At 38.8% G+C, this 131,907-nt stretch overlaps 1 protein-coding gene, 1 non-coding gene and 2 pseudogenes across 2 annotated transcripts; 2 read left to right on the forward strand and 2 right to left on the reverse strand.

Annotated features, from left to right (window-relative positions):
• Window positions 1–49,900: 49,900 nt before the first annotated feature.
• LOC118615236 lies at window positions 49,901–50,807 on the forward strand (annotated as a pseudogene).
• Window positions 50,808–51,127: 320 nt separating this feature from the next.
• LOC118615273 lies at window positions 51,128–52,980 on the reverse strand (annotated as a pseudogene).
• Window positions 52,981–54,993: 2,013 nt separating this feature from the next.
• On the reverse strand, window positions 54,994–121,086 carry SEC23A (Sec23 homolog A, COPII coat complex component). Its single transcript, XM_036256993.1, has 20 exons — window positions 120,978–121,086; window positions 113,870–114,111; window positions 111,666–111,723; window positions 111,370–111,456; window positions 109,165–109,401; window positions 105,831–105,910; window positions 104,682–104,826; window positions 101,071–101,229; window positions 98,939–99,054; window positions 95,234–95,357; window positions 93,434–93,514; window positions 91,288–91,377; window positions 89,357–89,463; window positions 84,860–85,013; window positions 78,855–78,932; window positions 75,989–76,150; window positions 71,587–71,673; window positions 67,896–68,051; window positions 65,819–65,884; window positions 54,994–56,376 (listed from the first exon to the last, which is right to left on the reverse strand). The coding sequence occupies exons 2-20, from the start codon at window positions 114,088–114,090 to the stop codon at window positions 56,287–56,289; spliced, it is 2,298 nt and encodes a 765-aa protein (XP_036112886.1). The 5' UTR covers window positions 114,091–114,111; window positions 120,978–121,086; the 3' UTR covers window positions 54,994–56,286.
• On the forward strand, window positions 90,558–90,664 carry LOC118621585. Its single transcript, XR_004957734.1, has one exon. It is a non-coding gene; the product is annotated as a U6 spliceosomal RNA (small nuclear RNA).
• Window positions 121,087–131,907: the final 10,821 nt, after the last annotated feature.

Raw genomic sequence — 131,907 nt, forward strand, 5'->3', positions numbered from 1 at the left:
TTAACCTTAAAGCCAGGTAAGTTGGGAGATGAAGAAGAGTCAGAAATCACATCAGACCTAAGCCAGCCTGGTCACTCATTACCTATGACAAGTCTCATGCCTCTGTGACACTGTGCACGCAGAAGCTGTGACGTAATTGAGAAAGACTGGAGAACTGATCCCCAAAGCTCCCATGTGAACACACACATTCGCACAACACCACACTGAGAGAGCAGAGAGACACTACAACAGTGTGTACCTTCCACCAAGAAGGAAAGCTCTTAACTCCAAATTTCGTCGGCTCCCCCTGCTTTGGAATGTACAAAACACTCACGAACTGAACCAAAAATGGCAACTGGTTTCAGATCCACCATTCTGTCACTTCATTTGGCTTTCACATATGGGCTGTTTTTCTAGAATACAAGATTACTACATTATGAAATGCTAATTGTTTTTGCTATCCTGCCTGGAAGATGAGATGTAAATTAAGACATAATATAATTATGGCTACTCTCACCCTGTTCAAATGTATTTTTCTTTCCCAGCAGGCTCAGGTAAATGGCCTTTATTTTGTTTAATTTCCAGCCTCCTACTCTACCTCCTACTTCTTGCAGCTTAGGGAGTCTACCCTGGAGAACTGCCTAACTATTATCATATGATAATGAGGCTTCTCATTTCATACAAAAATATCAAAACTTTTTATCCAAATATGTCTTGTCTTTTTAAATAATCCCCTTGAACTCTAGAAATGGCGGCAGAGTGAACGGAGCTACACAGACCGTCTCCCAGAACCAAACTGGAATTACAACTATAACACAGACAAATCGACGGGAAAAACCAACAGAAAAGCAGCTTGCGAGGACCATACAACGAGGGACACCGACTCCATCCCGGTAGGCTTGCGAAGGCGCGAGACGGGGCTGGGAGCCCACGGTCGGCAGCTCGGCAGCGGCCTCAGCTGGGAGCGGCGCCCTCGGGTTACACTCCCAGGCGGCCCCGCAGCGCAGCCGGGACAGAGGCTGAAACAGCCACAGCCACTCACCTTGGGCTCCGGCGGAGGGAGGGCAGACTGGACTGGAACTGTGTCAGGACACTCGGGGTTTGGAGGGCGCTCAGAGCTTTGGCTGAGTGCAGCCACTCAGGACGGTGGCCGTATTGCTCCTTACCAGGGCTCTGGGGAGAGGCAGCAGCCCCTCCCTCGGAGATCCAACCCCACCCTGTGGGCTATTGAAGTGCTAATTGAGACTCACTAACAACCAGCATCTGCCCCACCCTCGTGAAAGCCCCTTGGCTGAGCACCAGAGGGAGTTTTTCAATCAACTGACAACCCAAAACTCATCAATTAACCTAGACTGCTAGCCTCCAGGCAAAAAGCTAGAGGATAACAGTACGTTTCCTGGGCTGGCAACTTTAACCAGGAAAGTAAGACTTGACAGTGGTGTTCAACGCGGGTCCTCCCTCGCTCATCTAAACACAGGAGAGGGACCCACAAACAGCAGAACACCAACACCCACAGGGAGAACTTGACAGGCTCCAAAGCCCACAGTGATAGCCAAAATGGTGAAACACAGAAACAGAAGCCAAATGAAAGAGCAAGACACCTCCACCGAAAATGAGATCAATGTGGAGCAATTAGGCATGTTAACAGAGCTAGAATTCAGAGCCATGATCTTGAGGAAGCTGAACAGCATGAGTAAGGACATAGAGACACTGAAAATAAGCCAAATGGAAATTAAAAACCAACAAGAAGAGATAAAAAATGACATATCCGAAATGAAAAACACATTGGAAGGTTTAAAAAGCAGAGTAGGGGAAGCTGAGGACCGGATCAGTGAATTAGAAGACAGGGTAGAAAAAATCAACCAATCAGAAAAACAAAAGGAAAAAACTATTAAAAAACAGGAAGACAGCTTAAGAGAACTATGGGACAACTGGAAACGTAATAATATTCGCATCATAGGAGTCCCCGAAGAAGAAGAAAAGGAGCAAGGGATAGAGAATATATTCAAAAAAATAGTGAGAGAAAACTTCCCTAATTTGGTGAAGGAAGAAGGCATTCAAGTTCAAGAAGCACAGAGAGTCCCAAGTAAGAAGAACCCAAACAGGCCCACACCAAGACACATAGTAATTAAAATGCCACAAATTAAAGACAAAGAGAGAATCCTAAAAGCAGCAAGAGATAAGCAACAGGTTACCTACAAAGGGAACCCCATAAGGCTCTCAGCTGACTTCTCACAAGAAACACTACAGGCCAGAAGAGAATGGCATGAAGTAATCAAAGTCATGAAAAACAAGAATCTGAATCCAAGACTACTCTATCCAGCAAGGCTATCGTTCAAAATAGAAGATCAAATAAAGAGCTTCCCAGACAAAAAAAAAGCTAAGGGAATACATTAGCACCAAACCAGCACTGCAAGAAATGTTAAAAGGACTGCTGTACTTAGCAATAGAAATGGGAAGAAAAATAGAACCACACTAAACAAAAATGGCAATAAATAAGTACATATCAATAATCACCTTAAACGTAAATGGATTGAATGCTCCCATAAAGAGACACAGAGTAGCTGATTGGATAAGAAAGCATGACTCATCTATATGTTGTTTACAAGAGACCCACCTCTCAACAGGAGACTCACATAGGTTGAAAGTGAAGGGATGGAAAAAAATTTTCCAAGCAAATGGAAAGCAAAAAAAAGCTGGGGTAGCAATTCTCATATCTGATAAAATAGATTTCAAAATGAAGACCATAACTAGAGACAAAGACGGCCACTACATAATATTGAAAGGATCTATCCAACAGGAAGATATAACCTTGATAAACATATATGCACCCAATATAGGAGCACCAAAATATATTAAAAATCTTCTGGAGGACTTCCAAGGAGAAATCGACAACAATACAATCATAGCAGGGGACTTCAACACCCCGTTGACAGCACTGGACAGATCCTCTAGGCAAAAAATTAGCAAGGAAACAGAGACTCTAAATGAAGCACTAGACCAAATGGATTTAATAGATATCTACAGAGAATTACACCCCAAAACTACAGAATACACATTCTTCTCAAGTGCACATGGGACATTCTCAAAGATAGACCACATGATAGGACACAAACTAAATCTCTACAAGTTCAAGAAGATTGAAATCGTATCAAGCATCTTCTCAGATCACAATGGCATGAAACTAGAAATCAATTGCACAAAGAACATGCAAAGACATTTCAACACATGGAGGCTAAATAGCATGTTATTAAACAATGAATGGGTCACCGAGGAGATCAAGGAAGAAATTAAAAACTTCCTGGAAACCAATGAAAATGAACACACAACAACACAAAATCTATGGGATGCAGCGAAAGCAGTTCTGAGAGGGAAGTTCATAGCACTACAGGCCTACCTCAAAAATCAAGAAAAATTTCTAATTGACTGTCTAACCTCACAACTTAAAGAATTAGAAAGCAAACAAAAAGAAAACCCCAGAGCAAGTAGAAGGAAGGAAATAGTAAAGATCAGAGCAGAAATAAATGACATAGAGACCAAAAAAACAATTCAAAGGATCAATGAAACAAAGAGCTGGTTTTTCGAAAAGATAAACAAGATAGATGGACCCTTAGCTAGACTCACCAAGAAACAAAGAGAGAGAACCCAAATACACAAAATCTGAAATGAAAGAGGAGAAGTAACAACCAACACCACGGAAATACAAAAGATCGTTAACAACTACTATGAACAACTATATGGCAACAAATTCGACAATCTCAGCGAAATGGACAAATTTCTAGAAACACACAGCCTCCCAAAACTATTCCCGGAAGAGATAGAAAACTTGAACAGACCAATAACAACTAAGGAAATTGAAGAGGTAATCAAGACTCTCCCAGCAAACAAAAGCCCAGGCCCAGATGGTTTCACGGGGGAGTTTTACCGAACATTCAAAAAAGAACTAACACCCATTCTCCTCAAACTATTTCAAAAAATTCAAGAAGAAGGAAGACTTCCAAACACGTTCTATGAGGCCAGCATAATTCTAATTCCAAAACTAGAAAAAGACACTACGAAGAAAGAAAACTACAGGCCAATATCCCTGATGAACATAGACGCCAAAATCCTGAACAAAATACTAGCAAATCGGATCCAGAAATACATCAAAAAAATTATTCACCATGACCAAGTGGGATTCATTCCAGGGATGCAAGGCTGGTACAATATTCGCAAATCAATAAATGTGATACACCACATCAACAAAATGAAGAATAAAAACCACATGATCATATCAATAGATGCTGAAAAAGCATTCGACAAAATCCAGCATCCATTTCTGATAAAAACGCTCAGCAATGTAGGAATAGAGGGATCATATCTCAACATAATAAAGGCCATATATGAAAGACCTACAGCCAACATCATACTCAATGGACAGAAACTAAAAACATTTCCATTAAGAACAGGAACAAGACAGGGATGTCCACTTTCGCCACTCTTATTTAACATTGTACTGGAAGTCTTAGCCACAGCAATCAGACATGAAGAAAAAATAAAAGGGATCCAAATTGGAAAGGAGGAAGTGAAACTGTCATTATTTGCAGATGACATGATATTGTACATAGAAAACCCTAAAGACTCCATCAAAAATCTATTAGACTTAATAAATGAATTTGGCAAAGTAGCAGGATACAAAATTAACGTCAAGAAATCGACGGCATTCTTGTACATCAATGATGAACTCACAGAAAGAGAAACTGAAAAAACAATCCCATTTACCATCGCTCCAAAAAAATTACGATACCTAGGAATAAACTTAACCAAAGAAGTAAAGGACCTATTTGCAGAAAACTACAGGTCATTGAAAAAAGAAATAGAGGAAGATATAAAGAAGTGGAAGCACATACCCTGTTCATGGATTGGAAGAATTAACATAATTAAAATGTCCATACTACCCAAAGCAATCTATAGATTCAATGCAATCCCCATCAAAATACCAACGACATATTTCATAGAACTAGAACAAATACTTCAAAAGTTCATATGGAACCAAAAAAGACCCAGAATAGCCACAGCAATCTTGAAAAAGAAGAACAAAGTTGGAGGGATCACAATACCAGATATCAGGTTATACTACAAAGCGACTGTAACCAAAACAGCCTGGTACTGGCACAAGAACAGGCATATAGACCAGTGGAACAGAACTGAAAACCCAGAAATGGACCCAAGGCAATACGCTCAATTAATATTTGACAAAGGTGGCAAGAGCATACAGTGGAGTAAAGACAGCCTCTTTAATAAATGGTGTTGGGAAAATTGGACAGCTACATGCAAAAAAATGAAACTAGACCATCAACTTACAGCGTACACAAAAATAAACTCGAAATGGATAAAAGACTTAAATGTGACCCGTGAATCCATAAAAATTCTAGAAGAAAATGTAGGCAACAAAATTTCGGACATCATACGGAGCAGAATTTTCACTGATACATCACCTAAGGCAATAGAAATAAAGGAGAAAATGAACACATGGGACTACATCAAACTAAAAAGCTTCTGCACAGCAAAAGACACAATCATCAAAATGGAAAGGCAACCCACTGTATGGGAGAACATCATTGCCAATGATGTATCAGATAAGGGGTTAATTTCCAATATATACAGAGTGCTCATACAACTCCACAAAAGGAAGACAAAGAACCCAATTAAAAAATGGGCAGAGGAGCTGAATAGACACCTCTCCAAACAGGACATACAAATGGCCAAGAGACATATGAAGAAATGCTCAACATCACTAATCATCAGAGAGATGCAAATTAAAACAACTATGAGGTATCACCTCACACCTGTCAGAATGGCCGCCATCAACAAATCATCAAACAACAAGTGTTGGCGAGGGTGTGGAGAAAAGGGGACTCTAATACACTGCTGGTGGGAATGCAGACTGGTGCAGCCGCTATGGAAAACAATATGGTGCTACCTCAAAAAATTAAAAATTGAACTTCCATTCGACCCAGTGATCCCACTGCTGGGAATATACCCTAAGAAGCCTGAAACACCAATCAGGAAGAATATATGTACCCCCATGTTCATAGCAGCACTATTTACAATAGCTAAGATCTGGAAACAGCCCAAGTGTCCACCAGTAGACGAATGGATAAGAAAGCTGTGGTACATATACACAATGGAATACTATGCAGCGGTAAGAAAGAAAGATCTCTTATCCTTTGAGACGACATGGAGGGACCTGGAAAGTATTATCCTAAGTGAAAGAAGCCAAGCAGAAAAAGACAAATACCACATGATCTCACTTATATACGGAATATAATGAACATAACAGTCTGAGGAATACAGTAGACCCAGACACATGGAAGTAGGGCACAGACTGACATCCCTCAGAAGAGGGGATGGGGGGTGGGGGGGTGGGAAGAGATAAACCACAGAACTTATATGCATGTATGCATGACCAATGGACATGGACAACTAAGCCGGGGACAGGGTGGAGGGGGGGTGGGGTGGGGGGTGCCAATGGGGTAAAAAGGTAAAATATCTGTAACAAAAAAATAAATACATAAATAAATAAATAAATAAATAAAACAGAAAAAAAATAATAATAATAATCCCCTTGAGGGGCTATTTAGTCCACATGGCTGCATTTTTATACCAGTGAGCTCCCATTAAAATATTATATCAAGCCTGGCCAGTGTTGCTCAGTGGTTGAGTGTTGACCCATGCACCAAGAGGTCACCCATTTGATTCTCAGTCAGGGCACATGCCCAGATTGTGGGCCTGATCCCCGGGGGGGGGGGGGGCGCATGCAGGAGGTGGCCAATTGATGTTCTCTCTTATCGATGTTTCTATCTCTCTCCTTCTCCCTTCCTCTCTCTCTAAAATCAATAAAGAAAAATTATCTTTAAAAATACTATATCAAGACAGACTCTAAAAGAAAAAAGAGGCATCATCAGAGAAGGGTGACATACATCAGTTTAGGAGGCGTGGACAAAGGTGAGGCTGTGTGCTGCCTTAATGACCATAGAGAGTTCGCAGAGGCAGAAACTTCTTCACCACCAGCTACTAAAGCTTCCTCCGAGCCCTTCTGCCTACTGCCCACCCTGATTCAGGCCCATTATCTTACAGGACAGAACAAAATACATTACTAATGGAAGTATTTCAAAAAAGAGAGAGAGAGAAGGGTACAGAGTAGGAAGGGAGGGAAAAGAAAGAGAGGGGAGGGGAAGGGAGTATATAAAAGAGAAATTTTCTCAAAATCTGAAAAATCTCCCGTCAACAAGACCTTGAACAGAGTATGACGTTGTGATAGTGAATACCTGAAGTTGCTGAAGTATTCAACCACAGGAGATTAGTTAAATAATTTATGGGCCATCCATATAATGGAATAATTTAAAGTTATTATATAGACTTATTTCCATTGAGAAAAGCAGGTTAAAGACCTAAATGTATACTTTTATCTCATTTTTTAAAATATGTATGTTTGTAGGTATCCATGAATATGTGTGTATGTGCACAGAGAGAAAGAGAAGAAAAAAAGAAAACATTCTCATTAAACACCAAGCTATAAATGAATATTTTTTGAGAGGCAAAAATTAGATCTTTTTGCTTATTTCTATTTTCTAAGTTTCCTGCAAAATAACATGACTTACTTGTGTAAAAAGCAAAGAATGTTGTCACAGAAGAAACTGAATAGCTGTTCCTGAAGATTATCATCTAAATAGTTACCCAGCATTTACTTTTTTTTTTTTATTATGTCTCTTTTTTAATTCTCACCTGACCATACTTTTTACATTAATCTTCAGATAGAACAGCAGGGAGAGAGGGAAAGAAACACTGATGTGAGAGAGACACATCAACTGGTTGCCACCTACATAACCCCAACCAGGGCCAGGGACAAACTGCAACCGAGATATATGCCCTTGGCACATTCAAACCCAGGACTCTTTGGTCTGCGGGTGACGCTCTTACTGCTGAGTCATACCACCCAGGACTATTATGTCTCTTTTTTAAAGCTGGCAATATTATGCCATAGATATACTAATAAGTGCACATAGGACACTCTCAAAGGTAGACCACATGTTAGGACACAAATTAAGTTTCTACAGGTTCAAGAAGATTGAAATCATATCAAGCATCTTCTCAGATCACAATGGCATGAAACTAGAAATCAATTGCAACAAACACACAAAGACATTTGAACACATAAAGGCTAAATAGCATGTAATTAAACAATGAATGGGTTACCAAGGACATCAAGGAAGAAATTAAAAACTTTCTGGAAACCAATGAAAATGAACACACAACAACACAAAATCTATGGGATGCAGTGAAAGCAGTTCTGAAAGGGAAGTTCATAGCATTACAGGCCTACCTCAAGAAACAAGAAAAATCTCTAACAGACTATCTAACCTCACAACTTAAAGAACTAGAAAGCAAACAAAAAGAAAACCCCAGAGCAAGTAGAAGAAAGGAAATAGTAACGATCAGAGCAGAAATAAACCACATAGAGACCCCCCCACAAAAAAAAAAAATTTCAAAGGATCAATAAAACAAAGAGCTGGTTTTTCAAAAAGATCAACAATATTGATGGACCCTTAGCTGACACGCCAAGAAACAAAGAGAGAGAACCGAAATTCACAAAATCAGAAATGAAAGAGGAGAAGCAACAACTGACACCACAGAGATACAAAAGATCATTAACAGCTACTATGAACAATTATATGGCAACAAATTCAACAATCTAAGTGAAATAGACAAATTTCTAGAAACACATTGTCTCCCAAAACTGAACCAGGAAGAGATAGAAAACTTGAACAGACCAATAACAACTAAGGAAATGAAGACGTAATCAATTCTCCCCGCAAACAAAACTCCAGGCCCGGACGGCTTCACGGAGGAGTTTTATCGAACATTCAAGGAAGAACTAAGACCTATTCTCATCAAACTATTCCAAAAAATTCAAGAAGAAAGACTCCCAAACTTGTTCTATAAGGCCAGCATAATTCTAATTTCAAAACCAGAAAAAGACACTACAAAGACAGAAAACTATAGGCCAATATCCCTGATGAACATAGACGCCAAAATCCTGAACAAAATACTAGCAAATCGGATCCAGCAACACATCAAAAAAATTATTCACCGTGACCAAATGGAATTCATCCCAGGGATGCAAGGCTGGTACAATATTCACAAATCAATAAATGTGATACACCACATAAACAAAATAAAGAATAAAAACCACATAGATGCAAAAAAAGCCTTCGACAAAATCCAGCATCTATTTCTGATAAAAACGCTCAGCAATGTGTGAATAGAGGGATCATATCTGGATATAATAAAAGCAATATATGAAAAACCTCCAGCCAACATCATACTCAATGGGCAAAAATTAAAAGCATTTCCCTTAAGAACAGGAACAAGACAGGGATGCCCACTTTTGCCACTCTTGTTTAACATAGTACTGGAAGTCTTAGCCACAGCAATCAGACAGGAACAAAAAATAAAAGAGATCCAAATTGGAAAGGAGGAAGTGAAACTATCATTATTCGCAGATGACATATTATACATAGAAAACCCTAAAGAGGCCATCAAAAATCTGCTAAAATTAATAAACAAATTTGGCAAAGTAGCAGGTTACAAAATTAACATCAAGAAATTGACAGCCTTCTTATACACCAGTAACGAACTCACAGAAAGAGAAACTAAAAAAGCAATCCCATTTACCACTGCAGCAAAAAAAAAAAAAAAAAAAAAAAAAACTAAGATACCTAGAAATAAACTTAACCAAAGAAGTAAAGAAACTATTTGCAGAAAACTACAGGACATTGAAAAAAGAAATAGAGAAAAAAATAAAAAAGTGGAAGCACATACCTTGTTCATGGATTGGAAGGATTAACATGATTAAAATGTCCATACTACCCAAAGCAATCTGTAGATTCAATGCAATCCCCCTCAAAATACCAACAACATATTTTACAGATCTAGAACAAATACTTCAAAAGTTCATATGGAATCAAAAAAGACCTCGAATAGCCACAGCAATCTTCAAAAAAAAGACAACATGGTGGGATCACAAAACAGGATATCAGGTGTACTACAAAGCTACTGTAATCAAAACAGCCTGGTACTGACACAAAAACAGGCATATAGATCAATGGAATAGAACAGAGAACCCAGAAATGGACCCAAAACATTATACTCAATTAATATTTGACAAAGATGGCAAGAATATACAATGGAGTAAAGACAGCCTCTTTAATAAATGGTGTTGGAAAATTGAACAGCTACATGCAAAAAAATGAAACTAGACCATCAATTTACACCATACACAAGAATAAACTCAAAATGGATAAAAGACTTAAATGTGACTCATGAATCTATAAAAATTCTAGAAGAAAATGTAGTCAACAAAATTTCAGACATCATATTCAGCAGAACTTTCACTGATACATCACCAAAGGCAACAGAAAAAAAGGAAAAAATAAACACAGGGACTACATCAAACTAAAAAGCTTCTGCACAGCAAAGGAAACAACCATCAAAATGGAAAGGGAGCCCTGGCCGGTTTAGCTCAGGGGTTAGAGCATCAGCCTGCGGTCCAGAGAGACCAGGGTTCAGTTCCTGCTAAGGGCACGTACCTCAGTTGCAGTTTGTCCCCGACCATGGTTGGGTTGTGCGAATGGCAACCACTCGATGTGTACCTTTCACATTGATGTTTTTCTCTCTCTCTCTCTCTTCCTCTCTCTCCCTCCCACTCTATCTGAACAAAAAATGGAAAAATGTCCTTGGGTGAGAATAAAAAATAAAAAAAAGGAAAGGGAACCCACTATATGGGAGAACATAATCGCAATGATACATGAGATAAGGGGTTAATTACCAAAATATATAGAGTGCTCATACAACTCAATAAAAGGAAGAAAAAGAACCCAATTTAAAAAATGGGCAGAGGTCCTAAAGAGATACCTCACCAAACAGAACATGCAAATGACCAAGAGACATATGAAGAGATGCTCAACATCACTAATCATCAGAGAGATGCAAATTAAAACAATGATGTGATATCACCTCACACCTGCCAGAATGGCTGCCATCAACAAATCATCAAACAACAAGTGCTGGCGAGAGTGTGGAGAAAAGGGGACTCTAGTACACTCCTGGTGGGAATGCAGACTGGTGCATTCACTATGGAAAACAGTATGGTGTTTCCTAAAATAATTAAAGATTGAATTGCCATTTGACCCAGTGATCCCACTTCTAGGAATATATCCTAAGAAGCCTGAAACACCAATCAGAAGGAATATATGTACCCCTATGTTCATTGCAGTTCTATTTACAATCGCTAAGATCTGGAAACAGCCCAAGTGTCCATCAGTAGATGAATGGATAGAAAAGCAGTGGTACATATACACAATGGAGTACTATGCAGCTGTAAGAAAGGAAGATCTCTTATTCTTTGAGTCAACATGGAGGGACTTCGAGAGTATTATGCTAAGCGAAATAAGCCAATCAGAGAAAGACAAATACCACATGATATCACGTATTTGTGGAATATAATGAACAAGGTGGACTGATGAACAAAATAGACCCAGAGACATAGAAAGGAGTATGTGTCAGACTCACAAACCTCAGAGTAGCGGGGCAAGGGGAATAGATGAGATGAACCAAAGAACTTGTATGCATTAATGCATAACCAATGGACATAGACAACAATGCTGGGGAAGGTGGGAAGGAGGGGTTCTAGGGGGAAAAGGAGAAACATCTGTAACAAAAATAAATTAATAAAAATTGAAGAAAAAAATAAAATAAAATCATTGACATAGACAAAAAAAAGAGGAACAGAGGCTTGGGTTGGAAACTTTCTCTGAATATCATTTTGTACTACTGGACTTTTGAAATAGGTGCTAGTAACTCCCATTTGAAACAAAAATCTGGTTGTTTTTTTTTATTTATGTGCAAAAATATACAAAGGTGATTAAAATGATGACAATTATAAAAAAAATTATCAGTCTTTGCATCTCCAACATGTATTAAGTGAAAAAACAAAATGAAGACACAGGAAATATATAGAATATGCAACAAAGTTCACAAAAGAAATGAAAATGAAGATATATCTGATTGTCTTATATATGCATAAAAATTATCTGAAAGGGTAAATTAAAAGCTTATAACAGTGGTTACCTATGGGGAATAGCAACTGAGCTGATGGGAAACAGAGATAAACTCTTTATATTTATTTATGTTTGATACTTGTGAATATATATATACATACATATATATATAGGGTTGTTGATATATATATATAGGATGTGTTCCATGCTGTTCAGTTGGCTCTGACTCTTGGCAACCCTATGAATGAGTGATTTTGCCACAATGTCCTGTCCTCTGCTCTGCTCAGCTCCTGTAGACTCATGCCTGTGGCTTCTTTTATGGAATCAATCCATCTCATACCGGTCTTCCTCTTTTTCTGCTGCCTTCTGTTTTTCTCAGATTTATTGTCTTTTCCAAAGGACCCTGTCTTTACACAATGTGCCTGAAGTAGGACAGCTTCAGTTTAGTCATTTTTTTCCTCCAGTGATGTGTCAGACTTAATTTGCTCTAGGGCCCACTGGTTTGTCTTTCTGATGGTTCAGGGTATCTGTTGAGCTCTTGTCCAACACCACGTTTCAAATAAATCTTTTTTTTTTCCTTATCAGCCTTTTGCGTTGTCCAACTTTCACATCCATGCATTATAATTGGGAATACGGGAGTCTTACATATGGATGATCTTAGCTTTGGTCTCTAATGACATATCTTTACTCTTACTGATCTTTTTCCATTATTTCATTGCTGCCCTTCTGAGTCTCTGCCTTTTCTTGATTTCTTGGCTACAATGTCCATTTGAATTGGTAACTGGGCCAGGGTAAAAAAATCTCTAACAACTCTGATATCTTCATAGTCCATGTTCTATAGTAATGATTTTTGTCTTCCTGATGTTCAAATACAGTCCTGCTTTTGCACTTTCTTCTTTCACTTTCACCAGAAGTCACTTTAAATTATTGCTACTTTCTGTCAGTAAGATAGTGTCATCTTAGGTTGTTGATATTTATTCCACCAATGTTCACTCCTTCCTCTGAGCCTAGCCCAGTTTTTTGTATGATATGTTCCATGCACAAATTAAACAAATGCAGGGATAAAATGCACCCTGTTGAACACCTTTGCCAATGGGTAGCCATTCTGTTTCTCCATATTCTGTCCTGACAGTGGCTTCCTGTCTACAATACAGATTATACATCAGGACAATCAAGTTCTGAGTCACACCCATATCTCTAAAAGCAACCCACAGTTTTTCATGATCCACCCAGTCAAAGGACTTACTGTAGTCTTTGAAACATAGACTCACCTTCTTCTGGCATTCTGGAGTCTCATATTGCAGCACTCCAGTATCCAACCAGTGTTTTGCAGTTAGCTCTCAAATGCCTCTTTCTTTTCTGAATCCAGCTTAAACATCTGGTGTTTCTTGCTCCATATAACGTAAAAGCCTGTGTTGCATAAACTTGAGCATCATTTTCCTGTAGCTACTACACTCCTTGACATCTCCTTTCTTGAAAATTGGAGTATATATTGAATGTTCCCAGTCTGTTAGCCATTGTTGTGTTTTCCATGTTTGTTGACATATTCTTGTTAAGATTTTGACAGATTACATCTCATGGCTTAAGGTAATTTTATCTGTATTCCATCCACCCCTGGTGATTTATTTCTTCCCAACACTCTCAGGGAGGTTTTCTAGAACTACAGGTTCTTTCCTAAAGGAATCTTCCTCAAAAGTCTGGTCATCCTTTGGTCTTTTCTGTATGGATTTTCATTACACTATTTCCATCTTCCCTTTATTTTCTCCTGATCACACAATGTGCCTCCTTGTGGGACATTCAGCATTCCTAGTTTGAGTTTGAATTTCCCTTTTATTTCTTGAATCTTATGGTAGAGATCACTTGCTTTCCTTTTTTCTATTTCCTTCTATCTCTTTACACTGACTATTGTAGTAGTTCACTTTATCTGTATGTGATAGTTGTTGAAAAACTCTATTCAGAATTCTAGCCCTGCTTTTATCATCTTTTACTTTTGCATCTCACTTATCTCTAATAATTTTTAGTGTTTTTTCTGTCATCCATCACAATTTTTCTTTCCTTTTTACTTCTGGCAAAGTCTTTCCACGTTCTTCCCTAATAATACTTGTAGTTTCAGTCCATAGTTCTCCTGGTTCTCAGTCAATTAAGTCTAACAGTGCAATTCTGTTTCTTATGTGGACTTAGACCAATCAAGAATTTTATTTACATTATATTTTGGCACTGTACTTCTTCTAGTTCTCTTTTTCAGCTTTACTCTAATGTTTGACGTTAACAGTTTGTAGTCAGTACCACAAATTGCTTGTGGTCTTGTTTTGGCAGACAGAATACAGCTTCTCCATCTCCTGCTTCCAATGACATAGTCTACTTGATTTCTGTACTAACCATCTGGTGCTGTTCGTGTGTACAATCAACTGCTTGGTTGTTTGAAGCATATGTTTGCAATGGAGAAGTGTTGGCTTTGTAAACATTCACTAGTCAATCTCCAGCTTCATTTCTAACCCTAGTCCAAATTTTCTGATGTTTGAGTCTGCTTTATTTCCTACCTTTGCATTCAAATCACCTATAATGTCTTTATTTGGTGTGTAATAAATGTCTTCATGGACATTTGAGTAAAAATTTCAATTTCAGGGAATGAAAAGAGCAGCAGAGTGAATGGAAGCTACACAGACCATCTCCCTGGGCCAGACTGGAATTAGAACTAAAATAAAGACAAGACATCTAGAAAAACCAACTGAAGAATCGCTGAAGAGAAACCTTATAATCAGGGATATAAAGAGGACCCCCAATCAAGACTGGTAAGAGCTGCGGAGGTGTGAGAGGGCTGGCTGAGTGCCCTTGGGCAGCAGCATAGGACTGTCTTAGCTGTGAGAAGTTTCCTCTGCGAAGCTGGGGGTTAAATCCCCAAGCCAGCTCCCTAGCACAGAGTAGCAGAACAGAGAAAGGCACCCACATAACACCTGGCTGAGAAAATCACCAGAGCAGAGATTTTGTCCAGCAGGAAGAGGTGCAGGGAACACTGGCACTTCCCTGATGGGCTAGTGAACTAAACTACAGATACAGTCACTTACCTTGGACTTTAGCAGAGGGAGAGCAGACTGGACTGCAACTGTGTGAGGAGATTTGGGGGTTTGTGGAACTGGGTAGAGAGAGCTAGGAAAGAGGCCATGCTGAGTCACTCTCCCACAAGACAGTAGCCATCTCCCTCAAAAAAAGTGCTTTCCCAAAGCGGCTTTAGTCCAGAAAAGAAGCACCTGCCCCTCTCTTGGGAATGCAATACCACCTGGCCCAGAGAAGTGCAACCTTAAGTTTATTAACAGCCAGAGACCACCTGCCAACCAGTAGGCAGAGAAGAGCCTCTGAAAGCTTTGAGCTTTGGACCTGGCTCTCAGTGTTGGGGGTCATGGATCTGGGGACCAAGCTGTGAAGGATGAGGCTTGCATCCCTCAGCTGAGCCAATAATTCACAGTGCAGAAACCATTTTCATCTCAAAGCAACTTTAGCCCAGGGAAAAGCAATTTCCCCACCTGCTGGAAATCCTCTTAACCTGCGCACCTGTGGGATTTTTTATTCAGCTGAGAGCTACAAACTGAGGCTCATTAAGTAACTAAGAGTAATAGCCTGCAGGCAAAAACTCTGAAATAATTGCATCTTTGCTTGGCCTGTGACTCTACCCTGGAAAGTAAGACTTGACATTGGTGTTCAGTGTGGTTCCTTCCATAGTCATCCAAATGCAGCTGAGGGAGCCACAATCAGCAGAACACAGACACTCACAGGGAAAATGTGACAGGCTCCAAACCCTGCTGAGACAGCCAGAATGGTGAAACAAATCCCAAACAAAACAAATTCAAAATTAATGAAGAGAATTCTACAGAATAAATGGTAAATGATATGGAGTTAAGCAAGTTATCAGATGTAGAGTTCAGAGTAATGATTATGAGGAAGTTCAACAGCAAGAATAAAGAGCTCAACAGCATGAGTAAAGATACAGACAAAATAAAAACAACCAATTGGAAATGAAAAACCACCAAGCATAAATGAAGAATGACATAGCAGAAATAAAGAACACAGTAGAAGGAATAACCAGCAGATTAGAGAACACAGAGGATCAGATCAGTGAATCAGAAAACAGGGTAGGAAATATCACCCAATCAGAAGAACAAAAGGGAAAAAAATTAAAAACACGAGGACAGTTTAAGAGGGTGTGGGACAATATGAAACATAACAACGTCCACATCATTGGAGTACCAGAAGTTGAAGAAAATAAGCAATGGTTACAGAATCAATTTGAAGAAATAGTGGCAGAATACATCCCTAACTTGGTGAAGGAAAAAAGCATACAAGTTCAGGAAGCACAGAGAGCCCCACATAAGAAGAATCCAAACAGACCCACACCAAGACACATCAATCATAATTAAAAGGCCAAAAACTAAACACAAAAAGAGAATCTTAAAGGCAGCAAGAGAGAAGCAACAAGTTACTTACAAAGGAGCCCTCCCCCCCAAATAAGGCTATCAGCTGATTTCTCAACAGAAACACTACAGGCCAGAAGGAAATGGCATGAGGTATTCAAAGTAATAAAAAAATAAATTAAAAAAAAAAAGGATCTGAATCCAAGGCTACTCTATCCAGAAAGGCTATCATTCAAAATAGAAGGTGAAATAAAGAGCTTCCCATAAAAAAATAAAAATGAAAAGGCTAAGGGAATATCTGAGCACCAAACCAGCACTGCAAGAAATGTTAAAAGGACTGCTGCAATAAGCAGAAGAAAGAGAGAGAAAAATATAGCCAAAATAAATTAAAATGTCAATAAATAAGTACCTATCAATACTAAACTTAAATGTAAGTGGATTTAACACTCAATCAAAAGACACAGAGTGGCTGAATGGATAAGAAAATATGACTCATATATATGTTGTTTACAAGAGACCCACCTTACAACAAAAGACTCACACAGGTTGAAAGTGAAGGGATGGAATAAAACAATTCCAAGCAAATGAAAATGAAAAAGAAAGCTTGGGTAACAATACTCATATCTGATCAAATAAACTTCAAAATGAAGGCCATAACGAGACAAAGATGGCCACTACATAATATTGAAAGGATCTATCCAACAGGAAAATATAACCTTGGTAAACATATATGCATCCAATATAGGAGTACCAAAACACATTTTAAGACTTCTGGAGGACTTCAAAGGAGAAATCAACAGCGATACAATCATAGCAGGGGACTTCAACACCTTAGTGACATCATTGAATAGATCCTCTAGACAAAAAAAAAAAAAAATTAACAGACTCTAAATAATGCACTAGATCAAATGGATTTACAGATATTTACAGAGAATTACACCCAAAAATGCAGAACTCACATTCTTCTCAGATGCACATGGGACATTCTCAAAAAAAGACCATATTTTAGGCCACAAACTAAGTCTCTACAAGTTCAAGAAGATTAAAATCATATCAAACATCTCAGACTACAATAGCATGACAAGAAATTAATTACAATAAAAACACTCAAAAACATTCAAACACATAGAGGCTAAATAGAACGTTATAAAACAATAAATGGGTTACCAAGTAGATCAAGGAAGAAATCAAAAACTTCCTGGAAATAAATGAGAAAGAACACACAAAAACACAAAATCGATGTGATGCAGTAAAAGCAGTCCAGTGAGAATTGTTCATAGCACTACAGGTCTTCCTCAAGAAACAAGAAAATTTTCTAATAGACTATCTAACTTTATGTCTTAAAAAATTATGAAGTAAACAAAAAGAAAAACCCAGAGCAAGTAGAAAAAAAGAAATAGTAAAGGTCAGAGTGTAAATAAATGACATAGAGACTAAACAAACAAACAAACAAACAAAAAAAAAAACAGTTCAAAAGATCAATGAAACAAAGAGCTGGTCCTCTGATAGATACATAAGATTGATGAACCTTTAGCCACACACCAGGAAACAAAGAGAGGGGACTCAAATAAACAAAATCAGAAATGAGAAAGGAGAAATAACAGCTGACACTACAGAAAAACAAGGATTGTTTAAAAATACTATGAAGGCTCTGGCCAGTGTGGCTCAGTGGTTAGAGTGTTGACCCATGGACCAAAGAGTCAACGGTTTGATTCTGGTCAAGGGCACGTACCTCAGTTGCAGTTCAGTCCCCATCCTTGGAAGGGGTCGTGAGGGAACCAACCAATCAATGTGTCTCTGTCACATCAGTGTTTCTTTCTCTCTCTACCCCTCCTTTCCACCCTATCTGAAAATAAATTTTAAAATATCCTCGGGTGAGGATTAGTTTTTTTTAAATACTATGAACAATTATACACCAACAAATTGAACACTTAGGCAAAATGGACACATTTCTAGAATCACAGTCTCCCAATACTGAACCAGGAGGAGACAGAAAACTTGAACAGGCCAATAACAACTGAGGAAATTGAAGCTGTAATAAACTCCCGGCAAACAAAAGCCTGGGTCTGGATGGCTTCACAGGGGAGTTTTACCAAATATTTAAAGAAGAACTAACATTCATTCTCCTCAAACTATTCCAAAAAAAAAAACTTAAAAAGAAGGAAGACTTCGAAATTTGTTTTATGAAGCCAGCACAATACTAATTCCAAAACCAGACGAAGACACTACAAAGAAAGATAACTACAGGTCAATATCCCTGATGAACATAATGCCAAAATCCTCAACAAAATATTAGCAAATAGGATTCAGCATTACATTAAAAAAATCATTCACCATGACCAAGTGGGATTCCTCCCAGAGATGCAAGGATGGTACAATATTCGCAAATCAATAAATGTGATATACCACATAAACAAAATGAAAGATAAAAACCATATGATTATATCAATAGATGCTGGAAAATCATTTGACAAAATCCAGCACCCATTTCTAATAAAAACTCTCAGCAAACTGGGAATAGAGGGATCATATCTCAACATAATAAAAGCGATATATAAAAAACCTACAGCCAAAATCATACTCAATGGGCAAAAACTAAAAGCATTTCCCTTAAGGACAGGAACAAGACAGGGATGGCCATTTTCTCCACTCTTATTTAACATAGAACTGGAAGTCTTAGCCACAGCAATCAGACAACAAGAAAAACTAAAAAGATCTAAATTGGAAAGGAGGAAGTGAAACTGTCATAATTTGCAGATGACATGATACTGTACATAGAAAACCCTAGAGACTCCACCAAAAATCTACTAGATTTAAGAAATGAATTTTGCAAAGTAGCAGGATACAAAATTAACATCCAGAAATCAGTGGCATTCTTATACTTCAATAATGAACGCTCACAAAAGAGAACCAAAAATAAATCTCATTTATCATTGCAACAAAAAAAAATAAAATGCCTAGGAATAAATTCAACCAAATATATAAAAACCTGTTGTCAGAAAACTAAGGAACACTAAAAATAGAAATAGAGTCCTGGCCAGTTTGGCCCAGTGGAAGAGCATCAGCCCGCAGACCAATGAGTTGCGAGTTCAATTTTGGTCAAGGGCATGTACCTCAGTTGTGGTTCGTCTTGGCCCTGGTCAGGGTCTTGTGGGAGGCAACCAGTCAACATGTCCCTCTCACATCAATGTTTCTCTCTCTCCCTTTCTCTCTCTCTTTCTCTCTCTCTCTCCCTCCTACTCTATCTGAAGATAAATGGAAAAATATCCTCAGGTGAAGATTTAAACAAAAAAAAAGAAAATAAAAAAGAATTGGAAGAAGATAAGAAAATATGGAAACGTATACCATGTTTATGGATTGGAAAAATCAACAACATTAAAATGCCCATACTACCCAAATCAATCTACAAATTTAATGAAATTCTTGTTAACATACCAACAACATATTTCAAAGATCTAGAACAAATACTCCAAGAGTGAATATGGAACCATAAAAGACCCCAAATAGCTACAGCAATCTTGAAAAAGAACAAGTGGGAGAGATCACAATACCAGATATCAAGTTATACTACAAAGCCATCGAAATCAAAATAGGCTGGTACTGGCACAAGAACAGGCCCACAGATTAATGGAACAGAACAGAGAACCCAGATACTATCAACACAAGATAGTATGCACAATTAATGTTGGACAAAGAAAGCAATAGCATACAATGGAGAAAAGACAGTTTCTTCAATAAATAATATTGGGGCCCTGGTCGGTTTGGCTCAGCAAGTAGAGCATCAACCTGTGGACCAAAGAGTCATGGGTTTAATTTCAGTAAAGGGCACATACCTTGGCTGCAGTTTGGTCCTCAGCCCTGGTTGGGGTCGTGCAGGAAGCAACCAAGCAATGTGTCTCTCTCACATGGATGTTTCTCTCTCTCTCTCCCTCCCTTCCTCTTTTCCTCCCACTCTATCTAAAGATAAATGGGAAAATATCCTTGGGTGGGAATTTAAAAATAAATAAATAAATAAAATAAGTAAATAGTGTTGGGAAAATTGGACAGCTATAGCAAAAATAAAATAAAATTAGACCACCTACTTACACCATACACAAGAATAAACTCAAAATGGATAAAAGACTTAAATGTAATTCATAAAACCATTAGAATCCTAGAAGAAAATGTAGGTAGAAAAATCTCAGACATCATACGAAACAAAATTTTTACTGATACATTGACTAGGGCAAGAGAGACAAAGAAAAAACTTAATAAATGGGACTACATCAAACTAAAAAGCTTCTGCATGGTAAAAGAAACCAGCATCAAAATGAAAAGGGAACCCACTCTCTGGGAGAACATATTTGCCAATGATACATCAGATAAGGGTTTAATATCCAGAATATATAGAGTACTCATATAACTCAACAAAAGGAAGACAAACCATCCAATTTAAAAATGGGCAGAGGGGAACCGAAAAATGGCGGCGGAGTGAACGGAGCTACACAGACCGTCTCCCAGAACCAAACTGGAATTACAACTATAACACAGACAAATCGACGGGAAAAACCAACAGAAAAGCAGCTTGCGAGGACCATACAACGCGGGACACTGACTCCATCCCGGTAGGATTGCGAAGGCGCGAGACGGGGCTGGGGCCCAAAGTCGGCAGCTCGGCAGCGGCCTTAGCTGTGAGCGGCGCCCTCGGGTCACACTCCCAGGCGGCCCCACAGCGCAGCCGGGACAGAGGCTGAAACAGCAACAGCCACTCATCTTGGGCTCCGGTGGAGGGAGGGCAGACTGGACTGGAACTGTGTCGGGACACTCGGGGTTTGGAGGGCGCTCAGAGCTTTTGCTGAGTGCAGCCACTCAGGACGGTGGCCACATTGCTTCTTCCCAGGGCTCTGGGGAGAGGCAGCAGCCCCTCCCTCGGAGATCCAACCCCACCCTGTGGGCCATTGAAGTGCTAATTGAGGCTCACTAACAACCAGCATCTGCCCCACCCTCCTGAAAGCCCCTTGGCTGAGCACCAGAGAGAGTTTTTCAATCAACTGACAACCCAAAACTCATCAAGTAACCTAGACTGCTAGCCTCCAGGCAAAAAGCTAGAGGATAACAGTACCTTTCCTGGGCTGGCAACTTTAACCAGGAAAGTAAGACTTGACAGTGGTATTCAACGTGGGTCCTCCCTCGCTCATCTAAACACAGGAGAGGGACCCACAAACAGCAGAACACCAACACCCACAGGGAGAACTTGACAGGCTCCAAAGCCCACAGTGATAGCCAAAATGGTGAAACACAGAAACAGAAGCCAAATGAAAGAGCAAGACACCTCCACCGAAAATGAGATCAATGTGGAGCAATTAGGCATGTTAACAGAGCTAGAATTCAGAGCCATGATCTTGAGGAAGCTGAACAGCATGAGTAAGGACATAGAGACACTGAAAATAAGCCAAATGGAAATTAAAAACCAACAAGAAGAGATAAAAAATGACATATCCGAAATGAAAAACACATTGGAAGGTTTAAAAAGCAGCGTAGGGGAAGCTGAGGACCGGATCAATGAATTAGAAGACAGGGTAGAAAAAATCAACCAATCAGAAAAACAAAAGGAAAAAACTATTAAAAAACAGGAAGACAGCTTAAGAGAACTATGGGACAACTGGAAACGTAATAATATTCGCATCATAGGAGTCCCCGAAGAAGAAGAAAAGGAGCAAGGGATAGAGAATATATTCAAAAAAATAGTGAGAGAAAACTTCCCTAATTTGGTGAAGGAGGAAGGCATTCAAGTTCAAGAAGCACAGAGAGTCCCAAGTAAGAAGAACCCAAACAGGCCCACACCAAGACACATAGTAATTAAAATGCCACAAATTAAAGACAAAGAGAGAATCCTAAAAGCAGCAAGAGATAAGCAACAGGTTACCTACAAAGGGAACCCCATAAGGCTCTCAGCTGACTTCTCACAAGAAACCCTACAGGCCAGAAGAGAATGGCATGAAGTAATCAAAGTCATGAAAAACAAGAATCTGAATCCAAGACTACTCTACCCAGCAAGGCTATCGTTCAAAATAGAAGATCAAATAAAGAGCTTCCCAGACAAAAAAAAGCTAAGGGGAATACATTAGCACCAAACCAGCACTGCAAGAAATGTTAAAAGGACTGCTGTACTTAGCAGTAGAAATGGGAAGAAAAATAGAACCACACTAAACAAAAATGGCAATAAATAAGTACATATCAATAATCACCTTAAATGTAAATGGATTGAATGCTCCCATAAAGAGACACAGAGTAGCTGATTGGATAAGAAAGCATGACTCATCCATATGTTGTTTACAAGAGACCCACCTCTCAACAAAAGACTCACATAGGTTGAAAGTGAAGGGATGGAAAAAAATTTTCCAAGCAAATGGAAAGCAAAAAAAAGCTGGGGTTGCAATTCTCATATCTGATAAAATAGATTTCAAAATGAAGACCATAACTAGAGACAAAGACGGCCACTACATAATATTGAAAGGATCTATCCAACAGGAAGATATAACCTTGATAAACATATATGCACCCAATATAGGAGCACCAAAATATATTAAAAATCTTCTGGAGGACTTCCAAGGAGAAATCGACAACAATACAATCATAGCAGGGGACTTCAACACCCCGTTGACAGCACTGGACAGATCCTCTAGGCAAAAAATTAGCAAGGAAACAGAGACTCTAAATGAAGCACTAGACCAAATGGATTTAATAGATATCTACAGAGAATTACACCCCAAAACTACAGAATACACATTCTTCTCAAGTGCACATGGGACATTCTCAAAGATAGACCACATGCTAGGACACAAACTAAATCTCTACAAGTTCAAGAAGATTGAAATCATATCAAGCATCTTCTCAGATCACAATGGCATGAAACTAGAAATCAATTGCACAAAGAACATGCAAAGACATTTCAACACATGGAGGCTAAATAGCATGTTATTAAACAATGAATGGGTCACCGAGGAGATCAAGGAAGAAATTAAAAACTTCCTGGAAACTAATGAAAATGAACACACAACACCACAAAATCTATGGGATGCAGCGAAAGCAGTTCTGAGAGGGAAGTTCATAGCACTACAGGCCTACCTCAAAAAACAAGAAAAATTTCTAATTGATTGTCTAACCTCACAACTTAAAGAATTAGAAAGCAAACAAAAAGAAAACCCCAGAGCAAGTAGAAGGAAGGAAATAGTAAAGATCAGAGCAGAAATAAATGACATAGAGACCAAAAAAACAATTCAAAGGATCAATGAAACAAAGAGCTGGTTTTTCGAAAAGATAAACAAGATAGATGGACCCTTAGCTAGACTCACCAAGAAACAAAGAGAGAGAACCCAAATACAGAAAATCAGAAATGAAAGAGGAGAAGTAACAACCAACACCACGGAAATACAAAAGATCGTTAACAACTACTATGAACAACTATATGGCAACAAATTCGACAATCTCAGCGAAATGGACAAATTTCTAGAAACACACAGCCTCCCAAAACTATTCCCGGAAGAGATAGAAAACTTGAACAGACCAATAACAACTAAGGAAATTGAAGAGGTAATCAAGACTCTCCCAGCAAACAAAAGCCCAGGCCCAGATGGTTTCACGGGGGAGTTTTACCGAACATTCAAAAAAGAACTAACACCCATTCTCCTCAAACTATTTCAAAAAATTCAAGAAGAAGGAAGACTTCCAAACACGTTCTATGAGGCCAGCATAATTCTAATTCCAAAACCAGAAAAAGACACTACGAAGAAAGAAAACTACAGGCCAATATCCCTGATGAACATAGACGCCAAAATCCTGAACAAAATACTAGCAAATCGGATCCAGAAATACATCAAAAAAATTATTCACCATGACCAAGTGGGATTCATTCCAGGGATGCAAGGCTGGTACAATATTCGCAAATCAATAAACGTGATACACCACATCAACAAAATGAAGAATAAAAACCACATGATCATATCAATAGATGCTGAAAAAGCATTCGACAAAATCCAGCATCCATTTCTGATAAAGACGCTCAGCAATGTAGGAATAGAGGGATCATATCTCAACATAATAAAGGCCATATATGAAAGACCTACAGCCAACATCATACTCAATGGACAGAAACTAAAAACATTTCCATTAAGAACAGGAACAAGACAGGGATGTCCACTTTCGCCACTCTTATTTAACATTGTACTGGAAGTCTTAGCCACAGCAATCAGACAGGAAGAAAAAATAAAAGGGATCCAAATTGGAAAGGAGGAAGTGAAACTGTCATTATTTGCAGATGACATGATATTGTACATAGAAAACCCTAAAGACTCCATCAAAAGTCTATTAGACTTAATAAATGAATTTGGCAAAGTAGCAGGATACAAAATTAATGTCAAGAAATCGACGGCATTCTTGTACATTAATGATGAACTCACAGAAAGAGAAACTGAAAAAACAATCCCATTTACCATCGCTTCAAAAAAACTACGATACCTAGGAATAAACTTAACCAAAGAAGTAAAAGACCTATTTGCAGAAAACTACAGGTCATTGAAAAAAGAAATAGAGGAAGATATAAAAAAGTGGAAGCACATACCCTGTTCATGGATTGGAAGAATTAACATAATTAAAATGTCCATACTACCCAAAGCAATCTATAGATTCAATGCAATCCCCATCAAAATACCAACGACATATTTCATAGAACTAGAACAAATACTTCAAAAGTTCATATGGAACCAAAAAAAACCCCGAATAGCCACAGCAATCTTGAAAAAGAAGAACAAAGTTGGAGGGATCACAATACCAGATATCAGGTTATACTACAAAGCGACTGTAACCAAAACAGCCTGGTACTGGCACAAGAACAGGCATATAGACCAGTGGAACAGAACTGAAAACCCAGAAATGGACCCAAGGCAATACGCTCAATTAATATTTGACAAAGGTGGCAAGAGCATACAGTGGAGTAAAGACAGCCTCTTTAATAAATGGTGTTGGGAAAATTGGACATCTACATGCAAAAAAATGAAACTAGACCATCAACTTACACCATACACAAAAATAAACTCGAAATGGTTAAAAGACTTAAATGTGACCCGTGAATCCATAAAAATTCTAGAAGAAAATGTAGGCAACAAAATTTCGGACATCATACGGAGCAGAATTTTCACTGATACATCACCGAAGGCAACAGAAATAAAGGAGAAAATGAACACATGGGACTACATCAAACTAAAAAGCTTCTGCACAGCAAAAGAAACAATCATCAAAATGGAAAGGCAACCCACTGTATGGGAGAACATCATTGCCAATGATGTATCAGATAAGGGGTTAATTTCCAATATATACAGAGTGCTCATACAACTCCACAAAAGGAAGACAAAGAACCCAATTAAAAAATGGGCAGAGGAGCTGAATAGACACCTCTCCAAACAGGACATACAAATGGCCAAGAGACATATGAAGAAATGCTCAACATCACTAATCATCAGAGAGATGCAAATTAAAACAACTATGAGGTATCACCTCACACCTGTCAGAATGGCCGCCATCAACAAATCATCAAACAACAAGTGTTGGCGAGGGTGTGGAGAAAAGGGGACTCTAATACACTGCTGGTGGGAATGCAGACTGGTGCAGCCGCTATGGAAAACAATATGGTGCTACCTCAAAAAATTAAAAATTGAACTTCCATTTGACCCAGTGATCCCACTGCTAGGAATATACCCTAAGAAGCCTGAAACACCAATCAGGAAGAATATATGTACCCCCATGTTCATAGCAGCACTATTTACAATAGCTAAGATCTGGAAACAGCCCAAGTGTCCACCAGTAGACGAATGGATCAAAAAGCTGTGGTACATATACACAATGGAATACTATGCAGCGGTAAGAAAGAAAGATCTCTTATCCTTTGAGACGACATGGAGGGACCTGGAAAGTATTATCCTAAGTGAAAGAAGCCAAGCAGAAAAAGACAAATACCACATGATCTCACTTATATACGGAATATAATGAACATAACAGTCTGAGGAATACAGTAGACCCAGACACATGGAAGTAGGGCACAGACTGACATCCCTCAGAAGAGGGGATGGGGGGTGGGGGGGTGGGAAGAGATAAACCACAGAACTTATAGGCATGTATGCATGACCAATGGAGATGGACAACTAAGCCGGGGACAGGGTGGAGGGGGGGTGCGGTGGGGGGTGCCAATGGGGTAAAAAGGTAAAATATCTGTAACAAAAAAATAAATAAATAAATAAAATTCAAAAAAAATAAAAAAAAAAATAAAAATGGGCAGAGGACCTGAATGGACAATTCTCCAAACAGGACATATAAATGGCCAGGAGACATATGAAAAAATCCTCAAACATCTGTAATCATCACAGAGATGCAAATTAAAATGACTATAAGGTGGCACTTCACACCTGTCAGAATGGCTGCCATGACAAATCCTCAAACAGTAAGTGCTGGCGAGGGTGTGGAGAAAAGGGGACTCTAGTACACTGCTGGTGGGAATGCAGACTGGTGCAGCCACTGTGGAAAACAATATGGTGTTTCCTAAAAAAAGTAAAAATGGAAATGCTATTTGCCCCAGTGATCCCACTTCTAGGAATACATCCTAAGAAGCCTGAAACACCAATCAGAAAGAATATATGCACCCCTATGTTCATAGCAGCGCTATTTACAATAGCTAAGAGCTGGAAACAGCCCAAGTGCCCATCAGTAGATGGGTGGATAAAGAAGCTGTGGTACATATACACAAAGGAATATTATGCAGCTGTAAGAGAGAAAGATCTCTTACCTTTTGAAATGACATAGAGGGACCTGGAGAGTATTATGCTGAGTGAAATAAGTCAGAGAAAGACAAGTATCACATGATCTCACTTATTTATGGAATGTCATGAACAAAATAAGCTGTCAACTAAAAGAGATCCAGAGTCATGGAAGCAGGGAACGGAGTAACAAACCTCGGAGGAATGTGGGGTGGGAGGGGTGGGAAGATATAAACCAAAGAACTTATATGCATATATGCACGACTAATGAACACAGACATTAGGTTGAGGTAAGTAGGAAGGGGGTGGGAGCAAGCAGGAGAGAGTCAATGGGAGAAAAAAGGGGACATCTAATATTTTCAACAATAAAAAATTTAAATAAATAAATATAAAAATACCATTACACACACAAAAAACATTTTCAATTTTATCATCTTCATCCTCTGTAGTTAGAGCATAGTTTTGAATAATTGTTATAATAAGAGGTTTACCTACAAGTCTGATTGATATTATTTGGTCCAACCTTGCATTGTAGCTCCTGTCTGTGCTACATCTTTCCTAGTATTAAAACCACTCCATGTTTTCGGAGCTTATCTTTTTCAGAGCAAAACACTGGAAATGTACCATTCCAGTCATTTCCGTTTGCGAACACCAAGCACTACAATGTTCACATGCTCCATTTCTTTTTTTATTAAATTTATTGGGGTGACATAGGCTAACAAAACCATGCACATTTCAAGTGTACAAGTCAACAAAACATCATCTACACATTGCATCGTGTGCCCAGCTCTGAAAGTAAAATCTCTTTCCATCCCATTTTACCTCTTTGCCCTCTTTCACCCTCTTTGCCCTCTGGCTATCACCATACTGTTGTCTGTATGTATATACTGTTGTTATTGTTTTTGCTTAATCCCTTCAACTTTTTTTCACCCAGTCCCCCAATGCCCCTGCCCTCTGACAGCTGTCTGTTCTGTGTATCTATGCTTCTGTTTTTATTTTGTTCGTTAGCTTATTTTGTTCATTAGATTCCACATATATGTGAGACCATATGGTATGTGTCTTTCTTTGACAAGCTTATTTCACTTATCATAATATTTTCCAGGTACATCCATGCTGTTGCAAATGGTAAGAGCTCCTTTTTTTTATGACTGGGTAGTATTCTATTGTGTAGATTTACCACTGCCTCTTTATCCACTCATCTACTGATGGGCACTTGGTCTGTTTCCAGATCTTGGCTATTATAAATAATGCTGCAATGAACATAGGAGTGCATATATTCTTTCAAATTAGCGTTTTAGGTTTGGGGGGGTATATTCCCAGAAATGGAATCACTGGGTAAAAAGGCAGTTCCATTTTTAATTTTTTGAGGAACCTCCATACTGCTTTCCACAGTGGCTGCTCCAGTTTGCATTCCCACCAACAGTGCACAAGGGCTCTCTTTTCTCCACACCCTCCCCAGCACCTGTTGTTTGTTCATTTACTGATAGCACCCATTCTGACAGGTGCGAGGTGATATCTCATTGTAGTTTTAATTTTCATCTCTCTGATGCTTAGTGACGCTGAGCATCTTTTCTTGTTTTAGAATTTCAATTATCTTGCTTCATGCTTCTTACGTTCCATGTTTCGATTGTATGTGCTGTGCAGCTGTACTTTCCGTTTGCCTTTGTGCACATCAGCTGCCAGCTGCCCTTTCCACTTCAGTCTAGTTGTGTCATTAGAAGCAGAGCTCTTCATGCCTGCACTCTGCTCTTCCCAGCGATGGTTTGAGTGCTTTCCAACCTGGGAGTCTCATCTTTCACCATTAGCTTATGTTTCTTTTTGGACTGTCTCACATAGGATTTTCAAAGTGAGAGAGAGAGAATGCATTCAGCAGTGGTTCACCATTGCCTTCTGCTGCTCGGTGTATGGGTCCAAACCATGTGCTTGGGTCTGTGATGTCACAATCACCAAATGCCTATGAAATGTGAATATATTACCCAGTCCAAAACAAAATGTTTAGTCTTTTGTACTTCTCAATGACTTATCTTTTTATCATGTTTCCCCAAAATTGTACCTAAGTGATCGGTTTAGTGCTTTATTCTTGATTTAATGTTAATTACATTCATACATCCATCTGCCTGATTTCCTTTTTTTTTTCTACTTGTTTTCTTTTCAAAGGTTAAAGGTAAGATGGCCTGAGTAGAAGGGGACAGTCTCAGCACCCTAGCAGCTGGATGGGACTAATATTTTCAACCCATGCTTTTTAATGGCAGGTTTACCAGGAGGGTCAATAGAAAATAAACCACAGTTGAGGGATTGCTTCGAACAGGGGTGTAGAAGACACGTGTTTTCTTTCATCACTCTATTTTAGGTCCAATATTAACTTCTCTTGGATTCTAATGCTGTCTCTATTGTCTCCCCATTAACATGGTGCACCCAGTGGGAACATCTGCCTAACACTAATGAGCTATTCACAGGAGAAACAAGTACAGGGTACCAGGAGCCAAGGTAAAGCAATTAGAGGGGAAAGGAGACTGTTGGCTTCTACCCTAAATTGAATTGCTTTTAAGAGGCAGAAACAGCCCTGGCCAGTTTGGCTCAGGGGTTAGAGTGTCGGCCTGCGGTCCGGAGAGACCCGGGTTTGGTTCCCGCTAAGGGCACGTACCTCGGTTGCGTTTGTCCCCGGCCCTGGTTGGTCGCACGGGTGGCAGCCACTCCATGTGTCCCTTCACGTCGATGTTTCTCTCTCTCTCTCTCCCTTCCTTTCTCTCCCTACCACTCTATCTGTACAAAAAATGGAAAAATATCCTCAGGTGAGGATAAAAAAAAGAGAGAGAGAGAGACAGAAACAGATTTTTAATTATGTAATCCCTTTATTTTTCATTTTCTTTAAAACTTAAAGGTCAAATTCCCCTTTTGAATGCTAAGGGCCAGATCAACATCCTTGTGTCTGGAAAACTGGCTGGACTGAAACCAGAAGCCGTGCCTTGTTTGCCCAGATGCATGCAAAGTATTTTCCCCCTTTTTGTTATCATCCACGGTACTGTTTGGAAGAATTGGTTAATAACTACTGTCTTTCTTCCTTTGCATTTTATTTTTCTTTCCAAATAGTATCTAAGAAATTTAGTTTGCCTTTACTAAGAAAAAGGCGTGAAGGCATGAAGATCTGAGATAAGAGGAAGTCTAGTTAACTTTCACTTTTGCAAGAGGACTTGACTTCAAGATTCCTTTAATCTTCTCTTCTCTTTCTTACATTTACTCTTTGCATTTCAGTAATAGAAGAGATTTTCCTTCTCTCATATTTTCCCTTTGCCCTTCTTTCTCTCCCTGGACTCAGTCTACGTACCCAAGCCAAGCGAAGTCCACATCTTCAATGTCCAACTGGCCAGCTGCACCAGCTCTCTGATCGTCGGCAACTTTCTGTTTACATAGCTCACCCTGGCACTTAAGCCCACATTGTCTTATCTTCCGTTGGCAAGAAATCTAATAAATGGACTTCACTGGTTCCCTTAAGAGGAAGGAAAAAGAATTAAGGCCCATCTGTGTCCAGAGGTTCAATCAGAATCACCAGAATCTCTGCCTCCTTCTCCATCTCCAGCTCTGCTTTCCTTCTGTGCAGTTTTTTTCTCAGGTAAACTCTCCCCACGAGGTGGTTTTTATAATCTTAGCAGTTGGAGACCCCAGGATAAAAATACCCTCTTTCCCAAAGTTCTAGCAGAAATCCTTCTTGCCCAGTCCTGAGCTACATACTCATCTCTGAAAGAGGGGTCAAGATCAGCTGCACCTGAAACCCATGCACTGAGAGGGGGGAAGGGAGGATTCCAAAAAGAAAAGAGAGATTCTGACACCAAAAGAAACAATGCTACACAGATCCCCCCCTCCTCGCCCCCCCCTCCCAAAAAATAGTGTCTTGCCCTGGCTGGTTTGGCTCAGTGGTTGGAGCGTCGGCCTGCGGTACAGAGAGACCCGGGTTCGGTTTCCGCTAAGGGCACGTACCTTGGTTGCAGTTTGTCCCCGGTCCTGGTTGGTCGTGCGGGTGGCAGCCACTCGATGTGTCCCTTCACATTGATGTTTCTCTCTCTCTCTCTTCCTCTCGCTCCCTCCCGCTCTATCTGAACAAAAACTGGAAAAATGTCCTCGGGTGAGGATAAAAAATAAATAAATAAATAGTGTCTTAACTTAGCACCATTACTGCTCTATACACTTATGTGTATATGTCTTGCTTTGCCTGACTAGGCAGTAAGTTTTGGAAGATCAGAGACTTCCACAATTCTTCAGCATCCAGCCTTGTATGAAATACACCATTAGTAAATACTCTATGCATACTCAGTTAATAAGAAAATTCCTCTTGCTAAAACATGAGAAGCCCATTGTAAACCTCATAGTTTCTTCAAGTTGGACCTCCACAAACAGTGGCGGAAATCCCCATCGCTGGGGCCAATGGACAGTGTCTGCAAGGGTGATATGCCTCACCTGCTCCTGATTCCCTCTCTGAACATCCCAAATGTTGATCACTCCTTATACTGTGGGGAAAATTCCAGATGCTCTGCTTCCTTTTGGAAGGGCCCAGAGCCAGGATGAGTAAACTGCTCCTGTGATGAGCCTGAGAGTACATAGTTCAGGCTGTGTGGGCCACATGATCTCTATTGCAGCCATTCAGTGCTGCTGTTGTAATGAGAAGCAGCTGCAGGCAGTGCACAATGAGTGTGCACGACTGAGTTCCGACACAACTATGTGTGGGCACCAACATTCGAATTCGACATAATTTTCATGCGTCATAAAATACTGCCTTCTTTTGATTTTCTTTCAACAATTTAAAACTAAGAAATACATTCTTCACTTGCAGGCCATAAACAAATGGGCAGGGGGACACAATCTGCTCACAGGCCATCGTTTGCCAACGTGTTCTACAGTTTTTCAGTTGTATTTTAAAAGGACTTCTTACAACTTCAGTGGAATAAGAAAAAAGCAAGAAGCAAATTTGGCCAGTTATACACTTTCACTTTATGTTTAACATTTTGCGGGGTAATAGCTAGTTGTGGTTTCTGTGTGATGGTACTTAAGTGTACTGAAGTCTTTCAGTCTGTGCTCAGTCTGAGAGCTTACAAAAATCATTTAAACATATTCAACGGGGTTTTCTAGAATTGTAGCCATAGAGGCTTGGCACCAACAAAACATCTGCAGATGTAAAAGCCACACTTCTGTCACACTGAACATCAGGCTACCAATGAATATAAGGTTAATTTACCCAACAGTTTCATTACCATTTATTCGGCCCAAAATTGATCAAATATCTAGTTAATCCAGGGGAGGCTTTTTTAAATTCATACATCATTTCAGTCAATGTTTGAGTGCTTACTATATTCCAGACATTGGATAACAGTAGCAATAAATATTTTACTTATTCCACAAAGGAACTGAAGTAGCTAAATACTATTTATATGGTGTTCTAAAATTTTGAAATTGTTTTAAGAATGGTTGTCATTTTTGTGTCATCGTGTCATTTATTTCTCCTCACAATTTGGTGAGTTACCTGGGGAAGTTATATTATTATGGAACCATTTTACCACAAGGAAACCAAAATCCAGAGAAGCTGAGGGACCTGAAGGATCAAAACTTGAACCTACGTTCTCTGGCTCTTTTTTCTTTCCATGATACTTGTGCAAAAATAGAGGTTTTGTGTGTCAAGTCAGGCCCTTTGTGAGCATCAAGTATCTATGGTATGCCTGAAAATTTGAAATCCACACATAAAGACAGATATAAAACAGTGAGACCGCCCTGGCCGGTTTGGCTCAGCGGTTAGAGCGTCGGCCTGCGGTCCGGAGAGACCCGGGTTCGGTTCCCGCTAAGGGCACGTACTTCGGTTGCAGTTTGTCCCCGGCCCTGGTTGGTCGTGCGGGTGGCAGCCACTCCATGTGTCCCTTTCACATCGATGTTTCCCTCTCTCTCTCTTCCTCTCTCTCCCTCCCACTCTGTCTGTACAAAAAATGCCAAAATGTCCTCGGATGAGGATAAAAATAAAAAATAAAATAAAATAAAATAAAAAAAAAACAGTGAGACCATCAGTCTCTTTGCAAAAACAGAATTTTAAATCCTAATCCTGTCTTGTGAGGCAAACAATTTTAAGAACAGACGATAACCTTATTTTCTGTGTCTTTGGAAAACTCCAACAATGGAAATGCAGGCATCATTCTTGCAGAAGATACAAATACATATCCCCCTAAAGGTAGACCAGTCCTGAAATAACAGAGGATCTTATCCCTAATCCTGCTTTGCTCTTGCCACACACATGCCCACATTTCTTTACCTCGTGAGCTAACTAACCTCTGCCCAAGAAACCAGAAGGCGTCTGATGAATGGTGGTGACCTATAAAGATTCCACAACAAAACAGCTATTCAGAAAGAACAGCAAACATCCCGGGTGTGGAGTGTGAACTATTATAGCACTCAATGACTGTTGAAGCACAAAATCTTCCTCCTAGGGAAACTCCTACTCATCTCCCAAGAGCCTACCTCATTCACTGCGCATCCCTGACCTTGCCTCAGCACTCCATCCCTACACAGAACTCCTCTTGGAATGGATTTGGCGCTTATATAAGGCCTAATAGCCTTAATTCTGTGTTATTTAACAGCGCCTGTTTATTCACCATATCTCCAGCTAGAACGCAACCTTTTGTCTCCAGTTTAATTTCCTTGTGTCCTTGCCCCTTTGTCAATATCTACCACAGCAACAGTCTATTACAGCAGTGATCCCCAATGAACCACAACTCCCACTGTTCACACACTGCACTTAATTAGGGTACATTGTGTAACTAGCTGTAATCATGAATGCAATGGAAGTGACGCTGTGCACGTTCTCAGCCAAGCTTTGGAAAGATGCAGAACTTCTGTGCTGAGCCTTTGGGAGTTCTGAGCTACTATATAAGAAACTGGGCTACTCTGCAACAGACAGAGAAGCCCTGTCATCCCAGTGTCCCAACTGAGTCCAGCCCCAGTTGATGCATAATTGAATGAGCCACATGAGTGACCATCAGTAAGATCAACAGAACTCTCCTGCTGAACCCATGTTGCAGAACTATAAGAAAATTAATTTCTATTGTTTTAAGCCACTAAATATGGGGGTTTATGGTGCACTAATAAATAGCTGAAACAGGTACTTGGAAAGTATTTGTTGATTGAATAAACGAATAAATGCAATTTTTGATTTTTTTATTGCTTTTGCTATAAAACTACCATAGCAACAAATGTGATATTAAAAATTTATAGAGTGGGTTTTTAAAAAGGAGAATGCATGAGAAAGGAGAAAATAGCATTTACTGGGAACTTTCTAAATCCTAGGCACTATCCCAAGGCATTTTTCACATTCACATTTCATTTTCTTAACAACCACCCAACCTGCATTTTTTATTGATGAGAAAACTGAAACTTTAATAAGTAAATTAACTTGGTCAAGGTCAAACAGTTATAAAATGTAAAAACATGGACCCAAATGCAAATCTCTGTGCTCACACTGCCCATGTTGTTTCCCCTCCAACATGCTGCCCTCAGAGATGCTTGTAGCCAGTGGGGTATAACCAGCAGCTCAGTTCTCCATTGGTTTTCCATGGATTTTGAGCTTCCTCCATGACCCCATATACTCATGTTTCAGCTCCTTATGCATAATACCTCTAGGCTGACACTGCCCCCTCTTCGCTAAAATCCATCCAACTTCTGGAATAGTTATAAAGTTCTAGCAGCTCCTTCTGGAAAGACTGTAGCTAATCCCTTCAGGACAGTCTGTGTGCTAGAGGCCCTTGGGATAGGAGACCAGACCTGAGACCAGACTCAGTGATCCCTTCGGGCCAGAATACCACCTGTAAGGATGGTATCTCAGAAGCTTAGAAAAGCAAGAGGAGAAGCAACCCAGTTCAAGGCATTAATGCATACCAATACCCTGGCACAGGCATGGTGTGCTGGCTCAGTAAGTCTGCGTGTGGTGCTGAATAACAAAGCATTATTTCCAAGCTTCCCAAATGATTCTGAGGCACAGTCAGGTTTGGTCCATTTGAAAATATAACTAATTCAGGAAAACTGTTCTGGTCCACTTAAAATATATAACTAATCCAGGAAAATCTGTTAGTTTTCACCCTCAGAGCATGTCATACTAATGGTATTTAAAAGACGACACGTTTGTAATTATGTGGGTTGTCTATCTGGACAGCTTTAATTCACTAGGTGTTACCAACCATCTTCTTTAACACTGACTTGCATAAAACTAGTTTAATAACTTAAAGAGTGAGTTTTTTAAATCTCAGTAGTCATCCTAAAACTGGCACCATTACCCCATAAAATGACAAGGTAGATTTAGGTTGTTTGAACAGACACAAAGCATCTTTACCAGAATACTTCCAACTGACAGTTTAGTATACCTTGCCTTCATGTGGAATCTGGTGAACATCCTCCATAAAGCGGCTCCTATTTTTGCACTAAAGTATCCATGAAAACGTAAGCCACATATAACTAACTGATAAATAACCTCATACAAGGATCTCAGTGGAATTAAAGAAAGCCCAGGGTACTGAAAATGTACTGAGGAAAACCTATTTGTTGTTCATTACAACACATACTCTGGTTTGCATCATAAAACAAAGCCACTTGGGGAAAAAACACACACATTGAAAACCAGTTGTTTTAACTTTTCAAAAATAACTTATTTGTTAAAGCATAAATAATATAGATACAGAAAACCTCATGTATTATAAGCGTAGAGCTCAATGAATTTTCACAAACCAAACTCATCTGTGTAACCAGCAGCCAAATCAACAGAGTGTGTCCTCAAGTTTTATCCCAACCTCTACCTGCCCTCCTCTGCCCCAGGGTTAAAAGCTTCATTGGAAATTTTAAAAAGATGTTGGCCTTTGTGGCTCAGTTGGTTGGGCATCAACCCATGCACCAGGAGGTTGCCAGTTTCACTCTGGGTCAAGGGCACATGCCGGGTTACATCGATATTTCTCTCTCTCTCTCTCTATAAAAATCAATAAATCATTCTTTTAAAAAAATTTTAAAAAGATTGTTTTATTCCCCCACCTTAGTCCCCTGACTCAGAGTCCAAAGGAATGTAGCCAGTGAAGACTAAGGCAGTTATACTCTGTGCTCCATGGGTATTTCTCTGTGTGTCAAACACAACACCACGCAAGGTGCCCCTGCCTCCCCGACTCCTCCAAATCTCTGCATCCTGGCAGAGACTGCAAATATCAGCAAGTAGTGCAGAGATAAGTATGTGTACAGAGGTGGGTAGGAGACGCAAAGAGATACTGTGGCAGCTGGTGGAGTCAGTCTTCGGAAACTGAATGTTGGGGATTATAGTTTCTTGCAAATTATGGTGGTCCGCATATCACAGAATCAAACATTAGAGATTGATGTCATGCCAGTTAAATAAATGCCTACTTAGAAATGGGAAATTGGATTGAAATCTCAGTGCATTAACCTGCCCTTCACATCTCTGAAAAAGAGACCACTTCAATATATCTTAGTACATCAATACATCTTTGTGGAAGACACAGTGAGGGGAGAATAAGAAAAAGCCTACTCACCCTGTCTGATGACAAATACAGAGTCTGGATTCATTTCTGTTCAAAGAAAAGAAAGAAGAAAAACTAACATGAGTCTATGAGGAAAAAAAATTACAGGATAAAGAAAGAGAACAATATTTGAGAGACCTCGGAAAAATAGTTCTTTTTCTATTGAAAATAAACTCTTTTTATATTTCAGAAGAAATGTTCCAAACTCTGATTAGCCTTCTAGGTACATTATGAAAAGACACAGGCTCTAACAAAGAGAAGCAGAACAAGGAGGGAGCAGGCTGAAAAGAGACAGTAAAATGATGAACAATTTTAAGGAAATTAAAAACACTGTTGCACACAGCAGTTGGGTGAATGGTTTGACAATATCTACCATGTTGATTATATGTATGCTCTATTACCCAACAAACTCTCCTGCAGGCATAATATTTACTCTAAGAAATGTCACAAGGTTACCAGGATACAAATTTCAAGTTAATAATAACACATTAAATTCTAGAAATTTGCTAAGAGAGTAGATTTCAAGGACTATAATAAAAAATAATTTTTAAAAACCTAACAACTGTGAGGAGATATATTCATTAGCTTGATTGCAGTAATCATTTCAATATATATATCAAATCAGCATGTAGTACACATGGTTTATTATCTTAGAATTTCTCAAGCTGTGCATTTAGGATTTGTGCACTTTTCTGTATGTGATTCTATTTCACAACTTTAAAATGTTTTAGAAACATATTAGAAGGATTAAAACTGAGGCTGAGGGAAGGCAGGTTTATAAAATAAAAAAATGAAGAGAAACTTGTATACACTTATAAAATATAGAGATTAAAGATAAAAACAATGAGAGGTAAAATGATGACCATGGAGGAAAAAGAAAGGAGATTGCAATTTAGACAGCTGACACCCCCAGAAAAACATTTAAAATGAAACAGTAGGAGACATCAAATAAATATAATTAAGTTACATAACAGGTACTAGGCTAAATATTTTGTATACATTAACTCACCGAATCCTTACAAAAACCCCAGGGGGTTAAATACCATCATCAGTTTCCTCCCTCACAGGACTGGGAAAACCAAGACCTAACTTTCCAAGGGTCTTATGATGGGTAAGTGGTAAACAGGACAGTGGCAGATAACAGTCTTGAACCTGTGAGGTACTAAAGTTAGCCCTCTAAACCACTGTAGCACACTACTCCTCTTTTCTCCTCTTCTGAATTTAAAAATAATGTACTGCAACATTCAAAGCCAAAGGAAAGTGCAAAAATCTTTAGAACAATCTTTAACATTTTTAAATGATTAAAAATAATTTTGATCCAAGAATTTTGTACGCAGCCAAGTTGTCTCACACTTGTGAAAGCGATAAACAAATTCAGATGTTTCAGAAAATATATCCAATTATGTATAAATCTTTAGACATATATATTTGAAGACAAATATTAATTGACCAAGATACACAGCCAGAAGGTGAAAAGGAGACAGTAATAACAAAGAGGGATTGATCCTTAGCTCCAAAACTGACTGAAACAAAGATAGATTTCAATATTGCAGGAATCATTTAAACAGAAAAATATCAACTAAAGCAATGTCCAGTCTTCATAAAAATAATATTTTTAAAATTTTTACAATAATCTAATATTTTATTATCCTCACCTAAGGACATTTTCCCATTTATCTTCAGATAGAGCGGGAGGGAGAGAGGGGGAAAGAGAGAGAGAGAAACATCAACGTGAGAGAGACACACCGACTGGTTGCCACCCACTCGACCCCAACCAGGGCCGGGGACAAACTGCAACCGAGGTAGATGCCCTTAGTGAGAACCGAACCTGGGACTCTCTGGTTCACAGACCATCACTCTAACTGCTGAGCCAAACCGACCAGGACCAATAATCTCATTTTTAAAACCCTGATTTCCTTAAAAATCCCAGGTGGATGAGGGACAACAAGCCATGAGGTAGGTTAAACTGCTCTGCCATGGAAATCAAAGATGTAGTTTTACCCAAGGTTAAAGAAATGTTAAGTTAAAGAACGCTTTTGAAAAACTTGGAAACCTCAGTACCACTAGCAGAATTTAAATATATTCAACTATCTCAAAAGGAAGATAAGAGCAAAGAAAATGAGATCCACAATTCAAAACAATGGAAATAGGGAAACAAAACATGAAACAAGATAACAAGTAAAAACAAATGGATTAAAGTCAAAAGGATGCAGATTGAGTCCAAAACTGCTGTTTAAAAGCCCCATCCAAAGTGAAGTGACATAAATGGGGTAAAAGTAAAAGAAACTAAAAATGGCCCTGGCTGGTTTGGCTCAGCGGTTAGAGCGTCGGCCTGCGGTCCGGAGAGACCCGGGTTCGGTTCCCGCTAAGGGCGCGTACCTCGGTTGCAGTTTGTCCCCGGCCCTGGTTGGTTGTGCGGGTGGCAGCCACTCGATGTGTCCCTTCACGTCGATGTTTCTCTCTCTCTCTCTCTTCCTCTCTCTCCCTCCCACTCTATCTGTACAAAAAAGTGGAAAGATGTCCTCGAGTGAGAATTAAAAAAAAAGAAAAGAAACTAAAAATGTACAAAGACAAAGGCAAACAGGAAGCACCGATGAAAACACTGATATCAAATTAAGAGGAATTTAAGGCCAAAAGCACTACATAGGACAAATAGAATCATATTATGAAGTGATATATGGTCCTTAGTACCAGCATAATGGTCAAACCTTTATATGTTGACCAGAATTGTATTAGAATACATACAGAAAATATAACCTTAGAAATACAAGGATATGTTTTCACAACTCAGTAGGGGACTTTGCCAGTCTCCATCTTGACAAATCACATAAAAATAAATAAATAAACAAGGACAGTATGTCAAGAAATAGATAATAGGGTCAATTAAATGGGTATGTTCATCAAATTATGCATCCCACAAGCCAAACGCTACCTCCTAAAAACCTCCTAAATAAAAGAAAAAAAATCAAAGCTATCAGTAGGATCAATTTAAAAATAACCAAAATGGGAACACTCCATATAAAGGATGTAGTATCACCAATGAGGCATTCAGAGGCAAATATCCATAAGCACTTTAAATGTTAAGCAAGAAAGCAGCAAAATAAAGAACTAAGCACTCATAAAAAAGCAATAGAGCAGGTCAAGGGTAAGTACAAAGAAGGAATTAATAAAAGAAGAGAGTAATAAATAAGAAAACAGAAAAATATTTGAATTAATAATTAACCCCAGCCCAGCCAGTATGGCTCAGTGGACTGAGCATCGTCCCACGGACTGAGAGGTCCCGGTTCAATTCCCAGTCAGGGCACATGCCTGGGTTATGGGGACAATCCCCAGAAGGGGGCATACAGGAGGCAGCCCATTGAGGTTTCTCTTTCACATTGATGTTTCTATCTCCCTCCCTTCCTCTCTTGCTAAAAAAAATAATCAATGAAAACATATTTTTAAAAAATAATAATAATCTCAAAGATGGTTCTTTGAAAGAACCAATAAAATGAACACATTTCTAAGCAGGAAGCAAAAACAGAAAGTACTCATAGAGAATCAGGAATTCAAATACAAGAACTTTTTTAAAATAAAAGGTTAGCCCAGTTGGTGTGGCTTACTGGTTGAGAGGTCCCAGTTTAATTCCCAGTCAGGGCACGTGCCTGGCTTTCGGGCTTGATCTCCAGTAGGGAGCGTGCAGGAGGCAGCTGATTATTGCTTCTTTCTCACATGATGTTTATCTCTTTCCCTTCCTCTCTCTAAAAAAATATATATATATATATATATATATATATATTTTCCTGGCCGGTTTGGCTCAGCGGTTAGAGCATCGGCCTGCGGTCCCAAGAGACCCGGGTTCGTTCCCGCTAAGGGCACGTACCTCAGTTGCAGTTTGTTCCCGGCCCTGGTTGGGTTGTGCGGGTGGCAGCTACTCGATGTGTCCCTTTCACATCAATGTTTCTCCTTCTCTCTCTCCCTCCCTCCCTCCCACTCTATCTGAACAAAATATCCAAAAATGTCCTCGGGTGAGGATAAAAAAAAAATATATATATATATATATATATATATATATATATATATATCAATAGAAACATATTTTTTAAAACATAAAATACAAATAAAAGGTTAAGAGTCTTCAAAATCTGGATCAAACAATTAAATACAGTTTCACACCAGTTAGTCTAGGAAAAATCATAAAAATCTAACAATAACAAATGCTGCACATGTGTGGTCAGTGCACTAGGCTAGACCACCAAGGACTGCTTTGGTTTTGAGTTTAGGCAAGACTGAAGAGAGACTTCAAGTAGCTCAAGTTGCTTTTGTTTTGGTCTGCTCCCAACACAGCAAACGTCAGTGTGAAGGGTATCTACCTAAAACGCAGGTGGATGGATGCAGTTCCCCAAACTTCCCTTGCTTTTCATAATAGTATGGAAATAAACTACATTTTCATTAAAAATCAGAAAATCAGGACCCTCAGAAGAAAAGGAGAGAAAAGTAGGAGGTTAGTGGTAGTAAAAGATGGAGATTTTTAGCGTCGGCCCACAGACCAGAAAAGATGAAGGTTTTGGACATGAATGTGAGGCCTTGTGCCTCAATCCAACTTCAAAATAATTTGGGGAGAGACAAGGGACACAGACTCCAGGTTAGTATACATCCCCAAATACAAGGAGCTTCAGTCTGTCTCCCTGCCTGCAGTTCTACAGTAAAGTAGATAGCGGTGTGGAGATGGCCTAAGCAAACAGCACCTCACCCCTACTTAAGTACCTGGGTGTGATCAGGGAGCTAAAAAGAGCCAGAAGAGGTTTCAAAGCTCTTAAAAAAGGGTCAATAAGGTATTTGAAAATGAGCAAGTTGAGCAAGGCGGTAATGGACAGCCCCACAGCCAGCGGCCAGAGTGTGGACCAGCTGAGTCTGGAAGATCAGCAGGACCCGTGTGAGTGGGTAGGGAGCCCGGTTAGCAGGGAGCGGCTGGGCTCCACTGGAGCACCACCAAGAGAAGCAGCCCACAAGTCTCAGCAGTGACAGTGAGGGAAAGGCTGATGGCCAAAGTCCAAACAAAAAAATCTTCTAGCCAGAAAACATGAATGACCAAATGACATTTTGTTGGTTCATAAACTGAACCCTGTACACAGAGGTCAAGCAGAAAGAGACAAACCTCTCCTGATTGGTAGATGGCAGGTTTAATAAGCAAGAGAACTTACTTACTAGGCTTGCCTTCAGTAGCCACAAAACAAGTAGATCTTCACACATGTTGGCCACAATCTCAAAAGTTTATATAGAAACCTTAATTTGGTTAGACCATGTATTCAGTCCAGATGGTGGAACAGTGGACAGAACAGTACATTACAAGGATAGGGGAGGGGGTGGGGAGCCTCCAATTACCTGGATCCAGCCAGATGTCACTCTTCTGGATGAACTCATCCAACGCCCTTCCCTGATCTCAGGACATCCTACAAGATCCATAGGAATTTTGATCACCCTCAGGAAAAAGAGCATGCATTCTGAGAAAGAAGATACCTACTAAAAAAAAGGCTCCCAGCCCTGGCCGGTTTGGCCCAGCGGTTAGAGCGTCGGCCTGCGATCCCGAGAGACCCGGGTTCGGTTCCCGCTAAGGGCACGTACTTTGGTTGCAGTTTGTCCCTGACCCTGGTCGGTCGTGCGGGTGGCAGCCACTCGATGTGTCCCTTTCACGTCGATGTTTCTCTCGCTCTCTCTCTCTCTTCCTTACTCTACCTGAACAAAAAATGGAAAAATGTCCTCAGGTGAGGATAAAAAAAAAAAAAGGCTCCCAGTGGCTAACTGGGCTCAAATTTTTAAAAAAAAATAGAACCTAGGAGCCATTTCTACAGGGGCCTCTCCTACAAACTTCACTTCAAGGAAAAGCCTGCACTGAAGAGCCTGCCTACACTGTGTTTCTGCCATCTGAGCCAACCCCTATAGAGGAGTTTCTGGAACCCTATTTCAACCAATAGGAGTGAGGCTTTCCCCATCCAATCAGAGCTATTCATCTATATGGCCCATCAGCCTTCACCAAACAATCTGAGTGGCTCCATTCTGACCAATCTAGACAATGCATTTTGGGCCAGTCCAATTGAGAGGATTTGGAGTCCTCATTTGCATTATAATGGACCAATCAGGGACCAAGGACAGGGGAGTTTTGTTCATGTAAGTCAGCTCCCCTCTGGCTTTGAGAGCACACTTTACCTTTCCACTGAAGACTGCATTTGGTTAGCTGCTGGAGCTAGAACACTGAAGATGTCTCACTGGAGCAGGGGGCAGCAGACCAGGACAGGGAGAGCTGTCCAGCCAGAGATGCACCTGGCCCCATGGCTGCCTCACAGCCATGTTGTTTTCACAGACATACTGCATCACAGTTGAACTGTTTTGCACGAAGTAGCTTCCTTCTAAATCCCACCCAAAATGACACCCATTCAATGCCACCCACCAATTGGTTGACACATCTCAAGTTCACCAGTAAGTAAGCAGGTGATCTTGAGTAAGTTATTTAATCACTCTGTGCCTTGATTTCCTCGTTGGCAAATGAGAATAATAATAGTGTCTATCTTAGCAATTACCCTTAGCACATAGAACAGTGCCTGGCACAGGGTGAGTGCTCAATTCATGTTATCAATTACTATCAAGCATATTTGTTTGTACATCATTGGGCATTTGTGTATGATCTGTACAGCATAATCTGTGGACTTTACTACTTACCAGTTGTGCAAGCTTTTATAAGGTCTTTAAGCCTTAGTTTCTTCATCCGTAAAAGGCAGATGATAATGTGGGGTGCTTAATGGACAATAAAGAGTCAGAGAGGATTAAGTCCTCCCATGACAATGATGACAGCCAACATTTAGAGGGCATTCAGTAAGTGCCAGGCAATGTTCTAACATATTATAGGCACTCAAGCACTTAATCTTCACCCAACCCTAAGAGGCAGGTACTATGATTGTCCCCCTCTTATAGCTCAGGAAGAAGGCCCAGAGAGGTTAGAAAATGTGTCCAAAGTGCATCAGCTAGGAGTGGCAAAGCTGGGAGTCCCTGAGTTCGTGCTCCTAAACACTTCCTTCTGCCATTATCTACTCTCTGCATTTGTGCTTAAAGCTAACGTAGGTGGATTTTTTTTCTTAAAGATATGGACTATGTTTTTCTTTCCCTCCTTACTAGATTAAAATATATTTGATTGTGCTGAGAAAAAAGAAAAAGAAAGAGGGAGGAGGAGGAGGAGGAGGAGGAGGAGGAGGAGGAGGAGGAGGAGATGATCTCTGAATCTAAACTCTGTTGGATTACCCTTACTGGAAATAGCAAGACTCAAACTTTGATGCTTAAAAATAGCTGAATCACTATTTCTGACATTACCAAAGCTGTTTATCCCCACAGATCTCCACTCCTATGACAGTCTAAAAAGTTAAAAATTCTCTCACATTTTTTCAGATTCCATACTTGAATTGCTTTCTGACAAAATATTTTCTAATTATGGTTATTGTGCTTTTGATAAATAAGGACTATTGTCATAATTTAAATCTATATTTAGATTGTGACCAAAATAGAAGTGTGACCAAAATATTAAATATTCTATAAGAAGTTATAGGTTTTAAAAAGTATGGTCACATCTGGAGCTGTTAGGGTGATGTATGACTTCAAAATCCCATCCAAGCCCCTCTTATTGTGCTAGAGAGTCCACAATTGCTGCTTTAAAAAAAAAACTGATTTACAGCATGCCCTGGCCGGTTTTGCTCAGCGGTTAGAGCGTCCACCTGCGGTACAGAGAGACCCGGGTTCAGTTCCCGCTAAGGGCATGTACCTCGGTTGCAGTTTGTCCCTGGCCCTGGTTGGTCGTGCGGGTGGCAGCCACTCGATGTGTCCCTTTCACATCGATGTTTCCCTCTCTCTCTCTCCCTCTCTCTCCCTCCCACTCTGTACAAAAAATGGAAAAATGTCCTGGGGTGAGGATTAAAAAAAAAAAAAAAAAAAACTGATTTACAGCAAATAAAAAATTATATGTACTTATAATTTTTTTCTGGGAACTCAGATTTTGAAAGCTTTTCATGCATGATGTGGAGCTAAAGTCATACTTTCCAATTTTGTACCCTATCAACAAATTATTTTTTACTTCTGGAGTCCAATTATTTAAGACAGGAGTAGGGATTCTCTTTCAAAAATCAAGCACAAATGCATGGGTATTAACAGAAAAAAAAAATAAAGAATTAGAAAAGTTCAGAAGTGGAGGAGATAGTAAAATGGCACTTAAGTTTCCAGTTATGTGGTGGCTACTGCCCCCCTGTGGTGAAAAGGTGTTGATGACTTCCAGCTATATTCACCCCTTGATTAAAATTTATACTCAGCATTTTCTTTTCTTTTTTTATAATACTTAGCATTTTCTAATATTTCTCTGAAATGTTTTTCCTGTTATTTTTATTATATCATTCTTTATTTTCTTCCTTTAGTCAGTCATTCTCTCCTTTGTTCACTGAAGACTTAAAAATATAAAAAATAGCCCTGGTTTGGCTCAGCGGTTAGAGAGTCGGCCGGCGGTCCAGAGAGACCTGGGTTCGATTCCCGTTAAAGGCACGTACCTTGGTTGCAGTTTGTCCCCAGTATATAAAATAAGTTAATTAAAATGTTTACTCAAGTCAAGAACTAGTTCAGCAATTCTAAAAATAAGTAGAAAGTGAAAATAATACAGAGAAATGTAATGGCACATATATCAACAGAAAGAAAGAGAACAGAACAAATGTTGTCATTTGATGAGTTTTGTTTCTCAATCCTAAAATTTAATGGTAAAAAAGACTAGGCTAGAAATAAAACTGTAATATTAATTTTGTTAAATCACAGAATTCAGATATAAAGAACAAATATACTCTAATGCATGAATCATCTAACAGAGAAAATCTTTTATTATGTGGATTGAAATTATAATTTTCTTTTAAAGGATAAATAATTAAGTATCCATGATTTCCTCCCTGCAAATATCTGACTGGTAGGTTCATTCTTTTCTAAGTTCCCAGAATCATCAGCAACTGCTATTTTTAGCACAGGCACTGCTCTGTAAAGCTTTTTTATCTGTAGTCTATTAGCACTTATGTAACCTACATACAATAGAAACAGAAAAAGAACTAACCTACCAGTCATATAAAGTATTGAAAGGTAATATCTCTGAGTTTTGTTGTTGTTTTTTTTAGCTGCAACTGCCAAGAAACACTTACTGATATTACACAAGGTGTCATAGAGTTATGCAAAGGAGTGTCCGTCCATTCCTATCCCAGGCTACAGGAAGGGACCCTCATTATCAAAACACCCTTCCATGGCTATAGCCCACAAAGAATCCCCACTCTGCAGAGCAGACCCAGCAGACAGAGAACAAACTACACAACACTCTGCAGAAAGCTGCTGAATTATGTCAACATTTTTAAGGCAATCAAGGAATCATCCCCCAACTGGAGTGGAAACCTTCCCCCTCATATTGTGCCATCAATGTGTCTCTACCAATTCTTGTTTCTTCTCTTATCACTCTTCTCATTACAGAATAGCTACTGCTTTCTGAATTTTCCTATACAACTTTTAGAGGAGGAGAGTATAATTAGTCTAGTTAATTACTTTATATTTACTGAAGAAACTTTTTTTTTTTTATCCTCACTCAAGGATATTTTTCCATTTTTTGTACAGATAGAGTGGGAGGGAGAGAGAGGAAGGGAGAGAGAAAGAGAAACATCGACGTGAAGGGACACATCGAGTGGCTGCCACCCGCACGACCAACCAGGGCCGGGGACAAACTGCAACCTACGTGCCCTTAGCGGGAACCGAACCCGGGTCTCTCCAGACCGCAGGCCGACGCTCTAACCGCTGAGCCAAACTGGCCAGGGCTGAAGAAACGTTTTTATACCAAGTCCTTTCATTGGTCAGCAGCCTGCCTATGGATAAGGGGCCTTCCGGAAACTTGATCCCATCCTTTTGCTTAAGGAAGAGCTAGGCAATCCGGCCAATGTGGTTCAGTGGTTGTGCGTTGACCCATGCATCAAGAGGTCACCAGTTTGATTCCCAGGCAGGGAACATGCCCAGGTTGTGGGCCCAATCCCCAGTGGGGGGATACGGGAGGCAGCCAATCGATGTCCTTTAAAAAAAGGAAGAGACAGTCCTGGCCAGTTTGGTTCAGCGGTTAGAGCATCGGCCTGTGGTCCAGAGAGACCTGGGTTCGGTTCCAGCTAGGGGTACGTACCTTGGTTGCAGCTTGTCCCCAGCCCTGGTTGGGTTGTGTGGGTGGCAGCCACTCGATGTGTCCCTTTCGTGTCGATGTTTCTCTCTCTCTCTCTCTCTCTCTCTCTCTCTCTCTCTCTCCCTCCCACTCTATCTGAACAAAAAATTTTAAAATGTCCTTGGGTGAGGATTAAAAAAAGCGACAGGGAAGCTGCTTAGTTTAGCAGAGGGCTGCAAGCAGGGAGACATGCCCAATGTAGCAGCCATGGTGATTGACATGTCTAGTATACTATGTTAAGGATTTATTTGTCTTACTCTGCAGAGGTAACTTTAGATTTTATTTATAAGTGAGTTTTATCTATGATAGGACAGGGACAGAAACATGTAACAGCTAGCATAGCTACATTATTATTAAACCCATTTTGTTATTACACTCTTCTTAATAAAAAAGGTAAGGTCTGGACATATTTAAATATATCTCTATTTGACAATCACAGCTTCATAATCTATTTAATCATAAGAAACTCCCACATCATTCCACAGAGCTATTCGTTTGTAGAAAGTCTTACAGAAAAGTGGTGATTTTTTTTCAATCCAGTTATTTTCCTTCATTAGATACAAATTCTTAAGTGTTACAGACAGCTAAAAATATCTATTTAAAAACAAAAAAGTATGGCTCGTTGAGCATCGACCCATGCACCAAGAGATCACCAGTTCGATTCCCGGTCAGGACACATGCCCAGGGTGTGGGCCCGATCCCCAGTGGGGGACATGCAGAAGGCGGCCAATCGATGTTCTCTCTCATCAATGTTTCTCTCTCTCTCTCCGTCTCCGTTCCTCTGTCTCTAAAATCAATAAAGAAAAAAAAATGTGAGAAACAAAAACAAAAGGTGCAGATGGAGAAGCAGATGTAGCTGTCACGTGCAGGCTGAGTAAGCACAGCAGGCACCATGAATGTTCTTGCCAGAGAACCTACAATAAAAACATTAGCTCCCCGAAACCACACTGGACTTTAGACTCCAAATGGAAACTAATCATTAGAGTCATTTACAACAAGCCATGTCAAAAGTGTGCATGGCACTCAGTAAGTAAATATAATTGAAAAGGCCACTGTAAATAGAGAATATGCGAGATGCTACACACACACAGAGTCTGTTGAAGCCTGCTCAGACTGTCAAATTTACTTTTCTAACCCCAGAAAGATCCCTATCTATCTAACTCATAATAATTAACCAATTAATAAATATACCTAATTAAGAACTTTTTTTTTTTATCCTCACCTGAGGACATTTTTCCATTTTTTGTTCTGGTGGAGTGGGAGGGAAAGAGAGGGAGAGAGAGAAAGAGAAACATCAACATGAAAGGGACACATCAAGTGTCTGCCTCCCACAAGACCCAGGGCCGGGGACAAACTGCAACCAAGGCCCAGTGGGAACCGAACCCACGTCTCTCTGGACCGCAGGCCAACGCTCTAAACCGCTGAGCCAAACTGGCCAGGGCCTTAACAATCTTTCTGAGGTCCAAAAGTAAGAGTGCATCTGCCTTCAAATAATTAAATACAATTGTTAATTAAGCCATTGCAGTTTATCACTCAGGATCTTATTTTCTCAAAACGCCTATTAAAATACAGATTTTGCGTATTATCAAAACTTCACTATTCCATAACTGGTTTTGCGTACTATTATTATATTCACCAGATAATAATACATTAAACTTAGACCAGCTTTTGTTTCTATCGATTAAACAAAGGAGGAAGAATAAACATAAGAAAGGAGAATGTTTTCATTTCATGAGGTAAACTATTAAAGAGCAAACAAGAGAAACAGAAACACCTGTAGAATTACTTGACAAAATGCTCAAGATGAACACAAATCAAGCACAAAGAGTACAAAAAGTATGTATGTATGTATATTGGAGACAGAAAGTGAAAATAAAAATAAAAATGTAAACATGTGCATTAGAACACAAATAATCCTAATAATCCTAATTTGTCAGTGTTGTTTGAAAAATAACTGAAAGAACATGATGCTTATTTAAAATAAAACCAAGAGCTCCCTGGCCAGTTTGGCTCGGCAGTTAGAGTGTTGGCCCTTGTGCCAAAGAGTCTGGAGTTCGATTCTGGTCAAGGGCACATACCTGGGTTGCAATTCGTCCCTGGTCCTGGTCGGGGTCGTGCATGAGGCAACCAGTCGATGTGTCTCTCTCGCATAAATGTCTCTCTCTCTTTCTCTCTCCCCCCTCCCTCCCACTCTACCCAAACATAAATAGAAAAATATTCTTGGTTGAAAATTAAAAATAATAATAATAATAATAATAATAATAAATAAATAAAATAAAACCAAGCTCAATAAAGCCACATTTAATTTGTAACAGCCAATAAAGAATGCATTTCTTTTTGTCATTTTAAGATCCCAAAGACCACACCTAAGATTCATGTGCTATTAAAACCAGAGATCCATCTCCAATGATACATTTTCCTTCGTTATTTTTAATATGTTTCTTATTGATTTTTTAGAAAGAGGGCAAGAGAGAGAGAGATAGAAACATCAATGTGAGAGAGAAACATCAATTGGCTGCCTCCTGCATACTCCCTACTAGGGATCAAGCCTGCAACCCTGCATGTGCCCTGACCAAGAATCGAACCGGGTCCTCTCTGTCTAGAGGATGATGTTCAATTCACTGAGCCACACCAGCTGGGCTCCAATGCACCTTTTCATCTGTGTCTTTTGTACTATTTTTGTAGGGGAGAGCTTGAATTCAACTGTATTTTCTCATTAAACTTTGTTTTAATGAGTCTCAAAATTCTGTGACAGATTTTTTATCAAGTTGTTTCCATTGAAAAGTACTGATTTTAAAAACTAATAACTCTGCTCTCTCCCACAGGAGGCTTACATACAGTCCCTGGGACTGCTGACATGTCTGTAGGGATCCCTGAGAAGTTCCTGCACATTTCGCAAGTACTCCACCCCAAGGTGGAGGAGCGGGGAGAAACAGCTTCTGCCATCACTGCAGTTAAGGGTATGGCGCTAAGGTATGCGCGTGTGGTGTTGAGGAAAGCAGACACTGACCTCACAACGAGGGCGGGAAAGCTCACTGAGGAGGAGACGAGGTGGGATGTGTGATCACCATCATGCAGAATCCACGCCAGTCCAAGATCCCACACTGGTTCTTGAGCAGACAGGACATGAAAGATGGGAAATACAGCCAGGCCTTGGACGGTGTGGCTCATTTAGTTGGAGCATTGTCCTGTAGGAGTCACGAGTTCGATTTACAGTCAGGGCACATACCCAGGTTGTGAGTTCAGTAGCCAGTTGGGGTGTAAACAAGAGGCAGCCGATTGATGTTTATCACTTACATGGATGTTTCGCCCTCTTTCGCACTCCCTTCTTCTCTCTAAAAATCAATAAATGTATCCTTGGGTGAAGATTGAAAAAAAAAGAAAGGAAAGAAGGGAAAGAAGGGGAAGGAAGGAAGGAAGGGAGGGAGGGAGGGAGGGAGGGAGGGAGGGAGGGAGGGAGGGAGGAAGGAAGGAAGGAAGGAAGGAAGGAAGGAAGGAAGGAAGGAAGGAAGGAAGGAAGGAAGGAAGGAAGGAAATGCAGCCAGTTCCTGGCTGATGGTCTGGACAACCAGCTCCATGAAGACCTGGAGCAACTGAAGAAAATTCAGACCCACTGAGGGCTGCAGCACTTCTGAGGACATTGTGTTCGAGGCCAGCACACCGAGACAACCAGCCACCAGGGTCACACTGTGGGTGTGTCCAAGAAGAAATCAATCTGTAGGCCTTGTCTGCTCATAGTTTTTATGCCTGCCCTGGCCAAGTAGCTCAACTGGTTAGACCATCACTCCAATAAACCAAGGACACGGGTTTGATCCCCATTCAGAGCACATATAAGAATCGACCAATAAAGGCTTACAGAAGTAGAACAACAAACTGATGTCTCTATCTATCTCTCTTTCTAAAATCGATCAATAAATTTTTTTTTGTTTTTCACCTAAAAATTAATAACTTAAAAACTGCCACACACACACACACACAACACACACACACACACACACAACACACACACACACACACACACACAAATGGTCCACAAAACAGTCTCCTTTCCTTCTGAAGGAATGATTACAATACACTGTAATCATTAACCAATCTTACTAGTAAATTTAAATGGCCAACTGAACCATTCTTCCACCAGTGAGTATTGGAGATAATATTCATTTAGCCTCTGAGCTTTCTGGCCAGACTTGGTGGCGTTGCCAGCTCCAACTGCCTTCTTGTCCGCTGCTCTAATGATGCCCACAGCAGGTGTCTGTTTCATATCACGAACAGCAAAACAGCCCAGCGGAGGATAGCCAGAGAGGCTCTCAGCACACATGGGCTCGCCAGGAACCTTACTGACGATGGCAGCATCACCAGATCTCAAAAACTTCAGGCCATCTCTCAGCTTTTCTCCAGAATGACAATCAATCTTCTGTTTCAGCTCAGCAATGTGAGCGGTGTGATAATCCAGCACAGGTGCATCTCTGGCACTGATCTGGCTTGGATGGTTCAGGATAACCACCTGAGCTGTGAAGCCAGCTGCTTCCACTGGTGGGTCATTGTTGCTGCCACCAGCCATATTGCCACAATAATAATCTTTGACAGACATTTTCTTGACATTGAAGCCCACACGGTCCCAGAAGAGCTTCTCTCAAAGCTTTGTGGTGCATTTCAAGACTTTACTTCAGCAAAAGTGACCACCAATGCCAGGTTTGAGAACACCTGTTCCACTGGGCTCATAAGGACAGTACCAATACCATCCATTTTGTAGACATCCTGGAGGAGCAGACACAGGGGCTTGTCAGTTGGATGAGTTGGAGGCAGCATGCAATCCAGAGCTTCAAGCAGCATGGTTCCACTGGCATTGCCATCTTTTTTTTTTTTTTTAGAGAAAGGGAGAGAAAACACTAATTTGTTGTTCTGCTTATTTATGCATTCATTGGTTGCTTCTTATATATGTCCTGATCAGGGATTGAACCCACAACCTTGGCATATGGGGGTGACGCTCTAACCCACTGAGCTACCCAGTCAGGTCAGCACAACCATCTTCCCGGGTGACTTTCCTTCCCTTGAACCAAGGCATGTTAGTACTTGGCTCCAGCATGTTGTTGCCATTCCAACCAGAAATCGGCACAAATGTTCCTGCGTCAGGTGATAGCCAATTTTCTTAATGTGGATACTGACTTCATGATTTCTCCATCTCTCTTCTGGCTATAATGCAGCTCAACTGAATCCATTTAGTTAACAACAGTTGTTTCACAACCAGTATGAAAGCCATAAGAGCGTGCTCATGGGTCTGCTCATTCTTGGAGATACCTGCTTTATTTATTTTATTATTTTTTAATCCTCACCCAAGGATATTTTTCTATTTATCTTCAGATAGAATGGGAGGGAGAGAGAAAGAGAAAGGGAGAGAGAAACATCGATGTGAGAAAGACACGTTGACCAGTTGCCTCACACACAACCCTGACCAGGGCCGGGAACAAACCACAACCAAGGTACATGCCCTTGGGTGGAATCGAACCCACAATTCATTGGTCCGCAGACTACGCTCTACCACTGAACCAAAAGGCCAGGGCAGAGATACCTGCTTTAAACTCCCCACCACCAGCAGCAACAATCAGGACAGCACAGTCAGCCTGAGATGTGCCTGTAAGGATGTTTTTGATAAAGTCTCTGTGTCCTGGGGCATCAGTAATGGTCACATACTTGCTGGTCTCAAATTTCCATGAGAAGATATCACTGGTGACACCGTGTTCATGTTTAGCTTCCAGTTTATCCAAGACCCAGGCATACTTGAGCCCTTTCTCGTCTCAGCAGCCTCCTTCATCAAATTTTTGATGGTTCTGTTGTGGATCCCATTACATTTGTAGATCAGATGGCCAGTAGTGTACACTTGCCTGATTCTACATGTCCTATGATGATGATGTTGAAATCAGTCTTTTTCTTTCCCATTTGGGCTTAGATCTAGTGGTGGTTTTCACACCCGTGTTCTCGTGGCAAACCCATTGCAAAGAAAGCAGGATTCAAGTTGATGTATAGTATATGTATGTCACCAGGCCAAAGTGTTTGGAGTTTATTGAGGACAACAGGAATAACATTATCAGATTTGTATTTCAGGGAACTGAAGAGCAGGATGGAGACAAGGGGAAAGCAGACTGGTTAGGAGGCTGGTTCACCAAGCCAGGTTAGAGATGATGAAGGTAGAACAGTAATTAAAAAACTACAGTAAATAGATTGGGAGATATTAGAGGTAGAATTGGTTGATGTTGAAAAGCATAAAAGTTGAAAATAATTCCTTTGTTTCCAGTCTAGACTGGCCAATTAGCACATTCATTAAATGCCGTCACTTAGATAGGGAATTAGGGGAAAGTGTATCAAGTAGGGAATTGGATAGAGAAAATGCCAATTCACTTTTGGAATCAGCTTCTAAAAGAATACGTTTATGCTGTTACACCAAAATAAAAGTGTGCATAAATGAGATGTAAGGTCATTTTTAGAGATAAGGCCACCAAGGATGGTAGGTTCAAGAATAAACTGCAAATTAGTTCTAGACATACCACAGATTCTCAGTGCTGCTAGTGATTTAGCAAATATCCCTTATCTACTTGGAGTTCATTAAGAGTTAAGGGTTAAGCCCTGGCCAGTTTGGCTCAGCGGTTAGAGCGTCGACCTGCGGTCCGGAGAGACCCGGGTTCGGTTCCCGCTAAGGGCACGTACTTCGGTTGCAGTTTGTCCCCGGCCCTGGTTGGTCGTGCGGGTGGCAGCCACTCGATGTGTCCCTTCACGTCGATGTTTCTCACTCTCTCTCCCTTCCTCTCTCTCCCTCCCATTCTATCTGTACAAAAAATGGAAAAATATCCTCGGGTGAGGATATAAAAAAAAAAAAAAAAAAAGAGTTAAGGGTTAAGCATTTCTTCCATCAACAGTCTATTTAAATAGCTAGCAATTTAATAATAGCTAACTTACACACAAAAATGATCCAGGATGATCTTTCAAATGGTAGGCTAAAACGGTATCATGATATTTGTTCATCTTCATCCATTAAATACAGAGGTACTTTAGCATCTTCAACTTTAATTATTGAGTAGTAGACATTTAGGTGTACCAACACCACTCAAAAAAAAAAGAAATAATGTATTCTTAAAGGACATGAGGTTAGGGGCCAGTAAAATTAAACATGTATTATTATCGCAGGGTCTCTCTCTCCTCAATTCAAAACCACATGTTAACTTCAAAACACAATTCCTTATAGCAAAAACAAATAACTATTTTGGGGGTGATGAAAATGCCCTAAAACTGATTGTAGTGATGTTAACACAAACCTGAATATTCTAAAACCCATTGAACTGTGCACTTTGCATAGATGATTGTACAGTATGTGAATTACATCTCAATAAAGCTGTTATTTTAAATACTTAATGACTTTTGCCTTGGCTTGTTTGACTCAGCAGTTGGAGTGTCTGCCTGTAAGCCAACAGGTTTCAGGTTCAATTCCAGTCAAGGGCACATACCTGGGTTGCAGGTTCAATCCCCAACCTTGGTTGGAGTTATGCAGGAGGCAACCAATCAATGTCTCTCTCTCACATCAATGTTTCTCTCTCTCTCACACACTCTCTTTCCCTTCAACTCTCTCTAAAGATCCTCAAGTGAAGATTAACAAAAAATAACTAAATAAAATTTTAAAATAAAAATAAATAATAAAGCCCTGGCCGGTTTGGCTCAGCAGTTGGAGTGTCGGCCCGCGGACCAGAGAGTCCTGGGTTCGGTTCCCACTAGGGGCATGTACCAAAAAAATAAAAATAAAATAAAAAATAAATAATAAATAAAAATAAATATTAAAAATAAAAATGATAATAATAAATAAAAATAAATAATGAATGACTTTTTAATCTACTAATAGCAGACTTTAAATGTTCTTTTACATTAGGCTACTCAGGCTTTCCTAGATTTCAAAATAAGCAAGAAAACAGAGAAAAGTATATTTTATTGGTATTTATACCTAGCACAATTCAATTCAAATAAAATGGAACACAGTAATTTAGTCTAATTAAGTATAACATATAAACAATTTTTTTTAATTTCTTTTACCATTATATAATTGTGTTCATGCGAATATAATCCTCAAAACTGTCCTAAGCATGTATCATAGCACCACCTTACATTTGCAGTATTTGACATAAATTTCATTGTTAAATATATCTGGCTTTAGCAATGTAAACATTTGCTACAAGTAAACGTTAAAAGGTAAAGGTGAATGATACTAATGAATAAATCAAAATAGAACTGAGCGTCACATACGATAATCCAACAAAATATTATATAATACTGTTTCAATAAGAACCACAACTTAAAATTCACAAAATGAAAGCAGAAATAAAAATTATTGTGTAAACTCCAAAAATAGTGTTAAAATACTAAAGGAATCCGTGTAAAATGTACCTGGGAAAAACAAAGCAATGCAATGAACACCAAATTTGGTTTAGTAATCACAAGCCATTTCTTACTTCAGAGGCTTTCTAAATGCACTCTCACAAAATGGTTTATTTTCTATCTCCCTTTTTTTTTTTAAATTATGTTCAATCACATAAGTTAGGTACCTGTGGGAATGTCACATTTATTGTCAGTTTGGAGATTGTTACCCAAAAAATTTTTCATCCCTAAACTATTTTTCCAAATGACCAAAAACATTAAATTATCTTCATGAAAATTATCATATATAAAGTCAAATAATTTCTAAACATATCATAAAAATAAATCTGCCTTAACAGATTAAGTACAGAAAAAGTGTATACACAAGTGATGAAAATCACAGAAAAATATTCAATGACCAAGCAAAAATGTTCACATTTATCATTACTGTTGATGATTTTTTTCCCTTTCTAGCTTAAATTAAGAAAAAAGTTTTCAAAAGTCAGTATGGACATTCAGTGCCACTTGGATTTATCTGCAATATACAAATGAGTTACATCTCTTTGGTCCGAGACAAACTCTATTTTTACTCTTTAACATAATTAAGTTATAAAGACCTCAAATTTCCAAAATCAGTTATAATACTGTGGCAAGCAAAGTTTGTTCATATTGCTCTTATATTCTAGCTTAAACTACAAACGTGAACATTTTAACATATGTTGTCTCAAACCATACTAATACAAAGAGTCTGGAGAGATATCTCTGTTGATTTCCACAGATTAATTGAAAAAGGAAAAAAAACTGAAATAGTATTTCATCTTCTTAAATGTCTTTAACATGTTTAGCACTTCAAGCAGCACTTGACACAGCAAGTTTCTTCAAGTGATCCATGAACACCTGCAAACTCACATCATCTGTGAGAATAGGTGCTCCAGACTCCTAGGAAAAAAGATATTTGGTATGATTAAAACAGTGTGATACCTTCTAATCTATAAGCAATGTATAAGCAAACGTTCCTGGGTTCCTGAGAGGGAGATAGATTCTGTATCCTTGGAATTTCCTAACACTAGGAAATGTCTTTGTTACCCATGAGCCCCTCAGAGCACACCTGAGTTTATGCTATGAGATGAGATGACTCGGGATGGAGGCCAGCCACCAGGAAAATCAACCACGTGATTCCTAACAGTAGAAAATGTCTTAGTTATTCATGGCTTTAGGACAGGTGGACCTCCAGGGAGGGGGGGAAGAAGAAAGCAGGAGGAGGGGGCTGGAGATGGACTTCAATCAGGCACCAGTGATTCAATCAACCATGACTATGTAAAAGAACTACCCAAAGAAAACCAAAGCTCAGTGGAGTTTCCTGTTTGACAAACACATCAATGTGCTGGGAGGATGCTGAAACCTGATTCCACAGAAAAAGGTCGGAGCTTTGTATCTGGGACCCTTCAAGACCTCACTCTGTCTGTCTCTTCATTTAGCTGGTCCTGATTTGTAACCTTTAAAATAAAACTATAATCATAAATAAGGTGCTTTCCTGAGTCCTATGAGTTGTTCTATCAAATTATTGAACCTGAAGGGAGTCATGGGAACCCTCTAAACACAGGCATGGATTTGCAGCTCGTTGGTTAAAAGTGTGGGTAGCCAGGGATGCTACTTGCAGCTAGTTTCTAAAAGGTAGGCAATCTGGCCCGGACGGTGTGGCTCAGTGGTTGAGCGTCAACCCATGCATCAAGAGGTCACCGGTTTGATTCCTGGTCAGGGCACATGCCCAGGTTGTGGGCCAAATCCCAAGTGGGGGGCATGCAGGAGGCAGCCAATCGATGTTTCTCTCATCGATGTTTCTATCTCTCCCTCTCCCTTCCTTTCTAAAATCAATAAGGAAAAAAACGTATTTTAAAAAAAAATAAAGTGCAGGCAGTCTGGTTACAGACCACGTCCTTGAACCTGTGGGGCCAGCATATCTGGTGTTATAACAGCTCCATATTCTACTCTACAGGTGTGAAAAATAGTTCCACTTTCAACTTAACCTCTAAAGTAGTGTTAATTTTCTTGAATGAACCGGTGCTTTTATCTCTTCTAAAGAATAAGGCTCCTTATTGCTGCCTGTTTACTAAAATAAAATTCCAATCATACATATTTTAACAGAAAGGCCAGCTGGAAGGAAGCAAACATATCACTTTTTAAATAAACTATGCTTACAAGTGGTCGATTCATTTTAATTTATTTCTGCAGGTTCTAAGTAATTCACAAGATTTAGGGAAAATTCCTAACTTCTATTTTAATGAAAATGATGTTGAAAGAATGACCTAGTAACCTAACCCATTAATAATAAAATTTTATTACAGCAAAAAAAAAAAAAACAAAAAACCTTTTATATCTGAATTTTTTGATTTTTCACCTAATATTCAAGTTATTATTTATCAGTAAATGTATAAAGTCTGAAACTGAAATTAAGTAATTCTGGAGACCAGCAAGTTAGTGGCAAATGTGAGATGAGAATTCATAGCTCCTGTAGTCTGGGCCCACATAGCAACAGACATGCCATACCTCTCCTGAATAAAGGAAATTTAATTTCATTATGTGTTTTCATATATTAATTCATAAGACCTTGAACACCTTGATAATGAAGGAGGCATCAGCACTAGGATTAAGAGCTCAGAGTCTGGAGCCAGACTTTCTGGGCTCAAATCCTGGCTCTGCCACTTACTACCTGTGTGACTTTGAGGAAGTCACACAGTAACTTCTCTGTCTTAGCTTCCTCATCTGTACAGTAAGGACAATAACAGGACCTATTTCACATGGCTGTTGTAATGATTAAATGAATTAAATTGTATAAAGACACAGAATAATGCCTGGCACACAGAGTGGGCATACAACATGTTTTAGCTATTATTATTACCCCTTTTGAAACATCTATTGTTTAATAAACTGAAATACGTTTCCACAGTCTACATTCATAGTTAACAGAGAAGCAAAGGTCTCAAAGATGTGACAAATTAATAATAGCCTGGTAACTCCTGCTTTTCTTTCTTATAATTACACCTGGTTTTGTTTTCACTTTATACATACATATTTTCTACCTCAGTTCACCCAAACCCAGATCTGTTTTTCCTAGTCAGGACAAAAATAATAATAATAATAATAATAATAATAATAATAATAATAATAATAGATAGATTTTCTAATTTATATTCTAGAACATCTTATTTGAAATTATAAATACTAATGATGAACTCAATCTTATCAAAAATTTGCAGTTGGCTGATCTCAATCTTTCAAATGTACCCTTTTTCTCTTTAAAATACATCCAAGACTAGGAGAAAGGCCCAAGCTTTATGTGATTTAGTATATGAAGCACTGCAGCCAGAGGCCTCAGCATCCTGTCACAGAAGCAGTGTTGCCGTGGTGCCCTCTTCAGGCCATCCATGGATAATACTTATCACTGGGTACTTGATTTATGACAAAAAGAAAACTAAGGTATTAGATTCCATAATTTTTAGTAAAATGCTTGGCTACCAAGTGAATTCCATAAATCGCAGTCATCACTTTAGCTTAATGATCAAAAATTCAGATTCTAAAGTCAGACTGGCCGAGGTTCATTTCTGGACCCTGCCACAATTTAGCTATGGGATCTTGGGTGTTACTTAACCTATAAAAGCTTTGATTTCCTTTTCTGAAAAATAGGGTTAATAGTACCCACTTCATAGGAGTGTTTTAATAATTAAATAGAAATAAATAAAACGCTTAGCACAACCTCACACCTGTCAGAATGGCCACCATCAACAAGTGTTGGCGAGGGTGTGGAGAAAAGGGGACTCTAGTACACTGCTGGTGGGAATGCGGACTGGTGCAGCCACTATGGAAAACAATATGGTGTTACCTCAAAAAATTAAAAATTGAACTTCCATTTGACCCAGTGATCCTGCTTCTAGGAATATACCCTAAGAAGCCTGGAACACCAATCAGAAAAAATATATGTACCCCCATGTTTGTAGCAGCACTATTTATAATCGCTAAGATCTGGAAACAGCCCAAGTGTCCATCAATAGACGAATGGACAAAAAAGCTGTGGTACATATACACAATGGAGTACTATGCAGCTGTAAGAAAGAAAGATCTCTTATCCTTTGAGACTACATGGAGGGCCCTGGAAAGTATTATCATAAGCGAAACAAGCTAAACAGAGAAAAACAAGTATCATATGATCTCATTTATTTGTAGAATATAATGAACATAACAGTCTGAGGAATGGGGTAGTCCCAGAGAAGTGGAAGTGGGGTACAGACTGACAATCCCCAGAAGAGTGGGTGGTGGGGGAGAGATAAACCACAGAACTTATATGCATGTATGCATGAACAATGGACATGGACAACAAAGCTGGGGAAAGGGCAGGGAGGGAGAGGGAGGGGGGAATCAGTGGGGGGAAAAGGAGAAACATCTGTAATAAAAATAAATCAATTAATTAAAATAAAATTTTAAAAAGCTTAGCACAGTGACCAAAACATAATAGAGATTTAACTTATTAGTAATTACGATGATTATCTACGAAAATATGAACATAATTTTACAAGTCATAGGTCAAGAAAGACCTTCGGGCTCTTGCCTATGCCTTGAAAGCCCCTTCTTTCAGGCAGCAATTAAACTTCAAAGTCTAAAATAGCGTTTATTTGTTTTTTACTATTTAAAATATCTTTAAGGAGAGACTTTTTTTCCAGATGACAAGGAAAATAATAGCTAACATTTACGGAGTATTACTGTGCATATTAAATTCTAGCAAACAACAAAATAAAGGCAAAAAGAAGTTAAGTAATATGCAAAGTCTGCATTTCCAACTACCAATCCAGAATGATGCCTCTCCAATTCAAGTTCTTTACTTGTCTACCAACTACATCTCCATGTTGTAATTTAAACCCAGAATAACGGGGAACAAATAATTATTTCCACGAGTAAACCAGTTTTTTAGTAGAGAAATCCAGCCACAAAGAGACATGTTTTATTTGGCCTGCACTTTATGGCCTCACAAACTTCTGTTACCTGAATTATGTAAAGGGCAACAATCAGCTGGAGGGGAAGGACAGCTATCCCCCTTAGAAAAGCATTCTAAAGATTCTCCCTACAAACCCTAGACCACCACAGCCCTCCTGCCCCCAGGTATTGCTTCTTGACATTGAGAATGTCAGGTTTTCTTATACTCAGCCAGCTTCACTCATTTTTTACCAAAATGTCCTCTGGGGGTATTGATATGTGACGCCTGACAAACACGATTTAAAGTATCCTTTAATCTCCACTTCTCCATAGAGATTAATCATCATTTCCACAAATTTTATTTATTGGTGTTAATTTTCTATTTTCTTATTTAAGTCTAAGTTTCCCTTAAGTTGTGAGATCCAGAACTAAAATCCATCCTGGGTTGACCAGAATTAAGTATAATGGAAAGGCTGATCCGTGGTACTCCAAACTTCCACATTATATTTGGCGTTTTGTCCTCCTGGGAGGTGACTGGGTCAGGGATGATATTAAGGATGTAAATGTAGCCCTGGCAGGTTTGGCTCAGCAGTTAGAGTGTCGGCCTACGGACCAGAGAGGCCTGGGTTCTGTTCCCGCTAAGGGCATGTACCTCAATTGCAGTTTGTCCGCAGCCCTGGTTGGGGTTGTGTGGGTGGAAGCCACTTGATATGTCTCTCTCACATCGATGTTTCTCTCTCTCTCTTCCTCCCTCTCTCCCTCCTGCCCTATCTGAAGATAAATGCAAAAATGTCCTCAGGTGAGGATAAAAAAATAAATTTTTAAAAAAGGATATAAATGTATATGCATTATATAAGCACACATTTCTTCTCTCATGTGCTATGCACCTTTTTCATATCTTCCAAGATTAAGCTCCTTTTCTTGCTATAAAATCCTCCCTAACTTTCAGGACTTTTAGACTTTGGATTCAAATTATTTATCTATATCACAACATCTGATTAACTCCTAACCACCTCCACAGACCTCCCATACTCTAATCTCTGTTCTCTTGTCCATATCACATTATATTCAATATATGGTATTTTAAGGTACTGTGATAAGTCCAAAATGAAAATGACACAGTTATTGCCCTCAAGTAATTTATAATCTAACAGAAGAAATAGGAAATAGTGCCATCAGAAATGGGTGGGGCGAAAAAGAGCAGGAATATTATACAAATCCAGTCATACAATCAGGAAAGGTTTTATGGAGTCAGTGAACTCTGAACTGAACTTTGAGGGATGGCTATAATGTGTCCAAGTGATGACAGAAAAAGTCACAGGGATGGGAATGTGCTCAGTGTCTTAAAGTGGAATGTGAAGTCTAGTTTGGCTAAAAATACTATATTTAGGTAAAAGTAGAAAAGGTTATTTGGATCATACCATCAGAGGCCCTCAACAGCAATATAAAAGGTTTATATATAATTCACTAGGGGGTTATTAAAGATTTCTGAATGGTGCTCTCGCTGCTTTAGGGAGACCACTATGGCCGGTGCCAAAATGGAGGGAAAGCCTGAAGCACTGAGACAAATTAGCAGGTAATTCCATCCACCTGGGTGAATAGTAACAAGAGCTCGACCTTCGTTGGTGACAGGAAAAGGAGGGAAAGGATAGGGGAAGAGATCAAACCATTTGTGAATAACGAGGGGCAGAAGAAATGTAATGTAAATGACTAAAGTTCCAAGACTTGGAAATTGAGAGAATGGTGGGGGCCTCTGTAAAAACAAAAAAGTCAGGAAGAACAAGAGTGTAAGAGAGATATGTTCAAGTTGGGGCATGCTGTTTATGAAATGTATGCTAGAAACTCAAGTGATATGCAGCACGCAGTTATAGAAATTTGGGTCTATTGTTCAATGACAGACCAAAAGAAAGATGGAGTCTTGCAAGTCAGCCTCAGATGAGAGCTGAAGCCACGGGAGTGGATGCACTCACCCACTCCCACGCAGAGAAGTCAAGGCAAAAGTTTCAGGTGTCCCTATATCCAACAGGAAGGGGCCCTAATCCCAATGACTGCTTCATTTATCTTCTACCCAGTCAGCACCCCAGAATCAGTTGTTTACCTTTGCTCTAAATTATTCTACTCCCACTGATGTGTACATCTTTCTTATCTCCAGTTCCAAATTACCCCAAACATCTTTCATCTTTGATACAATGCCTGAACTACAAAGCATGGTTAAAGAGCATTATGGAAGAATGCTCTAGAAATTATTAGTAAATAAAAGAAGCCTTCACCAATGCTATAAAAGCCTTTTATTCAGCCTCTGCTGATTTTATATATATATATATATTTAAAGAAAGGAAGGGAGAGAAACACTGACTGGTTGCCTCCCGCACATTCCCTGACTGGATCAAACCTGCAACCTGGGAAAGTGCCCTGAGTGGTAATCAAACCTGCAGCCTTTTGGTGTACAGGATGATGCTCCATCCAATTTAGCCACACTGACCAGGGCAATTTTCTTCTATTTCTTATAGCTGTTACTAAATTTTTTTTTCTTTATTTATTTTTAGAAAGAGAGGAAGGGAAAGGGAGAGAGAATAGAAACATTGATGAGAGAGAACATCGACTGGCCGCCTCCTGCATGCCCCCCATTGGGGACTGGACCCACAACCTGGGCATGTGCCCTGACCGGGAATCAAACCAGTGACCTCTTGGTGCATGGGTCAATGCTCAGCCACTGAGCAACACTGGCCAGACCTTATAGCTGTTTTTAATCTTTTCTATTTTCTATCTTTAACTCCAACATTTCTCACTCCTAGCAAGTAACCTCCTATTACTGAAAAGAAAGACTATTATCCAAGATGAGCTTTCTCTCCACCTCAAAAATCCATCTTCAGCCTTCTTCTCACCCTCTGCTTTTGCAGAAACAAATGCCCTGCCTCATTACCAATACTTAACTCCCATATATGTAGTGCTGGTGATCACACTGTCTCTTTTTGAGTATCTTAAACATTTATAAGCTGTTCTTTTGTGTGTTCCCCATATTAGCTCCTTACGTTTGGTCTACAAATAAGTTCTGTGCTCTAACCCTAATAATCATCTTTCTATCCCACTATTTAAACTCAGGGTATTTTTGAAAAAGAATCATTCATTATACTTACAGCCTCCATTTCTTCACCACCCACTAATTCCTTACAATCGATCTTTATATCAACCATTATATCAAAACTGCTTACCAAAGGCCACAAATGACCTCCTCGTCATCAAATCCATCTGCCTTCTTTCAGTCTTCACCACCCCTTTTAGTGTCTCCAGCCTCTCAGTGTTTGTTACCCATCTTCTTCCTTCTATAAAATTCTCCCTCACCTATGATGCATGGTATTCTTTTCATTTTCTGCCCACCTTTTTGATTTTTATAAAATAATTCCACTACTCATACTTCCTCAAGGTTTTATCTCACATCTCTTTTGCTTCTTTACTCTCTCCTGGAACAAGCATTCACTGTGATATCTTTAAGTATCACCTTTCTATAATCAACATTCACGTCCTTGTCCCGATCATCAAACCCAAATTTCCAACAGCTGGCTCAATCTGGACGTATAGATGGTATAGCAAACTCAATGTGTCTAAACTCAAATAGTTTATTTCCGCTCCCACTTCCTGGCACATATTCTCCTAGTTACCTAGGCCCAAAACCCCAAATTACCCTGTTTTTCCTCAGCTATTTATTTTCAAAAATTCAAACCTACAGAAAATTAAGAAAAAAGTACAATGAACAGCCACATACTCTATACATCAATACACTGATTAACAATTTTGCCACATTTGCTTTCTGTTTCTATATATTTTTCATTTTTTCTTCAATCATTTCTGCAAGTTGAAGACATCATGACATTTTATCCCCAAACCCTTTAGGATGTATCTCTTTAGATCAAGGACAATCTCCTACATAACCACGACACCATTATCACACTCAAGAAATCTAATAATATTGTACTAGTCTCTGACATATACCATACTCAAATTTCACAAATCACCCCAATTATGTTCTTTATAGTTATCTCTCCCTCTAATCCAGAATCCAATCAGAATTCAGATTTTGTGTATAGCTGTCTTGCCTTGGAATAACTTTTACTTTCCTACAACTTGTAATCAAGTTCCATTGTGTCTACTTTGGAAATACCTCCCAAATCTATTCCTTTTCACCATCTTGCCTTCATTCCCTCTCATTTGGATTCCTTCAGTAGATATAGTTTCTATCTACAGACTGCTCCCAATCAATCTAACCATCCAACTGTATCAACTAAGACTCAGTTTCACCCCTCTGTCCAAAAACCTCCAATAACATTCCCTTGCTTAACAAATAAAGACTCAGTTCCTCAGTCCTCAGCCCAGCATTCAAGATCCTCCACAATCTGGCTGTACTAAGCACTTCTAATTTTATGTTCTACTATTTGTCCCTGCACGTACTCTTTCCTTAGCCTATACTATCCTCCACCTAAAATTCCCTTCCTCGGTTAATTTCCACCTACTGAAATAATACCCAATCTAAAAGGAAATGTCCCTTTTTCTGATCATACGCCCTTCTCCTGCGACACTTCTAACCTTTGTAATACTTTTCATCTTTCTAAAAGCACGTGTCCCATTCTGCATTGTATTTTGATTCCTCAGGTATGTATCTCATCTCTAGTAACAGATTACCAGCTCTTCAAAGGCAGCAATGATCGCTGTGTGTCCTCAAGTACAAACACAGAGTCCTGCATATTGGACACTCGATAAATGTTGATATACTGTACCAAGAGGTGAGACTGCTACCAAACTAAAATATATTAATAGTGATTTCCAGGCCTCCAGCCTCTCCTGCTCAACTATAATCTCTGACCTCTTCTGGCTTACAGTGTGTAGAGTTTTGTGAGTTATGGCCTAGTCTTAAGTTTAAATCATCACTTCTATCTTAAATAATACATTTTACTGCTTTTTTCTCAAGGGTGTGGTGCTAAATTTGGAATATGAAAGGGTTCTATCTATTTGATATGATCACTTTTTTTTATAGTTTTGTTTATTTTTAGAGAGCTAGGGAGAGGGAGAAAGAGAAATACTGATGTGTGAGAGTGGAACATCCATCAGCTGCCTCTTGCATGCCCCCACCAGGGACTGAGCCCGAAACCCGAGCATGTGCCCTGACTGGGAATAGAACTGGCAGCAGCCTTTCGGTGCACAGGATGACACCCAACCAACTGAGCCACACGCGCCAGGGCGTATAATCCCTTTTTTATTTTCTATGGTGTCACCAAATATTAATTCTATTTTCTACTCTTATTTTTTCATTACTTTTCCCACAGATAATATTATCAGATACATAGGGAAAATGTAGCTCTCTAAAATAACAAACTATAAATACACAAAGAAATAAATTGTAAGATCTGCTATTTACACTTACCTGTCCCCAGGCATACATATTATTATGAGTCTGCGAAGGGTTGACTTTTGACAGCAGAAAACGAGCCTTAAAAGCAAAGAATAACATTATTTATCAAAAATAGACTTAGTCAATATTAAGTTGAACAAATACATTATGCCATCTAAAGTCAATTTTATTTCGCCCTGGCCGGTTTGGCTCAGCGGTTAGAGCATCGGCCTGCGGTACAGAGAGACCCGGGTTCGGTTCCCGCTAAGGGCACGTACCTCGGTTGCAGTTTGTCCCCGGCCCTGGTTGGTCGTGCGGGTGGCAGCCACTCGATGTGTCCCTTCACATTGATGTTTCTCTCTCTCTCCCTTCCTCTCTCTCCCTCCCACTCTATCTGTACAAAAAATGGAAAAATAGCCTCGGATGAGGATTAAAAAATAATAATAATAAAAAAAATAAATAAAATCAATTTTATTTCATATATTGTGGTAGAATGAATTAAAATATAACTTTTTTAAAAAAAACTAAATTTTGAAACATGAAGGCCACTGTATGTTACAAATAAATAATGTACCCTCTTCTCTCCAAATCTTACATTCATAACATTAATAATAACAAATTGTTGAGTCTGAAACTCAACATAAAAAATTATGCATGCAACAATTATGACAAAGTTAGTGTAAATTTACTAAACACTTGGTCTGAAACATCATCAGAGATCTGAAGTTCTAAAAAATCAATAAAAATAAAAACCGTGAAAACCTATATATTGTTACTTTAAACAATGACTCTCAAAGTTTTTTTTTAAACTGTACGCTATTCTATGAGACACACTATGCAATGTTTACCCATCTACCCACTATGCCATATCATCAAAAAAAAGGCAGAATAAAAGAGGAAAATAGCAGTGCATATGGTGAGACATCATCGAGAGAACCAGTCATAAATTATTATTTCACATTGGAAGAACATAGGCCATCAAATTTTTTGGAATTTAGTACCATACAAAATCTTTTTCTCCTCTATTAAGGAAACAGTTGAAAACAAAACAACTGGCTCTAGAGTCAGATCCCAACTCCTGCATTTAGCATGTTTCCTAGGCCACTAATAACCTAATGGAGATAACAAAAGGACTTTGTAATACTATTCTAGGCATAGGAATACAGGAAATAACAAAGCGTGAAAACAACCTTTAAAGGAGCAAGTAAAACTTATTAACAACTTACAATTAATTTACTATAACTCAAATTAGAATAACAAGGGAGAAGTACAATGTATTTTAAGAATGTAAGTTAAGCCCTGGCCTGTTTGGCTCAGCAGTTAGAGCATCGGCCTGTGGTCGAGAGAGACCTGGGTTCGGTTCCCATTAATGGCGTGTTCCTTGGTTGCAGTTTGTCCCTGGTTCCTGGTTGGGTCGTGCAGGTGGCAACCACTCGATGTGTCCCTTTCACGTCGATGTTTCTCTCTCTCTCTCTCCTTCTCCCTCCCACTCTATCTGAACAAAAAATGAAAAAATGTCCTCGGGTGAGGATAAAAAAATAAGAATATAAGTTAAGGGGTCCTAGCCTAGACTTCTGAAAGACTCAAAAGGACCTTGTGTATATGTACATGTATCTCATTTAATCCCCATATAATTGTAAAAACCACAAAGCCTTTTATAATACCATAATGCTTTCCTATTACATAACATTTTCTATAAAACTGGAATGAAGAAAATAGAAATAATTATGTGACCACAAAGTTCATATTCATAGACTTAATCAGTAAATAACAGCTTTAATAAAAGTATACTAAATTTCCCAAGCTGTTCATGTCTTCTTGCTCAACTGAAGCTGGCAGACCACCATAACACTATTCTAGCTCTACCCGAGCTGTACTGAAGGCAGAAATGGGAGAAACCGCCAGCTTTGGTCAGTTAGTCAATAATCCTATAGCTCTGCTCTCAAAGCTATGGCAAGAAGCAAGCATACCTTCTCCTAGATACCTTTTCCTGCCATCTCCTCCCTCTTTGCCTGCTAAAGCAATCTATTCAAATTAAAGTCAGAAGGCAAGTAGAAACAACTCACCATAAGAGTAGCAACAAACAAACACACAAACAAACAGTACTTACCTGGCTGCCCCCATGTTCAGTGTCAATGTATCTCGGCATTGGAAATCTGGAGTGAAGAATCTCCTGGGCATCATCCACTGGAGCTTGCAGAAGGTGGCGGAAATTTTCATACTCTGGCATGTCCTGGTATCCTGACTTGCGCCATTGGGCTATGGTCTAATTTTAAAATAATTAAAGAAATTATTATTTCTAATTGCTTGTCTATCCAAAAATATTAAAAGATATTTTTTTCAACGAAAGTAATCTTCAGAAAATAAAAAAATTATCTCAATTGTTAAAGTTAAGAATACTAATTTCAGTACTCTTGAGTAAACAGATATACAATCAGGGTATTTCTTCTCCTTTACAAATAAACAAATAATATAATCCAGAAAATGTTTAAAAACTATGCTTACCAAATTAACGTTATTATTAAATGCTATCTACCTAAGCTTATAATAAATGAGGGACATTTTTGTTACAGAAGATTTCCCAGAGACTTCTAAATGACCTACTATTACCAATGGAGTTATATTCAGGCAAAACAAATAAACATAAAAACTTTAATAATAATAGTGATACTATTATCGAGATAATATAGCTGTAGAAGAAGAGCATCAAATCAATTCTCTTTTAAAGGTAAATGGCTTCAAAACCATGTAATTAAATTATCAAAAAAATTTAACCTGCCTTGATTTCTAAGCTAACTGAATCAGTCAACATACCCTATACAGTTTTATACCTCTGTATTTAATAGAGAAACAACCATCTGCCATTTCTGATTTCTTCTTTAAGCACATTTAACAAGAGCTATTTGAAGACACAAACATTATCAAAAACAAAAATATAAGCAAAAACAGCATGCTCATGTTATAGGCATTATTCTTAAATGGTAAAGAGCATTAAAAAAAAATAGCCCTGGCCGGTTTGGCTCAGCGGTTAGAGCGTCGGCCTGCGGTCCGGAGAGACCCGGGTTCGGTTCCCGCTAAGGGCACGTACTTCGGTTGCAGTTTGTCCCCAGCCCTGGTTGGTCGTGCGGGTGGCAGCCACTCGATGTGTCCCTTCACGTCGATGTTTCTCACTCTCTCTCCCTTCCTCTCTCTCCCTCCCACTCTATCTGTACAAAAAAATGGAAAAATATCCTCGGGTGAGGATAAAAAAATAAATAAATAAAAATAAGGTTGCTCAGTAAACTATTAGAACAACCAGTGACAGGAGGTGAGCACTGAGAAATGTTTGTGAGGTTATTAAAAACAAGGAAAAGTGTTGTACCAGAACATCCACAGATAGGAGAAAACATGAGTAAACTGTTTCTTTGTTACCTCATTAAAAAATAAAAAGCAAAGAGTATCAGTAACTAGTATCAATTAAAAATAATAATAAACCTTTTCAAAGCCCCAAATAATATCACGTTAAAATATATTTTGACCCTGGTTGAAGTGGCTCAGTGGATTGAGCATTATCTCACAGACTGAGAGGTCATGGTTCAACTCCCAGTCAGGGCACATGCCCTTGTTGCAGGCTCAGTCCCCAGTGGGGAATGAGCAGGAGGCAGCCAATGGCTGTTTCTCTCTCACATCAATGTTTCTATCTCTCTGGCCCTTCCTCTCTCTCTAAAACATCGATAAAAACATTAAAAAAAAAAAAAAGATATTTTAAGCAATACCTTTACTATTACAATGCAAATCAAAAATCATTTGCAATTTTTAAAAAATTGAAAAACTAATAGCACAAGTTACTAAATTATTAGATTATAAGCTTCAGTGTAACTAAAGAATCTCTATCTTTCAAAGCCTCCAGAGTACAATGCGTTGTTATACAGAGGAAGCAATTAAATATTGGCTGAATGAATAAATGCAGGAATAAAGAGAGTTCTGCTAAATACCTTAATGGCTACTCAAATATTCTGCTTTTTTCAATCATATACCATTGCAATTAAGTGAAGTTATAAATTTTAATTCACTTAAGATCTAAATAAGTTTTTAAGAACATGTGGATTATTTTTTTAAATACTTTAGGCTAAAGGGGGGCTGCTCTGTCTGTGGGATATTCCATTCTCTCTCTCACTGCTTCACTAATTAACTCACTTTCACTTTAAATACAAAACAAAAACAAACAAAATAAAAACGTTTAAATACTTCATGTGGAATACATTTTAAATGACTACACCCAGTTCAATTGGTTAAGCATCATCCCATGCACTTTCAAAAGGTCAGCGGTTCGCTTCCTGGTCAGGGCACATGCCCAGATTTTGGGCTCGATCCTCCCGGGGGCGGGGGGGGGCAGGAGGCAGCAATCAATGTTTCTCTCTCCCTCTCCCTTCCTCTCTCTCTAAATCAATTAAAAAACATATTTTTGAAAAAATGATTACACTCAGCCAGAGTGGCTCAGTTGGTTGAGCGTCATCCTGTGCACCAAAAGATTGCCAGTTCAATTCCCGGTCAGGGCACATACCTGGGTTTCAGGCTTGATCCCCAGTCAAGGCATGTACAGAAAATAACCTATCAATGTTTCTCTCTCCCATTGATGTTTCTCTCTTTCTCTCTCTTCCCCACTTCCTCTCTCTAAGCATATCCTCAGGTGATGATTAAAAATGAAAAAAGAGCCCTGGCCGGTTTGGTTCAGTGGTTAAATCATCAGTCTACAGACCAAAGAGTTTTGGGTTCAATTCCAGTCAAGGGCATGTACCTCAGTTGCAGTTAGTTCATCCCTGGACCTGGTTGGGGTCATGCAGGTGGCAGCAAGTTGATGGTGTCTCTCTCACGTCAATGTCTCTCTCTCTCTCTCTCCACCTCCCACTCTATCTGAAGATAAATGTAAAAATATCCTTGGGTGAGGATTAAAAAAATATATAGCCCTGGCCAGTTTGGCTCAGCGGTTAGAGCATCGGCCTGTGGTCCAAGGAGACCCGGGTTCGGTTCCCGCTAAGGGCACGTACCTCGGTTGCAGTTTGTCCCTGGCCCTGGTTGGGTCGTGTGGGTGGCAGCCACTCAATGTGTCCCTTTCACATCGATGTTTCTCTCTCTCTCTCTCCCTCCCACTCTATCTGAACAAAAAATGAAAAAAAAAAGTTCTCGGGTGAGGATAAAAACAAAAAAATATATATCCCAGCCTGTATGGCTCAGTGGTTGAGCATTGACCTATGCACCAAGAGGTGGCTGGTTTGATTCCCCATCAGGGCACATGCCTGGTTTGCAGGTTTGATCCCTGGTGGGGGTCATGAGGGAGGTAGCCAATCAATGTTGATGCTTCTCTTCTCTCTCATCGATGTTTCTATATCTCTTTCCTCCCTTCCTCTCTCTCTAAAAAAATCAATAAAAACATTTTTTTAAAATATTTTTAAAAAAGAAAAAATTTTAAATGATTACATAAAATAATGAGAAGGAAAGCCTGCCCACTGACAAAGGCTGACTCTTCCCCTCTTAATGTCTTCAGGTAAAACCCCAAAGTATGCTATGCCTATGTATACACCAATGCTCTTACTATCACAACACTGTGCTTGGTGTAAAATCTGTTTATCTAATGTATGAGGAAAAACAGAAAAAATTACCACAGGTACATCAATTGCAAATGAAGTAGGAAGAACCACTTTTTATACACAGTTTACAAAAATGGAAATAAAAGTTTATCATACTGGAAAACACTAGCCATAGTGAAAGGAAGAGACTTCATTGCACGTAGGTGCACAGCTTTCCATGCCATGAAATCTTACCTCACCATGATAAATCAAAATCTGGAAGAATGTGTCCATGAGAAGAATACGATCTGCAAGAATGCTGCTGCTATCAAGAAGAACCGGCTAACATGAAGAAAACGAGAAAGAAGAAAGAAAAATAAATTACTTAAAGACACAAAAGATCTTTCCGGGGTCTATTCATTTAAGTTTTTTAAGTTTGAAATTTATATCATATTACTTAAAACCTCTTACTATTATGAATTCTCATGGTATATTCTAACTTTATTTTGTAAGCTGAGGTTAACAACTGAAAAACAGAGTACAGTCAAGAAGAAATCAAGGATGACTCATGAGCTTAATGTTGACACCACTGAGTAAGAGGGGAAAAGCTTGGGACAGAGCAAATTTGGAGCAGACTGAAAAGGTAGGGAATATGAATGAAAGGGAGTGACCTGAACTAATGACAGAATTTGAGTAACACGTCCATGAAGATGGTAATTAACTCCGTGAGATTAGACTGCATTGCATAGAGAGAGGGAAGACAGAGAAGAAGCCAAAGAATCCTGGAGCCTGACACTTAAAGGTCTGAAAGGGAGAAGCCAGCAACAAAAGGAGCCCGAGAAAGAACAGGCTTGAGTAGAAGGAAACCCAGCAGGTACTGCAGGTGTCAGAGAAAGGTTTGCAAGGAGTGCTCACTAGGAAAATACAGTTGACAGTGATGTAGGACATTGTTAAGAGTTGTTTCAGTATGATGTTAGGGACAAGGGTCTGAATAATACAGGCTGAGAAGAGAAGATGAGGTAAGAAAGTACAGACAAGTAGATTCTGAGTTTGACTGTGACTGGGACCAGGAAAAATGAGGTGGCAATTAGAAAACAATGTCAAGTCACGGGTTTTTTGTTTATTTTAACAAGTGCTTTTAAGGTTCCATGTTAATAAGAATGACCCAGATGAAGAGAAAATGATGGATAATGCAGGAAAAAAAGAAGATAACTCCGAAATAAAAGCCTACGAAAATGAAGCTGCTGGGACTAATGGATTCAATGGAAAGGATGGAACTTTAGGAACAGGCACTAGGGATGATAGGATTCCAATTTTCTTCTAAACAGTATTCTACTTTTTCCAGATGTCTATAATTTACATATATTACTCTGAAATTATTTTTAAAGTTATTTGTAAAACTTTCTTTCCTGATTCAAAGAACTACAAGACCAAATATATAGCTAGATCAACATACTAAATACATATATTTTCCTAAAAAAGTAGAAACTATGAGATAAACTAAAACCATTGTAACCACAAACTAAGACATTTATCTATTTTTTTTTTAAATCTTTATTGTTAAATGTAGGATGTATTACAAATGTTCCTCATTTTTCCCCCATTGACCCCCTCCTCCCCACAACCGCACCCCTCCCGCCTTTTCCCACACTATTGTCTGTGTCCTTTGGTTATACATATAAGTTCTTTGGTTTATTTCTTCCCACCCCCCAACCCCTTTCCCTCTGAGGTTTGTCAGTCTAGCAATGAATCTGTACTTCTTAATCCCTTCACCATTTTCACCCATTCCCCCAACTCCCCTCCCATCTGGCAACCAACAAAATGTTCTCTGTTATCTATGAGAATGTTTCTGTTCTGCCTGTTCATTTTGTTTGTAGATTCCATTGTCGATAGATATGTATTCATTGCCATTTTGTTTGTTCATATATTTTATCTTTTTCTTCAAAAAGACCCTTCATCATTTCATATAATAACGGTTTGGTGGTGATGAACTCCTTTAACTTTTTCTTGTCTGGGAAAGTCTTTATATGACCATCGATTCTAAATGACAGTTTTGCAGGATAGAGTAATCTTGGTTGTAGTTTCTTGATTTTCATCACTCTGAATATTTCTTGCCACTCCCTTCTGGCCTGCAGTTTCTTTTGAGAAATCAGCTGACAGCCTTATGGGAACTCCCTTGTAAGTAAGTAGCTGCCTTTCTCATGCTGCTTTTAAGATTCTCTCTTTGTCTTGAACCTTTTGCATTTTGATGATGATGTGTCTTGGTGTGGGCCTCTTGGGGTTCATCTTATTTGGGACTCTCTTTGCTTCCTGGACTTGTATGTCTGTTTCCTTCACCAAGTAAGGGAAGTTTTCTGCCATTATTGCTTCAAACAGGTTTTCAGTTTCTTGTTCTCGCTCTTATCCTTCTGGCACCTCCAAAATGCGAATGTTGGCACGCTTGAAGTTGTCCCAGAGGCTCCTTACACTATCCTCATTTTTTTGGATTCTTTTTTCTTTTTGCTGTTCTGGTTGGGCGTTTTTTGCTTGCTTAGATTGCAAATCGATGGTTTGCTTCTTGGATTTACATACTCTACTATTGAATCTGTGTAAATTATTCTTTATTTTAGTTAATGCCTCCTTCATTTCTGACTGTGCATCCATCATTTCTGACTGGTCCTTTTTTATGCTCTTGAGGCCCTCACTAAGTTCACAGAGGTTCTCACTAAGTTCATTGAGCATCCTTATAAGCAGTATTTTGAACTCAGCATCTGTTAGGTTGCTTATCCCCATTTCGCTTAGTTCTTTTCTTGGGGTTTTGTTCTGTTCTTTCATTTGGGACCTGTTTGTCTCCTCATTTTGTCTGCCTCTCTGTGTTTGTTTCTGTGTATTACTTAATGAGAGGTATGGGGCTAGCTGAGACCAGATGCTGCTTGTTTGAAAGAATTTAGGAAAACCTGAAGCAGGATCCAAGACAGGCCAGTCCTATGGTTAAGCAAGTGGGAACAGCTTGGGTGGGCCTGAAAATTGGGTGGGGCGGGGCCTCAGGGAGTCAGCAGGGCGGGGCTACCAGTGTGAGCCAGGTTGCTGGAGTCCCTGATATGGAGGCTGTCTGCTGCCCCAGGGAAGGGCTCACCATAGGAACAAAAGCCTCTGACAGCATGTTTGTCCTGGAGAAAGCCCCCTCTCCAGCCCTCACTCCAGTGCCAAACAGCTCAGTTCTTCCCTGTGTGACTCTGGTGCCCTTCTAGCTGCCTCCCCTCTGAGCTTAGAGGGAGTGAGTCCGATAAGTCTGTGCGCGGACCCTTTAAGGAGCTGCCTGGGGCTCCAACCGTGTCAGCTTCCCTGAGCCTCAGTTCCCTCTGGTTTTTCCAGCCAGAAGTTATGGGGACTTCTCTTCCTGGCACTGGAACCCTGAGCGGAGCACCTGGTGTGTACGGGGACCCCTCAGTCCTCAGGGAGGACCTTCCCAGCCTAGGTGTCCTCCTGATTTTTATCCGCCACACGTTGGTGTGGGACCAGCCCGTCTGCCTCCGCCAGTCTGGATGTGGCTACTGCTTTAATTCTGTAGTTGTAGGACTTCCATTCAGCTTGATTTCAGGCGGTTTTGAATGATGGCTGTTCTGTAGTTTAGTTGTAACTTTGATGTGGTTGTGGGAGGACGCGATACCGCGTTTACCTACACTGCCATCTTGACTGGAAGTCCTCTACTTTTTTTTTTTACAAAACAGTAAATAGAGGGATCATTAATGAATAGGTATTATAAATATTTCCTTTATACTGACATTTCCTAAAGTATTATTTTCACTTATGGTCATAATATACTTTTAAGCGATAAAACAACAATTTTAACCAGAGAATAAAAAGCTGTTTATTTGATAAGTTAAAAGAAGTGGGACAGGCCCTGGCCGGTAGCTAAGTGGTTAGAGCATCCGCCTGTGAACCAGAGTCGTAGGTTCAATTCCAGCCAAGGGCATGTACCTTGGTTGCAGTTCGTCCCCGGTTCTGGTCAGGGTCCTGCAGGAGGCAACCAGTCAATGTGTCTCTCTCATGTCAATGTTTCGCTTTCTCTCTCTCTCTCCCCCTCCCGCCCTCCCTCTTCTCCACTCTATCTAAATATGAATGGAAAAATCCTCAAGTGAAGATTAAAATAAATAAATAAATAAAAGGGGCAGTTTGTTAAGGAGACTAAATGCATGACTTTATTCCTTTTCTAAGTACATGTCTATATAATCAACTGTAGGTTATATTCAAAAAAGACTAGAGGATATATGAGATATTAAATAATGAGATATTAAAGAGGCTTTGTTCAGTCACTAAACTCTGGGATAAGCTACAAATTCTAGAATCATCATCACTTTTAGACATTGTTAAAGACTAAGAATCATAAGCCCAAGAGGATTTGACTAACCAAACGACTGAACAAAATGATCTTAAAAGTTTCTTCCAATCTCACTGTTTCATTATTTTTTATGACCTCCTAATATGGCCTAGCATGGGGTCTAGCACATAGTAAACATTCATAAATATTTAAATAAATACATGAATAACTTAAGATAATTATTCTTGAATTAAATTCTTATACTTAGTAAATGCATTTTAAGAAAAAGTTGTTTTCACTCTTTAATGGCACACATCGCATCACTGTAACAAAACCAACTTTTTATGCCTCTCTTACCTCTGGTGGTCCACTAAAAGAATAAGCATACAGAATAGGCTGAATCATGATTAGGGACTGGGTCAGATCTTGACGCATAAAATGGTGACGATAATATGAACTCTCATCAGGGCTATTGTTAAAAATTTGCAAGAATGGAGATCTTCTTAAGTGGAACATAAACTATAAGATAAAACATGTGAGATAGCTTTTTAATGACTTTAATATTGCAAAAGGAGTTTACTACTATAAAAAGCATTTTATTACAACTACTAAAACCACAATAAAACAAGTTATAACAATGTTCTAAATTATATTTCTCAGGAAAAAAAACTTATATTTATCAGTTACTTGAAATATAATTTGATAATTAAAAAATTAAAATAAAAGAGGTGACTAAGAGGAAAAACAAAAGTAGAGACAAAAACCCCTACCTCAGATTCAAGTTTTTCAGAGACCGATGCCAGGCGGCGCATTATCAGCATTCTTTGTTTTTATTCTTCATCTCTCTGGCCACATCTCTGGGCTTTATTATTATTATTAACACCACCAAACTACCCTAAAGCAGTGGTTCTCAACCTGTGGGTCGCGACCCCTTTGGGGGTCGAACGACCCTTTCATAAGGATCACCTAAGACCATCAGAAAACACATATTTCCAATGGCGATTCATAACAGTAGCATAATCTGTTATGAAGTAGCAACAAAAATAATTTTATGGTTGGGGTTCACCACAACATAAGGAACTGTGTTAAAGGGTCGCGGCATTAGAAAGGTTGAGAACCACTGCTCTAAGAGAACATAAAAACAGATGAACAGGTTTTCTGTTGTTTTTTTTTATAGCTCCTACAAATTGCACTGGAAAGGGTCTGCGTTGGTGTTTAAAAAGGACTTACATATACCCACTTGTTTCTTAATATTTAAGGTCTTCCTTATCTCTAAGTAACATTCCCTATACTGTTTCATATATTCTTTCTCCTTTCACTTTCTCCCCTTCCACTCACTCTTCATATGAAAGAGTACAGAAAGGGGGAGAGTGAAACCCAAATGAAGGACAGTTCCACTGACCTCTGACACAATCAAAGGTACAGTCCACAGGATCAGCTCCAAAGTACTCCCACTCGTTCTTTCTCTCACCTTCCTTCAGCCCTGGGGTCTCAAGTGTCTACATACTGCTTCTGAAAACAACTCACTCCAACACATGCCACTGACTAAAATCCTCATTCCTTTTCCTAATGACTGAGAGGTTTTCTCATCCCTCAACACTTCACTCTCTTTATTCACAGGAATGCATAACTGGTAAATTTGGAGTTAAATATTTTGAAGATGAAGATTTCTGTTAAGTTCAATCTATGTCACCATTGAGAAGATCAGGCTTTGAAAACCCAAAGTAAAAAAGTCTTTCTGGGTCTCCTGGTCTGTATTTCCCATAGAGGGGAAAAGATGGGATGCCCAGATTTCTCACAATCTAAAAGCCTAAAGAGAAGGTTGAGAGTATGGAGAGAAGAGAAAGGAAGGAAAGTGTGGAAAATTTAGTCAAATGCATATGCTAATACCCTCATTTCCTTTTCTATTAGCTTCTGCTATGAAGATGAGGCCTGAGAATTCCCCAAACAGCAAGAGTTTTTGCCTGTCTTAACATAAGTGGACTCTGACTTTTCTAGTTCTTCAAAACTTCTCCAGAGGTTTAGGGAAGTCTCCCTCTTTAAACACGGAGTTTCTAGGTTACAGATCAATAAAACATTTTCCAAAAACATGTAAGAGGAGCTCTGAAAAAAAAGTTGAGGCTTTAAAAAAAAGTTTTCATGGGCAAAAAATAGAATTTCCACTTATCAATATTAACCATTCTTCTAGGCTGAGCTAAAATGCCACCTATTCTATAAATATGTATCCAAACATCCATCTGGAAGAATTCCTTTCAGTTTCCTTTAAATTCTATATATCTCTCATACCATTTCTCGTTTTCAGTTCTGTGATCTCACCCTTTAGATTGAAAACTCCTTAAAAATGGGATCCAGCCCTGGCTGGTGTGGTTCAATGGGTAGAGCATCAGCCTACACATCAAAGGGTCATGGGTTCAAGTCCCAGACAAGGGCATGTACCTGGGTTGCAGGTTTGATCCCCAGCCCAGTCAGGGCACTTATGGGAAGCAACTAATCAGTGTGTCTCTATCACATGGATGTTTCTCTCTCTCTCTCCCTCCCCCTCCCTTCCACTTTCTCTAAAAATTAATGCTAAAAATATCTTTGGATAAGGATTAAAAAAACAAAAAAAATGGGATCTATATCAATCATTCTTATTCTCCTAAAGTTCCTTGCACATAGTACTTAGTTGAATGTTATCTTGTTACTCAATATATAAACAACTTACATTTTTTAAAATATTAATCAAAAATAACAGATAGAGGAATAGATTCCACTGCCCAAATAAAAAATATTCTGTAAAATAAACCCCATTAGCATATTTTCTATTTATCTGGTATGTTCCCATAAAACCGTTCTCAGTTGTTGATACCATGCTGTAAGACTAGTTGATTGGTAAAATTACTTCAGGTAAAATTCATCTGGTACCACAATAATTAGACCCCTTATATCAGAGAGAAAGCTAATCTGGCCTACCCCTACTTCTATTCCACAATAAGGCTCTAGAGTAGATTTCTATTCACCACAAATAAATGAATATTTGCAAGGCCAACATAAAAATACTATATACTTTTTTACTGACTACTCACAGCACAATATTAATTTCTTATCTATCCCAAACCTTACCTAACCAAAAAAATAACACAATACAATAGGTTCTGTAAATTAAATAAAAGTCAACAAGGAAAGTGAAAGCCAATGCTATTATCAACACAAAGAAAATAACATAGACCTTTTATCTACTCACCTGTGGATAAAGGGAGAAAGTTTCTGAAAATCTGAAGGAACTTGGATCATCTTTGTGATATTCTCCAAATTTCTGACACTAAATAAAATAAAGCATGTTAGTAATATACTTCCTGGCATAGAATTAAAACTATGGCCTAGCCCTGGCCCGGTTTGGCTCAGCAGTTAGGGCATCGGCCCACAGACCAAAAAATTTCGGGTTTGATTCCAGTCAAGGGCATGTACCTCAGTTGCAGTTTGATCCGCGGCCCTGGTCAGGGTCATGTGGGAGGCAACCAATTGATGTCTCTCTCACATCAATGTTTCTTTCTCTCTCTCTTTCCCTTCCACTCTCCCTCCCACTCTGTCTGAAAATCAATGGAAAAATATCAAGTGAGGATTTAAAAAAAAAACTGTGGCCTATACATATTCTATTTTTAAAAGTTATTATCCTTTAGCCCTGGCTGATTTGGCTCAGTGGTTAGAGTGTTGGCCCATGGACCAGAAAGTCCCAGCTTCAGTTTCCTGTAAGGGCATGTACCTTGGTTGCAGTTTGTCCCCAGCCTCGATTGGGGTTGTGTGGATGGCAGCCACTCAAAGTGTCTCTCTCACATCGATGTTTCTCTCTCTTCCTCCCTCTCTCCCTCCTGCTCTATCTGAAGATATATTCAAAAATGTCCTTGGGGGAGGATAAAAAAGAAAAAAAAGTTATTATCCTTTAGAAGGCAGGTACTTGATCTAGGATAAAACTGGAATATTGCCTATAGACTAACTAAAATAATGATTACAACCAAAGAAATACATTTGAATTTCATAAGTACTTATGTATCTAGCTACGCCTTATAGAGCACATAAAAAAGGCGTAATTGATTTGATCACATCTGTGGCTTCCAGGAAAAATCATTTCAGAACCATAGTTATCCAAAGGACAGAAATGCTATAGTGGTAGAGCTAATCCTTAGAAAACAGATCTTGGTATCTGGGAATAAGAGTTTGATGGTCTTCAATGTCTCCTAATTATACTTCACTAATGAAACTTATAGGTTAATAATCTTCACTGTCCAACATGATAGCCACTAGATACATGTGGCAATTTAAAGTAATTAAAATTAAATAAACATTCAGTTCCTCAGTTGCACTAGCCATACAGGAGTGAACAAAAGTAGGTTTATAGTTGTAATAGAAATAAATGATACAATAATTAATAAATAATACAAGAATAAACTGTTTTGTGTACTCACAACTGTAAACCTACTTTTGCCTACCTCTGTATCTGAAGTGCTCAACAGCCACAGGTGGGTAGTAGTGTCATAATGGACAGTGCAAGTTATAGAGACTTCCACCACTGCCAAAAGTTCTCCTGGATAGTACTGACCTAGAATACCTAATACACTTGAAAAGATCTAGAATATCAAATATATTGAAAAGATGTGAAAAAGCCAGTATGTCAGGCATTATTCAGAACTATCAATCACATGATATTAAATGTACACATTTTCTATTGTGCCTAGGATTCTGATAAAATAAAGCATTAGGCAAATCTGATATTATGGTTAGTGACAGTATCAAAAAGATTGTTGACTTTTATGCTTGGGTAACTACAGATGTCCAAAAGGATAATTTCCAGACTGGAATATATTGGATACTTCTGTCCAAAATTTTAGCTTTTATTATGAAAATTTTCTCATGTCATTAAATACTCTATTACTTCATTTTTTATAATAATTTTCTCTATTGATTTGAGAGAGAGAGGGAGAAAGAGAGAAACATCAATGAGAGAGAACATCAATTGGCCACCTCCTTCATGCCCCCTAATGGGGATTGGGCTCACAATTTGGGCATGTGCCCTGACCAGGAATCGGACCAGCGTCCTCTGGGTGCACAGGTCGACGCTCAACCACTGAGCCACATGAGCCAGGCACTATTACTTTTTTTTTCCTTCTCCTGTAATGTAATTAATTTTGGTATTTTATTTCTTTTCTTTTCTCAATTTTTATTAATTTATTTTTGTTACAGATATTTCTCCTTTTCCCCCCCTACACACCCTCCTCCCAATCCTGCCTATTACTTCATTTTTAATGGCTGACTAGCATTCCACTATATTGTCATTGATATATATATATACCTGAGTTGCAGATTCAATCCCCAGCCCCAATCAGGGTCCTGCGGGAGGCAACCAATCAATGTGTCTCTCTCACATCAATGTTTCTCTCTCTCTCTCCCTTCTTCCTTTCCACTCTAACTAAAAATCAATGGAAAAATATCCTCAGGTGAGGATTAACCAAAAAAAATTAAATGAGGCTATATTGTACTAGCTATTTAGAATATCTTCTGTAATCAGAAGCTTCCCTTCAATTGTACACTAATTTGATTCAATCACTTAAAGAAAAAAACGTGAAGATCATATTCTCACCCCTTTTATCATATACAAGAGGTTCTTAGTCACTTGGGGTTCAGTGATTTTTTTTTATTGTTTTTTGAACTTTTCACACCATACGATACCAGCCACAGTGATGGACAGTTTCCAAGTTATCCTGCCAGTAATTTCTACAGAGATCTTTCAGTCCCATGTGGCACTGAGCAGTAGGATTCTGTTCATTTGGGTAAATCCTTTGTCAGTATCTGACATAAGGGAGACAACAGGTAACTGGTGAAAGCTGTTTTGCACAGAAAGCAGGAGAGCAGTCTAACAATGTCAGCCTCTTCCTCTCGAATTCCCTCCAACTTCCTCTTACACACAGCTGCCAACTGATTTATGAGACAGACAAGCGATACTGTTGTGACAGAAGATTAGGGTACAATTTTCACTACGCCATGACTCACCTGTCCTCTAGTCTCAACAGCCTGGCTGCTATTATAAACTGCAGAATGTATAGATTAGAAGTGAATTATATTGTCAGGTTTCTGTAATTTCAAAAAAAATTTTGTATTTTTTTGCAACTGACACATTTAGTTATTTATAAGGCCATTCTGTTTTATATTTTATTAGTGTTTGTGTTTTACAAGCATGTCAAACAACAGGGCAATTTTTTTTACTGATTTTTAGAGACAGAGGAAGAAAGAGAAACATTGTTGTGAGAGTGAACATCGATTGGCTGCCTCCTGCACAACCCCTACCAGGGATTGAGCCAGCAACCCGGGCTGCTGCCCTGACCTGGAGTTGATCTGGCAACCTTTCAGTGCACAGGACAACGCTCAACCAACTGAGCCACACCAGCCAGGGCCAATATGGCAATTTTTGAAGCTGAGGTGTGAGATGTAGAGAAAGATTCTAGACATAATCCTACAGAGAATTCTAAAGAATTATAATCTTTCTGAGTCATTTCACTAAGTCATGCAAAAAGGACACAAAAAAAGTCTGTCTTCACAATGAAAGCTGCTTATCAGTGGTTTTTACATTAAGCTACTAACCCAAGTTGCACTATTCAATTTTGTGTCATATATGATAACCAACAAAGGCTGTAATAGCTCTAGAAAAAGGGAAAATGCACTTTACTATGAATCATAGCCATCTGACAAATAAAGGTGCTGATTCCTTCAAACAGCTTCTAGAACTTCAAATTAATAAAGTGTTTGCTTAAGTCACATTCAATCAAAAGGCTCAGGATGCAACCTATTTCAGAGCACAACTTATTACCCAGAAAAAGAAAAGTCACATAGTTGGTGAGAACCTAATAAGGCCAACACGTAAAATTACTCTAAGTAAAATACTGGGACAAGATGTAATCTGAGAAAATGAAAAGGTTCCATCTTAAAACAATATAATAAGTAAGTGCACTGATAACATGTTACATGATGCTGAGAGATTTGTGTAATTAGCTGAAAAATAAAAGCTTCTCTATTCAGGTTGATGAATCAAAGGATTTCACCAATTTCATGTCAAATTGCTAAATAATAGTGAAATTCAAAACTTTTATGCTGCCCTATACAAGCAAAGGTCAAAATGTGTGTGTGTGCATATATATATGTATATATATATTTTTTTTTTAATTTTATTTTTTATCCTCACCTGAGGACATTTTTTTGCATTTATCTTCAGACAGAGCGGGAAGGAGAGAGGAAGGGAGAGAGAGAGAAACATCAATGTGAGAGAGACATATCGAGTGGTTGCCACCCACACAACCCCAACCAGAGCTGGGGACAAACTGCAACTGAGGCACCTGCCCTTAGCGGGAATCGAACCTGGGACTCTCTGGTCCACAGACTGACACTCTAACCGCTGAGCAAAACCAGCCAGGGCAAGGTCAAAATATATTCAATGTTTTATCTTCCTATCTGGAAACAAAAGGTCTATCTTGGAGGAATTGTGTTGGCATTTGAACTGATGGTGTGCAATCAATGGTTGACTCAATGAGAGGTTTTATGTCTCGTTAAAAAATGACATGCTCTCAACATCACTAATCATCAGAGAGATGCAAATTAAAACAACAATGAGGTATCACCTCACACCTGTCAGAATGGCCGCCATCAACAAATCATCAAACAACAAGTGTTGGCGAGGGTGTGGAGAAAAGGGGACTCTAATACACTGCTGGTGGGAATGCAGACTGGTGCAGCCGCTATGGAAAACAATATGGTGCTACCTCAAAAAATTAAAAATTGAACTTCCATTTGACCCAGTGATCCCACTGCTGGGAATATACCCTAAGAAGCCTGAAACACCAATCAGGAAGAATATATGTACCCGCATGTTCATAGCACCACTATTTACAATAGCTAAGATCTGTAAACAGCCCAAGTGTCCACCAGTAGACGAATGGATAAAAAAGCAGTGGTACATATACACAATGGAGTACTATGCAGCGGTAAGAAAGAAAGATCTCTTATCCTTTGAGACGACATGGAGGGACCTGGAAAGTATTATCCTAAGTGAAAGAAGCCAAGCAGAAAAAGACAAATACCACATGATCTCACTTATATACGGAATATAATGAACATAACAGTCTGAGGAATACAGTAGACCCAGACACATGGAAGTAGGGCACAGACTGACATCCCTCAGAAGAGGGGATGGGGGGTGGGGGGGTGGGAAGAGATAAACCACAGAACTTATATGCAGGTATGCATGACCAATGGACATGGACAACTAAGCCGGGGACAGGGTGGAGGGGGGGTAGGGTGGGGGGTGCCAATGGGGTAAAAAGGTAAAATATCTGTAACAAAAAAATAAATAAAAACTCATAATAAAAAAAAAAATGACATGCTGACGTTGCCACAACACTGCTTTCATCACAGAGAAGTGCTAGTGTAAAAACACTGAGAGATAAAATGGAAAAAAAAGTTCTCAATGATGCTTCAAAAATGACTAATATTATTAAACTAAGATTAGTTCACTCAAGAATGTTTTAAAAGCTACATAAACATCTATACAAAGAACACAAAACCCTCCTTACAAATAGAAATATGATAGCTTAGCAGGGAGTTCTCACCAGGGTGTTTAAGAAGGAAATAAAAGGCCAGAATCTATTGAGTAGCATTAGGAAAAGAACTCAATTAAACTCTAGGTCAAGTAATAGGTTCCCGACATGTCAAAAATCCATCATTATCAATAACTTTACTAGTACACACTTCGATAATCTAGATCAAGATAATCAAGATATCTATATTTTTCTATAATTAGTTATATTATGTATAATTTTTATATCCCAATTCGTTTCTCTTAAAAATTTCCATTAAAATGAAAATAGAAAACTAAAACCATAGCAATCAGAAAATATGCAAAAAAGTGGTAAAAAGTTACAGTAATTTAATATTATGTTTGAAACAAATGTGATACCAGCCAAAAGAAAATTAAGATGTTACATAATTGTCACTACCATATTAAGGGGAAAAGGCATTTTAGTTTAGTGGAAGAGTAAGTGAATTCTACTATTCATTATTATGCCTTTTTCAGCAACTTGAATAGGAGTCCCTATTATCAGTGTCTCTCAATTACACTGTTAAAGACTTGGAAAAAGATTAACAACAACAAATATTTACTACAAATAAAGGCATAAGATTTAAAAAATCATAATGTTCACTTCTTACCAGTCGAATGAGCTGTCTGTCTAGCCATCTAAGCACATCTGGCCCTTCCTCTGTTTCTGTTCTATATATTGCCAGCCTGGCCATAAGAATGGCAGCAGCCTCCTGGTCAAAAGATGCAGCAATGTTCTGGATTTGAGTTTGAGCATCTGCCCAGCTAAAGACAAGAAGAAAGCACAGAAATGCTGCTAAAATATTATATTCACAATATCACAGTTTAACATATTTAAATTTAAAAGGTACAGAAATTACTCCAATATTTTAAAATTCCAATATTACCTAGAAAAATGGCATTTAATAAAAATCACTAATAGCAGTTTCAGTACACTATTCATTGTTTTTATTTATTTTGTTTATTTATTTAGTTAGTTAGTTAATATGCACCTGAGGCTATTTTTCCATCAATTTTTAGACAGAGTTGAAGGAAGGAAGGGGGAGAGAAAAACATCAATGAGAGAGAGAGACACATTGATTAGATGCCTCCCACACAACCCTGACCAGGGCCAGGGATCGAACCTGCAACCCAGGTATGTGCCCTTGACCTGAATCGAACCTGCAACCACCCTTCAGTCTCTAGGCAGACACTCTAACTGCTGAGCCAAACAGGCCAGGACAACATTCATTATTTTTAATGTATCCAAACCTAATGAAATCTTCTAAAGTAACTGTAAAGATAGATCTCCATATACATTCCTTAAAACATTAATATTTTTACAAGTAAAATTAATAGCACAGGTCTGTCATGTGCACATATATACACAAGTCTCTTAGACTTTAAAATTTTATTTATTTTATTCTGTAAAAGCAGAAAGATGGAAATAAAAAATAAAGGCTTTCTCTAAACCTAAGTAATTCTCATTGACTAAACTAAAACTAATAAATTATCAAAAAAATTTTCTCACTGGTCCTTTTCTTTTAATATACTGGGGTAACATTAGTTAATAAAATTATATAGGTTTCAGCTGTACACGTCTATAATTCAGCATCTATGTATTGTATGTATGTTCACCACCCCTAGACAAGTCTCCTTTCATCACCATTTATCCCTCCTTTAACCTCTTCTACCTCCCCCTACTCCTCTTTCCCACTAGTAATCAACATATTGTTGTCTGTGTCTGAGTCTTTCGGGTTTCTTACTGATTTTAGAAAGAGGGAGGGGGGAGGGAAAGGAGGAAAGAGAAGAGAAAGGGGGTAAGAAAAAGAGAGAAATATTCATCAGTTGCCCCCACACACATCCAGACCAGGAATCAAACCCACAACTTGGATATGTGCCCTGACTAGTAATCAAACCCGCCCCCTTTTGATGTATGGGACAACACTCCAACCAACTGAGCCACACTAGCCAGTGCTATGAGGTTCTTTTGTTTGTTTCATCCCTTCACCTTTTTCACCCCAATCCTCTTCCTCTCTGATAGCTGTCAATCTGTTCTCTTACCTGTGAGTCTGTTTCTATTTTGATTGTTAGTTTATTTTGTTCATTAGATTCCACATATAAGAGAAATCATATGGTACTTGTCATTCTCTGAATGGCTTATTTCACCTCAAATAATACTATCCAGGTCCATCCATGCTGTCGCAAAAGCTAAGATTTCCTTCTTTTTTACAGCCAAGTAGAATTCCATTGTGTAGATGTACCACTGCTTTTTCATCTACGCATCTACTGATGGACACTTGGGCTGCTTCCAAATCTTGGCTACTATAAATAACACTGCAATAAACATAGGGTACATATATTCTTTCGAATCAGTGTTTCAGGTTTCTTCAGATACATTTCCAGGAGTTGATTGCTGAGTCACAAGGCAGATTCATTTTTACTTTTTTTTTTTATCCTCACCGGAGGACATTTTTCCACTTTTTGTTCAGATAGAGTAGGAAGGAGAGAGAGGAAGAGACAGAGAGAAACATCAACGTGAAAGGGACACATCAAGTGGCTGCCACGCACACAACCAACAGAGCCGGGGACAAACTGCAACCAAGCTACGTGCCCTTAGCGGGAACCGAACTTGGGTCTCTCTGCACCACAGGCGGATGCTCTAACCACTAAGCCAAACTGATGAGGGCTCATTTTTACTTTTTTTTTCATCCTCACCGGAGGATATTTTTCCGTTTTTTGTACAGATAGAGTGGGAGGGAGAGAGAGGAAGGGAGAGAAAGAGAGAAACATCGACGTGAAGGGACACATCAAGTGGCTGCCACCCGCACGACCAACCAGTGCCGGGGACAAACTGCAACCAAAGTAAGCGCCCTTAGCGGGAACCAAACCCAGGTCTCTCCGGACCGCAGGCCGACGCTCTAACCGCTGAGCCAAACTGGCCAGGGCTCATTTTTACTTTTTGAGGTAACTCCATAATGCTTTCCAGTGGCTGCACCAATCTGCATTCCCACCAACAATACACAAGGGTTCCCTTTTCTCCACATCCTCACCAACACTTGTTTTTGATTTACTGATGGTAGCCATTCTGACAGCTGTGAGGTGGTATCTTTTGTGGTTTAATTTGCTTTTCTCTTGATGATTAGTGATGTTGAGTATCTTTTCATTTGTCTATTGGACTATATGCCCCCTTGGAAAAGTGTCTATTCAGGTCCTTTGCCCATTTTTTATTTGGATTGTTTTTGGTTTTGGTGTTGAGTAGTACAAGTTCTTCATAAATTTTGGACATGGACTTCATTATCAGATGTATCATTAGTATGTTCTCCCATTCAGTGGCTTGTCTTTTCACTTATATTGATGGTTTCTTAAGCTGTGCAAAATTTTTTAGTTTTATGCAATCCAATTTGTTTATTTTTTGTTCTCCTTGCCAGTAGCCATATATCACAAAAAATATTGCTACAAGAAATGTCCAAGATTTTACTGCCAATGCTTTCTTCTAGGATTTTTATGGTTTTGAGTCTAACATTTAAGTCTTTAATCCAGTTTGAGTTTATCTGGCTATGTATGATGTGAGAAGGTGGTCTAATTTCATTTTTTTGCATATATATAGCCAATCTTCCCAACACTATTTTTAAAAATGTTTTCTTTGCCCTGGCCAGTTTGGCTCAGCGGTTAGAGCGTCGGCCTACGGTCTGGAGAGACCCGGGTTCGATTCCCGCTAAGGGCACGTACCTCGGTTGCAGTTTGTCCCTGGCCCTGGTTGGATTGTGTGGGTGGCGACCACTCGATGTGTCCCTTTCACGTCGATGTTTCTCTCTCTCTCTCTCCCTCCCACTCTATCTGAACAAAATATCAAAAAATGTCCTCGGGTGAGGATAAAAAATATATATATATATATATATATATATGTTTTCTTTTATTGATTTTTAGAGAGAGAAGAAGGAAGAGGGGGAAAGAGATGGAAATATTGATGAGAGAGACACATCAACTGGCTGCCTCCTGCACACACCCAATGGGGACTGAGCCCACAACCCAGGCAAGTGCCCTGACCGTAATCGAACCGGCAACTTCTATGGGTTGACACTCAACCACTGAGCCACACCAGGGGGGCCCAACACCATTTATTGAAGATTATCATTACTCCATTTTATATTCTTTCTTCGTCAAATATGAATTTACCATAAAGGCACTGGTTTATTACTGGGTTCTCTATTCTGTTCCATTGATCTCTATATCTGTTTTCATGCTAGGACCATGCTGTTTTGGTAACTATGGCCTTGTAGTATAGTTTGATATCAGGTAGCATGATTACTCCCGCTTTGTTCTTCCTCAAGATTGCTGTGACTATTCTGGGTCCAAATTTTTTGAATATTTGTTTCACTTCTGTGACATATGCCATTGGTAACTTAATAGGAATTGTGTTGAATCTATAGATTGCTTTGGGTAGTATGAACATTTTAATGATGTTAATTCTTCCTATCCATAAACATGTTATATGTTTCCACTCATTACTATATTCTTCAATTTCTTTCTTCAGTGTCAGAATTTTCCAAGGACAAGTCTTTTACATCCTTAGTTAAATTTATTCCTAACTTTAACTTTTTTTGATGCAATTGCAAATGGGTTTTCCTAGTTTCCCTTTCTGATAATTCATTATTGATGTATATAATTGCAACGGATTTCTGGGTATTATTTTGTATCCTGCTCATTTATCAGTTCTAGTTGTTTTTTGGAGGATTCTTTAAGGTTTTCTGTATACATAGTATCATGTCATCTGCAAATAATGACAGTTTTACTTCTTTCTTTCCAATTTGGATGCCCTGTACTTCTTTTTGTCTGATTGCTGTGGCTAGGACTTTAGAACTATGTTGAATAAGAGTAGTGAAAGCAGACATCTCTGTCTTGTTCCAGATCTTAAGGGAAACATTTGTAGCTTTTGTCCACCGAATATGATGTTGCTTTACGGTTTCAATGAATATTTTAGGGACTTAGAAGAAATAAAATGCTATTAGTCATTGTTTGAAAATATTCATTTTCTAATCAAAGATGTCACTCAAAATAGGAACCCAGTTTGGGAGCACCAGAATAGTTTTAATATGCAAATTAAACCTCTAACAAATACAACTTACTTCCTCGCAATGGTGGTCACTCGAATGCGTCTCTGCCCACTTGAATGCTGATACTGAGTCACAAACTGAATTGCACCACGCCCTCCTTGAGGAATTGGGGCATTATGCTGTGTGAAAGAAAGAGTAAAAACTAAGCAAAATCTACTTTGTTGTTGTCATACAGTCATTGACTGCACATCTTAGCACTAATAAAATTAATTCTAATACTGATTGGAAGGATTTTTTTACAGTACATACACAACATATGATATGTCACATAAAAGAAAGATGGATCTGGGAAAGGGGGAAAATGATGAAGGATAAGAGGAGTGAGTCCAACTAGGATATCAATTTCCTGTAACATATAATTGAGAAGAACATAAAAGTAACAAAATGAAGGGAGAAGTGTAAAGAAATTAACAGATAAAGAAAGCTGTGCCCTGGCCAGTTTGGCTCAGCAGTTAGAGCGTCAGCCTGTGGATTGGAGAGTCCTGGGTTTGGTTCCCGCTAAGGGCATGTACCTCGGTTGCACTTTGTCCCTGGCCCTGGTTGGGGTTGTGTGGGTGGCAACCACTCGATGTGTCTCTCTCACGTCGATGTTTCTCTCTCTCTCTTTTCCTCCCTCCCTCCCTCCCTCCCTCCCTCCCACTCTATCTGAAGATAAATGCAAAAATATCCTCAGGTGAGGATAAAAAAAAAAGAAAAGGTGTGAGGCAATTTTGCCTAATAGTAATTAGAAAGAGAAACTGAGCTAAGTCATACTCCACTATGTATATAAAATGAAAACAGAACTTTTAGAAGATAAATCACATGATGAACAAATGACCAATAATAAACTAGTAATGAGAAGAGACTAATGATTATAGTAACAATCCTCAGAAAGAAACAGCAAGAAGTCAATAGGAAAACTTTCTTCATGCCCTTTGACAATAGATATTCTTGCTTTGGTTTTGTTTGTTCTGGTCAATAACCACCATTATCTTGTTTACAAATTTTAACTGTTGGGGAAAAAAATTCTTATACCTGTCTTAGGAAGCCTGACTATTAATAGTCTGTGGTTCATTTTATGCCTAATAAGTACTGATATAGAAGCCAGTAATTTAATATATTAAATAATTCTTTAATATCATAACTTCCTCCTATAGCAAAAAAAAAATCTTTCTAATTATTGGAATCTTTACCTTGCAATTTTTTTCTATGGATTTTGACATTAAACTTTCTTGTGCTCATTTTGGCAGTACATATACTAAAACTGGAATGATACACAGATGATTAGCATGGCCCCTGTGCAAGAATGACAGGCAAATGTGTGAAGCTTCCATATTTTAAAAAATATATAAGGAAAAAAAACTTTCTTGTAGGGATCATAGTGTCATTACATATACACAGCATGTCATATTTAGGAGCTAGATACCAAATTACAAAAATTGACAGCTAGAACAAAATTAAAATTTTACTTATGCTTCAATTTTATATTAAAAAAAAAAATCCCTGATTCCAGCTAGTGTGGCTCAGTGGTTGAGCGTCAAGCCATACACCAAGAGGTCGCCAGTTCGATTCCCGGTCAGGACACATGCCCAGGTTGTAGGCCCGATCCCCAGTGGGGGACATGCAGGAGGCAGCCAGTCAATGTTCTCTCTCATCGATGTTTCTCTCTCTCTCTCTCCCTCTCACTTCCTCTCTCTCTAAAATATCAATAAAGTGAAATAAAAAACCCTGAAACTAAGTTGGGTCACCCAAGGTTGGGCATTTGCAGGTTTCCCTGACATCTCCTTCTATTATAGTATATCCTCTATTGAAAAATAGAAAACAACAAACAAAAACTTCAAAATAGAGTAAGCTTTGGGTTACATTTACTATTGGAAGAAAATACACAAAATATTTATGGCCTAAATTATGTACAAGTATTGTTTTAAACATACATTTCAATATTCAAATGTAAAAAGTCATACCTGATTGACAACCTCAAAATATATGGCTAAGGTTGTAGTGGGACTGAGTCCACATATCTTCCACTGACAAGTGCCACTTGTTCCTATCTCCTGTCAAAATAAAACATAACATGTTTGAAAAACTAGACAACATCATTTATTACTATAATATACTAAGGTGAAAAGGGGGTAATAAAAACTTCAGTAAGAAAAAAATCTATTTCAGGTTTCTAATAAATTCATTGAATATGAAAAACTTAAAATCATATTAAATATATCATAAAATAAAATTAAGCAATTTTTACACAATATAATTATAAAATAATTCAAATTTTTGCTAAGTAAATCACAAAAGTATTGATAGTTCTTCATTTTGTAGACTTTAAAAGTATATAACATTGCCCTGGAGAGTTCACTCAGTGGTTAGAGCATTGGCCCACAGACCAGGTTTGAGTCACAGGTTTGATTCCGGTCAAGGGCACGTACCTTAGTTTCGATTCGTCCCAGCCCTGGTTGGGGTCATGCAGGAGGCAGCCACTCAATGTGTCCCTTTCACATCGATGTTTCTCTTTCTCTCTCTCTCTCTCTCTCCTTCTTTCTTCCTCTCTCTCTCTCCCTCCCACTCTATCTGAACTAAAAGGTGGAAAAACGTCCTCAGGTGAGGATAATAAAGAAAGAAAGAAAGAAAGAAAGAAAGAAAGAAAGAAAGAAAGAAAGAAAGAAAGAAAGAAAGAAAGAAAGAAAGAAAGAAAGAAAGAAAGTATATCCCATTTAATGAAGAAATTACAACTAAAATTATCCTTCTATCCAACTGTTTGATATGTGTAAAGAGTTACTGATTTAGCCAGGCCACTGTGGCTCAGTAGACTGAGCATCAGCCCACGCACCAAGAGGCCGCCAGTTTGATTCCTGGTCAGGGTACATGCCCTGGTTGTGGGCTCGATCCCCAGTAGGGGGTGTGCAGGAGGCAGCCAATCAATGTTTCTCTTGCATCGATGTTTCTCTCTCCCTCTCCCTTCCTCTCTATCTAAAAATCAATAAAAATAAATTTTAAAAGAGAGATACTGATTTAACACATAATTTATGTACATATGAATACAGGCTCTCTGGATCTGAACTGCATAATTTTTTTTTTTTTTATCCTCACCCGAGGATATTTTTCCATTTTTTGTACAGATAGAGTGGGAGGGAGAGAGAGGAAGGGAGAAAGAGAGAGAAACATCGACGTGAAGGGACACATCGAGTGGCTGCCACCCGCACGACCAACCAGGGCCGGGGACAAACTGCAACCGAAGCACGTGCCCTTAGCGGGAACCGAACCCGGGTCTCTCCGGACCGCAGGCCGACGCACCAACCGCTGAGCCAAACTGGCCAGGGCCTGAACTGCATAATTTAAGCAGTCTTATTCCCAAGAAAAATTTTAAGATACAAATCTTTACCATGCAAACTGCTTAAAATTAATTTTCAGGTCAGTCATTTTAAAGGTGATTACCCACGTTGTGTTATTTGTCCCATCCTTCTCTCTACAGGAATAGTACATAATTCTACCATTTTTAAGAGCATTATACATACACTAGATCAGGGGTAAGGAACATTCAGCCCACAGCCCTCAAAATGAATACCAGCTAACATCACACTCCTCACCAAATTAGCCTGACCAAATAAGTACAGCAGGCTAATTTTTAAGTTGATAATTTTGTATGGCCCTCAAATGATGTTATAAATATCCAAATGGCCCTTGGCAGAAAAAAGGTTCCCCACCCCTGCACTGCATGGAATAATAAGAAAGGAATTGAAACTTATGTCTGTCTAATTTGGTTATTTTGTTATAAATTCTACTAACAAAAATATTTCAAAATTATTTTGATTTTCAGAAGAGTCCAAATTTCCAAATCATAGTTGTTAGGTTTTTTTAGGCCCACTGGGGTAGGAATAACTTAGGCATAAAAACTGAAGACTAGTACAGTACAAAAGTCTTAATTTAGGGGTGGGTGGGAAAAGGAGTATTCGGATAGAGCAATCACAAAAAGAGGTATACCGATAGAGGCTGAAAAACTGAGTCTACACAATAATTTTAAAAGGCATGCTACAATCTGCCACCCATGTCTCTGTTGGTTATTTCCTAAAAATTAAACTTTACTTTCTTTTTAGAATAAAGGTGACTTACATTTTCAGACACACAGGGTCCTTTAGAATTGAGAGACACACAGGGTCCAATAGCTCCTGAAATCTTTATTTCCCTTGAGGTCTGCAAAATAAGAAGACATACTACACTTTGGTGTGCTCAAAGATAAGCTCAAACATTCAACTATAAGTAAGTTAAAAATAATGATATTCTTTCACATTTAAAACTCAAAAGTTAATGGAAATATACTAACGTTAAAATAATTAATCAGTGAGCACTTTCCCCAAATTTAAAATCTACCCTTGACCTAACTGTAATCTTCTATTTCCAGTTGCCCAGAAGGACTCCATTTGGTAATTCACCCTCAATTCACTATCATATCATACCCAAAATTCATATTTCCTAAACCAAAACCTTACACACCAGCTTCAATTTTCCCTCCCACAGAAAAGTCTGTCACCAAGATTGGGTTTTTTCCAATCTCCACTGACATCAAAATTTAAGCTATCATTTACCTTCTATCTAAAAAAAATTAAAAAGCTTGCCCAGACAGTGTGGCTCAGTGGTTGAGCATCAACCCATGCACCAAGAGGTCACTGGTTCAATTCCCGGTCAGGGCACATGCCCAGGTTGTGGTCCTGATCCCTAGTGGGGGGCATGCAGGAGGCAGCCAATCAATTTTCTCTCTCATCGATGTTTCTATCTCTCTCTCCCTCTCACTTCCTCTCTCTCTAAAATCAATAAAGAAAAAAAAATTTTTTAATAAAAATATTTTAAAAAATTAAAAGCCTAACTCAATTTTCTTATTTGAGTTTCTTTTTCCTGACAAATCTTAAATGTGACTGTCAGATAAATTCTCCCCAAAGCACTATTAATTAACCTACAATGGCTGCTTCAGCCTCCTCATGCATCTGCAAACTACAGCCAACACACAGAACTAACCTCCTTCCCTTACATTCCCAATACAAACCATCCACTGGCACTGGGCAGCTTCCTCAAACATACTATGCTGATTCTCACCTCTGCGTCTCTCCTCACACTGGGCTCCTGTCCAAAATGCATTCTCTTTAATCAACTTAAATTCTGCCATCTTTCAAACACCAGTGTAAGGCACAATAAAATCATTTATTTTCTTGGATAAATTGTGTTCTGGATACATTAATCTTTCATCCTTAAACCTTCATGGCACTTTTATAATCTACTGTTATTTCATTCTATCACATGTTAAACTTGTCTTTCTCTCAAAACTAAGTTTCTTTATAAGAAGACCTGTGCTTTGGATATCCTTATGATCTCTACAATTTCTTAGCTTAACGCTGGACATTTAGCAAGCATTCAATATCATAATAAGATTAACAAGAAATATTTCATGAAAATTAAAAATCAATGGGCTTGCAATGAACTTGTAACTAACACTAAGCCTTTGGGTTTTTAAAATTCAAATTTGAAATGAATGATAGAAAATAATATCAACAACTACCAAACAATTACTGATTATTAAAGTAGAATAGAATAAGTTTCTCTTAAATTAGAATCAATTACTGTAATTTTTAAAATCTAGCACCTGCATAAGCTAATTCAGCACTAAAAAGATCAAACACACTAAAAAAGTTAAACCCTATAAAAAAGAAAAACTAAAGTTTAAGTGATTTTTACCTATATATCTTCTTTTCTAACAATTCTACAGAAGTGCTCAAGTAAAATTTTGTTGTACATTTTTAATTAATAAAATCTCTAACTCTGGCTTTCAATATAATATAACCACTATTTTTAAAGCATATGTTGAATTTGATGATCAGAATTTAAAAATTCTGATCAAGCCTGCAAATTTTTGGTTCTTACCTTTATTTCTAATGTACCACCAAAACCCATTTTAAACTGCCCATGCATATCTTTGGTGAAGACTCTTTGAAAAGTTTGCTTGAATAAGGAAGTGTTGAAAGAGTCACCCATTACCATGTATCCTCTGCATGGAAAGAACAGAAAACAATGTAGGTGACACAAGTAGTGGGTTCATGTGTTAAGACCAAAAGTAGATTGCTTCTCAGTGCTACTAACGAACTTTAAAGACATTTCCTAAAATGTACTACATTACTATTAATTTTTAAAACTCAAATATTTGAGAATGTACCCACTACACAAATAATCTAAATTCTGAGGGCACCTGAGTGCCCCTAACACTTGCATTTGTTCTCAGTAATTTTATCAGTTTATCTTTTTTATTTTTTCATCACCATTTATTCCCTTGTTCTCAGTTATTTTTAAAAGATGCTTTTGTTGATTTTTAGAGACAGGAACATTGATGTGAGATACATCAATCAGCCGCCTCATACACCCCCCCCAGTGGGGATCAAGCCCACAACCTGGGCATGTGTCCTGACCAGGAATCAAACCTGGACCTCTCAGTCCACGGGCCAATATTCAATCCACTGAGCTACACCAGCTGGGCTGTTCTCAGCAATTTAAAAAATTTTTTTTAGCCCTGGTTGGTTTTCTCAGTGGTTAGAGCATTGGCCCTCAGACCAAAGAGTCATGAATTCAATTCCTGGTCAAGGGCATGGTTGTGGGTTCAATCCCAGGCCATGGTTGGGGTAGTGCAGGAGGCAACCAATCAATGTATCTTTCTCACATCGATGTTTCTTTCTTTCCCTCCCTCCCTTCCAGTCTATCTAAAAATCAATGAAAAAATGTCCTCAGGTGAGGATATAAATAAAAAATTCTTCTTAAAAGAGGTAACACATATACACATTATAAAACGCAAAAGATACAAAAGGGTACACAGTAAGAAATGTGTCTGTCCCACCCTGGCTCCGTTCTCCATACTAGTGAAGATACCTGACAATTTGCAGCCTGCATTCTAATTCTTTTTTATTTTTCTTTGAACTTATAAAGTGTTTATGTCTGGAATTTTCTATTTAATATTTTCAGAATTCAGTTGACCACCAGTAACTGACGCCCTGGAAAGTGAAACCCTGAATAAGAGAAAGACTACTATAATATTTCTGCAGCATTGTACAACAGTGGCAATCTGTGCTTACAGTCACTCTTATGTAGGAGTAAAGCAACTGTCATCCCTTCCTTCACCCTAGTTTATTCTAACTCACAATACATTAAATTTACAATGACTTTTTAAAAAATCTTTATTGTTGAGAGTATTACAGATGCCCTCCCCATTTTCCCCCCATTGCCCCTCTCCACCCGACTCCCACCTGGCCCCAGTCCTTCACCATCCTATTGTCTGTGTTCATGGCCAATGCATATATGCATGTAAGTTCTTTGATTGCTCTCTTCCTGCCCCCCAAACTCCTCCCTCTGAGATTCCTGTACCTCTGCACAGTAAGTTCTCATTTAATGTCGATGGATTCTTGGAAACTGAAACTTTAAGCGAAATGACATAATAAAACCAATTTTACCAAAGGCTAACTGATACACACAAGTTAAGTTCTTATGGCATATTTCTCATCATAAAAACATCACCAAACTTTTAAATAAAGATCCCAAACACTTCTAATGTTAAACACTGAAATAAATGTGAGCTGTACATACATTTAAGAAAGATTAATAAAAACAAGATAATTTTTTTTCCTACCTGCCTATTCCACTTCAGGGTTGAGAGTGGCCAGAGCTTATCCCAAAAGCTCAAGGTACAAGGCAGGCACCACCCTGGCCAGGACACCCTCCCATTGCAGCCTAAATACACACACACACACGCACACACACACACCGCGTCAGACTGGACCATTTTAGACACTCCAATTCACCTCACTGAACATCTCTGGGATGAGTTAGGACACTGGAGTCCCTGGAGAAAACCCACACAGACATGGGGGGAATATGCAAACTCCACACTGTGGCCCTGTGTGATTCTTTTAAAACATTAAGTCAGATCACATCACTCTCTACTGAAAACTCTCCCATGACTTCCCATCTCACCCAAAGTAAAATCCAAAGCCCTAATAATAATCAAAAGGCCCTCACAATCTGTCCCCACTCACCTACCCTTTGGCCTCCTTGCTATCTCTCAAACACCCCAAGTATGTTCTCAACTTTGCCACTGCTATTCCCTCTGCCTGGAACACTCTTCCTTCATACATGCACATCACTCACTTTCTTACTTCCTTAAGTCTTTGCTAAACTGTCACCTTTAATGAGGTCATTCTTTCTCACCCTATTTGGAACTCCAAACTCCTATCCTCATTTCCTGACTTATTTTACTCTCCATAACATTTATCACCATCTGACATACTATCTACGTTATTTGTCTCAACTCTTCTCACTAGAATTGTTCATCTCACATGTGGATAATTAAATTAAAATGAAAAACTCAATTCCTCAGTCACACTTGCCACATTTCAATGGGACAATGCAAAAAATATGTCCAACAAAAAAATTACACTGAACAGTCCTGCAATAGAAGATAAGCTCCATGAGGGCAGATTTTTACTGCTGTATCTGCAGTAACTTAAACAGTTTGACACACAGCAGGTTTTCACTAATATTTATTAGAGGAATGCATTAAATAAATAAATCTGAGAAATGAGTTGACATACCTAATTGAGTTTTTAAATGCCTAATTAAATTATCCCAAAAACATGTAATGGCTGCCTATCAATGGAAGAGAAACACTTCCTACCTCATTCTATGAGGGCAGTATTACCCTGATACCAACAACAAAGCCATCACAAGGAAAGAAACTACAGATCAAGATCTCTTATGAAAACAGATGTAAAAATCCCCAACAAAATACTAGCAAATCAAAGCTGGTAATATATAAAAATAATTATTCACAAGTTAGATTCATCCCAGGAATGCAAGATTGGTTTAATATTTAAAAGAAGAAGAAAAGAAACTATAATACACCATATACATAGAATTTTAAAAATTGTGTGACTATCTCAATAAACATAGAAAACCATGTAACAAAATCCAATACCCTTTTCTCAAAAAAAAATTTTTTTTCAACAAACTAGGAATAGATGGGAAAGTCTTCAACCTGATATAGGCATTTACAAAAACCCACAGCTAACATCATACTTAATGGTGAAAGATGACAAGGTTTCCCAGTGAGATTAAGAACAGGCAAATCCACAGAGACAGACAGTAGATTAGTGGTTGTCTAGGCTGAGGGGGCAGGAGGAAGGAAAGAAAGGGAGAATGGGGAGTGACTGCTTATGTGTACAAAATTTCTCTCTGGTGTAATGTAAATGTTCTAAAATTAAATTATAGTGGTGGCTCCTCGACCTGTGAATATGTAAAAAAATATGAAAACTATTAAATGGGTAAATTTTATGGTATATGAATTATATCTCAAAAAAAGCTGTAAAATAATACAATGATTGCAGGATATCAAGATGAGCTTTTCTAACAGAACTGTACCTTTGTAACTGCATTTAAAGTAAAAGAAGCATCAAAAACTGTTAACAGCTGTTGCCCTGAAGTGGAAAGATGATGACTGGCTTTTTTCCTAAACTGTTATTACTGGTTTATATTTATAAACTGTCATTATTAGTTTATAACAGCAAAAATTGTTAAAATTTAAATACATACCCAGTAAGGTTGGGACAGCATTTCATCTCCAGGAGACCCGTCTGATCTAATGCGCATGCATAGATATCAATAACGTGACCAGTCGTAGCAGCTCGATTAGCCAATGCTTCAAAATGCTACAAAAGATTTTTTTAATCAAATAAAATTAATGTACCAAATAACCATCCTATAATTCTTTTCTCCCATTAGATTAAAATGATCTAAGAAATACTAAAAGAATAATCTATAATAATTTTAATGTGATCATTTAATTTTCTATAATGTCTCATAAAATAGTACAGTAACTTCTATAGGTCTGCCACTTTCACATTCTTCTTTAAATGTCATTCTTTATAAATACAGTGGTCCCTTATCCATGGAGGATATGATCCAATAACCCCAGAGGATGCCTGAAACCATGGATAGTGCTGAACCCTGTGTGTACAATGTTTTTTCCTATACATACATATCTTTTCACTTAAGAAAGCACTCTACTGCTTCTCTCTGGCATATCCAAAAAAGTTGAACACAAGTACTAGGATACAGTGACAGATTTGAACACAAGAACGAGGATACCATGATAGAGATGGCTACAAGTGACTAATGGGCAGGCAGCATCTACGGTGTGGACACACTGGACAAAGGGATGATTCACATTCAGGGTGGGACAGCTCGAGATTTCATCACACTACTCAGAACAGCGTGCAATTTAAAATTTATGAATTGTTTATTTCTGGAATTTTCCATTTAATATTTTCGGATGGTGGCTGACCATGGGTTAACTGAAATCTGAGAATGTGAAACCATAGATAAGGGAGGACGACTGTAAACTCCTAAATTACACTAAACTTGAAGAAAGACATACTGAACAATTTGTTCTTGGTGCATATACGTGGTAGGAGAACAACATATAACTCTTTTTCCAGCTAAATCCACCCCAAGTAACAAAAACATCCAAGATAGTAACAGCCCTGGCCGGTGTGGCTCAGTTTGTTAGACTTCAGCCCATGCACTGAAGGGTTGCTGGTTCGATTCCCAGTCAGGGCACATGCCGGGGTTTCAGGCTCAATCTCTAGTGTGGGGCATGCAGGAAGCAGCCAATGGATGATGTTTTTCTCTCTCTGTCCGAGCCCCTCTTCCTTCCCCTCACTGTCTAAAAATCAATTAAAAAATATTTTTTAAAAAGAGACAATAACAAAAGCAGTAAGATAAATAAATATAAAACACTTTTTGAAGCTCTAAGTAAAATTCCAATTCCAAGCTCAAAAAGCAAATTAGGTGGCAGGTTAAAAAAAAAAAAAAAAAGCATCCATTTATAATGATTTATAATGACAGAAATTACTTACACTTAAAAATATATGGTAAATAATGACTACCAAAAAGAAATACGAGATAATATAACACAACTACATTAAAATTATAAACTCTAGAAAAATTTTTTAAAGGGGGGGGCATTCGCAAGCAAAACCAATACAAGGGAGTCAAAATCAACATTAGTAAAAGATATATTAGCACAAATCAAATAAAACTGAAGTTACATGAACAGAAAATTATTTGCAAAAAAAATGATAGACTATTTAAGCTACGAAAAATACACAGCCCTGGCCATTGTGGCTCAGTGGATTGAGCATCTTCCCATGCACCTGAGAGGCTGCCAGTTTGCTTCCCAGTCAGGCAACATGCCCAGGTTACGGGCTCGACCCCCAGTAGAGGCTATGCAGGAGGCAGCTGATCAGTGTTTCTCCTTCTCCCTTCCTCTTTCTCTAAAATTCATTAAAACATTTTTAAAAACAGAAAACATATATATCTAATGTACAGCGTCTTGGAAATGAAAAATTAGAAAGTGCAAGAAATTTTTCCCAACGGGAAAGACATTCTTTAACATAAATATTTAAAAAGGCACACAGGGTTTCTCTCAAGAGTAACCTTTAAAGAGATACCACTGCTGCATATTATTAAGTAATTTAAATATTTAAAACCAGAAAAATTATAACATAAGTTATCAAGAAAGGAAGAGATTATTTCTCCAATTCCAAACAGCAGTTACAGTAATAGACTTCACAGTATCAGATTTATCATAAAATATTTATAGTCTTCCTCTTTAATCAAATGAATTTTTCTAATAAGGCAAAAAGACTTAAAACCAAAATTACCTTCATTCCCTTTTTAACATATTTGGCATTGTCTTTTTCAATGTCATGCCATGATCTTATAGGTGTCTTCAATTCATCTCCAACCACCATTCCTGGCCCCTGAGTGGCTGGACCACCAATGAACATCATGATACGGGCACCAGTGTTGGGAAAAGTACACTATCAGATAAAAATAACTCGTCAAAAGAGTTTAAAGGAAAACATATGGATGTACATTTCTGATAATGAACTGTGATATACTCTTTCTAGAAAACAGGATATCATACATTTTCCAAGAAATAAAATAATCAAATGTTTAAAAACAAGATGTTTGTTTGAATACCTTTCTTTTAAAATCCTCTTTGAAATAATAGTGCCTTCCTAATTTTCAAATAAAACCTGGCAGGAACCAGCTTACCCCATGATCAAAGCTAACTTACATATGCAGTAGTAAAACAAATCAACATCATGAGCCTCCTGATGGACTAAGCACAACACAAATCAATACTGTCTTATAACCTGGAAAAGGGTAAATCTACTCATGAGGAAACATCACATAAACCCAAATTTAGATTTACTCTACAAACTCGTCTATACTCTTAAAAAATATTAATGTTATAAAACACAATAAAAACTGAGGAACTATTACAGATTAAAAGACACTAAAGAGACATAACAACTGAATATAATGCATGATCCAGAATTTTTTTTTGCTATAAAGGGTATGGTAAAATCTGAATAAAGTTTACAAATTAGAAAATTGTATTACATAAATGTTAATTTCCTGATCTTGTTAACTAAACTGCAGTTATACAAAAAAAAAACTGTTTCTGTAAATAAGAAATGTATACTAAAGTATTTAGAAGTAAAGGGATATCACGTTTATAACTGATTTCAAATGGCTTTCTAAAATTTACATTTAAATAGATATATAGAGAGAGATTTATATGAATATCGAGAAAAAAGGATAAAGCAAATGTCATAAAAATTAGCATTTGAGGAATCTGGGTAAAAGTTCAATTAATCTTTGAACTTTTCTCGTAACTTTTCCATATGTTTTAGAATAATGTCAAAGTAGAAAGTTAAAAGAATGATAGTAACAGATTATAACTCATTGTATAGAGTAGAAAAACCATGAGTCCATGGTGACATTAGTTAATAAATGAATAAACTGAAAATCAGATGAGTAAGGAAATATTTGCATGGTTTCAAAGATCCACCCTGGCCGGTTTGGCTCAGCGGTCAGAGCATCAGCCCGAGGACCAGAAAGGCCTGGGGTTCAGTTCCCGCTAAAGGTACGTACCTCGGTTGCAGTTTGTCCCCAGTCCCGGTTGGTGTCGTGTGGGTGGCAACCACTTTATGTATCTCTCTCACATCGATGTTTCTCCCTCTCTCTTCCACCCTCTCTCCTTCCCACTCTATCTGAAGATAAATGCAAAAAGTAAAAATAAAAAATAAATAAATGTTTAAAAAATAAATGAAATGATCCTCACCATCTAATGTTTACTAATTATAAAGAGAGGGGGAATAAGAATAATTTTACAGTGGAGAAAACTAGAAGATACAATCTTAATGAGTGATCATTTGTCTCAGTAATGAGACAAATAAAAATCATGTGATACCTGATAGGATGCAATGAGAACAAAGCACAGCTTGTGTGATATATGCAAAACCTGAATCTAATCGTGAGGAAAAATCAAGAAAAACCTAAGTTGAGAGACATTCTACAGAAAAACTGGCCTGAATCTTCCAAAATGTCAAAGTCATGAAAGTCAAGGAAAACCTAAGGAACTGTTCCAGACTGAAGACCACTAAACAGACATAACCACTAAATGGATGCCTCTGAACTAAATCCTTTTAGTAAAAGAAATTACTGGAATAATCAGCAAAACTTGAATGAGGTCTGAGAATTACATGGTAGTAATATATCAGGTTAATATTCTGATTGGAACCGTTGTATTGTGGTCATGTAGGAGAATATCCTGGTGTGTAAGAAACACAACCAAAGTATTCAAGGGATCAGGAACATCATGTCAAATAATTCAGGGAGAAATTTTGCAACTATTCGTAAATTTGATAGCACTTCAAATTTTTTAAAAACATTTTTTAGCCCTGGCCGGTTTGGCTCAGCGGTTAGAGCGTTGGCCTGCGGTCGGGAGAGACCCGGGTTCGGTTCCCGCTAAGGGCGCGTACTTCGGTTGCAGTTAGTCCCCGGCCCTGGTTGGTCGTGCGGGTGGCAGCCACTCGATGTGTCCCTTTCACGTTGATGTTTCTCTCTCTCTCTCTCTCCCTTCCACTCTATCTGTACAAAAATTGGAAAAATGTCCTCGGATGAGGATAAAAAAAAAAAAAAAAAAAATTTTTTTAAATAACTCTCTCCTAATTATAAGGTTAAGATCTGAGATACTGAAAATTTTCAAATTCTACTTAAAAGTAAAATTGGTCAGCCCTTGCAGGGTAGCTTGGTTGCATCATTGTCCCGATATGCCAAGGTTGTGGGTTCGATCGCTGCTCAGGACACATAAAAGAATCGACCAATGGCCCGGCCAGTGTGGCTCAACAGTTGAGCATCGACCCATGCACCAAAAGGACGCCAGTTCGATTCTCAGTCAGGGCACATGCCCAGGTTGTGGGCTCACTCCCCAGTGTAGGGCATGCAGGAGGCAGTCAATTGATGTTCTCTCTCAATAATGTTTCTATCTCTCCCTCTCCTTTCCTCTCTCTCTAAAATCAGTAAAGAAAAAAAATTTCTTTTTAAATCAACTGATGAATGCATAAATAAGTGGAACAACAAATCTGTTTCTCTTTCCTTGCCGCTCTCTAAAATAAATAAGCGTGCGTGTGTGTGTGTGTGTGTGTGTGTGTGTATTTTTATATATATTTAGATTTATATTTTAAAGTAGCCCTGGACCTGGTCAGTTTGACTCAGCAATAGAGCATCTGCCCACGGATCAATGAGTCGTGGGTTCAATTCTGGCCAAGGGCATGTACCTCAGTTGTGGTTCATCCCTTGCCCTGGTTGGGGTGATGTGGGAGGCAGCCAGTCAATGTGTCTCTCACATCGATGTTTCTCTCTCTCTCTCTCTCTCTCTCTCTAACTCTGTCTCCCTCTCTCCCCCTCCCACTCTATCTGAAGACAAATGGAAAAATATCCACAGGTGAGGATTAAAAAAAAAAAGTAGCCCTGGCCAGTGTGGCTCAGTTGGTTGGGCACTGTCCCATGCACCAAGGGGTTGCTGGTTCAATTCCTGGTCAGGGCACATGCCCAGGTTGCAAGCTTGATACCCAATTCCTGGTAGGGGGCATGTGGGAAACAGTGGATCAATGCTTTGCTCTTACATTGATGTTTCTCTTTCTCTCTCCCTCTCCCTTCCTCTCTCTCTAAAATCAATAAAAGTATTTTTTTAAAAAGGAAAATTGCCCTTATCCTACCACTGTTAACATTTGGGTGAACATCCTTCTATAAACCTCTCAATACACAAAAGGATAAACTGTAGATCAAACTTTAAACAAATAAAATCATATACTTGCACTCCTATGACCTCATTTTTTTCACTCAACATTATCTCGTACATATCATCCAATACACACACAAATACATTTACATTCCAAAATGAAGCAACTGTCACTACCTCAAGTAGTCCTACAGCTATGGAAAGTGCCACCCCAGAGGAACGCAAAGGTCTCTTTCCCTGTGGTACAGGCCAAGGGTCTCGCTGCAGTTCCCCCAGAAGATCTGTGAGATTCATGTCTATTTTCTGTACTGGTTGCAAGAATCTGCAAAACAAAATTAAATAAAATGTCATTTATTTGTGGGTGAGGGTTTCAAAAACAAACTATCTACTTTCTTAAAAACAGAGAAAAATAATTTGAATACAGGGTACACCAATGGTTCTCAAACTACTGGTAGAAGGGATTATTTTAACAAGTTTGCTGGTGCCAGAGTGTTGTTTCAGAAGGTCTGGGTGGGCCCAGGAATGTGCATTTCAAGCAAGCTCAGTGATGCTGACACTTCTGGTCCAGGAGTCACACTTTGAGTACAAATGCTATAAATGAAATAGTCAAACCAAGTATTACTTCAGGACTGAATCTTTCATTTACCAATCTAGTAAGTTTTAAGGTTATTGAAATTATTATGAGAAAATACATCAACTCAATTTTATTAACACTATCGTGATTTTGATAGTTTAGGGGGAAAAAGCTACCTCTAAAAGCAAAATGAAAAACTTTTGAGGCTCTTTCTTTTTGCTTGCCTTCCGTCAACAACAAAAATTAAGTTTTTCTTAACTTAAAAACAGAAAATCAGGACTATATCAAAACTTGCCCTGGCCGGTTTGGCTCAACAGTTAGAGCATCAGCCCGCGGGCCAGAGAGTCCCGGGTTCGGTTCCCACTAAGGGCACGTACCTCGGTTGCAGTTTGTCCCCAGCCCTGGTTGGGGTCATGTGGGTGGCGACCACTCGATGTGTCTCTCTCACATCAATGTTTCTCTCTCTCTCTTCCTTCCTCTCACCTTCCTGCTCTATCTGAAGATAAATGCAAAAATGTCCTAGGGTGAGGATAAAAATAAAACTAAAGTAACTCCTTACATTATAATAAACCAACCATTCTAATGATGTGATTCCATCTCAGCTCTTTAAAAAGTATACTAATGCAGTCTATTTATATTCCTAAAAATATTTAACAATATAGTTTCATTGAATGTCTGTGTTCCAGTTAAGGGTATGAGATGCTTAAAGTAGCTACATGAATTGTCAAATTCTCTTTGCCGTATTTAATTACCTATTGGAAGGAGGTGGCTGCTGTACCTGGGGACCACGTGTGGCTTGAGTAACGGGTACTTTAGAGAGCCCCAGCATTTCCTGTAAAGAGATTATTTCTGTGATATCCATTTCGTTACTCCTACAAAGATGTACCAACTATTCACCATGTGCAAGGTTCTATGCAAGGTTCTATGCTAGGTATTAGGAACACAAAAATAAAGAACAAAGTCTCTTTCCTCAGAAAGCAAAAGGTCTAGATGGAGACTATCAGGTAAACAATAACAATACAGTGAAATAATCAATAAAACAGAGCAAAGTAGCCCTGGCTGGGTAGGTCAACTGGTTAGAGCATCATCCTGATATGCCAAGGTTTCAGGTTCAATCCCCAGTCAGGGCATATACAAAAAGCAATCAATGAATACATAAATAAGTGGAACAAATCAACGTTTTCTCTCTCTCTCTCAAGTCAATAAATAAATTTAAGAAGAGCAAAGTACAAGGTGCTTTGTGAGAAAAGAAGAGGGATATTAGCTCAGAAATATTTTCTTTTTAATTAATAGTAAAATTAAGTTACTGTATAACCTGAATGCCTATATCTCTTAACTTGTATTCATTCATTCCTGTTATGTGCCAGTCATCTAATGGTGAAAAAATATATAGTTCCTCACCATATAGAAATTAAAATTTGGTAAAAGAGATAGGAGTTAATCAAATCAAAACATTAAATGTAAAATTGCAATCGTAATAAGTGTTACGCAGGACAGGTACATGGTATCATACAAAGGGATTTATAAGATACACATACTTTGTGTATCTATGCTTGTTAATTTTCTGACTTAATGCCTAACCAAACTGCTAGTTTGGTTTTGAATTTTAGAAGTGTGCACAATTTCTCTCTAAACATATAAAAATATTGTTATTTTACTAAATTTTCTCAAATCTAGAAATACTGAGTCATAAAGAGAGTAAAAGTTATTAACAGAAAATCAGAACATCTAAAGATTTGCCAAAAAATAGTATTAAACTAATCCTGCAGTTACTTCCTATAATGCTAGCAGGAACAGAACACTTTACTGCAGACTTACTATATGCTGAACTCTTTATATACACTATTTCCTCATAAAACAAGAATGAAGTAGATTTCTTAGTCCCACTTTACAAATCAAAACTGACACTCAGAAAGGCTAAGTAACTTGCCTAAGGTTCCACAACTAGGAAATGACAAAGCAACATATTAACCCAGGTTTTGCTACAAAACCCTATAATAGTTTACACTATACTGAGTGTTCTCAAATTATTTCATTTAGTACTAATAACCTTGCAAAGTAGATATTGTTTACCCTTTTCCATAAAATATGAGAAAAAAAGCAGAGATAAACCCCAGATCACACAACTTAGAAGAGTTTAAGATTTAAATCCAGGACTATTTGGGGAGCAAAGATCAGACTTTTTTTTTTTTTAATAACATTTATTTTTGTTTTTATTGATTGACTTTTGCAAGAGAGGAAGGGGAAGAGGGAAGGAGAGGGAGAGAGAGAGAAAGAGAGAGAGAGAGAAACAAACAATGATTTGTTGTTCCACTTATTTATGCACTCATTGGTTGATTCTTATATGTGCCCTGACTGGGGATCAAACCTGAAACCCTGGCATATTGGGGTAAGACTCTAACCAACTGACCTACCCTGCCAGGGCTATGACCAGACTCCTCAACCAGATAATTAGAGATAGAAGATAAAAACATTTTAATGGAGAAAAAAAATCAGCCTGCAGGCATTCATTGCCTGCCACAAAAAGGCAGGTGTTTTATGTTACATATGTATTATATAATTTAAGCAAAATATACTCTATAATCAGAACTAACATTAGGCCACTTTAAATAAATTAACAATTTAAAAATAACAACAGCAAACACATAAAGGCATAATCTATTTTAAATTCTCATGACCGACCTATGAGGTAAATACTGTTATCTCCCTTTTACATTTGAAAAAACTAAGGCACAGAATGGTTATAACTTGCCCACTTTCTCTCTTGTCTCATGGAAGGTACTCTGCTTCCTGTGCTCCTGAAGGAACCCCTACCATGTCTTCTGAAACTTCACCCTTGCTTCACTCACCCTCTCTAGTCTCTTTCCCTTCTGTGTATAAACACATTTAACTGTCCCTCCTAAATGAAACCTCTTAACTCGGTTCTCTCTTTCTCAAACCCCCACACTATCATCTTCCTTACCTTCAACAACAAACCTCAGGAAAGAACACAGACTCTAATTTTTTCCACATCCTCAAATTGTATTCACTACTCCTTCACTATCTTATTCACTGTTCACTATTCTCCCCATCCAAACCTGTGAATTGAATTCCTCCCATATTTTCTTTTAATTATTTTTATTATTATTTTTTTTTGTTACAGATGTTTCTCCTTTTTCCCCCACTGATACCCTCCTCCCCATCCCCCCTTCCCCAGCTTTGTTGTCTATGTCCATTGGTTATGTATACTCCTCCAGTATTTTCTATCTCAATGAAATCTAGCACCACTACTCCAATCTGCCAAGCTCCAAAAAAAAGTCATTTTCAAGATCTTTTCTTTTTCCATTTTGGGCTACCTGGATGCCTCCAAAGTCTTCATGTCTGTCTAATTTATGCCAGACTTATCTATCATCTTCTAGGGTAACTGTTCTGAACTGGGGATTGTATCAGAGCCCCTCTTAGAAAGTCTCTGAATACTTACATGAGCAATCCTACCCTTCCAACCATCTCCCAATACAAGCACATAATCACTCACTTTCTCATGGTCTACCAAAATATCCAGGCAGAAAAAAAATACTTTGAAAAATATTCCCAGATGATCCTAGTGTGCTATACAGAACTCCCTTGCGTTGAAAGATAAAGCTTCAATTGGCCCCAAAGATAAAAATGTTGTCCTAGGGTATGAAAAGAAATATACCCATAGTTCTTATATTAAAACCTCTTAAATCTTAAAATATGTCCCTTTGCCAAACATATAAAAAAAGTGTTTAGTTCCTAAGTGAAATGTCAAGAAAAAAAAGCTAATATTCTGCAGTTGCTTTCTCTTGGTCTTCTGCATGACGCTTCTACAAGACCTTCAAATCTCTAATAATATACTTTTAGTTTCACTCTAAATTTTAAAAATACCGTTTAAATGGAAAGATCTTCAATCTGTATGATAAAAAATTAAGGCAAATGAAAGAAAACTGATGCCAACTCTAAATATAAAGACTTTGTTACAATATAATTATATTACTCAATTATAATATAAATATTTTCTAGAAACTTACATCCAGAAGCTTTTTTAGACATATATAAAGTGATGCTCATACATAGGTGTTTGTTTACCTGCAGCTGTTTGGCAGACAAATCTTTTGTTCCTCTGAAGACATAGCTTTTGGAAATGCCTTCACATCCAAGTTCATGAACCTGCACCATTCTCCCAAAAGTAATAAGTCCAACCAAAGCTGTAGGTGGTAAAAGACTTAAGGACATCTGCATAGATTCTTTCAGAGCTTGTAAATCTTCATCTTCCATGCATGTATCAACCACATAGAGGAATATCAAAGGCATCTGAGGACCACGCTGTTAAAACATGTTACCATAAGAAAAAGAAAAAAAGTTGTTTTAAAGTATTAACACTTCAGCAGAATATATACAGGATAATCAATTAGTACATTTATACAATGGAATCCAAATAAAGACATTTCAGAAATGAAACAGGTTATATATGCATGAAAATACATCCAAGACATATCAGCAAAGGAAAAATTAAGTTTAAAAAAAATTATTTACTGACCTGGCCAGTTTTGCTCAGCGGTTAGAGCATTGGCCCACAGGTTCGATTTCAGTCAAGGGTACATACCTTGGTTGTGGTCCAGTCCCCAGCCCCAGTTGGGGTAGTGCAGGAGGCAACCAACTGATGCGTCTCTCTCACATTGATGTTTCTTTTTCTCTCTCTCTCCCTCCTTCCCACTCTATTTGAAGATAAACGGAAAAAATATCCTCAGGTGAGGATTTAAAAAAAAAAATTATATACAACCCTGGCCAGTGTAGTTCAATGGTTAGAGAATCAGCCCAAGCACCACAGGGTCGTGAACTCAGTGTCCGGTCAAGGGCACATACTGGGTTACAGGTTCAATCCCCAGACCTGGTTGGGGGCACGTGTGGGAGGCAACCAACTGATGTGTGTCTCACATCTCCCTCCTCCCCCACCCCCAACCTCCTTTCCTCCCTCCGTCCTGGCCTTACACTCTCCTCTCTTTAAAAAAAACAAAAACAGAAAAAGGAGGAAGAAAGGGGGAACATCTGTGATACTTTCAACAATAAAGTTAAAAATATATATATCCTTTGGTGAGAATTTAAAAAACAACATAACAATAATAATAAACTTTATTGTTATGTTTTTTATTGATTTTTTTTTTGAGAGATAGAAAGGGAGAAGGAGAAAGAGAGAGAAACTTTGATGAGAGAGAGAAAAGCATCAACACAGATCGGCTGCCTCCTGCATGCCCCCCACCGGGGATCAAGCCCACAACCCAGGCATGTGCCTTGACTGAGAATGGAACCAGTGACCTCTTGGTGCATAGGTCGACGCTCAGCCACTGAGCAACACCAGCCAGGCATACTAAACTTTTTTAAAAAATTATTTATATGAGGTTTCATTTCTTATAACAAGTATTTCTTTTAAAATTAAAAAAATAATAATAACTATAAAGCTTACAATCATGAAGTGAATTTGTAAAATAATTGCCTAAACCTGAATTGGATTGTGAGAGAACTAGAAACTAGCCAGGTTGGACAAATTACTGACTGGCTTGAGTGAGCCATATTCCGCTTTCTCTACAACATTCATAAACAATATTATCATTTTCACTCTTAAATATAGAAACAACTACCCTGGCAGGTTTGGCTCAGCGGTTAGAGCATCGGCCTGTGGTCCAGAGAGACCCGGGTTCGGTTCCCGCTAAGGGCATGTACCTCGGTTGCACTTTGTCCCCGGCCCTGGTTGGGTTGTGTGGGTGGCAGCCACTCAATGTGTCCCTTTCACGTTGATGTTTCTCTCTCTCTCTCCCCCTCCCACTCTAGCTGAACAAAAATGGAAAAATGTCCTCGGTGAGGATAATATAGAAACAACTACATAAAGCTATTCAGAAAGGGAAGAAAAATGATTTCCTGTGAAGGACCAGTGCAAGAATAATTTCATTAACTAGACTTGGGATATATCATCAGGCCCCAGCATCAATATTGACTAAGTATTTGTAAACTGACTTTCCAACTATAAAGCAAGAGTGATACTGTAGTGTTTAATGATTTACTCAGTATAGCAAATCACACCCTCCCATTCAATATTCTGGCCACCCATTAAATATCTACAACAGAGATATTGTCTTGCTTAAAATGACCCTGAGAGGTCTTATCTTTGAAATGCTCCATCAATTCAATGTAAAAATCAAGAATGATGCCTTTTAAGTCATCTCAATTTAACAACTTTTTTGGTATAAATTACTAAATATTTAAAACTTCCTTAAAGATTTACTCTTATGTTCTTACCAGAACTACATATTCAATGCTAGAAAACTGAGGTAAAAGTTCAGCAGGCTGATTCAGTTCAGATATACCAGCATAAGTAGGTGGAAACTACAAACAGAAAAGAAACAAAACAAATTTACAAATTATTTGCCAAAAAGAGTAATAAAATTTTAAACTGAAAATAAATATTTCCTAATCATATAATAATGAAAAAACTCAGTATTTTTATCAGATGAAAACAATTTCATCTTTCTTTTTAAATATACATATTTAAACCAGTATTACAGCATAAAAACCTGCAATGGGGGTTTTCTTACCTGATTCCTTTGATAACAAAAGTTGCAAGCCCAGAGTTTTGCTCGATAATCCACTTGACTGTTTTAAGAAAAGATACAATAGCTCACATTTCAGTTCAATTTTATAAGGATCTTAATCTCAGTAAAATTCATTTCTTTCTAAAATATGAATGCATTCAAATTGATAGTCAAAGTAATCTTTAAAAGTCATCTACTTTTAAATGTTGCCAATATCTAATCCATAATTTTAACATATACAAGTCTACTTAAATATATTGTAACTTTTTTTTTTTTTATCCTCACCTGAGGACATTTTTCCATTTTTTGTTCAGATAGAGCAGGAGGGAGAGAGAGGAAGAGAGAGAGAGAGAAACATCGACGTGAAGGGACACATCGAGTGGCTGCCACCCGCACGACCAACCAGGGCCGGGGACAAACTGCAACCGAGGTACGTGCCCTTAGCGGGAACCGAACCCGGGTCTCTCTGTACCGCAGGCCGACACTCCAACCGCTGAGCCAAACCGGCCAGGGCTATATTGTAACTTTTAACATATAGTTAATATCAATAAAATTAAGATAATTCTACTTTTTTCTTTAAATGACTTAACTTCTACTCAGATTTAGAAAACACTTATTAAATTAAAAAATATATTTACTGAATATTAGTATATATCAGCTATTATTCTAGGTGCTGATAACAGTAAACAAGACAGCAAAGGTCCCTGGTATCATTGAGCTTACATTCTAGGAAAGACAGACAGACAATAAACAAGTCAATACATACGCACAGAAGATACTTTTTAGACAGTGACAATAAAGATTAACAAAAACAAAGCAGGATGTGAGAATGTGTTTGGGAGGGCTACTTTAAAGGAAGGTCTTCTTCAACAACTGAAATATGATCTAAATGAAAAGGAACCAGTCACAAGAAAATCTGGGGGCAGAACAATCCAGGCAGAATGAATAGCTATTGCACAAGTGTCAAGGTAGAAATAAGTTTGACAAAAATCACAAAGAGGAGCCCTGGACAGGTAGTTCAGTTGGTTACAGTATTTTCCTGATACACCAAGGTTGTGGGTTCGATCCCAGTCAAGACACATTCAAGAATCAATCAATGAATGCATAAATAAGAGGAACAACAAATCCATGTTTTTCTCTCACTCACTCTCCCTTCCTCTCTCTCTAAAATAAATAATTTTTTTTTTTTAAATCAGAAAGAGGGCAAGGTATAAAGTAGATGAGAATTAGGAAAAGAGGGGATATAAGATGAGGGCAGAAAATATATAGAGGCTAGACCATGTAGTGCTTTAGAGAACTTCCTAAGGGTTTGGATTTTTGTTGTTGTTAATCCTCACCCAAGGATATTTTTTCCATTGATTTTACATAGAGTGGAAGGGAGGAAGGGAGAGAGAGAGAAACATCAATGTGAGGGAGACACATCAATTGGTTGCCTCCTACTCAACCCCAACCAGAGCCGGATATGGAACCCAAAACCCAGGTACGTGCCCTTGACCAGAATTAAACCCACAACCCTTCGGTCCGCAGGGCAACACTCTAACCGCTGAGCCAAACCAGCTAGGGCAGGGTTTGGCTTTGTTATTCCAACTACGATAAGAAGCTATTGGAGGATTTTAATAATCTGATATCCATTTGTAAAACTCTAGCTTCTGGCTGGAGAACAAACTGCTCAAAGATAAGAACCAAAACAGAGAGACCAGTTAGGAAGATAGTAACATTAACCAGGAAAAAGTTAGTATATCTTGGAGTGCATTAGCAGAGACTGAGTATAAGAGACAGAATCAGTAATGTTCTGGAGATAGAATCAACCAGATTTGCTAGTGGATTGGGGTGGGAGTGGGGGTAAGGGAGCAGTGGAAAGAAGAATAAAAATGATTCCTGTGATTCTGCTTATGCGACAAGAAAGCATAACATTTTCAAATATCATTTATGACTTTTCTAATTGACATGAGATGGAATGATACAAAGCCAGTACCAGTATCTAGAGAATACTGGTTGGACCTAACGGTTTAGAAAGGGACAATTTTACATCTGATCTCTTACCAACTTTACTACTCCTAAAATCTTACAGCTCTTTGGATTTGACTATCCTAATTGGAAGAAATAACTATAAACAAAAAGAAAGACTATTTATATAAATGAGCAATAAAGAAACTATATTTTAAAATTATATTGCCACATTAGTTTTTTCCATATATTTTAATTACCATAAAGGATTCAAAACTGCACGGCAAGTGGTCCTACTACACAAAACAGGTTCATATTGAATAGGTGGCAAATCGGGTCTCTCTTTCAGTGGTGTAAATAGGGCTGCTACTGGAACGACCATTCTTGTAGCTTCTAGTCGACTTGATGGCCAAACATTCCAACTAAATCGAACTCCATCTCGTTCTTCATTCTGTTGTATGAATTCCAAATAGGTTGTCATTGTAGAGCTTGATTCTTATTTCTGTAAAAGAATTTAAAAATATTCTCAAATTCTCTTAAGAAAATTCAAAATACATATGTTTTTCCCACTTTCAGCAATATTAATTCATTAGAAATCATGACCAAAGAAAATATTTATCTTGGAAAAAAATTAGCAAGCAACAATAACCCCACTTATAACAAAGTAATAAATGACTCTACTGAACACAATGCCCATTAGGCCCAATACAAAGTACTTTATCCTTCTTTATTCACTCTTGTGGAAAGTATGGCAAAAAATAATACATAATAAAATAAGTGTCCTATTTATTTAAGGGTATATAGGAAAGAAAGGCAAAAATGGGGGGAAATCTAGATCCTATAATTTCCACATCAGCCTTGTGTCTAATAAACATTGTCAAAAACATTAAATTCCAAAATTCATATGGTTTACAATCCAGAAAATGACAAGTTTCCACTAAATTTACTAGAAGAAAATGTTTAATGGTACACAACAAAATATTTTTCTAAAATTGGGTACTTCTGTTTTAGGCAGGTTGTGTGTGTGTGTGTGTGTGTGTAAATATAGGACATTGTGGCACAATAAATAAAACACTTAATATGTGGTGTTCTCTATGATTTATATATCATTTAACCACTTATGCAGAAACTTAATTCAGAACATTTTTTTTTTATCCTCACCCAAGGACATTTTTCGATATTTTGTTCAGATAGAGTGGGAGGGAGATAGAGAGAGAAACATCGACGTGAAAGGGACACATCAAGTGGTAGCAACCTGCACAACCCAACCAGGGCCGGGTACAAACTGCAACCGAGGTACATGCCCTTAGCAGGAACCGAACCCAGGTCTCTCTGGACCGCAGGCCGACGCTCTAACCGCTGATCCAAACCGGCCAGGGCTAATTCAGTACTTTTTTTTTTTTTTTTTTTATCCTCACCCGAGGAAATTTTTCCATTTTTTGTTCAGGTAGAGTGGGAGGGAGAGAGAGGAACAGAGAGAGAGAGAGAGAAACATCAATGTGAAAGGGACACATTGAGTGGCTGCCACCCGCACAACCGACCAGGGCCGGGGACAAACTGCAACCGAGGTACGTGCCCTTAGCGGGAACTGAACCCAGGTCTCTCAGGACCGCAGGCCGACGCTCTAACCGCTGAGCCAAACCGGCCAGGGCTAATTCAGTACATTTTTAACATTTCAACTTATGAGAGTATTTCAAACTCTAATTTAAGATATATAATTCAATTTCTGTAACAAAATTAAAAGACAGTTTTACATTCTCTTAAGAAAATTCAAAATGAGTATGTTTTTTCTACTTTCAGCAATATTAATTCATTAGAAATCATGACCAAATGAAAATATTTATCTCAGAAAAAATTAGCAAGCAACAATAACCCCACTTATAACATAATAAATAACTCTACTGAACCCAGTGCCAGTTAGGCCCAAGAAGAGGTAGTCTTTACTACCAGAGGGTGGGGGGAGCCACTCTGGTTTGGGGACAACATCAAGTAACATCTCCATCTTGTTACAAACTAACAGGATGCCAGCTTTCCTACCTAGGCACCAATTCTATCTCATGTTCTCAAACTGCAACATTTGTTAGTGATGGAAAGAAAATGTAAAAGTTAAAAGTCTGAGAGGATAGAGTTTCATGTGTTATGTGGCTGGCCAAAAGATATGTGGAAGAAATGAAGGAGATTAAGAACAGAAGACTGGCCCTGGCCAGGTTGTTCAGTTGGTTAGAGTGGCATTCTGGTATGTCAAGCTGAGGTTCAATCTCCGGTCAGGGCACATACAAGAAGCAACCAATGAATCAATCAATGCATAAATAAGTGGAACAACAAATCGATGTTTCTGTCTCGGGGAAAAAAAACTGAAGACTTATGAAGATAAGGTGACAAAAGAGTCAACGTGGATGCTGAAGTTGCTAAGAACAATGATGGGATGAGGAACTAATTCTCAAATATAAGTGAGGAATAAAAGTATAATTTGCTAAAAGTATACTATATATAATAATTTTAATTTTAGAAAATATTTCAAGTAGATTTTGATAATACAAATTACAGGAGTGAAACTTAACAAATAAAATTATCTTAAGCAGCTAAGAGGTTCCTGTACTTTAAAAGAAATAAGATGCCAATTATACCTCAATTAATAATAAAATTAAAATTAAGCACTATTTCTTCTTACCAGAATCTAACAGACAAGTAGAGAATCTTATGCTAATCAAGTTCATAGATTTTCCAAAGGATGATAAAGACTAAAGAGAAATTCTAAGATAATTAAATTTATTTAGGAAAAAATATCTTGAAGATAAATATAGGAGACAGTTTTGAGAAGGATGGTGTGAGCTCTCAAGAAAAGGAGGCTGTTGAAAGATGACGGTAAAACAAAGGCCTGAGAAAGTCAGAAGGTAGTTAGATGATGCCAACCTCAGTTCTAGCACAGGCGACAATAGAGAAACAACCTCCTCTGGGAGAGAAATCCAGTGTTTAGCAACAGCTTCCAGGCTACAGATGTGAATATAAATTCTAGGACTATGCAATCCCTCCCATTATTTCAACAGAAAATAAAGCAAATGAGGTTTTCTGTTCATTACATAATTAAACTTATAATCTAAGATGCATCTAAAATGCATCACCAAAAATCATTAAAATATACTAGACCAATCAGGTTTTTTCATCTGAACCACAAAACACCAAAAAATGGCCCTGGCCGGTTTGGCTCAGCGGTTGGAGCGTCGGCCTGCGGTCCGGAGAGACCCGGGTTCAGTTCCCACTAAGGGCACATACCTCGGTTGCAGTTTGTCCCCCGCCCTGATTGGTCGTGAGGGTGGCAGCCACTCGATGTGTCCCTTTCACGTCGATGTTTCTCTCTGTCTTCCTCTCTCTCCCTCCCAGTCTATCTGAACAAAAAAATGGAAAGGTGTCCTCGGGTGAGGATAAAAAAAAAAAACACCAAAAAATGTTTTGAGTGACTATTTTCTCAATTCTCCAAGAAATGATACATTAGTAGTACTTAGGTATTTGTCATACATTTTCTCAAAATGGATGAAGTGAGCCTGTCACTCGTAAAACAATTGATAGTATTTGTTGCCAGTGATAAAATTTGAGCTTTCAAGCAAATATTAAAATTTTGCAAAACTTGTATCCACTACCATGAGCTTCACAGCTTCCTGATAAGTGAAGACTTTTCTGGTGATATCAGTGGTGATATTAATGTGATTTTTTAAAACTATTCTATAACAAAATGTCAACATTTGGAAGATATACATTCTTTGGTGAAGCAGCATCTCCAAATTGAGACAGTATAGGGACTTGGGCCCCAGGAACGGAAATACACCAGATGGCCAGAAATGTCTAAACCATTGTTCCGCATATGCAATTGATTAAGGTTTGGCTGCTATATGACCTCCCTGGGATGGCAATAATGAGCAACACCAACATCTTGCAGTGCATTTGGGGAGACAGTTGCCAATCAACCTGACACAGAAATTTCCACTCTCTGGAACCTTCACAAGCCCACCTTTTCAGCAAGCGCCCTTTGTCCCCAGCTTATAGAAGCAGCCAAGCAGAGCTATCCTCCAGCCAGTTCAAAGGACCTTCCTTTCCTCTGTGCTGCCTCCCTTGTGCTTGAGCATAACCTTAATAAAATCCTGGAAATTTCTCTGGGGTTTCCTCTCATTTCTGTCTTGGGGAGGAACTCAAGAACCTCAAGGATGGTAACAAAATGATCGATTTATTATGTTACAATAGCATGCATAAGCAAATGATCTATTCAAAGTGCAGAATAGACCAATGGGTATTAATGAAACAGAGTATAAAAAGTTCACTTCTAAGGTTTCAGAGTCCACATTACAATTAACCCTTGATTTGTTAATTAAAACTGTTCGTTTTTGGTGTAGTATCCAAGAAGAATATGCACAATTAACTGAAAAAGCTATGAAAATAGCCCTCCTTTTTCCAAGTACATACCTATGAGCCAGATTTCCTTTATACAATTCAAACAAAAGACTGAATGTAAAAGTAGATATGAAAACCTACCAGGTGGTTTTTTTTTCTTTTTTGGATCCTCAATGTTTAAGATTAAAGGGTCTTGAGAACCACTGCTATTAGGACATTAGGTCTTAATTCAATCTGGGAGCCCAGAGAAAGGCTCTATGAGACTTAGCATGAAGACATTTACACACAGCCAATGGCCAGGTTTAAGTTTCTACAACAGGTAACAAAACTGGATTGTAATTCTACTCCTTACTTTTTATTAAGACATACTAAGTATCACTTGAGTGATATCTGAGCACAATTCCCCCTCTTCCTCATTCTCTTTCTCTCCTCTCAGATCATATTTGCTCACTAAATCACATCTATTGTTTTTTTTTTAAATATTTTTTCTTTACTGATTTTTAGAGAGAGAGGAAATGAGAAAGAAACATCGATGAGAGAGAATAACGACTGGCTGTCTCCTGCATGCCCCCCAATGGGGATTGGACCCACAACCTGGGCATGTACTCTGACCAGGAATCAAACCGGCAACCTCTTGGTACATGGGTCTATGCTCAACCACTGAGCCACACTGGCCGGGCTGTATTTCTTTTTTTATTACTTATCTTTATTGTTGACAGTATTATAGATGTCCCTTTTTTCCCCCATGAACACTCTCCTCCCTCTCCCACACCTCCCCCTTCACTGTACTGTTGTGTGTGTCCATGAGTTATACATATATGCATATACGTTCTTCGCTTTCTCTCTTCCCGTCCCCCATCCCCCATCCTCCATCCCTCTGAGGTTTGTCAGTCTGTTCCTACTTCCATGTCTCTGGATCTATTTTATTCATCAGTTTAACTTGTTCATTAGATTCCACAAATCCGTGAGATCATGCGATACTTGTCTTTCTCTGACTGGCTTATTTTGCTTAGCATAATACTCTCCAGGTCCCTCCATGTCATCTCAAAGAGTAAGAGGTCTTCCTTTCTCACAGCTATGTAGTATTTCACTGTGTAAATGTACCACAGCTTTTTTATCCACTCATCTATTGATGAACACTTGGGTTGTTTCCAGATCTTAGCAATTGTAAATAGTGCTGCTATGAACACAAGGGTGCATATATTCTTTCTGATTGGTGTTTCAGGCTTCTTAGGATATATTCCTAGAAGTGAGATCACTGGGTCAAATGGTAGTTCCATTTTTAATTTTTTGAGGAAACACCATATTGTTTTCCACATTTATTGTATTTCTTACATTCTCACTTCCCAGTAGTATTTTGAAAATCATCCCATCTGTTTCTTCTTTACTACTCCAAATAGACAGATAGATATATAGATATAGATATAGATATAGATATAGATATAGATATAGATATAGATATAGATATATGGATATGGATATGGATATATAGTCATGCATTTGCTCAATCTTAAAATCACGAATTCTAATACAAAATTTGCCAGGGTTGGTCCCATATCCAACAATGGCATATCTGAACTAGTTTTTATAAAATGGCATTATTTGATAAGCACTCTCTCCTCTAATACTATGTTTGCATAAAAGCACAAACCCAAATGAATATGACTCAGACACTATATTAGCATGCAGACAACATATTAGTCCCTATACATTTTCTAAGTGGTAAAAAACACAAAAGACCATTCTAAACAAATGTCTCATTTTTCAGCACAACTTATAATCAGTGGAAATTACTTTAAATAATTTCTCATGGTATAACTAAAGCAAAGAAACAAAGCAGTACGAGATTTTAACCTAGCATATCAAACACATGCCCACAGTACTTTACAAGGCTTTACCTATGATAGTTTGTCAACAATCCCATTTTAGCCCTTTTATAGATAACTAAATGAAAAACATCCTAAACTGCAAGTAAAATTGAGTTCCTCACAATCAGAAAATTAACAGAAAATTAAATGTGCCTCCTACTTTTCAGTTATAAGACCCTCAATGAAGCGTCCTCAACTATTTCCGATGACTAGTTTTATATAAGACCAATAGTTTAACCTCTTGGGTCCTCAATTCTCATCAGTAAGATGAGGGGTCTGGACTAGAAAACTACAAGGCCCTTTCTAATTCTAAAATTCTGAGTTAATTAAAAATGGTTGAAAGGAGGAGGAGAAAACTTAAGATGTCTTATCTATATTTAAATATAAAACTTTTTAAAGTAAGTTAATTTGGCTTTGAGGGGTGGAGGCTGAGGAAGTTCACGTGGAAAAGTCACTTCGACAAACACACTCCAGTGGCTGTATATAAGTTTACTATGACTTTTCCTTTCCCACCAAAAGGAGATAACACTAGGGCCGGTAAGATTGGTCCGATCTGAAAAGTGAACTCTGTTTGTAATCGAGGCCTCAGGCGTCAGCTTGACCTGACTCTCCCCTTTTCCCCTTTAACTCCCAAGGTCGAACTACGAGTGACGAAGACACCTCGGTTCAAAGTCTAGGGCACTTCAGACCTGGCAAGGACTGAACCAAGAAATCTAAGTGCCCAGAAGCGGCGATGGCCTGGGGTGGGGAAGGCAGATCGCTCCGGAGGCTGACCTGGGGTGCCGGGCCAGGTGCCGAGCTGCCGTTTCTCACTCGACAGCCAACACCTGATCCAGAGGAGCTGGGTGAGGTGAGGGGGCTGGGCCCCCTGGCCCCAAAAGAACGAAGCAGAGGGTAATGGGTGAGAGAGTGACAGGTTCAGTGCTCAGGGCTGCCCCGCAGGATCGAGCGAGCCTAGCCCGCCCCCAAGCACCGAGAGGGCAGAGCGGGCACCGCCCCGGAGACCCCGGCCCGCCCGCCTGCCAGGCGCCGCACTGCCGCCCCTCCCCCGCTGCCCGCAGAGCGCCCGCCGTCCCGGGAGAAGCCGGGAGGAGACAGCCCTGAAGTCGGTCCTTACCAGCGTCCCTCCTATGAAATCCACGCCGGTCGCAGCCTCCGCCCTGCAAAAATCAGTCCTTTGCGCCGAGCTGAAGCCGTGGCAGTGCAAGCAGGACCCGCGCCGCGCCGCCCCGCCCCCGGCCTCCGCGCAGAACTCTGCGGAGCCAACATGGCTGGTGCCGCCTCTGCCACGTCAAGGGGCGGGGCGGGGCTAGAGGGCGGGAAGGGGCGGGGCCGCCCGGAGGGGCGGGGCGACCGGCCGGAAAACTGGAGGGGAGGTTTCGGACGGGGTCTAATCTACCAGGTTCGGGAGGAATAGGAGGTGAGCGAAGGAAAGGTCCGGGGGGGGTCTGCAGCAGAGCCGCAGGGCGCCTGGGCCAGGGAACTGAAGGGAACGGTACGTGCCCGGCAGAGCAGGGCACGAAGAGGAGAGAGTGGAGGAAGGGTAAGGACGGAGCCGGACGGGCGGGGCGACGGAGACTAACCGGACGGAGGCCCCTGGGTGGAGCCCAGGACCGGGTGGAGCCGGAAACGGGAGTGAGGCTGCGGGTGGAGCGCCTTTCCCCTCGCCCTGGGAGCCCCAAGAAGGATGGGAACTGACTGGGTTGGCGCTCAGACTCCAGCTCGCCACGAGAAGTGGAGACATCCTCTTCCAGAGCATCCTGTCCTCGAGGGCCCTGGATGATTCCTAGATCATAGACATTTCCCCTTAAGAAGCAAAGTGAGAAGTTGTTCTTTTGAGGCAGGATAGTAAGAAGCCAAGAAAATCCCTCGGCGGGTGGAATGGGGAAACGGCTGATTCAGACTGGCCTCCTCCAGCACCGTGACCCACCTGCCTCCTTTGCACTGCCACCGCTTTTAGCACGAAACCCTCAGGGTCTGATCAGCATCAAATATTTGGAACAAAGCCTGGGGTCTGTTGACCACAGAGACAGAGTTTTGGTCAAGGTAGAGGTAACACTTAATTTTTTTTTAATCCTCACCTAAAGATATGATTTTTTTACCGACTCCAAAGAGACAGAGAAGCATCAGTTGGTTGCCTTCTATATATGGGCCCCCAACGGGAATCAAATCCACAGTCTGGATATGTGCCCCGGTAATTAAACCTGCAACCCTTCTGTGCTTGGGACACCGCTCTAACCAACTCAGCCACACCAGCAAGGGCTAGAGATAACATGTAGGCTTCAGCTATGTTCCAATCCCAGGCCCAGAAAAGGCAGCAAAACCAGAGGAAGCTATGCTATAGCTGGCATCAGATGCAATAACCAATGACGCCCTACCCTTGCTCCTACGAATAAGTAGAGACCACCACCCTGACCCTATAGCTCATTTTGATGTTTTTTTTTTATTTTTTAGATATTTGAAACAAAACTTTATTCTGATTCTAAACAAAAAGCATGGGAATAATAGTAACAAACAAGGTACCACCACTGGATGTTGTGATGCGACTGCAGCATTCATACAGTTGAACTCAAAGAAGCAACTGCGTTCCAAAACAGCTAAATATGTAATCCATAAAATGAAGGTGTTTTTAACTGCCACCTTCACTCCAAAGCCCATTCTGCTACTTCATTATTCATGGCATTATTTTATCATTACTCATCAAAATTATTCCAAGCTGTGCTTTTAAAAGACTAAAATAAGAAAACGAAAGAGTGATAGAGTTACCAAAGATGATATATTAGTGAAATAAATCATCACTCTTACATTATTTTTCAGTTTTCTTTTGCAATGATCATAGTATTGTAGAATCTTTCAAGATCTTTGTACTATGCATTTAGCTTTCATTAACTATAGCTAAGAATTCAGAATTCAGAAGATGAATGCAGGGACAGAGAACAGCACTCTAGACCCTAATAATGATAGCAAAATCTTAGACTGTGAATCTTTAGATGACTATCTCCTAGATGAATTTTTCTTGCTCAAGAATCAATGAGTCAACAATATATTTCTATTGTATTTTCTATTGCATATTTCTATGGTATCCTCATGTAATCATTCATTCAAAGAAAATAACTTTATTACACAATATTTTGCAACAAGAATCTGGACAATCTCATTTTGCTAACACAGATATTACAGTATTTTCTTCCATCCTTTATGATGTTAATATGGACAACTTTACTTGATCTGATTCTTTTTTTTTTTAATCCACACCTGAGGACATTTTTACATTTATCTTCAGATAGAGTGGGAGGAGAGAGGGAGGAAGAGAGAGAGAAACATCGACTGGTTGCCATCCACAAGACCCCAACCGACCCAACCGGGGCCAGGGACAAACTGCAACCTAGGTACGTGCCCTTAAGGGGAAAGGAACCCGGGACTCTCCAGTCCATGGGCAGACCCTCTAACCACTGAGCCAAACCGGCCAGGGCTTGATCTGATTGATTCTTAAGTAGACAAATGCTAATGGTAGTGAATACAAAGGTGATAGGAAGGACATATATCATCTAGATGTTAAAATTATTTGGATTAATTATTTATAAAACTAGAAATACAGATATTTTGCAATTAGGGAGCAAAGAAGTTGGCTGTCTTCTCTTCAACAAAATTAAAAAGTCTTTTAGATTTCAAAAAATTCTTCAAGTCTTGTGTTTTGATGATGCAAGTGCAAGAAAAAACAGAAGAAACAATAAGCTAGGATACAGTAGTGATGTATTTGAAATCTGCAATCACTATTTACAAGATGGGTATGTTCCAGACTCATGCATCACAAGTAATGAGCAGGTCTACCTGCATTTATAAGACACTGCCAATTTGGATATATCTTCAAAACCTGGAAAATAATGGACTAAAAATTGGGGTTTGCTATGTTTAGATATTTATTTAAATTTTCAATAAGATTGTTTTTCATTATGTCTTTACTCTTTTATTATAATAGCTTTATTGAATATCCCTTTAATCCATATAAATTACTCATGAAATAACAAAAGATATAAAAATTTTAAAGGACCCATTGGACTCAGATGGTAAATAGTGAAGACTATTTTTTCTGGTATACTGAAAGTTAAGAGGTTTTGATCTGAGGGAGAGTATAGAGAACGAAAATGTTCTTGAGCTGAGAAAGAAGAGTCAGACTAGAAATTGGAGATAGAAGAAAATCTCAAAGAACAATCTTCTCTTGCATTTTAATCTACAGACATCCTTGGACGAAGGCACTTTAAATCAATCTGTGTTGTGAGGATGTTTGTTAAACATTTACCAACATGCAACTGATTATAATTGTTTGCTGCAGTTACACCACCTTGTGTAGGTTCTGGCACAGAATGATTATTCCTTATACTCATGAATAAGTATGAAAACCTAAACAATTATAAAATATTATCAACATTTTTATGTATTTGAAATTGACTAAAAATATAAATCAAACATAAACCACCCCCCTTCCTAAAAACAAAAAATCCTTTTAAAAGCAAATACTCCTAAGATCCGTACTTCCTCAAACTGGCATTCTTCAAAATGTCAGAGTATATTTAAAAAAATGAGGGAGAGTTTTATGGTCAAATAAACTCAGGAGATATGAGTTAAATTATGTAAAATAGATCTCTTGTCAGGGGTTTTAAGACAAATTAATATTCACTGTGGATCCTCAAGAGTAGGCTTTTAGTACATTTTCCAAAGATATTTGTCCTTGGAACTTTTTTCCAAGGACTATCTGGGGGCAAGTATTCTAAACACCCTGTGACTTTATCTTCATTCATGAATTACCTTAAATACTAGTTAATGTGTAACAGTCAGTATTTTCCTTCGTACTTCTGAACCCACAGATGTTTCTAAACTGGAGATTTCAGTAGTACAGTCAGGTGAAGCATGATAATAGTAATTCCTTTTTTTTTTTTTTTTTTTTAAGGCTTTTTTATTGATTTTTAGAGAGGAAAGAGAGAATCATCAATGTGATCAAAACATTGATCAGCTGCCTCCTACATGCCCCCTACCAGGTATCAAGACCTAAACCTCCGACATGTGCCCTGACTGGAATTGAATCTGAAACCTTTCTGTGCACCGGATGACACCCAACCAACTGAGCTACTTGCAGTTTTTCCAACATGGATTCTCTTCCATTTGTTCAGATGGTGACATTGTAAGGCACTGGCCAACTGTTTTTGGAGTACTCACTGGAAAAAGCATTCTGACTTTGAATTTTTAGCATCAATAGTGTGCCAAGTCCATATGCATAGGATAATATCAGTTTGGTGTTCTGGTCTGCACACACAATTACTACAATCATATTAGATGTAATAATAATAAATAAGGCCAACGAAATAAATCACACATGAGAGTTATAGAATTATAAACATAAATAGACCTTCGTGATCATTTGGTCCAATCCCTATGAATAACGAATGTAAGGACAAGGGAGGTTACACCATACATCCAAAGTCAGGGTGCTGGAGCCTGTTCAAAACTTACTCCACAATTTTTATGCCATGCCTGTCTTTTCCCCTTTAAATGCTGACGAGACTTGGCATTAAACGTTTTAGTTCTTGTTTCAACAGCGATTGCTTCTATTCCGCATGGTGCCCTACCAGTAGTATACTCCAATACCACATCATTGGGCCACTCTGACAAACTACACAATTATTACTGAGTGCATTTAATCAAACTATACAAATGAAATCATTTAATCTACTCTTACACCATTTATAGTAACCCCTAAAAATAAAACATAGTTATTTACTGACAGCTTTTTTTATTTTCGTCTAATGTATACTTGATTTATAAAGATCATAAGAATTATTAAAACCTATGTAGCAAAGAAGAAAACTCCTAGTTTATTTATTTATTTATTTAATCCTCACCCGAGGATATTTTTCTATTTATCTTTAGATACAGTGGGAGGGAGAGAAAGAAACATCAACATGAGAGGGCCACATCGACTGGCTGCCTCCTGCACAACCCTGACCAGGGCCAGGGACGAACCACAACTGAGGTACACGCCCTTAGACCAAAATCGAACCCATGACTCTTTGATCCAAGGGCTGACACTCTACCGCTGAGCCAAACCAGCCAGGGGAAAGTCCTACTTCAAAAGGAAGGAGCTAGCCCTGGCCAGTTTGGTTCAGCGGTTAGAGCGTCGGCCTGCGGTCCTGAGAGACCCGGGATCGGTTCCCGCTAAGGGCATGTACCTCGGTTGCAGTTTGTCCCCAACCCTGGTCGGTTGTGCGGGTGGTAGCCACTCGATGTGTTCCTTTCACATCGATGTTTCTCTCTCTCTCTCTGTTCCTCTCTCTCCCTCCCACTCTACCTGAACAAAAATAAATAAATAAATAAATAAATAAAAGGAAGGAGCTAGATTTGTATTTCACTTTAAAGGAGTAGAGTTTGGTTTGGTTTCATGTTATATAATTAAACTAGACCTTGCCTTGATTTTCTGGCATCAATTCAGCTTTCTAGTCCTCTTTATGGATCTGGACCCCAGAGCTTGAGGACAATGTTCTTCAGGAGATAAAAGAGACTCACTGCTCATGCCCAGAGGGCACGTACTAAGACTGGGATCTCCTTGCATTTATCTTCATTGCCTTTCCCTAATCTATGACAGTGGGTCATAGCGGCTCTTTTTTATGTAGAACAGGTCCCTGAATGCCATCTCATTGTAACAATGATGAGGGGGAAAAATTGATTCCCAACAGAGGCCACTGTCTGTTTGGAGTTTTCACCATGTCTTTGTAGGTTTTATTCAGGCACTGTGGTTTTCTTCCACATCCCAAAGATGTGCTTGTGAGGTGAACCAGCATGTCTGTATTGTCCCAGTGGGACTGAGTGTAGGGGGCTGTGAGTGGCCCAGCGATGGAAGGGCGTCCTGTCCCAGATAGGTTCCCGCCTTGGGCCCTGAGTTGCCAGTATAGGCTCATGCCACCCAACCCTGAACTAGCATAAGCAGTTTGGAATATAGTTATCTTACTTGTTTTTATTAATCTTTTAAAAATGTATATATAGCTCACGTTTATTTCAGTGTTTAATATTAGAAGTGTTTGGGGTCTTTATTTAGAAGTTTGGTGATATCTTTGCGACTGCTTTAGGAACTTAACTGTTGTCCACACCTATGGTAAAATTGGTTTCATTACACGTCTTTTTGCTGCAAGTCCCAGTTTCCAAGAACCTACTGAGGATGTTAAGTGAGGACTTAATGTGCTTGTTTTCACCGAGCTGTGTCTTGAGAAGCATAGTGATGTAGAGCGATGGCTCATAAATCTGATCTCCCAGAATCAAATCTCAATTCCATCCTCTTAGATGTGTGACCTTGGCATGTCATGTAACCCTATCTGAGCCACAGTTTCTTCATCAGAAAATGAAGATAGCAATAGTACCTACCAATTAAGGTAACACTATATTTTGGTGATTAACTGAGATAATCTATATAAAACATTTAGCCCTGACAAAGAGAAGAGAACTCTCTGAGTCTGAAGTTGGCCTCGCTCTAGCAGCTGGGCCTAGCTGTGGTTAGGAGCTGCCCTGGCCCTCACAGTCAGGCCACGTTGTTCTCCTGTTGCATATAAACCATTTCCCAGCACACCAACATCAGACAAGACCACTCAGTGACCCTGAAGAATAAAGACAAAAACAAAACCACTCTGTAATCATGTCTGAACTCAGACAAAATCAGAAAGATTGTCCAAACCACAAAATGACCAAACACCTCCCCAACTTGGCTCATCTGAGTGATTGCTGCTTCTTTACCAATTAATACCATTCTTATTCTTACATTACTATTTATTAATTATTGTATTATTTTCCATATGAACACTGTAAACCTACTTTTGCCCCACCCTGTATTAACTACATACATGTACATTTCTCACAACCCTGTCCAACACCACTCATCCTTTACTTTCTATACACTGTATATCAACATAGTGACCTTCCAAGTTTTCCAACATGACCTAGTTCCTTCAGCAATAGGCCTTGAATTAACTCTTTCCTCTACTTGCTGAGACCAAATATAAAAATGGACAATGGCCAGACCATAAAGATAAAAATAGGACTCTGACCCTGGCCAGTTTGGCCCAGCATTTAGAGCATTGGCTCGCGGACCAAAGAGTCATGGGTTTGATTCCAGTCAAGGGCATGTACCTTGGTTGAGGTTCAGTCCCCGGCCCTGGTCAGGGTTGTGCAGGAGGGGGCAGTCAATGTGTCTCTCCCACATCAATGTTTCTTTCTCTCTCCCTGCCCTCCCCCCTCTCTGCCTCCCACTCTATTTGAAGATAAATGGAGAAATATCCTCGGGTGAGGATTATTAAAAAAAGAACGAATGCAATGACTCTGGCCCTGGCCAGGTAGGTCAGGTTGGAGCATCATCTCATACACCAAAAAGTTGTGGGTTCCATACCTAGATTTCAGGTTTGATCCCCAGTCAGAGTGTGTACAGGAGTTAGCCAATCAATGTTTCTCTCTCACATCAATGTTTCTCTCTCTCTTTCTCTCTCTCTCTCTCTGTCTGTCTCTGTCTCTCTTTCTCTCTCTCTCTCTCTCTTTAATAGTAATAAAAACATATCCTCTGTAATACATTCAACAATAAAGATAAGTTGAAAAATAAATAAAAATAAAAACATATCCTCAGGTGAGGATTAAACATAAATTAGGACTCTAACCCATAATCTGCAGCAACCATCCCAGGAAACCAACCTATTATTCTACTGTAATCAGCCTGGGAAGCCTTCTATAAATCAAACCTGTAGGAAGTTGGAGTGCTATCTCTAGCAACAATCCAAGAAGCCAAACAATAACCCCTGTAATTATTGTCCCAAAACAGCCAGGAGTTGATTAACAGATTTCCTAATTTTTTTTTCTTTCCTGCTTCCAATTTAGGACCAACCAAGGAAAACCAAATATGCACTCCTAACCAATTTCATGGGATGTCATACTTCTAGGCAGAACAGGGATTCGGAGCATGCCACCCCCAAATATGGCACTTTGGCATATTAATTATTTTGAACTAAAGGCACTTGAGAAATGACAGATGCAAGCATTAAGAAAGACACTAAGATCTTCCTTTTTTTCCCCCTGACAGCAGTAGATAAAACTCCCATCTGAAAGTTTCACCTCCCTATACCAGGAGGAAGAAAAACATTCTTACCACCAGAAATGAGCACTGAAGGCCAAGCTAAATCTGTACAAACAAACCTTATTAAACTAAGCCTTATCTTCCAAGTTCCTTTTCCACAATTAACTGCCATAGCCCAAACCCCTTTGTCTTGTTACATTTTCACACTTGACTATTCTTTGTCCAACCTAGTATATAAGCTTTGGGTCCTAATTTCTTTGGGTCTTGATTTTTCTTGTAAAGATCTCATGTACATGTAAAAAGTGCTAAATTAAATGTGTACAGTATGCTTTTCTCCTGTTAATCTGTCTTATGTCAGTCTAATACTTAGGCCTAGCCAGAGACCCTAAGAGGACAGAGGAGAAGAATTTTTACCTACAGCTTCTTTATGCCAATAGCCTGCAACTAGGGCACTCTTGAAGCCTTCCTTTTTTTCCAGTATAAAGCTTTCCAACTCCTCTTCCTGCCTTTGAATCTTTGCCAAAATACAAGTAGTGGTGGCTGACTCCCTTCCTCTAGTAAGCTCTAAAAAAATAGCTTTTGCTTGTTCTCCTTCCTTGGTCTTCATTTGTTTCCACACTGCAAGGTTCTTCCCTACCCCCACCCCCTCAAAATATTCCTTAATAGTACTTCTCACAGTTAATATTTAAAATTCATTTGTATCACTGTTTGATTAACACTCTATGTCCACTAGACTATAAGAACCATGAGAGAAGAAACTTCACCACTGTAACTTCCAATGCCTACCACAGTGCCTGGCACATAACGGAAAACTGATATATATTAATTGGATATCAATTTTGGAGCCCCACAACCAGTCAACCAAATCAGATCTCTCTGGAGGAAAGAGTTATAGGACCCAGGAATCCATGTTTTAAATAATTTCTTTCAGATAATTTTTTTTCTTGATTGACTTTAGAGAGAGAGGAAGAGAGAGGGAGAGACAGAAATATCAATGAGAGAGAATATTGATTGGCCACCTCCTGCATGCCCCTCCCTGAGGATTTGGCCCACAACCTGACCACTGGCTCAGTGGTTGAGTGTTAAGCCATGCACCAAGAGGTTGCCAGTTCGATTCCCGGCCAGGGCACAAGCCCAGGTTGTGAGCCCAATCCCCAATGGGGGCATGCAGGAGGCAGCCAATTGATTTCTCTCTCATCGATGTTTCTCTCTCTCTCTCTCTCTCTTTCCCTTCCTCTCTCTCTAAAATCACTAAAGAAAAATAAATTTTTTTTTTTTTATAATGAATTTTTATTTATTTTTTTGTTACAGATATTTTACCTTTTTACCCCATTGGCACCCTCCACCCCACCCCCCCTCCACCCTGTCCCCGGCTTAGTTGTCCATGTCCATTGGTCATGCACACATGCATATAAGTTCTGTGGTTTATCTCTTCCCACCCTCCCCGCCCCCCATCCCCTCTTCTGAGGGATGTCAGTCTGTGCCCTACTTCCATGTGTCTGGGTCTACTGTATTCCTCAGACTGTTATGTTCATTATATTCCGTATATAAGTGAGATCATGTGGTATTTGTCTTTTTCTGCTTGGCTTCTTTCACTTAGGATAATACTTTCCAGGTCCCTCCATGTCGTCTCAAAGGATGAGAGATCTTTCTTTCTTACCGCTGCATAGTACTCCATTGTGTATATGTACCACTGCTTTTTTATCCATTCGTCTACTGGTGGACACTTGGGCTGTTTCCAGATCTTAGCTATTGTAAATAGTGCTGCTATGAACATGGGGGTACATATATTCTTCCTGATTGGTGTTTCAGGCTTCTTAGGGTATATTCCCAGCAGTGGGATCACTGGGTCAAATGGAAGTTCAATTTTTAATTTTTTGAGGTAGCACCATATTGTTTTCCATAGCGGCTGCACCAGTCTGCATTCCCACCAGCAGTGTATTAGAGTCCCCTTTTCTCCACACCCTCGCCAACACTTGTTGTTTGATGATTTGTTGATGGCGGCCACTCTGACAGGTGTGAGGTGATACCTCATTGTTGTTTTAATTTGCATCTCTCTGATGATTAGTGATGTTGAGCATTTCTTCATATGTCTCTTGGCCATTTGTATGTCCTGTTTGGAGAGGTGTCTATTCAGCTCCTCTGCCCATTTTTTAATTGGGTTCTTTGTCTTCCTTTTGTGGAGTTGTAGGAGCACTCTATATATATTGGATATTAACCCCTTATCTGATACATCATTGGCAATGATGTTCTCCCATACAGTGGGTTGCCTTTCCATTTTGATGATTGTTTCTTTTGCTGTGCAGAAGCTTTTTAGTTTGATGTAGTCCCATGTGTTCATTTTCTCCTTTATTTCTGTTGCCTTAGGTGATGTATCAGTGAAAATTCTGCTCTGTATGATGTCCGAAATTTTGTTGCCTACATTTTCCTCTAGAATTTTTATGGATTCACGGGTCACATTTAAGTCTTTTATCCATTTTGAGTGAAAAATAAATTTTTTTAAAGAAACATTTAAATTAAAAAAAACTTTCTGTTTTAAACTGAGAAGTAATTGAAAATGGTACACCAGCCCTGGCCGGTTTGGCTCAGCGGTTAAAGCGTCTGCCTGCGGTCCGGAGGGACCCGGGTTCGGTTCCCGCTAAGGGCATGTACCTCGGTTGCAGTTGTTCCCGGCCCTGGTTGGTCGTGCGGGTGGCAGCCACTCAATGTGTCCCTTTCACATCGATGTTTCCCTCTCTCTCTCTTCCTCTCTCTCCCTCCCACTCTGTCTGTACAAAAAATGGAAAAATGTCCTCGAATGAGGATAAAAAAAAGAAAAAAAAGAAAATGGTACACCAGAAGTAGTTCAGAAATTTAGGAATAGTTCTTTCCGAGAAGAGGTTAGATGAAATTGTTATTATAGTTTTAGAAGATCAGCTTTCCAACAATTAAACACTTTTTTTTTCCC

The sequence above is a fragment of the Molossus molossus genome, unplaced genomic scaffold, assembly GCF_014108415.1.
Source record: "Molossus molossus isolate mMolMol1 unplaced genomic scaffold, mMolMol1.p scaffold_m16_p_1, whole genome shotgun sequence".
Taxonomy (NCBI): Eukaryota; Metazoa; Chordata; class Mammalia; order Chiroptera; family Molossidae; genus Molossus; species Molossus molossus.

Coding starts and splice junctions, on each gene's coding strand:
- SEC23A (XM_036256993.1), bottom strand. CDS start 114,090: ATGACAACCTATTTGGAATTCATACAACAGAATGAAGAACGAGATGGA. Junction 111,457..111,665: donor TTTGTTATCAAAGGAATCAG/GTAAGAAAACCC, acceptor TTCTGTTTGTAG/TTTCCACCTACTTATGCTGG. Junction 101,230..104,681: donor TAGCTGTAGGACTACTTGAG/GTAGTGACAGTT, acceptor TTTATCTGATAG/TGTACTTTTCCCAACACTGG.